The 140,107-nt window shown below is 40.4% G+C and overlaps 3 protein-coding genes and 1 long non-coding RNA gene across 8 annotated transcripts; 3 read left to right on the top strand and 1 right to left on the bottom strand.

Moving 5' to 3' along the window:
• The first annotated feature begins 43,078 nt into the window (after positions 1 to 43,078).
• Positions 43,079 to 51,912, top strand: LOC132381163 (green-sensitive opsin-like). Its single transcript, XM_059950448.1, has 5 exons — positions 43,079 to 43,439; positions 43,689 to 43,857; positions 48,886 to 49,051; positions 49,166 to 49,405; positions 51,106 to 51,912. The coding sequence occupies exons 1-5, from the start codon at positions 43,079 to 43,081 to the stop codon at positions 51,232 to 51,234; spliced, it is 1,065 nt and encodes a 354-aa protein (XP_059806431.1). The 3' UTR covers positions 51,235 to 51,912.
• Positions 51,913 to 64,392: 12,480 nt separating this feature from the next.
• c25h6orf89 (chromosome 25 C6orf89 homolog) lies at positions 64,393 to 93,639 on the top strand. Of its 4 annotated transcripts, none has more exons than XM_059950450.1 (8): positions 64,393 to 64,468; positions 65,074 to 65,329; positions 70,253 to 70,421; positions 80,454 to 80,599; positions 82,153 to 82,310; positions 87,188 to 87,323; positions 90,810 to 90,942; positions 92,712 to 93,639. In XM_059950450.1, exons 2-8 carry the CDS (start codon positions 65,141 to 65,143, stop codon positions 92,792 to 92,794), a joined length of 1,014 nt encoding a protein of 337 aa, XP_059806433.1. In that variant the 5' UTR covers positions 64,393 to 64,468; positions 65,074 to 65,140; the 3' UTR covers positions 92,795 to 93,639. The 4 variants fall into 4 exon arrangements, 3 of the variants coding, with proteins under 3 accessions (XP_059806433.1, XP_059806434.1, XP_059806432.1); XM_059950451.1 differs by lacking the exon at positions 64,393 to 64,468 and adding an exon at positions 64,563 to 64,800; XM_059950449.1 differs by lacking the exon at positions 64,393 to 64,468 and having other exon boundaries at positions 64,563 to 65,329.
• Positions 93,640 to 99,146: 5,507 nt separating this feature from the next.
• Positions 99,147 to 130,040, top strand: LOC132381161 (peptidase inhibitor 16-like). The gene is made up of 6 exons (XM_059950447.1): positions 99,147 to 99,478; positions 103,283 to 103,501; positions 105,554 to 105,663; positions 109,221 to 109,309; positions 118,700 to 119,422; positions 126,023 to 130,040. The coding sequence occupies exons 1-6, from the start codon at positions 99,326 to 99,328 to the stop codon at positions 126,121 to 126,123; spliced, it is 1,395 nt and encodes a 464-aa protein (XP_059806430.1). The 5' UTR covers positions 99,147 to 99,325; the 3' UTR covers positions 126,124 to 130,040.
• LOC132381162 (uncharacterized) lies at positions 116,816 to 126,118 on the bottom strand. 2 transcript variants are annotated; one of them, XR_009507960.1, is made up of 3 exons: positions 125,999 to 126,118; positions 120,947 to 121,082; positions 116,816 to 117,658 (listed from the first exon to the last, which is right to left on the bottom strand). It is a non-coding gene; the product is annotated as an uncharacterized LOC132381162 (long non-coding RNA). The 2 variants fall into 2 exon arrangements; XR_009507959.1 differs by lacking the exon at positions 125,999 to 126,118 and adding an exon at positions 120,727 to 120,798 and having other exon boundaries at positions 120,947 to 124,267.
• Positions 130,041 to 140,107: the final 10,067 nt, after the last annotated feature.

Raw genomic sequence — 140,107 nt, 5'->3', positions numbered from 1 at the left:
ACCCCTCCCCCCCTGACTACCCTATATAAAAAAAAGAGAAAGAAAGAAAGAGTGCCTGGTTGTTGGAAGATCTCCACATGCTCCATGGAGTTCGTAATAACTTTAATATATATATTTATTTCTTTCCCCAAATAACCAATTGTTTCATCTTCAGAGCATCTATATATTTAGTCCTATCTTTTGTAAATAAGGGCTCCAAATTTTCAAAAATGTTTCATATTTATTTCTTAAATTATAAGTAATTTTTTCTAATGGAATACAGCCATAGATTTCTTTCTTCCAAGAGTCTATACTTAAATATGTATCCGATTTCCAAGTAATTGCAATAGCTTTTTTGGCTACTGCCAGTGCAATTTTTATGAATTCTTTCTGGTATTTATTTAGTTTGAGTTTCGGTTTTATCCCTTCAATATCGCCTAGTAAGAGTAGTATTGGATTATGAGGAAATTGTGTTCCTGTAATTTGTTCCAGTAAAAGTCTTAAATTTGTCCAAAAAGGTTGAATTTTAGAGCAAGACCATGTAGAATGTAAAAATGTGTTTCAGGTTGATGACTTTTGATACCAGATAGAGAGAAGAAAAGATTAATAAGGTTCTAAAAACCTCCATGAAAAAATTGTAGTGTCCCAATTGATTTGTGAGGATTTGACCCATGATCAGGGGAAGTGGAGTATTTAAAATTGCATTAAGAAACCTTGAATCCATTCATTGGGAGACCACAGAAGCTCAATGTGATTAGTGAAAAGGGAGGCACTGCTTCCCAAATTTAATCACCCACCACACTTTTGCGACCACCTACTCCATCTGAGGCCGAAGATACCGGTCTCATCTATCAGCTTTCGATCTGTGAAACAAATCGTATTTGACCCAGAGAAACTGCTTAAGAAATAGGGTTAAATGTTGAATGAATAGTGCAGAGTGAAATAAAAACAGCAGGAACTTAGCAGCAGTCTAGTATGCATCTGTGATAAAAGATATGAGTTGATGACCAAAAGTAGAAAAAGTTGGATATAACAGTCAGGCTCAAAATCTGATTAAATCTCATATTCTAAATTTTAATGAGTTTATGACCAGGCCTTTAGCTTGGGCACATGAGATTCTGCAGATACTGGAAATCCAAAGTAACCCGTACAAAACACTGGAGGAGCTCAGTAGGTCAGGCAGCATCTATGAAAAGGAATAAGCAGTCGACTTTTAGGCCAAGACCCTCCATTAGGACAGGAAAGGGGGAAGAAACCAGAATAAAAAGGTGGAGAGAAGGAGGGGTAGGAGTACAAGCTAGAAGGTGATAAGTGAAGGTAGGTGGGTGGGGGAGGGGGGATGAAGTGAGAAGCTTGGAGGTGATAAGTGGTAAAGATAAAAGGCTGAAGAAGAATGAATCTGACAGGAGAGGAGAGTGGACCATGGGAGAAAGGGAAGGAGGAGCGGCACCTTGTCTTCTTTGTCATTGTGTTTGAAGTGCTTGCATAAATACTTAACAAATTTTGAGGGAGGATCTGCTTGCACCAGCCCTTTGAGGCAATGTGTTGTAGATCTTAATTATCTTCTGGCAAAATTGTTTTCTTCAAATCCTCTCTAAATCCCCTACCCCTTGCCTTAAGCCGATGTCTTCTGGTCATAGGCAGCTTTGACCAAAGAAAAGTTTTTAAATCTCTAACTTGCTTATGTGCCTCATCATTTTGTATTCTTGAATTATGTCTGCAACCCCACCATCCCCTTCTTCCTTCACTCCAAGGAAAGCAAATCTAGTCTACCCAGTTCTCTTCTTATAGATAAAACACTCCACCACAGGCTGGACCAAAGTGAATTTCCTCTGCATTCCCTCCTATACAACTAAATTCTTCATATCACTGTGTAATGATCAGAACTGTGCACTATACTCCACATGTGGCCTGATTAATGTTTATATAGTTATATCACAAACTCTTTTCTCTGCTAATCTGTGCCTTGGTCTTCTATACCACTTTATCTAGCTGTACTGTTACCTTCAGTGATGTTTGGAAATAAAATAAATGTCACTTCATTTCTTGGAGCTATCCAGGGTCTTACCAATCATTGTGTATATTCTAGCCTTAATAATAATCCCAAAATGCTTTATCTCATATTTTTCTGAATTAATTTCCAGCTGCCATCACTTTGTCTGTTTTAGCAAATCATCGATATAATTTTGGAGTTGAATACTATATTTCTCACTAAAAACATTACCAAACTTCATAGTAATCATGTCCCCTACATTCATGTTTGGTTGTTGATAGATGTTACAAGCATAAGATGTTCCAGTCTTGTTTACTCTAGTACACCACTGGTCACAGTTTTATCATCACCAAATGACGTAAAACCACTACTCTTGTCTCATGTAGCCAGTTTCAGACTGAATTCGCCAAATTGCCTTTGATATCATGGGCTCCAGTCACTTGGACTGACTTCCTATATATCAATGGCTTTACTGAAGTCCATTCAGACTACATCAACGCATTTAATTACCTCTTAAATTGGTCCGACAGGATTTCCCCTTTAAAAAACTGTTTAGTATCCTTCATTGATATTTGATTTTCCAAGTGCATCACAATCAAACCCTCAGATTTTTAAAAATAATTTCTCTACACTGATGTTAGATTCAGCTTGTAATGATCTGATTTATCCCTGCTTCCATTCTTGAATAAAGGTAGCAGATTTGCTGAGCAAACACGAGAAAAACTGCAGATGCTGGAAATTCAAACAACACACACAAAATGCTGATGGAACACAGCAGGCCAGGCAGCATCTATAAGGAGAAGCACAGTTGACGTTTCGGGCCGAAACCCTTCGACAGGACTAACTGACAGGAAAGATAGTAAGAGATTTGAAAGTAGTGGGATGTCTTCCTTTTTTAAACAAAGGGGCTTCCCTTCTTCCACCATCAACTCTGCTCTCAAACGCATCTCTCCCATTTCCCGCACATCTGCCCTCACCACTCGGGATAGGGTTCCACTTGTCCTCACCTACCATCCCACCAGCCTCCAGGTCCAATGTATAATTCTCCGTAACTTCCGCCACCTCCAACGGGATCCCACTACTAAGCACATCTTTCCCTCCCCCACTTTCTGCTTTCCGCAGGGATTGCTCCCTGCGCGACTCCCTTGTCCACCTGTTCCCCACTCCCCCCGTTCCTTCCCACCGATCTCTCTCCTGGCACTTATCCTTGTTAGCGGAACAAGTGCTACACCTGCCCTTACACTTCCTCCCTCACCACCATTTGAGGCCCCAGACAGTCCTTCCAGGTGAGGCGACACTTCACCTGTGAGTTGGCTGGTGTGGTATACTGCGTCCGGTGCTCCCGGTGTGGCCTTTTATATATTGGTGAGACCCGACACAGACAGGGAGACCGTTTCGCTGAACACCTACGCTTGGTCCGCCAGAGAAAACAGGATCTCCCAGTGGCCACACATTTTAATTCCACGTCCCATTCCCATTCTGATATGTCTATCCATGGCCTCCTCTACTATCAAGATGAAGCCACACTCAGGTTGGAGGAACAACACCTTATATGCCGGCTGGGTAGCCTCCAACCTGATGGCATGAACACTGACTTCTCTAACTTCCATTAATGCCCCTCCTCCCCTTATTACCCCATCCCTGACATATTTAGTTGTTTGTTATTTTTCTCTCTCTCTGCCCATCACTCTGCCTGCTCTCCATCTCCCTCTGGTGCTCCCCCCTCCCCCTTTCTTTCTCCCAAGGCCTCCTGTCCCATGATCCTTTCCCTTCTCCAGCTGTGTATTACTTTCGCCAATCACCTTTCCAGTTCTTAGCTTCATCCCACCCCCTCCGGTCTTCTCCTATCATTTCGCATTTCCCCCTCCCCCCACTACTTTCAAATCTCTTACTATCTTTCCTTTCAGTTAGTCCTGACAAAGGGTCTTGGCCCGAAATGTCGCAGTGCTTCGCCCTATAGATGCTGCCTGGCCTGCTGTGTTCCAGCAGCATTTTGTGTGTGTGGCAGATTTGCTGTCCTTCTAGTCATCTTGGTTCCTTTTTTGAATAGTAATTTGTTCTAGAGTTCTATCATTACCCACATACCCCAAAATTTCCAGTACAATTCCATCTTGGTGAATACAAATTAGACTGCACCCACTTTCTCTAACTCCATGAACAGGTTGCCACTTCAGTATCTCATAGGCCCTGTAATGTACTGTGTGAGTATCCGTAGGTCAGAGTGCATATGACATCAGAACGGGGGTTATAGAAAATGGAGGTCTGGTGAATAAACGTGGTTGTTCAATATACTGCGGTGTCCCAAGTCACATCAATACTACAGGCCCTACCTATTCCTGTTGTCTTTCATATACTTATAAAACACTTTGGGCTTTTCCTTAATCTTGCCCTACAGTGCTATTTCATGCTGCTCTCCCTTGTCCTTTCTGTGCTGCATAAGTCTACCTCAGCACCATTTATGTCACCAAACATTCTCTGACATTAACCACTATTTTTTAATTGATTCAGTATCTAGGGCATCTAAAAGATTGCTCACTGTCCATTGCTAACATTGGCCATGAAAGGGAGAAGGGTACTGAAAATTTTTTTTTTAAGAATTCACATACCAAATGCAAAATTAATGTTGCTCTTGAGTCGTTACAATTGCTGCAGCTTATATATAGTAATGACATAGTACAAAGATGTCATAGTTCTAACTTTATTGATTATTAGTAATCAGTCTTTCACAATTTATTCATGATTAGATACATCTCGTATGATTTACATCGTTCAATTAGCCAAATTTCAAAGTAAATTTATTATCCAAGTACATATATGTCACCATATCCAATCATGCAATTCACTTGTCTGATTTGACAAACCAAACTGATGAGTCTGGTTTGTTGATGTCATTGATCTGTTAAAAAAAACGAGAAATTGCTTTTAGTCTTTAAACACCATTCAGCATAATATCTTGCACATATTATAAAATCATTAGAAGTTAATTTGACAATTATCACTGTATAGTATAGGTAATTTCTCAGAAAGAAAATATTTATTCTGACATTTTACATCAGAATGACAGAAACTGAACTAATTTCCAGGAGTTACTGCAATTTGTGTTTTGCCATATACAATCTTACATTTTTTTTTGTTTTCATTTAATCCTTGACATACTTTAATTAACAAGGATAAGTAGTAAATCTTCAGCAACTGGGTCAGAGAAAGGGTAGGACTGCAGTGTGGGAGGTGGGCAGGTAGGGCATAATTAATCTAAATCATAATCAAACTCCACTCCCTATCTTCCTTGCCTCCCTTACCTTTCTTACCTAATTCCTTAAAAATGCATTAGGGTTGATGATAAGTTGCTTAATTTTGCTGAAATTTGAATCTAAATGAAATTAGCAAAACTTGTTTAAACTATTTTCCAATACACATATGACTTCACAAATTATATATTTATTTCATTGCCAATTATCAAGTTGCGTGAACATTAAAATGTTTTAAATTTCTGTTTTCCATAAATCTATGAAGAATAAGCTCCAGAAACTGAATAAAATCTATATTACCATTCATGCTTTCAGACAAGCTGACAGTCAAGAGCTCACCAAGAAGTTTCCCGTATTTCTGAATATTTTCTGGATTCATTGTGATACGAATATCAAAAGGAAAAGAATGCTGTACAGAAATCATAAAAAGAAAAGTTATAAAATTAAGTAAAATATTTCCTTGATCATATAAGATGAACCCAAAACATCTTCATGGATGTATCATTGGATTAAAATTTACTAGAAGTTACAAAAATCTTGATTAAAAAGGTTGTTTTAATAGAAATGCTCACTGATTTAGGAGGAAAATTCTAAAATGTATGACATTAATTATTTAGCACATGAGTTACTTTCTATTAAAAAGTTCTGTATTTTTCAGAAGAAATGATTCAAGATTGTTTTGTAAATCTGAGAATTTATACTGTTATAATATTAAATATTTATGCATTATAGGTTACTATCTTTACTATTAATTCTCCTGCATCTGGCATATGATATTTTAAATCTGCCTTATCTTATTATAGGCTTATGTTTCGTGGGTTGTGACTGTATCATTCATGGGCTTTTCTGCTTCCTTTATTAGTAGCTCTAACTTCTATACTTTAGTGACTTTCATAAAAAGATATTAACTTCCTTAGTCTTGAGAGCATCATAATGGACGTCATGGTCATCAAGGTAAGCTTACAAATGCACACACAAATACATCAATCAATTGGCTACTTGATTTTCTCTTCGCTTTTCAAGAAACTTGCTTCCACTTTGCAGTCCTGATGAAGAGTCCTGGCCCAAAACATCAACTCTTTATTCCTTTCTGTTGATGTTGCCTAACCTTCTGAGTTTGTCCAACATTTTCTGTGTGTTTCTCTGGATTTCTAGCATCAGCAGAATCTCTTCTATTTCCATTTTTGAAAATACTGTAATAGCAAACTACATGTTGAACACTTGACAATAGACTTTTATTAAATGGCTTCTTCAACAAAAAAAATCACAAATCTTAAAGCAACAAGAAATATTAACAATAAGTTTTAATATTATTTTCTTCAGAATAATAATCATGTTAATAGTGAGTACTTTTCTTCAAGTATTCTTTTCCAACTGCAGTTATTAAACTATTCCTCTCCATAGCTTTCAAACAACTCCATTTAACAATACTAAAATGACCTCAGTTTTATTCCATTTAGTTGAGTTCAATCCATTAAATACCTGGAAAGTATTTTCTAGAAAATTCTGGATTTGAACAACAATTAAACATTTTCAGGATATTTGGTGGTCACACACAAAACTGAAATCAGTATGCATGTGTTTATTTATTGGGAAAACCAAGGATCTTGTATTTGTAAGTTGTTGCAAAAGCTGATTCTCTTTTCATTCATTTCAGCTGTCTAAAACTTAACCAGACTGTCCACAGATTTGGTCACTAACTGATCCTGAGACCAAATTTGGATAAAATATTTGTGTTATTGAAACATTGGATAAAATATTTATGTTATTGAAAAACTCATCCATGACTTTATTATCTCTAGAACTGCCAATTCAGTTCAATACATGATTGGATAATCTGCCTGGTTCTACCTTCCATAATCTTGATATTATCCAATATTTTCTTCCAGTATCCTATGTGCACAAAGTTCCTTTAATACAGCTCTTTTGTACATGCTGAACTTCATTGACTCCCAGTTAAACAGTGCCTAAAATTTCAAAATTTTTTATCTTTGATTTCAAATTACTCGATGGGCTCCCTCTCCATGAAAGTACCACCACTAATACTCCACCCTCCAGACCACCTTCAACCTTGTCCATTATCTTTCAGCCCAGTAGTTCAGTAATCCAAGAAATTTATATACTCCCATTACTGATGTTGATCTACATGTTTCTTTTTCTCAGTTTTTTTGATCCTTTCAGACACTCTGCAAAATTGATCACTTAAGTTAAGATTTTCATCATTTCCCCTAAACACACTTCACATCAGACTTTGTTTGGAAGTGCTCCTACGAAATGCCATGGAATGTTTGTTTATACTAAATGAATTACACTCAGTGATTCAACCACAAGTAAGAGAAAATCTGAAGATGCTGGAAATCCAAGCAACACACACAAAATGCCGAGGGAATGCAGCAGGCCAGGCAGCATCTTTGGAAAAGAGTAAGCTGACGTTTCGGGCCAAGACCCTTCAGCATTTTGTGTGTTGCTACACTCAGTGATTACTTTATTCAGTACCTCCTGTATCTAATAAAGTGGCCACCGTGTCTTTGTTCATTGTCTTCTGTTACTGTAGCTCACCACTTCAATGTTGTGCATTCTGAGATGCTCTTCTGCACACCACTATTGTTTCACATGGTTATTTGAGTTACTGTCACCTTCCTGTCAGCTTGAACTAGTCAGACCATTCTCCTCTGACCTCTTTCATTAATAAGATGCCACTCACTGGGTTTTTCTAAAATTTATTGCACCATTCTCTGTAAACTCTAGACAGTTGTGCGTGGAAATTCCAGAAGGCTAGTAGATTCTAAGATACTCAAACAAACTTGTGTCGCACCAACAATCATTCCATGATCCAAATCACATTTCTTCCTCATTCTGATGTTTGATATGAACAACAACTGAACCTCTTGACCATGTCTGCATGTTTTCATGCATTGTGTTGCTGTGAATGTTATGGTCCGGTCCAAAGCCCGCTTTCCGGATCTTGATCCGGTCTGCGGACTACGGACTCCGGGTCTTATAGCCGTCCCTCCTTTCACCCTTAAGCCCAAATAGGATCATCTTGGCTTAAGGAGGTGCACCTGAGACCTGTCAGCTTGCAGGTGGATATAAGGGGCTCTGGGACTGAGTCTAGTAATGGTTGGGGGTGGGTTGTTGTCCTGCTTGTCTTGTACCTGGTGTTCTGTTCAGTTTTGCCTTGTTCGTGCTGTTGCACTGTTCACCTGGCTATCCTGTCTTGACCCTGGCTTGGAGTACCCACTGTTAATCATCTAGTTCTGTAAGTCTGTTCTTGTAGTCACCCTGGCCCGAGCTCTCTTCCAATTCCTTGCCTCTGTCGGGTAAGCAGACGGGACTGCTGTTGCCCAGTGGGGGGACTCTGACCCTTTCCTACCCCTCTCTTCTGATCGGTTGTGCCCTGCAACCTGCTCAGGTGCTCTGTGTCTTGCCCAGGCCCCTATGTTCCTGCCTGGGAGGTGGCCCTGCCCAGGAGCTATCCAGCCCGCCCTGAGAACTCCGACCCTTTCCTACCCCTCACTTCTGATGGGTGGTGCCCCGCAACCTGCCCAGGTCCCTGTGTTCCTGCCTGGGAGGTTGGGCCCTGCCCAGAAGTAATGCGGCCCGCCCTGGGGGCTGTCCTCCCAGCATTCCTTGTCCCATAGACCATCCTTTAGTCTAGCCAGGATCCTGCCTTTGCCATGAACTCTCTGAACTCCAGGATCACCTTTGCATGCCGTGATCTTCCTATCTTTTTCTATCCTTTAGTTGTTCCTGTCCTGCTCCTAGTCCTGTATTTGGGTCCAGTCTCCACATCCTCATGTGGCAGTGTTATGATTGGCTGATTAGATACTTGCATTAGTTAGCATGTTTATTAGGTGTACCTAATAATTGGCCACTGACTATATAATTAGTGATGATTTTTATCAGAATTCACTCTTCTACTTTTAAATGTAAGACTATCAGAGTAAACTGAGGAGATGATTTGAGAGTATGTGGCAATAACTCTGGAGTGAAGGAGGTCAGGGAAAGGTTTAGGATTATTGAGGACGAAATCAAACAGAAGATTGTGGTGATGGAGGGGCAGGCAAAGGGAGGAATATCGTTGATAAATTAGCAGAAAGGCGATATAGGTAATCATAGAGGACGTTGGAAGGAAGAGGGATTCAAAAATCAATCTAGGATGGTCAGGAAGGTAATGTGCAAACAAGTACTGAGGATGTTAGGGGCAAACAGGAACTGATGTTGCATATGTGTGATCCAGTATTTATTTTTGCCAGCAGACTCAATGTTATGGTCCTGGTTGGGAGATACCCTTTATGAAACATATAAACAGACTGTATAGCCTTTTGGTTTTAGGGGGAATACTGTACTGTCAGTTAATTAGTATACAGAGAGTTACAAGTTTATGAAAAAAAATGTACAGTTATTCCTGCATTTATACCTTAATTAATTCCTTCATGTTCTCCATGGCCAGTGGTTCTGGTAAACCACTTTCTTTAGACCTCTTTTGAAGGTTCACAGGCACTTTTTTCTCTGTCTTGATTCTGTCATTTTCCTTGGAAACAAGAAAATATCAAATGGTATCTAGCTTAACTGCAAAACTAGACAAATGTCAAGACAATATTGCACTCGATCTAGACTACTGTGCCTTATATAGTGGCATGATTGTTGTTTCTTTGGTAGTAGTGTATTACAAAATTTCAATGGTCAAACAGATAAAACAACTCATGCCTATGAGAAAGAGTCAAGAAAATGTACTGTAAAGTGCTTTCCGTACAAGCTTTCTTTGATAATCACTTGGGCTCAGGAAACTCAGGAACCCTTCGGTCTCTTCTGCTAGAGCTGCTACGATACAAACGACCAACATGCTCGTCATCATTCGCTTGGAAATCATCTTTGATCTGAAAGCAAAATGTATTTACTTTAAAGAGCGTGTACGCTCTGTAACCCTAAATAGCTAATCAGGAGGGGAAATACATATCTGTAAATGATGTATCAATATCTGCATTTATACAGTGAAGCAGATTCAATGTGTTGTGTCCATATTTCAATCCATGAATGCTAAGTTGTATATCAACATAATGTTCATTTCAATATTAAAGTCTTTGGTGGGAATAATGATAAACAATGAAAGGTAAAGCTAAATAAATAAATCATAGGCCTGCAAAATTAAAAAAACACTAGCTAATTTGTCTGCAAAAGATGTTTCAATCAATTATACTCTAAAGCAATTTTGCAGGCAAAACAGTGCTTTAATTTTAAGTGAAGTAATTAGCATCATCAAACTTGAAAAATAAATAAGATCTGTTTCTAATCTTGTTCAATTCACAGAATATTTGAGTTAAAAAGGATTTGGTTCACTTCATCTTTCATACTCCAAGTGTAAATATAAACAACCTACTTACCAAATTTTCAGATCATAATACATAGAAGCAGAATTAGGCCATTTGGCTCATTGAGTCTGCTCTATCATTCCATCATGGGTGATTCATTATCCCTTTCAACCCCATTCACTTGCCTTCTCCCTGTAACCTTTGATGTTCTTGCTAATCAAGAACTTTCAATCTCCATTTTAAATATACCAAATGACTTGTCCTCCACAGCCCTCTGTGGCACTGATTCATGTCCCTCTGGCCAAAGAAATTCCTCCATCTCTCTGTTCCAAATGTTACATTCAGTAGAAGTTGGTCAGATAATATTGGATTTGGAAGTGAAATGATCCACTTTTAAAATATAAAAATGAATGAATAGAGAGCAACTCAACAGAAGTACATGCATATGAAGTGTCCTTCCTGACAGTATAGATACAGTATCTAAAACCTGTATTTTAGGACAAAACAGATTTGAGAAAAAAATAACAGTTCATAACTAATTTAAATCTCTGTGAAAACATTTTAGTCCATATTAAAAATTATGAACCTTTACAAGCACCTGGTATTAACAAGCAAATGCAAAACTTACCACTATGATATTTTAGGCTAGTTGAGACTTCTGTAGTTCCAGTTCTTTTTTTTTAAAATATTCAGCTTGCTTGCTGTCCTTTTATACCCTTGAGAGGTAATTATATACGATTCTTCCTTTTATTGTAGCAGTATAATGCATGATATTTTTCAACAAGGAGAAACTTTCCATTAAAATAGTTAGTTTACATGGAAGCAGAGATGTTTCCTCTTCCTAATTACTTAAAAGTGCCTATCTTTATGAAGTAATACATATTAAGTTTTGTTTCCTTAACCACTTTATATGGACTATTAATGCACATTGATTGATGGATTATTCAGATATCCAGATTGTACAATATTACATTTATGGTTCATATATTTGTTGTGAATAATACTGCTAGAGTTCATTGTCCAAGTCAGGATTAATTTCTGGCACAAAAACAAGCTGTTGGAGGAACCTAGTTGGTCAAGCAGCATTTGTGGAGGCAAAGGGACAGCAACATATAGAGCCAAGGCCCTTGTCAGGTACTAATTGTACATTATGATTTCTGTGCCTGAGAACCTGTCCTAACCATTTTTACCTGTTCTGACTTTAACATGCAGACTAATCAGGTCATGAGTTTCATTTCTGCTATGGTGAAGTTGTTATGATTTATCTTAGTTTTCTGGATTAAAGAGATTTCCCAAGCATCCAGCCTGTTTCCTGTTCACTGATTAAGGATGAAAATTCATTGAGTAGACAATCAATTTTGTCTGAGTTATGGAGTTCCACATCATGGAAACAGGCCCTGCCACTCAACTCATCCATGCCCATCAAAGCACCTACCTGAGTTAGCCCTGTTTGCCATTTGCCCATATCCCACTAAACTTTGAAAATGTCTTTTAAACGTTGTAATTGTTACTGTCTCTACCAATTACACCAATTACTCTGAAAACCTTGAGCTTCAGGTGTTTTTTTTTAAACTTTTCTTTCTCACTTAAGCTTGCCCTCTAGTTTTAGCAAAATCAGCTGGAACAATTTGTAATGCTGTAGCATGATGCCCCAGCTCTTGTGTTCAATGCCCATGTCAGTAAAGTGTGTCAAATACCTTCCTCTGAAATCGAGAATGATGGATACCCGTAGAAGTGTTCCTTGTTAAGGATGAAGAACACTTAATACAGAAAATTGGTTGCATGTATTAGGCAGGATAACATGAAAAGTATAAGGGTGGAAAAGTACAAGGTAAGAAACCACCAATAATATCAAGTAACAAGTTAGGGAATGCTACCACATTAAAGAATCAATATAACTTCTCTGCTATCATTAAAAAAGTCAAATGAATGCATGTTTGTGTGCAGTCCCACAACTTTCATTAACTTAAATAGTCCTGATTCCAAAACACAAAGTTTTAGTGATATTGTATGTGAGGAGTTGGTGGGGGTTATGACACTCAGTTTTAATACAGCAATATCAGCATTTAGTTTTTAAAAAGTGTGAATGTCAGAAACAAGACGACACAAAAGTTGGGGGTGCAGTGGATAGTCTGAAGGGTTGTCAGAGTTTACATCGGAACATTGATAGGATGCAGAACAAGGCTAAGAAGTGGTACATAGAATAATACAGCACATCATAGGCCCTTCGGCCCACAATGTCGTGCCAACCCTCAAAGCCCCCATCTCCCATATAACACCCCAACCTTAAATTCCTCCATACACCTGTCTAGTAGTCTCTTAAACTTAACTAGTGTATCTGCCTCCACCACTGACTCAGGCAGTGCATTCCATGCACCAACCACTCTGAGTAAAAAAGCCTTCCTCTAATATCCCCCTTGAACTTCCCTCCCCTTACCTTAAAGCCATGTCCTCTTGTACTGAGCAGTGGTGCCCTGGTGAAGAGGCGCTGGCTATCCACTCTTATCTATTCCTCTTAATATCTTGTACACCTCGGTCATGTCTCCTTTCATCCTCCAAAGAGTAAAGCCCTAGCTCCCTGAATCTCTGATCATAATCTATACTCTGTAAACCAGGCAGCATCCTGGAAAATCTCCTCTGTACCCTTTCCAATGCTTCCACATCCTTCCTATAGTGAGGCGACCAGAACTGGACACAGTACTCCAAATGTGGCCTAACCAGAGTTTTATAGAGGTGCATCATTTCATCACGTCTCTTAAACTCTATCCCTCGACTGATGAAAGCTAACACCCCATAAGCTTTCCTAACTACCCTATCTACCTGTGAGGCAACTTACAAGTATCTGTGGACATGTACCCCCAGATGCCTCTGCTCCTCCACACTACCAAGTATTCTGCCATTTACTTTGTACTCTGCCTTGGAGTTTGTCCTTTCAAAGTGTACCACCTGACACTTCTCTGGGTTGAACTCCATCTGCCACTTCTTAGCCCACTTCTGCATCCTATCAATGTCTCTCTGCTATCTTCAACAATCCTCTACACTATCTACAATACCACCAACCCACCCTTCTATCCCCACATCCAGGTCATTAATAAAAATCGTGAGAAATAGAAGTCCCAGAACAGATCCTTGTGGGACACCACTAGTCACAACCCTCCAATCTGAATGTACTCCCTCCACCACGACCCTCTGCCTTCTGCAGGCAAGCCAATTCTGAATCCACCTGGCCAAACTTCCCTGGATCCCATGCCCTCTGACTTTCTGAATAAGCCTACTGTGTGGAACCTTGTCAAATGCCTTACTAAAATCCATGAGCTCACATTGACTGCATTACCCTCATCTATATGCCTGATCACCTCCTCAAAGAACTCTATCAGGCTTGTTAGACATGATCATCTGCCCTTCACAAAGCCATGCTGACTGTCCCTGATCAGACCATGATTCTCTAAATGCCCATAGATCCTATCTCTAAGAATCTTTTCCAACAGCTTTCCCACCACAGACATAAGGTTCACTGGTCTATAATTACCCAGACTATCCCTACTACCTTTTTCGAACAAGGGGACAACATTCACCTCCCTCCAATCCTCCAGTACCATTACCGTGGACAATGAAGACATAAAGATCCAGAGGCTCAGTAATCTCTTCCCTCACCTGCTGGAGCAGCCTGCGGAATATTCCATCAGACCCCGGGGTCTTTTCCATCTTAATGTACTTTAACAACTCCAACACCTCCTCTCCTTTAATATCAACATGCTCCAGAACATCAATCTCACTCATATTGTCCTTATGGTCATCAAGTTCCCTCTCATTGGTGAATACTGAAGAGAAGTATCCATTGAGAACCTCGCTCACTTCCACAGCCTCCAGGCACATCTTCCCACCTTTATCTCTAATTGGTCCTACCTTCACTCCTGTCATCCTTTTGTTCTTCACATAATTGAAGAATGCCTTAGGGTTTTCCTGTACCCTACTCGCCAAGGCCTTCTCATGCCCCTTTCTTGCTCTTCTCAGCCCTTTTTAAGCTCCCTTGCTACCCTATATTCCTCAATAGACCCATCTGATCCTAAACCTCATGTATGCTGCCTTCTTCCACCTGACTAGATTTTCCACCTCACTTGTCACCCATAGTTCCTTCACCCTACCATTCTTTATCTTCCTCACTGGGACAGATTTATCCCTAACATCCTGCAAGAGATCCTTAAACATCGACCATATGTCCATAGTACATTTCCATGCAAAAACATCATCCCAATTCACACACGCAAGTTCTAGCCTTATAGCCTCATAATTTGCCCTTCCCCAATTAAAAATATTCCTGTCCTCTCTGATTCTATCCTTTTCCACGATAATGCTAAAGGCCAGGGAGCAGTGATCACTGTCCCCAGATACTCACCCACTGACGGATCTGTGACCTGACCTGGTTTGTTACCTAATCCTAGATCTAGTATGGCATGCCCCCTAGTCGGCCTGTCAACATACTGTGAGAGGAATCCGTCCTGGACACACTTAACAAACTCTGCCCCATCTAAACCCTTGGAACTAATCAGGTGCCAATCAATATTAGGGAAGTTAAAGTCACCCATGATAGCAACCCTGTTATTTATGCACCTTTCCAAAATCTGCCTCCCAATCTGCTCCCAACTCTGCTACCAGAGGGCAGGATACCCCCAATAGCGTAACTGCTCCCTTCCTGTTCCTGACTTCCATCCATACTGACTCAAAAGAGGATCCTGCTACATTACCCACCCTTTCTGTAGCTGTAATAGTATCCCTGATCAGTAATGCCACCCCTTCTCCCCTCCCCCCCCATCCCTTTTAAAGCACTGAAATCCAGGAATATTGAGAATCCATTCCTGCCCTGGCACCAGCCAAGTCTCTGTAATGGCCACTACATCATAATTCCATGTATGTATCCAAGCTCTCAGTTCATCACCTTTGTTCCTGATGCTTCTTGCATTGAAATACACACACTTTAGCCCTTCTATCTTACTACCTTTACACCCATTATTCTGCTTCTGTTTCCTCAAAGCCTCTCTATATGTTAGATCTGGCTTTACTACATGCACTTCTTTCACTGCTCTATCGCTCCGGGTCCCATCCCCCCTTGGTAGATGGAGTTCAGCCTAGATAAGTGTGAAGTGGTAGGTCAGAATATAATGTTAATGGTAAAACTCTTAGCAGTGTGGAGGATCAGCCTCATCTTCGGGTCTGTATCCATAGTACACTCAAAACTGCTTGACAGTGTTGTTAAGAAGGTGTACAGTATAGTGTAATGGCCTTCATCAACTGTGGAATTGAGTTCAAGAGCCACAAGGTAATTTTAAAGCTATATAAAACTTTAGACAGACCCCACTTGGAATTCTGTGTTCAGTTCTGATCACCTCACTACAGGAAGGATGTGGAAACTATAGAAAGGGTGCAGAGGACACTTACAAGGATGTTGCCCGGATTGGGGAGCATGCCTTACGAGAATAGGTTGAGTGAATTTGGCCTTTTCTCCATGGAGTGATAAGGATTTCAGGTGACCTGATAGAGGTGTATAAGATGATGAGTGGCATTGATTGTGTGGATAGTCAGAGGCTTTTTCCCAGGGTTGAAATGGCTAACAGAAGGGGGTATAGTTTTAAGGTGCTTGGATGTTGATACAAGGGGGATGTCAGAGGTAAGTTTTTTACACAGAGAGTGGTGGGTGTGTGGAATGCACTGCCAGCAACAGTGGTAGAGGCAGATACAACAGGGTCTTTTGAGAGACTCTTAGATAGGTATATGGAGCTTAGGAAAATAGAAGGCTATGTGGTAGGGTAATTCTAGACAGTTTCTAGAGTAGGTTACATGGTCAGCACAACATTGTGGTTGAAAGGCCTGTTAGGTGCTGTAGATTTCTATTAAAAAATGTAAGTGCTTTTGTAAAGCACATTAACTAATTCTACTCATAAATTACTCCAATAGTCACAGGAAGTACTTGCAATAAACTCAGCCTCTGAAGCATTTATTGGGTCAATTACGCAAAAGGAAGTTTGGTATCCAGTTAACAGAATACCGAGTGATGTGTCATTATAGAAATTTACAGCAACGGGTCAGTTATTGACATTTTAGTCAAGATAATGGCTTCCATTTGTAAGGTCCAGTTATAGCACAATTTCCTTTGTTATTTTAAAATGTATGACAGTTTTCCTAGTAATGTTATATTTCAAATTAAATTTATTCCAGAGCTGTATACTGCGGAAATGTGCTCTTGTAGCGATGTGCTAAACATAAAGCTAGAAATAACGACACGCAGTCTGTAAGTTGCACTCCAGACTAGTTTATTCAAACTTCGTGGCACTGGCTTTTACGCAGTTCCATTCCTGCCCTCTCCAGGCGGAAATGATGTCAGAGGTTCATTACAAAAGTCTCTTCCCACGTGCGGGCTTTCTCCCCTTGCTGGTGAAGAAGGCGACCCAGCGCCATTTTGGGGCTGGCCTCTCTGCCGACACACGCGCCATTTTGTGAGCCGGTTTGCCTGCGTCGAAAGTGGGTCACCACAGAAACCTCCCCCCACCCCCCCCCCCAGAACTGGCGATACACCCCGCAATGTCCACAGTCTGGATCAGTCTGTGTTTGGGTGATCTGCCTCTGCATTGTGGTGCCTGAACCTTGACCAGCTGCGCCAAGTCCACATGGGCCGGTTTGAATCGGTCCACCGTGAAAACCTTCTCTTTCCCGCCAATGTCCAGAACGTACGTGGACTCCTTGTTCGTGATCATCTTGAACAGCCCCTTGTATGGCCGCTGTAGCGGTGCCTGGTGTGCGGCCCTTCGTACAAATACAAACTTACAGTTCTGCAGGTCTTTGGGGACACAGTTCGGGATCTGTCCGTGCTGTGAAGTCGGTACGGGTGCCAGGTTGCCAAGCCTTTCGCGTAGTCTGTCCAGGACTGCTGCGGATTCTTCCTCTTGCCCCCTTGGGGCTGGTATGAACTCTCCTGGGACGACCAGGGGTGCGCCGTACACCAACTTGGCTGACGAGGTGTGCAGATCCTCTTTGGGCGCTGTGTCCAAGCAGGACCCAGGGAAGCCTTTCCACCTAGTTAGGCCCTTTCAGGCCGGCCATGAGAGCCGACTTTAAGTGACGGTGGAAGCGTTCCACTAGTCCGTGGTGTAGTTGTGTTCCCAACGGGCTGGCCATAGCCGACCACAGGCTGGAGGTGAACTGGGCGCCTCTGTCAGAGGTAATGTGGTCTGGTATCCTGAAGCATGCTACCCAGGTTGCAATCAGTGCTCAGGCACAGGATTCGGCGGTGGTGTCGGTGAGTGGGACCGCCTCTGGCCATCTTGTGAACCAGTCTACGATAGTCAGCAGGTGCCGTGCTCCTCGCGACGCTGGCAGGGGCCCCACAATATCCACATGAATGTGGTTGAACCTCCAGTGGGTGGATTCGAACTGCTGCAGTGGGGCTTTGGTGTGCCGCTGCACCTTGGCTGTTTGGCACTGCGTGCACATTTTGGCCCATTCGCTGACGTGTTTGTGAAGTCCGTGCCACACAAAGTTGCTGGAGACCATCTGGACGGTTGTCCTGATAGATGGGTGCATCAGGCCATGTATGGAATTGAAAACTCGCTGCTGCTGGGATGCCATGATGATGGGGCGAGGTTGGCCGGTAGCCACGTCTCACAGTAGGGTCCTCTCACCTGGGCCTATAAGGAAGTCTTGCAGCTGCAAACCTGAGATTGCGGTCCTGTAGCTGGGCATCTCGTCTGCCTGCTGCGCCTCTGCCAGTGCTGCATAGTCCACCCCCAGGGACAGGGCCTGGATGGCTGGTCTGGAGAGTGCGTCCGCCACGACGTTGTCCTTTCCCGAGACATGCTGGATGTCCGTCGTGTACTCGGAGATGTAGGACAGATGTCACTGCTGGCGAGCCGACCAGGGATCGGACACCTTGTTGAATGTGAAGGTCAGCGGTTTGTGGTCCGTGAATGTGGTGAATGGCCTGCCTTCTAAGAAGTACCTGAAATGCTGGATTGCCAGATATAGTGCCAACAGCTCCCAGTCCCAATTCTTCCAACCAGGGGCCCTCTGGGCTCCTGCAGCCCCTACCAGTCAAGGCACACTCTTGACTGTGTGGCTTGTCAGAGCTTAAAGGCCATTTATAAGTTCGCAAATGACATGACAGTTATTTGTAAAATCTCAGATGGCAATGAGGATCATATAGGAGTGGGATAGATCAGTTGGCTGAGTGGTGTTTCAACACTTTTGCATTCAAAACCAATAAAGGCAAAGAATTTTCTTTGAGCATCAGGGAGGTGAAGTCGTGATAACACACACCAGCTCTCATTGAAGGGCCAGCAGTGGAAAGGGTGAGTGGAGATAAGTTTCTGGAGTTCAACTTCTCAAAGGATCGATCTGTCAGGATATGTAGAGGAGGCGTGACCCAAAAGCAAAGGAATGGAGATGATTCAGTGGAGTATGATAACTTTAATAATAGACCACAAAATAACAAACCACAAAGGACCACAAAGCAAGAGAAACAAAAACTAAACATAACTGGCAACAAGGTAAATTTTAAGCAGGAAGAGGAAAAGTTAGGAGCAGCTGGCTGAAGCTGACTGGTTCGATGAGTGAACAAGGACTGTGGATAAGAATTGGGGTTGAATAGGCTGCAGTTGATCAGTTTTGAATGAATGGCAGGTGACTCCCATTAGCTGGGAGGTGACTGCATGTGCAAGCTTTGAGGTGTCAGAGGGAACAGGCCTGACAGGAAAGCCCCCACCCCCTGATGGCCCAGGATGATCCAGATAGATCAGGTGGAACTTATGAGAGATGGATCCAAGATGTAACTGGGTGGCATCCAAAACCTCTCCTCTAGGTCATGCCCTTTCTAGTCATCCAGGGACTGCACACCGCATCGACAGCAATGCAAATCCATCAACCAGAGAACCGTGTACACCGGATCACCTTACATCATCCTAGGTTCTGGAGTGCAGGCTCTGCTGGGTAGACAATGGGCTTGAGGCAGGACACGTAGATGGTAGGTGTGATCCTGAGGGACAGTGTAAGTGACTGGATTGATGTGATGGATGAGCATGAAGGGCGTAATGAACCAAGATAAGAGCTGGCAAGAGTCAGTGTATAGGAGCATGTCCTGGGAGACAACCAGACACATTCCCCCGACCAGAGTAGTCTGGCAGCAGCAAGTATGGGTGGCAACTATGACAGCCTTCTGTGCCTTCTTCCAAGCATTTCAGAAGTGGCAAACCAGGTCCCCAGTGGATGAGACCTCCACCATGGGCTCCTTCACAGGGAACAATAGATGTCGGTAGCCACGAAGCACATCAAAGGGTGACATACCCATGGCAGAGGAGGTGTGTAAATTGTGGGATGGTTTGGCCCAGAGCTGATATTTCTTCCAAGCGGAAGGGTTAAAGACAATGAAGCATCACAGAAACTTCCCTACTTTCTCTGGCTCTTTCTGATTGACCGTGGGTCTGTGGATGATAGCCAGAGGAAGTGTGCAGGAGGGATCAGATAGATGGCTTGCCAGCAACAGAAGATAAATTGTGGGCCCCAGTCTGGCACAGCGTCCTGACAGAAGCCGTGGAGGTGAACTACGGGTTGAGAACCAGGTTCTCAGGGACTGATGGAAGCTTTGGGAGGACAAAGAAGTGGGCTGCCTTGGAGAACTGGCAATGTTATCACGATCTGTGTGGCCCCATCAGAAGGAGACAAACCCGTGATGAATCCATAGCAATGTGGGAGCATAAGCGCTGAGGTACTGGTAGGGGCCACAGGAGCCCAGAGGGCCCCGGTTGGAGGAATTGGACCAGGCACACTAGGACGGGCAGCAATCAACTGTTGTACATCTGCAATCATGGTGGGCCACTAGAACTGGTGTCGCAGAATATGGACAGTCCATCGTGCACCTGAATAGCCGGTGAGGAGTGGGTTCACTGGAGTGCGTCAGAGTCGATGGCTGCCGGCACATTTAAGCAGTTGTCAGGTGTGCCGGCTGGACCAGGCTCATGCTTGCTGAGCCATAAGAGATCATGAGACAAAGGAGCAGAGGTCAGCCATTCGGCCCATCGAGTCTGCTCTGCCATTTCATCATGAGCTGATCCAATCTCCCCTTTAGTCCTATTCCCCTGCCTTCTAACTATAACCTTTGATGCCTTGATTACTCAGATACCTATCAATCTCTGCCTTAAATACACCCAATGACTTGGCTCCACTGCCACCCATGGCAACAAATTCCATAGATTCACCACCTTCTGGCTAAAAATAGTTTTTGGAATCTCTGTTCTGAATGGGCGCCCTGCAATCCTCAAGTCATGTCCTCTCGTACTAGACTCCCCCACCACGGGAAACAACTATGCCACATCCACTCTGTCCATGCCTTTCAACATTTGAAATGTTTCAATGAGGTCCCCCCTCATTCTTCTAAACTCTAAGGAGTACAGTCCAAGAGCAGTCAAGCGTTCCTCACATGTTAACCCTCTCATTCCCGGAATCATTCTAGTGAATCTTCTCTGAACCCTTTCCAATGTCAGCACATCCTTTCTTAAATAAGGAGCCCAAAACTGCACACAGTATTCCAAGTGAGGTCTTACCAGTGCCTTATAGAACCTCAACATAGAGGCTGTTATAGAGCCTAGTGGATCTGGATCTCAAGGTCCCAGATGATTGGAGCAAGGATTGGAAAGAATGGGATGATGGGCTGAGGGTCGATCTCGGTTTCTGCTGGGTCAAATTGTTGTGACAGGGCATCCACCTTTGTGTTCTTTGAACCGGGTCAGTAGGAGATGGTGAAGTTGAATTGTTTGAAGAAGAGGGCCCAATGAGTCTGACACGGGTTGAATTGGCAGATCTTTTGTATGAATGTGAGGTTCTGGTGGTCAATCAAAACCTGGAAGGGCTTGGGGTTTCCCATCAGCCAATGTCTCCCTTCTTCCAAGGCCATTTAATGGAATAAAACCACAGCTATGAGGATTCCTGCAGCATCTGGTGACCCTGTGATCTGTCTCGGAGGCCAACATCAGGCCATCTTTAAAGAGGGTGAACCCTTCACAAGGTGACATGGCCCAATGGAGTAACTGGCAAGGCTCTGAAAACCTGTGCCAATCAACTGACATGGGTATTCAAAGACATCTTCAATTTCTCACTGCTACAGTCAGAAGTTTCCACCTGCTTTTATACCAGTGCCCAAGAAGAGCAGCGTGAGCTGCTGTAATGACTACTGTCCAATAGCACTTACATCTACAGTGATGAAATGCTTTCAAAGGTTGTTCATGGCTAGAATCCCTGTCTCAGGAAGGACTTGGTCCCACTGCAATTTGCCTACCGCCACAATAGGGCCACAGCAGAGGAGATCTCCACACAGCCTTGGATCACCTGGACAATGCAAATACCTGTGTCAGGGTGCTGTTTATTGACTATAGCTTAGCATATAACACCATCATTCATACAAAACAGCTACAAAGAAGTTATGATAGCTGCTGTATTTCATTAGGATTTTGAAGAGGTTTGTATGTTACTAAAAACACTCGCAAATTTCTATAGATTTCTATAATTTCTACAGATGGAGAGCATTCTAACTGGCTGTATCACTGTTTGGTATGGGCCAGGGTGGGTTACTGCACAAAATTGAAGTAAGTTGTAGAAACTTGTAAAATTAGTCAGCTCCATAATAGGTACTAGCCTCTGTCATTTCCAAGACATCTTCAAGGAGTGTTGCCTTAAGAAGGTGGTGTCCATCATTAAGGACCCTCATCACCCAGGACATGCCCTCTTCTCATTGTTACTATCAGGAAGGAGGTACAGAATACTGAACACACACAATCAGTGATTCAGGATCAGCTTTTTCCCCTCTGCCATGTGATTTCTAAATGGACATTGAAACCATGAACACTACCTCACTACTTCTTTTATTTCTGTTTTTTGTACTACTTATTTTAACTTGACCATGTAATAGACATATATATTTACTGTAATTCATTTTTCTTCCTCTATAGTTATTTATCATGTATTGCATTGTACTACTGCTGTAAAGTTAACACACTTCATTGCATATGCCAGTGATATTATACCTGATTTTGATTTTGAGTCTGTAGTTCCCCATCTACTACTCCATAACTGTGCTGTGTAGGACTGAATTTGCATGAGAAGAAGGCATAAGGATGGTGAAGAAGGTGGGTGGAGTGGCAGTTCGGCTGTAGTTTCTGATGAAACGGTGGTAATAGCTGCAGAAGCCTAAGAAACACTCTAGCAGTTTTAGGGTGCACAATCAGCCAATGACAGCGCACACTTTCTGAGTGCACAGGTATGTCTTGAGGTGAAAGGATGTAACCCAGGGAGATGACTGGGGTGTGGAACTTTTCTAATTACAGTTGGTCTTCAAGAAGATGTTGAGGGACTGAATAGACATGACATACATGGTCTTCGGGGTTCTTGGCAAACATGACGATGTTGTCAAGATATAAAAGCAATGTCTGTGTAGCATGTCTCAGAGAATCTTCTTAATGAAGGCTAGGAAAACAGCTGGACTGTTGGAAAGTCCGAAAGGCATCATCAAGTATTCATAGTGACCTGTAGGTGTTATGTATGCTGCCTTCCACTCATTCCCTTGGCAGATGCGGATCACGTTGTACATACTCTGTAGATCCAGTTTGGTGAAGATCTGGGGTCGTGAAGTGTTTCAAGTGTGCTGTCCATCAGGAGGAGAGGGTAGTGGTTGTTAATGGCGATTTTGTTGAGTCCACAGTAGTCAATGCAGGAACAAAGACCCCCCCCCCCCCCCCCCATCCTTGTTGTGACAAAGAAGAACCCTACACTGTCTGGGGAATGGGATGGGTGAATGAAGCCGCGCTGTAGCACTTTGGCGGTGTAGTCATTTATGGCTTTGGTCTCAGGAGGAGAGAGGAAGAACAGATGACCTCGAGGAGGGGTGGGGGATTAGTTCCCAGGAGGAGGTGGTCCATGCAGTCGTTTGGTCTGTGAGATGGTAGGTTGCTGGCTTCCCTTTCAATGAAGGCGATGGCTAATCTGTGGTATCTCTAAGGGAATTTGGTGAGGTCAAAGGTTTCTTCTGTCTCCATGGATTTACAGGGTGAAGTCAACTGAAGTTGCAGACAGGTGGATCCCCAACGCAGCATTGAAATGGGTGACTAGGCAAAACGAGGGTTGTAGGTGGTGAACCAGGAATAACCAGGACGAGAGGAGTGATGGGTGAGTCAATTAAGAGGAAGCAGATGGACTCATGGTGCTCTCTGGGGCTCTTGTGCACAGGCTGTGTACACGTTCTGACTGTCCCAGATCTCAACTCAAGGGACATCAGTCAATGACCATGATGTTGAAGATTGAGAAATACTGTAACTTTAGTAGGGAGTCCAAGCTGCACACACAAAGTCTGATCCAAAAAGCTGCCTGCTGCGCCGGAATTGACTAGAGCCTCATGTGCATGTAGGGTCAATGAAGTGTGGAGAAGGACTGAAAAGTGAGACATACTTTGCTGCTAAAACAAGGGGCCAGGGAGAGTTTGCAAGATAAGGGACTCCTCATCAAGAGGTGCTGTTTTCCCAAGCGCAGTGGGCATCTGATGTGTTAGTGGTTGTCTGCTCCACAGTAGGCACACAAGTTGTTTCTGCACCAACACTTGTGCTCTTGAGGGGTGTTAAAGACGCTCTCCCTATCTGCCTGGGTTCTGAAGGTGGTCGTGATGATCTGGAGGGTCATTCCATAGGATACTTGTCAACACGGAGAGCCAGAGCGATGAGGCTTTCGAAGTCGGTTGGCATCTCCCGGGTTGACAGCTCATCTTTCAAGCACTCCCAAGAGGCCATGGGGGTAATGGGCCAGCAGCCTTTTCACACTCCAGCCACACTCCACTATGAGAGGCCTGAATTTGGCAGCGTAATCCAGCAGAGTGTGAGCCTTGATGTAGGTGAGAAATTGGATCTGCTGCCTCCCTTCCACTTACCGGATGTTCAAAAACCCGATGCATCTTGGTGGTGAAATCTTCATATTTGTTGCAAATGGTGGCTTCATTTTCCCAGTTAGCAGTGACCCAGGTCAGAGCTTGTCCATGGCTGGTGCTTGAAGTGTAAGACGCACTAGGACAGGATATTGTGGGCATCAGATTGGAGATCCACCGAAGCCTTTGGGCATAGGAGTCTGGGGTTCAGAGGGAGGAGGTTGACTGACATGGTTGCTTGACTGAGGCAGAGAGTTGGATGAGAGTGGCAGGCAGATGGTCAATGTTTCCTGCTGCTTCTGAATCATGTGCTTGATGCACCATCAATAACTCTCGGAGACAGGAGGCGAACGATAGGCTTTTATTAGCAGCAAAACGGAGCACAGCATCTCGGAGACTGGGGGGGGGGGAGCAGTGCCTCCAATTGCCTGTATACAGGGGTCTGTGGGAGGAACCACAGGAGCAGTCAGCAGAGGGGCATGTCCAGACAGGTATACATAGTTTGCCACAATGCTCATATCAGCAGATGACATAGCAGGTGGTAAATCCATCCCATTTGTCTCCCAAACATTTGTTTGTATTTTAGGCTGTCCATAATGTAACTACTGAGCTAGTAGTACAGACAGATTGTGGACCTCTTTAAAGCAGGCAGACAATGTAGTATAAAGTTATAACAAATTTTACTAACAAACAGAAGATTCACATGGAGATCTGAGACTAAGCATATAAATACCACAGTTCAAGTTAAGCAGAATGAGTTAAATAAAAGTCTGAAGCAGTGACTCACACAAAGGAGATGTACTAAAGTAACACACCTCACATGGGTACTAAAATAAATCAGCCAAGAGGATCAACAATGCCACCACTCATCTTCCAATATGGACTAGACACTGGCCCAAGCATGTTTTTAAGGCAATGTGTGGAGGAAGGTCCTATGCTATTTTCCTTCCAGTTGGAAGCAACAGGCACAATTCTTGGTTCCACCTGGCCACAACAAGTTGGGAAGGACATGTAATTTGAAGTTTCCTGGTGGTGTTAAATCAAGTATTTGAAGGCTTAACACTTGTTCTGGTGCGGTGTTTGGGGTGCAGGATATATAAGCTCCATTCAGTCAGAGCTAGTGGGCAATTAATTGAAGACTGGCAGCGGGCAAATGGCTCCAAGAAATTCTGCTGATGCAACAGGTTCAGAGGATAAAGAATGCCTGCATCTATGTTTGTGTTCTAGGGTTGGGTAGGGAAGTGGTTGCAGAGAGAAGGATGGCTCTTCAACCTATTACACCTTTCTCTGACTTTTAATAGTGTTATTCTGCTTGACTTTGTGTCCTCTTTGCCTCCTGCTTGCTAAACAGAGCCCCTGGTGACATGACAAGGCACAACCTATCAGGTGGTTTGGTGGAGATATACAATGAAGTAGCACTGAATTCGCTCTTTTCGATAACTTACAAGTTCATGTTTATTGTCTTTCCACTGTATACATGTATACCTCCAAATGAATCAATGTTCCTGTGGACCAAGGTGCACAGCACAGAACACATAACTCACACACAGCACACAAAATAATATAACCACAAATAAATTAACAAATAATAAAATATATTCCAGAAGATTTACATTTAGCATAAGGTGCATTTACAACACTAGCTAAAAAGTAAACAGTACTATTAACGCAACTTGGTGCTTCATTATGTGATGAACCCTAGGTGGCAGCAGGGAGTTCAGTAGTCTCACTGCCTGAGGCCAGAAGGTGTTTACCATCCTCAGAGAACTACCAAAACAAATGTCAGCAGAATCTTGATGTGCTCCTCAAACTTGCAACATCTATTGAACACTGAACTTAAGTATTTACTTTGTACCTATCTTTGCAAAGCAATACTCTGCTCAGAAAGAGCCAAACACCAATGTGTCTTAAGCAAACTATATGGAAATTGGCTGTCTGGCAATTTTCTGTATGACCATTCATAGCCAAATCTCAGATTTAATATAGATAAAAAAATTATACTTTACCTTAAATTACGCTAAAATCTATTGCTTAAAGTGTCTTAGAAAATTGAACATGATCTTTATAAAAAATCTTGCAAAATAAGTCATTGAAAATGCAATTTAATAACTTAAGTTTCAGTGAAATATACTAATACATAAAGTAATTTTCATAGTAATGATAAATGGTATCTTTGGAGCTTTTTGCCTTGGAGTCATTTTCCAAAGATTATTTCAAAATAAATAACTCTCTAGTCCAACTGATTCAAAAGACAGTGCCCTCATAAGTATTATCTAGTCTTCCCTGTACAAATCAAATGCAGCCTGTCAAATCTACTTGTTATTTCAGTGTTACTAGCAGCTGGTAATTATTTGACATAAAAAGGAATCATCACTATTTTTCATCGTTACAATAAACTTCAGAAACACTTGGATTAAGAGTATCATTTTCAGTCCTTTTTGTTTCAAATTACATTAGTAGAATTAGAATTATTAAGTGTCAAGTCAGACCTGTGTCCTCAAAGCACTGCTATTGCAACCCAGATCAATGTGTCTCTTAAAAGGCTACATGGGGTAGTATTTATAGCTATCCATTCATCCTGATTTCACCTAAAATGATGTCTGAAATAATCATGAACACCAGAATAATTGAGAAATAAGCATCAAATATGCAGATCCATTAAACTATAACAAGAAGCAAACATTTCTCTGTATTTTTAGCTAGAATTGATGAGAATTTTTGTACGAATATCATTAATAATTAAAAGCAGAGTTACAGAGTTTCTCTTTCAGATGAGACCAAAATTCTATTCACCTCTTAGATATATGTAGAAATTCTTGGAATATATCCTGTAAAAGGCAGCATTCTTCAATCTGTCCTAACAAATATTACCCCCCCCCCCAATTTTATTACATAAATAGATTATCTTAGTTATGCTTTTGAGTCTTGCAGTGAACAATGTTTAAGATAGCTGTCTATATTACAGAATACATATTAAAGAAAAACAATTAGGAGGGCTCGGTCACTTGAGTTTACTTAGGGCAAAGGTTTTGGATATTAAGTGAATCAAAGGATATTGGATTAGCATAGGAACATCATGATGGCTTAAAAGGTCAACCATGAACTTATTTAAAAGAGTGGGCATGAGGGGCTACTGTTGAATCCTGTTTCCATTGATCATGTTTTTATGAAAGATACCATAATGATGAAAGCCCTTATAAACTGTAAGTCTTTAACAGTAAGCACTGTAATTACCATATGGTATTTGTTCTAGGAAAATAGCAGCTTTGACCTACTCTAATAGTCCAATGTGGAAACAAGTCCAAGCTTGCTGCTGTAACATATAGACCTCAGACATCACAGAGAGACTATACAGTTAACTCACACAGGGTGCAATAGAATGGCAGATGGTACAATCCAGTGATTGTCATTAACAGGATTTTGAAGCTCAGAGGAAGGTATTATGGTGATTTGCAGCTTCTTTATTGAGGATTTTAGTGTCGCAAGGCTAATGGACTGTGGCATTAGACTTTAACAGCTATTCACATTGTGTTAAATTAAATGATGGATAAACCAATCTACATAGACAGAGTAGGCGACAGTCAGAAGTTATTCAAAATATAAAATAGAAAGCCATCTATCTAACAGAGAGGATGTCTGATAAAACCTAAAATAAAACAAGGGAAGCTAATTCATGTATCAATTTTGTTTTAATTTAAGTTTGGAAAAGAAAGTCATGGTAATGTTTTAACACTTTTATTTCATGATGTTTATAAATCCAGATCAAAGGAATTAGGAAAGTTTCAAACAAGTCTTTTCAAGTACACAAGAATAGACTCTGAAATGTATTTACTTCAGGGACCCATGGCTTATTTGATGGCAAAGAAACCAGTTAAAAAGGTTATAAATCATATTGCCAGCTCTTATTAGGTACAACTTAATCTAAGCAGACTGAAACTACATCACTATTAAACAATTAAAAGAGTAATCCTGGAGTACTTCATGCTGTATGTTATTTATATGAGTGAACAGAGATAATTATTTCATGAGCTAATCAAAGTTTGATCACATTGAGAATTTTAGCATGATTCTTATGGTATCTGCTAATTGGTTAAGTTATGAATTTCAGGTATTTGTTAACATCTTCCTGTAACGTCCTTAACATAATCAACATTACCACAATAATATTGTAGTTTAATTGTGACTAAATCTTGAACTGCCATAAAAACCATTGCATGGTCTCAAAAGCATTGTTTTTTGTGTTTTTCTTTTATGTACAGATGTCAGGCTACCTTGAGACATAGTGTTAAGTAATAATAATCCTTTGCCTCCCACATCACATCACAACGCAACATAGAGCTTAACTCTTAAACTTTATCAGAATATTGATCCAAATCTGACCACTTCATCCACAGGCTAATGGTCTCCTACTATGGATCATCTGGAACTTTGACCAGAATCTTATCATGGTCCTAGTGGAACAAAATAAAAAGGTAAAGCCTTTACTTTGAGCTACTTTTGCACATGGTTTTCAATATTCCACTTATGATGGACAATAGATTGTTGTAATTAATGAGTGCTTAATAATATTACATAAATTTGTAACTTACATGTACATCAAACTAGTTTGCTTGTTTTTGTCAAGAAAGAACAATTGAAGACACGTTCCTTTTTAATTAAAATGAGGATTTTTATATATATTTTAGTTACAAAAAATTGTATTTGTAGTGCAATTCATCAATATTTTTTGCTTTATTTATTCATCCACAAATGTGGATGCCATGTGTAAGGCCAACGTACTGCATATTGCCACGCCAACAGGAAATTTGTGGATGAGCTATCTTTTCGTACCTTCACTGGCCTGGCACCTCTTCTTTACTTATGCCCAATGCTCCATTTGCCCTGCTTTTCTGCACAGTAGCGTGGGTCACCTAACTTAAAAGTAATGGTAGAATGAGAACGTGAGTGGCAGCAGATTTCACAGGAATACAACACTACCACTTTTGAAAGCTGGACTTTGAGGATGATATGAAAGAATTCACGGATGAAAGAGGTTAAATAATTCAACCATATAACCATATAACAATCACAGCACGGAAACAGGCCATCTCGGCCCTCCTAGTCCGTGCCAAACTCTTAATCTCACCTAGTCCCACCTACCCGCACTCAGCCCATAACCCTCCACTCCTTTCCTGTCCATATACCTATCCAATTTTACCTTAAATGACACAACTGAACTGGCCTCTACTACTTCTACAGGAAGCTCATTCCACACAGCTATCACTCTCTGAGTAAAGAAATACCCCCTCGTGTTTCCCTTAAACTTCTGCCCCCTAACTTCTGGAGATATTTGAATATATGCTTTGCCTCACTTCAAATTTTGAAAATTCAATCTGTTTCCTGACTGGGGCAATGATCATGTAAAAGAAGCTAAATAAAAAGCAAAAGGTTGAAGATACTGGAAATCTGAAACTAAAATTGGAAATGCTGTCAATACACAGCAAGTCCAGCTGCATCTGCAGAGAGAGAAGAAGAATTAGTATTTCAGGTTAGTGTGAGATATGAGAAAAATTAAGAAATGAGCATGTTCAGATTTGCAGGAAAAATGAAGTGCTATCACGAACAACTGGCTAGATTATACCTAGGAACTTGAAGTTCTCAACTACCTCTACATTAGCAACATTGATAAAGAGAGGTGGTGTCTTCCAAGGCATTTTCTGAAATCAATGACTGAGGGAAAGATTGTTGTCTGAATACCACTCCACTAGACTCTCTGTCTCATTATTGTGGTGCAATCTCCAATCTCCTGAATTGAGATAGAGAGTAACTTCAAAGACAATCACTTTAGTTGATGGAGGAATCTGAAAGTGAGAACCAATGTCTTGCTTGATGAAAGGTTCCAGTGTATTAGTAACCAGAATTTGGAGAACTTGGAAGCCAGTATCTTGAAAGTTGCAGAATAAATGAAGGGGTAAAGAGAACAAAAGGAAACCCCTAAAGAGGATCCAGAGAGATAGAATGACATAGATAGATTTGTCTGTTCCAGTTATGTGAAGGTGGTAAAGGTTTATTAGTTGCAACTGATTTGTCTAGAAGAGATGTAAATAGAGAGGAGTCAATACCAGAGGAACAGGAAAAAGAAAGCAATACCTGGTATATTTCCAACACTGGAAATGATAGAAATACCCAATAGGTCAGGCAGCATCCACAGAGAGGGAACATATGAGTTAGCATTATAACTTACATCATCATTACCTAAAATCAGAATTGTGACATAAACTGGAAAGGCCGGTTATTTGCAGCTGTTAAATTCTGTGTTGTATCTTGAATGCTGTAACATGCTTTTATGGGAGATGAGATGCATTGGGCTTCATTAGAGCAGTGCTGAAGCCAAAAGGAAATGTCAGAGTGAGAGACAGATGAAGAATTAACTTGTCAGGCAATAAGAAGCTTAGGGTCACCCTTACAAGTTGTATTAAGTGTGCAGCAAAGCAGCCACCCAGTCAGCACTGGTACTCTCCAATGTAGAAGCAACCTCAGTGAAGCATAGAATGCAACAAAGTAAACTGGAAGAAATGCAAGTGTATTAATGCTTCATCTGAAATGAGTGTTTTGGAAAGGATGGTGAGAACAACAGCGGTTCTATCACTTGTTACTTCCATAAATCTATAACACAATAGGAGCAGAATTGGGCCATTTTGCCCATCAAGTCTGCTCCCCATTTGATCATGATGATTCATTATTTCTCTCAACCCCATTCTTCTGCCTTCTCCCCATAACTTTTGACACCCTTTCTAATCAAAAAAATTATCAACCTCCACTTTAAGTATACCCAATGATTTTGTCTTGATAGCTGCCTGTGGAAATGAATTCCACAGCTTCACCATTCTCTGGCTAAAGACATTCCTCCTCATCTTTGTTCTAAAGGGGCCTGCTTCTATTCTGAGGCTGTGTCCTCTGATCTAGACTCCCCCACTTTAGAAAACATCCTCCCCACATCCACTCTCAGTCTTTCAAAATTCGATATGTTTCAATGAGATCCTCATTTTTCTGAAGTCCAGCAAGTACCTGGGAAAGTGCCTTGAGAAGAGAAGTAGCACTTGTTTGATGTAAAAGAGAAACAAGAAATTGTGGAGGTCACTATCCATTTGAACTGCTGAAAGGATTTAGGAGAATGGGGATGCCCTGTCTTGCAAATTTGATTGAGCTTCATGAGGAAGTTATGAAGATGATCGGTGAGAGTAAGGCAGTGGATATTATCCAACTGGACTTCAGTAAAACTTGACAAGGTCTGTCATGGTAGACTGGTCAGATGATTAAGTCACATGGGTTTCACAGTGACTTAGTAAATTGGATCCAAAATTGACTTGTTATAGAAGATAAGGTATTGAAGTGGAGGTGTACTTTTCTGCGGTTAGTGGTGTTCTTCAAGGATCAGAGCAGTGCCCTCAGTTGTTTGTAATAAGCATTAATGATTTTAATGAAAACATTAAGTGGGTTTAATTAGTAAGTTTGCAGATGATACAAAATTGTTGGGGTTGTGAATGGCAAGGGTACAGAAGAGGTTCTTGGATTGGTGCATTTTAGCTATAAGGAGTGATTGTGCAATTCTGCATTACTTTCCCTAGACAGTTGGAGGTTGAGTTGGTAACCAGATAGAAGTTTATGAACTACTGGGCAATAATCAGTTTTTTTTTCTCATGGTGGAAATGTCAAATACGAGATATGTTTAGGGTAAGGGGGGAAAGTTTGAAGGAGATTTGTGAGGCAGGTTTTTTAGACAGATCCTGGACAATGTTATAGTATCATGGAAGATGGTAGAAGTGGATATGTAGCAACAATTAAGAGGTATGAACAGGCAGGGAATGGAGGGATATGAACCATGGCAGGCAGATGGGGTTTAGGTAAGATTGGCACAGCCTGTTCTGTACTATTCTAAGTTGTATGAAGGGAAGATAGTATTTATTAACTGTAAGGGTGGTGGAGTGGAAGATGGGCCAAAGAATCCTCATGCTTGAATGGAAGAAGCAGAGGTGAGAACAGATATGTAGGAACACAAGTGTGTTCACCTCCATTTCTAAGCTGGTATCAACACCATATATCATTCATTTGCTCTTGTTCTTCAGCTATCATAGACATTCCATTTGCTTTCTCCATCACTCCCCTTTCTCTGTAACTTTAAACATGTTTTTTTCTGAATTTCAATTTTGATGGAAGGTCATTGATTCTGTTTCTCTCTGCACAGATGCTACCTGACTTACTGAGTATTTCTGGCACATTTGTTTTTTTTTCCTAAGGAAATGGATTCGCATGTAGTAAACATGCTCAGTCTGATAACCTACTCTGATATTTGATCAGTTGACAGGGTTGAGTAATTTCCAGTATTTGAATTCCTTTATTTCTTCCTTGCCTTTCCTAGGAGGCTGCAGACTAATGTGGATCAGTTGGTTGGGAAAGGATAAGTATGGGAAAAGTACCACAGAGAAAGTGTTTGGTCAAGTTGGAAAGACTGCCTTGAGTTGAATGTCAGTCATTTTCATTCATTCTCAATAGACTAATCCCGTATTTTGTAAGAAGTGATCAAAAGTTTGAAGTATCTGAGTACTGAATTTGTTACAAATCATGGTGCAGAGTTAGCAGATAAAGTAGTGATTTACTACTCTGAAATCAGGAAATTAAGAACTGTTGTGAGAAGTTAAGGAAGATTTCTGATATGGGACAAAGCAAGACAACAAAATTTTCTTATATTTTAACAGATCCAAGGGCATTTCACAGGACACTATCATCATAAATTATGACATCAAGTTATTCCCTGTTTCTAGAAAAAAAATTAACAACCATTTTAACAAACATTTTTTGGCATATTTATTAAAAGTAATTCCAAAAGTGGTTTCCAAATATTTTTCATGCCAGTGAAATAACAAATAATAGTTCAAAGCAGATTTCAATATTTCTCCTCTTTTCTCACTCTCAGGATCAATGTGTTTTAAGTTACCATTCCCTAGGATTCCTGTCTGTGCTTCCTGTCTTGTTCCCTGTCCTTAAACATCTCAGTATTTTTTCATTCTAGCTTTCAAATTTCTCCAGATATACTGCCTCCACCATCAGTATATGTACCTATAATGACTAATTATTACTTTTCTTCTTGACCCATTTCTATGTTCCTGAAGGCCAGCTCTTCAGTCATACTCCTATATACGTAATTTGTCATACACTCTGCCTAAATTATGCTGGTTAGTTAATTCTTTGGCTTCATTCAAAGCCTCTTAAATCTCTTTAACTATGCAATTCATTAGTCACCATATTTCCTGCCTCACATTAGGAGTCCAATAAATCTTCTGTAAATCTCTTTGAGACATCCTTTCTTGTGTTAGATGTTGCAATTAATAAATTCTAACATAAGTATTAAATTTTTGCCATTGTTGAAGTTTGCTTTAGATGAACAGTGTTGGCCTTGGTATTATGGACAGTGACTGATGACATTTATTATTAATTAGAGCTCATCTCGGCTTTAAATCGAATCCTGTTTAGAAGGACTAATGTGAATCTCTTTTACCACTAAACCATATGGTCTTCAAAGGTCATTACCTATAAATGTGGTCTGCTATTACTTTTTCTACAAGTAAACTTGGTCAAAGCTAGTTCAGTTAACTATATACTTCCAACTGCTTGTAAACTAAACCAGATCACAAGTGATCAAATTCATTGGGTTTCAATTGGCTATATATTATTTGAGAAAACAATAATGACAATGGCTAGTCATTCATCTTCACAGGATAAAAACAATCATATTTGATATTTTGTTGTTTATTTAATGTGGATAAAGGTGATCATAAGGTTTTATAACACAGAAATGTATCCTTTGCCACAAAGTCCCCGTCAATCTTTCTGCCTATCTGTACTAATCCCACCCCACATGCTCATATCCTTCTATGTCTTGCTTATTTACATGTTTCTTGAAATGCCTCCTAAACAGAGTAATTGCATTAGATTTTGCCACCTCCTCTCCCAGAGCATTCCAGATATCAGGTCTTGAAAAAGCAAAGGAACAGTAAAGTTGGGACAGTAGCTTAGGGTTGAGAGGAAGAGTATAATTTGTTGCAGAGAGGTAACTTTGCTCCTGATACCTTGAAGTTTCTCTACCACCTTAGACTTCTACCAGGAGTGTGATATTCTGCTCCCCACATCGCTGGATGAGTGTAGTTGTTTCAGTACTTAAGAAATTTAATGTCCGGGGGAAAAAAAGATCAAGTTACACAATTGGCATCTTGTTCCCCATTCAAAACATTCAATTTCTCCTTCAAATATGCACCATGGTTGCATTGTGTACTCTGTACAAAGTGCACTGCAATTACTCAATTAAGCTCCTCCAAAATTAACTGAGAAATCTATGGTCTCTACACAAAGAAGGTCAAGACCAATAGGCATATGGAAGTATCACCACCTGCAAGATCTTGTCAATGTCAAAGATCATCCTGATTTGGAAATACTTTCTTATTTCTATATTGTAGCTGGAACAATGCATCATGTCTCTTATCAGTGCATAATCTCTTATTCCCTGTCTTCAAGCACCTCAATATTTCCTCAGACTTGCTTTCAGGGTTCTCCATTATCTCTGAGTATACTGACTCCACTATTACCATAATATCTGTAATGACAGGTTATTACTTGTCTGGATAGAAGTGGTTCCATCAGGCAGACACTGCATTGATTCATGAAGGAAAGATCCTGTTTAAGAAAAGGATGTATAAAGTTGGGTTAATGTATTACTATGGATAGAAGATTGGTTCACTAATAGAAGGCAGAGAGGTGGAATTAATGAATGTTTCTCTGTTGGCAATTAGTGATTAGCAGAATGCCACAGTGGTCCATGCTGGGCCCACAATTTTTCATATGCAAGCAAAATCTGCAGATGCTGAAAATCCAAGCAACATACACAAAATGCTGCAGGAACTCAGCAGACCAGGCAGCATCTATGGAAAAGAGTAAACAGTCGAGGCTTCGAGCCAAGACCCTTAATCAGGATTGTTGAAGGGTCTTGACCCAAAGCATAAACTGTTTACTCTTTTCCATAGATGCTTGCCTGGCCTGCTGAGTTCCTCCAGCACTTCATGCATGTTGCCACAACTGTTCATGATATACATTAACAATTTGGAAGAGGGGACCAAATGTAGCATACCTAAATTTGCTGATAACACTAAGTTGGGTGGAAAAGCAAACTGTGCAGTGGATACGGAGAGTGCACAGAGAAATATAGATAGGATAATTGAGTGGACAAAGATCTGGCAGATGAAGTACAATGTTAGTAAATGTGAGGTCATCTACATGTGGTGAACTACATATACCTGTCTGGACATGCCCCCCCACCCCCACCCCGCTGACTGCTCCTGTGGCTCCTCCCACTGACCCCGGTATAAAGGCGATTGGAGCCACAGACCCTTCCTCAGTCTCCAGGATGTAGCATGGTGGTCAATTGCTGCTTGTTCTTTCTTCCAGTCAATAAAAGCCGATATCTCACCTCACGTCTCAGAGAGTTATTGATGGTGCATCACTACATTAGAAAGAAAACTAGAAAATCAGATTATTATTGAAATGGTGAAATGTTGCAGCAGGCTTAGAAACATTTATGTATGAATTACAGAAGATTGCTTTGCAGATGCAACAGGTTGTCATGAAGGTAAATGGATTGTTAACAACTCTACAGAGTACTGGTGAGGTAGCACATGGAGTACTGCGTGCACTTCTAGTCCCCTTACTTGAGCAAGGATATATTGACTTTTTGGAGGCAGTGCAGAGGAAGTTCACTGGGTTAATTCTGAAGATGAAGTGGTTAGCCTATAAATAGAGATTGGGTCCTCTGGGACTATACTTGTGGGAATTCAGAAGAATGGGAAGCATATAAAATTATGAAAGGGACAGAGGAAATAGAGGCAGTAAAGTTGTTTCCATTGGTCAGTGAGACTAGAACTACTAGGGGACATAGCCTCAAGGTTTGGGAAATAGATTTAGGAGGGACATAAGGAGACAGATATTTGCATAGCAAGAGGATTAATGGCTATGGGGAAAAGGCATGTAGGTGGAGCGGAGTCCACAGGCTGAGCAGCCTTAGCCTTATTGAATGACAGATCAGACTCGGATGATATGTTCGTATGTCTACTTTGACAATTGCTGTCCTTTACTCTCTTATCCCTATATGACCTTACTAATGGCAGATCAGGCTCAGCGGTATGCTTGTATGCCTCCTTTAACCATTGCTCTGCTCTTGAAGACCAGCCTTCACTCACAGCATATCCTTATAATTTGGTAATTCTTTAGCTTCTTTCAACGCCTCATAAAATTGCTTTAACTAAGCAATTTGTTTGCTAATTTGTTGTGTTACAAAAATAGCTCTTAGTAAATTAAGGCTAACCCCATGAACTCCATTTCCAACAGTACTGTGGGATCACATTTTACTCAATGGACAGCTGTGGTTCTAACTGGAGACTCACCAGCATACTCAAGGGTGTATAAAGCTGGGCAATAAATGCTGGTCTTGCCAGCAATACTCACGCCCCCAAAAACTAACAAATAAAGCAAAGAAAATAGAATAAAGAATTTCAGAAAACAAGCATGTACTGTTTGAAAATCCTATACTTTTTGATAGAACAAAAGCTCTAGAGTGCAACAGAGTTCAAAAAGTGAAAGATGTGTGCAAATCCATTGTGTAGATGAATACTACATGGGTAGTGTGGAGCAAGGTCAAAGAAAAATACAAAAGTGAAACTCTGTTTTGAACTTGATGCATTAAAAAATAAGGAGACGGTGGAAATTTATGATATATGTGGTACCATAGTGCAAGGAGAATAGCCAAAAGTTGCTAGGTTGCTGGGGTTTGTATTGGCTGTATGTGAGCACTGTGTGAGATTAGGTCATCATCTGTTTTTACAACATAAAATGTATTGTTTATCAATATTTTCAACACATGAATCACTTATTTTAAGCTAGAGCTAAATAGCAAAATGTGTCAAGGATAATAAATACCTTACAGTATTTATCAAAGCAAATTTCTACAGATGCACAATGGAGAGTCTTCTGATGGGTTGCATCATTGCCTATATGGAGGCTCCAATGAATAGGATTGAAAGAAGTTGCTGAGAGTTGTCAACTCAGCCAGCTTCATCTTGGGCTCAAGCCTCCCCACCACCAAGAACAGCTTCAAAATACAGTGCCTCAGGAAGGCAGCATCTATGAAGACCGTCACCACCTGGAACATGCCTCTTCTCATTGCTATCATCAGGGAAGGGGGTTTAGGGGCCTAAAAATACACACTCAATGTTTTAGGATCACCTTCTTCCCTTCTCCCATCAGATTTCTGAACCCATCAACACTACCTCATTATTCTTCTCTTGCACTATTTATTTACTTGTATTGTAACTTATAATAATGTTGAATGTCTTGCACTGCACAGCTGTGAAAAAATAGCAAATTTTGCAACATATGCTAGTGATAATAAACTTGATTCCTATTCTGATTCAAAGAGCAAGAAAGAATATTATCCACCAACCATAGGCACAATTTTGTTCAGTAAGATGAAGAGAAATTTCTTCATTCAGAGTATGAAATTAACCGCTAGGGAGAACTGTAGAAATTTAAGCTGCTGAATATATATTAAAAACAGCTAGATTAACTTTGAGATGTAAAGTTATCAAAGAATATAGGAGGACAGTAGGAACACATTACTAGAATTGATGATTAGTCATGGTTGTAAGGAATGGCAGAGCAGACGTGAAGAGCTGAACAATGCACTGTTACTCCTATTTTCTATTTCTATGTGTTATGGATCAGATTGCCAGCATCTTTTTTTACACCCCCTATTGTACAAATCCACATACTTATTCTTTTGCCTAAATAAGCTTTTTTTAGTAATGCTGCCAATGCAGAAAAGATTAAATCCAACTAAAAAGTCACTCTTTGGGTGTGAATTTGGTGCAGGTTTCAATTGCAATAACTTTCAATGTCTCAATCTACAATGGAGGTGTTAATGCCTTTGAACATTTGTGCATATATCAGAGATCTGGGCTTTTCTTTTTTTTGTAATTTATTTTTTTTTGAAGTTCATCATCAAACAAACATTTCCATAAGATGTATTTCAGACATTGTACATATATATCATATAATCATATATATCACAAATCTCTGCAAAGTATTTATCTGAGGTACACACTTATAGAAAAGAGTGTAAAGAAAAAACAAGCAAAAGGAAAGAATTATGTACAAGTAGGGAGTGATCTTTTTTTTTACAACAGATTCATTGATTTGTGAGAATAAAATCAGGCCTGTGAGGCATTCTGTAGTTAAACCATTTTACCCAGTATGAATCAAATTGTTCCAATTTGGATAAAATTCTCTTATGTTTGAATGGATTTAATAGCCCATTGACATTAAAAGAAATGAATTTTACCTTGTCCTTAGCCATCTGTATTTATGTCAATGTATCATTGAAATTAGAATAAAACTTAATCGATCTACTCCCTGAACAAATAAGAACCAAGAAACGCAAATAATAACAAAAATGGCAACGAACATGTGATTCCAAGGCTGATGTCTCTAGTAGATGACCCTAAGATGACCCTGTGTTGAGCTAGAGGAAATGACTAGCTGTGGGGGATAACCCCTACTACTTGTGAGTTGAGGGCCCCCATTGAAGTATTCATAAAAGTCAGTGAACAAATCCATTACACAGAAAAGGTTTCCCTGTGTACTCTTTATATATATATACACGCACACATTATATATATATTCTCATTTTGGTGGGGAAAAAGGAGTAAGTGAGCGAATAAAGAATAACAACTAAGTAATACAAAATCCACATTATACTAAGTATTTCTCGAGATAGGTATATCACCATGTACTTCTGCTTCCATTTAACTTCTCAACATTTTTAAAGTTAGCCAAACCTTATGGCTCTTCTGAAGGGGGTGAGGATTGTCTTTAGGAAACTCCCGGTCTCTTCCTGATACATTTCTCTCGGCCTCCTCCCATCTCCTGCCTTCTCGATTCTCGCACTATTTCCCAAGCGGAGCGGGTTATTTCCTCAGTCAGGCTTTCCTTCGATTTGGTCACACTGATGGGCAACCCTCTGGCCTTCATGTCTGTAGTCGCCTCTTCCACTGTCTGGTACAACCGCGTCCCGTTGTCTTAAAACACTCGAAGTTTAGCAGGGTACGGAGTTTGAAATTTAATCTTTTTTTTGCTTTAGTACTCACTTTACCTCAAAGTGTTCTTTGCATTTCTGCAGGACCACGGGGGGGGGGGGGGTAATCTTGGTCGAAATATATCAATTTATAATCGAAAAACACTCTCTTCTTACCTCAGGCCCTTCATATAATCTCTGCCTTGGTGCTGTACTGAAGGAATTTAATTACTATTGAGCGTGGCTTTCTATCCTGGGTAGGTTTTGGGACTAACACATAGTGGGCTCATTCGACTTCCAGCTTCATAGCCGGGGGAAGATCCAGCACATCCCGCAGTAACTGCCCGACAAACTCTGTCATAGACGAGCCCTCCGCTCCTTTGGGAACGTTGTAGATTCTGATATTTTTCCGCCATGATCTTCCCTCCAGGTCAAGCAGTTTACCTTCTTGGTGATGTATTATTTTTATTGTCTTACTCAGTATCCGTTCCATGTTTTGAACGCGATCTTCCACCTTCTCAATGCGAGTCTCTGCCACCGCTATTTTTTGGTTAACGCTGGCGAGCTCTGCCTTAATATCACAGAGCTGCTGCTTCATATCTTTCTGGACCTCCATTATTGCTTTCAGGATTTTGAAGACATTCGCCGCTTTGCCTGAGCGAGGCCCAGCAGCCGCCTCGCTGGCACGCGGTCGGGTCGAAGAGCCGCTCGCTGCACTCCTCTCAGACGCAGGCTCCGCAGTATTGCTTTTTTTATTTCCATTCTTTTTCCACATTCTTGCCCCTCTTTGCAGTTCAAATATTTTTTGAAAAATATTATATTTGATGGGGTAACGGGGCTCAATATGTGTTTTTCAGAGGAGCTAGTGACTTAAGCTGCCATTTTCGACGATGACGTCACCAGAACCCCCAGATCTGGGCTTTTCAATGGTAAAATTGGGAATTAATAAATAACTTTGAGAATATTCTGGCTTCAGTGTCAAACACTGGCTATTTTATGGGAATCAGGGGTACATTTTTCCCAAATTTATCCCATCTGCTCATTGAGATTATATGTAACGTTCCTGCACCATTTGTGAGCCACTATGTCCATGTTAGGGATTATCACAGCGAATGCTTTGAAGTGTGACCAGTTTTGAGTCGGTAGTACTTCTCTGCCAGTCACTGGGTTGAAATAGTGTTCTCTGTTGTGAACCAGAACACATTATTGCATGCTTTTCACAAAGAAATAATGAAGCATTACAGAAGCTGCTATCCTACAGTATTACTCTCATTAGAAGTTTTCAGATTGGCAGAGTAACATTTTTAGGCAGCTGCTGTTGGATTGCTATTTTAATTCCAGGCCATTATGATAGGTTCCACCATTGACTGATGGGAGCAGTGACTTCATGAGAGCACAAATATTATTTCTAGCCTTATAATCCAACAATTGTGGATACACAGCCATGCTCTCTCCCCGAGGCCCCCTAAAACTTTCTTCCAAATTTATATTTTAAATAACAACTGTTGTTATCTCTTGTTCTTTACACAATTGTTTACTGCCTGTACCTAGTCTATGAAGGGCTATATTGCAGCCATTTATTGCGTTAAAAGGAATTGCTCACATTTTACTTCCACGTTGCTGGGATCCATCTGTATGTGTATGGGATTAAATTAATATTTTGCTGCTGGCAAATAGTGATGGTGCAAATCAAGCAGATGAACAGTTTTGTATTTATATGCAGATTATATGACTCCAAAGTGCTTAATGTGTATATGAGCAAATAGATAACGACGATGGAAACGGGCTGACATCTGGTTTAGTAAGAAATTAACATTCACCAACCTTTCTGAATATTCAACCCTAATCTGTAGTGAAGAAAACATTCTGAATAATAAGTACATTCTGAACTGCTCAAGTAATTGAATAACATTGAATGAAGCAAATCCTGTGTATTATTATTGCTTTGTCTGTAAAATAACAGTCAAATTGTAAAATTAAGGGCTACGACTTTTATTTTTGATTCCAACTGTAATGTAAGTTGCCAAGAGTATTTCACTGGTTTCTTTATTTAAGATATCTGGCATTATTGGTAGATTATTTGTGCATTCTCTTGTGTGTCTGTTCCCTGATGATAAATCTGCCACTTCAGATAGTGAGATGTCTGTAAGAGTGAAGTGTCTTTTGTGACATTGAGTGGATCAATGTGACAAAAGGAGTTTCAGGCTAAAAGTAAATAAAATGATGGTACTTAAAATTTGACTCCAACTATTAAAATCAATAATGTACAGGATGATAATTATCTGAAAGTATTAAAAAATAACTTTTGACAAACCAATGTAATAATGTATATTCATAAACATGAGAAAATCTGCAGATGTTGGAATTCCAAAGCAACTCACACAAACTGCTTGAGGAACTCAGCAGGTCAGGCAGCATCTATGGAAATGATCCCTGAACAGTCAACGTTTCAGGCTGAGACCCTTCATCAGGACTGGAAAGCAAGGGGAGAAAGAAAATAATGTATATTCACCTGTTATTATTACTCTTTTATAAACTTAAACTTTTCGTCAATTTTTATTTCCAAATATTGAGTTAACAATGACAGTGCAATATTTGTGTGGTTGCTACTTTTGAAGTTTTTGTTCTAATGGTTGTAGCTATTCCTTGTCATGCAAATGCTGATCAGATGAATGCTTTTTTTAAAAAAGAAAGTGGATTGTTTTCCTTGGCTATGATTAACCGGATTCAAAATTGCAGGGAACAGCTTTGTATAGTCTTTACTTTGTAAACGACTAAAGCTAAAAAGTCCCAGGTAATTGCCTTTTAAATTACTATTATTTGTTTAATATGTGCATTTGTTGTTTGTTAATACTTTGATACAACAATTAATATTATAATATCACCACTTTTGTAATAGGTTATAATCAGCATCCAAATAATGTCAGCAGCAGAACTGCATTTCAGATGAATGAACTAAGCAATTCCCATATTAAATATTGACAGGTTCAAAATATTAATGTATTTAATATTTAATGTATTTTCGCATGGCAAACAATTTGTTTGATCCAGCTTGTTAGACGCAGGTTTGGTTATATTAAAGCTTCACTATGTTGGAAATAGAAACAAAAATCAAGCACTTTCCTTCTGAATAAATGTAATTGTAACCATTAAAAGTATCTCAAAGAGTGTAATAAGTCATTTCCTTTGCACGTCAGTTGAAATCCTTAGATGACGAAAAGTCTTAAAGAGCTTTACCAGGTTTTGTCAAACTACTGTATCTTCTTAAATCGTACTTAAATCATCAATGCCACTAAATCTTTTTTGCCCTTGCCCCCAATCCTTGACACTACTTAAAAAGGCTATAAAGTGTTGAATTAATGCAAGGACCTGAGAGTGCTGCTTTTCTTGCCAACTTTCACAGTAGTTAGGGATAATTTACACTTGTGCTGCTAGTATTTTTCATTTAAGATGAATGGTACGGAAGGAGAAAATTTTTACATCCCATTATCTAACAAGACTGGGGTAGTTCGTAGTCCTTATGAATACCCTCAGTATTATCTGGCTGAACCCTGGAAATTCTCCATCATTGCTGCCTACATGTTTTTACTGATAGGCATCGGACTACCAATAAATGGTTTGACGCTGGTGGTCACTTTCAAACACAAGAAATTAAGGCATCCCCTTAATTATATTTTAGTGAACCTTTCGGTGGCCAATTTGTTCATGGTTCTCGTTGGGTTTATTGTGACTTTTTACACAGCCATACATGGTTACTTTGTCATGGGACCCTCTGGCTGTGCAGTAGAAGGCTTCTTTGCAACTCTTGGTGGTGAGTACACTGAAACTGTGTCCTGAATTGGAATGAATTATATTGTGAATATTAAATATAAAATATATAGTCAAGAACAAATTGAACTCTAATTTCTAATTGTTGCTTTTTGCAAATTGTGGAAGCTTTCTGGTACCATGCTTTATAAAATTAATGACATACTGATAAAGGAATTAACTTGATAATCTGTTCAAAAGTCTCTTCCTTCCCATTTTCTCTTATTCATTTTATTGCACTTTCTTTCTTCAGGCCAAGTCGCCCTTTGGTCCTTGGTAGTTTTGGCTATAGAACGGTACATAGTGGTGTGCAAACCTATGGGGAATTTCAGGTTTGGAAATAACCATGCTCTGATAGGGATTGTAATCACTTGGATCCTGGGTCTAGCTGCTGCTGGTCCTCCTCTGGTTGGTTGGTCCAGGTAAGCAAAGTATTAAATCTATGAAACTATTGTTACAATTTCACAGCATTTACGGGGATAAGACATGGAGATCCCTTTGTCCCGTACTCAAACTCTGTCTCAGCATACATTGATGTTGCTTCAGAGAAATATGCTTGCTTGGCACTGCTTGTCGAAATCTGGTCAGTTATTGTGGATGAAAGAGCATTATCTTGTTCAAGACAGAGTTGAGTATACTTTGTAAACTCATCTGAGAAATGCATTCATAGGGAAGTCATAGTCAAGAAATGTTACCTAATTCTTTGAGAGAGCCTCTACCTGCTTCATTAAAGGTTAAAGATGTGAATTCAGAGTGGCCACCATCAGTGTAAAACCATTAGAAAATTTAAATGGTTGAGCCCTGGTGCAACACACACTTAAAATGTACGTTAAATTAAGGGATTATATACAAATGGGCCAGATTTTCCTAGTATTATGTTAATGAACCTATTTGTAATCACCATGAAAGATGTTCTTTGCTTTATTCATACACAAGTTGAGAATGTGGACACCAGAGCCACCATTAAATTTTCATCCCTAAGTGCTCTTGGGAAAATGAATAATTTAAACCTCTATGCCTTTGAGACTTGAGAGCTCCTGAAGTACTGTTTAGTTAAGGAGTTCAAGGACTTTGACACACTGATGGAGTTATATGCTGTAAGTTTAATTGTTGATCGTGTATGACTTGGAGAAGAACTTAAGAGGTGATAGGGGTATCAGTGTTATGGTTATGCGGCACTCTGTCAAAGATGTCTTGGAAATTGTTGCAATGTAAATAAAGATGAAAGATTAGTCATTTGTACACCGAAACATAGAAACATATAGTGAAGTATTTCACTTGTGTCGATGACTTCCACAGTCCAAGGATGTCCAGGGGGCAGCCCACAAGTTTCACCATGCTTTTGGCACCAACATAAAATGCCTATAACTAACTAACCCTAACCCGTACGGCTTTGGAATGTGGGGGAAAAAATCAGAGCAACTGGATAAACCCATGTGGCAGGAAACTCATTATACATAGCAATAGCAATACTGGAGATGGAGGAAATGATTACACAAGTGACAGTGTGCCTATCAAACTGACTATTTCACTCTGAATACTATTGAACTTCTTGAGTGTCACTGAGCTTGAAATTTCCTGGTGCGTAGACAGAGTTCTTACTTAACCCTAAAGTTCACCTTATAAATAGTGAAAGAAAGCTTTGGTGTGGCAAGAGGTGAGACATTTGACACAAATATTCAGCCCCTGAGATGTCCTCTCACAGCATCCGTGTTTATGTGTTATGTTTACCTAATAGTGGCAACAACAATATAGATATTGGAAAGTCCTGGAGATCTTTCTTGGCTAGAAAATACGGAAGATCATCCACTGGCTCATGGTGTGGAAAGGTGACAGCTTGGCAAGGTCGGACACTGTCATGCACCAGCATTCTGACCCATACAAGAGGGTGGACAAAACACAGCTCCAGTGCAGCTTCACCTTGGTGTGAACGCTGTGCTTGGTTGATTCCCATATGTTGCTCATTGATCTGAGGACGTTTCTAGCTTTCTTGAGTCTGCACTGGATGTCGCTTTTGGTCCCACCATCCTGTCCAACGATACTGCCCAGGTAGGTGAATCTGCCGCTGCTGGGTAAGTCGACACCATATGCCTTGGCTGGTGGAGGACACCCTACACTGAAGGTCATGGTCTCAGTCTTTCTCTGGCTGACTCTGAGTCCAACCTGTTCACCAAAAGTACACAGGCATTGAGGTTTCTTTTCCATGTGCTGTTGTGTATGTGAGAGTAATGCGAGGTCATCTGTAAAGTCAAGATCTTCTAAAGTAGAGAATAGTGTCCACCTAATGCCTTTCTGCTTATTTTTCATTGTTTGCCGCATAACCAAGCCAACTGTGAGGTTAAACAATATTGTCAACATCACACAGGCTTGTCTGACTCCTGTCTTGACTTCAAAGCTCAAATTGCAATCCCCAACTGTGCAAGTGAGATTAATATAAGAAGTCTGGAAAAGTTGGACAATTTTGGAAGGGATCCTGTATGATCTACGTACAGTTTTCTCTGCACTGTGTGCTCAGCTCTACGATGTTATGCATTGTGAAGATCTGTTCAGCACAGCCTCTGTCTGCCTGAAGCTAGCTTGCTCCTTCCTCAAGCACACATCAACAGCATCTGTCATCGGTTGGGCAATGACTGGTGAGAATCTTTCTGGGCACTGACAAAAGGGTGATGCCACACCAGTTGTTGCAATCACTTCGCTCTCCTTTCTTCAGGATCCTAACAATAACTCCCTTTCCATTCCTTGGGTACTTGTCCCCCTTCCCAGATTATGGTAAACAATGGTTGTAAGATGGCTGTTGCAACTTTTGGTACAGCTTTGAAGAGCTTAGTGTTCAAATTGTCACATCCTGGCTATTCTTTATTGATTTAATTGCAGCGACAATCTCTTCTTTCTTGGGTGGATTTGTGTTGGTGTAATGACTTTAGATTACTGGTCCTAATGAAACTCAAAAACAAGCATCAGTATAGGCATGTGCACAGACAGGACAGCAATTTCAGACAAGGGAGAAATGCACCATTAAATGCAAATATTCAAATAATCCTATCCCCTTCACCACTAGCCTTGTGAAAATAACCTCTTTCACTGAAGTACTGTATAGTGAATGGTATGAGGTTGTTCTATTCTTTGGGTAGATTTGAATTAACTTTGCTTTAGAAATTTAAGTCTGACTAAGTATCCTTTGAATGTGGTTTTTTTTTTAGCTTTCAGAATCTGGACCTCAGTGACTTATTGCCATGCATAATTGTCCTTGAGATTGTTGAAAATTGTAATTGTTGAAATACAGCTGAAATGGTTGGGTCTAGCACGTATGAACACTTGCAGTGAGACTTGGGGTTTGGAATTATTAACATCCAACCACAAGCATTTTGTGCAACTTTCCTCCTAATGGACGTTGGCTTCAGTTTCGCCAAGAATATTTAGAGACCAAATACTTCCTTCATATCAAGGGCATTTCCTCTTGATTCATTGTAGAATTCAGCTTTTTGCTCCAGGCCTGAACCAGCACCGTGATGCTCAGTGTTCCTAGCCAAACCTAAACTAGACACCCACGAGTAGATGACTCTTGATAGCCCCATTGACAGTACCTTTTGTCACCTTACTGATGACTAAGTGTAGACAAAGTACTAATTATTCTTAAATAACTGCTCTGGTATGGTCAATTACAAATATGGACTCTCATTCCCTCTGATCTTAGTTGCTGCTGGAGAGTTTTATTTATTTTATCTTATCATTCCTTCTGTTATTTTTGTTCCTCAAATTCTAATCTTTATTTCTCACTGAATCTGAGTTGAATTCATATATGTAGGCTTATATGTGGATAAAAGGGGCGTGGGCATCAAACAACTACCATAAAAACTGAAGATTTGAGCTATCATATTTACACATTCATCAACAAATACTTAAAGTATTATATTCTGCATATTAATTTCCAATTTTTAATAAATGTATGGATTTGAATGCAATGTTAAAGTGGATGCAGTGGCTGTCATTGCAACTCCTTGTTCCATTTGGTACGAAAAATGGATTGTAATTCAAAATTGGATTTGTTTCCAAATTGGTATGGGCCACAAGGCATATTAACAGTTCTCAAAAGAAAATATTATTGGAGACATGTTGTAATTTAAGACAGACTGAAAGCATTTTCTTCTCTCAGAACTTTGTAAATCCTTGGAAAACTTTCTCAAAAGGATGGCAGAAACAAGTAACCGAACATTTTTAAGGCAGAAAGGGAGTGAAAGGTTTCAATGGGTAGCTGAGAATGTTCCAAGTCCAAAGCTGAAAGTAAATTTATTATCAAAGTATATAAATCTCACTATTCACAACCCTGAGATTCATTTTATTGCAGGCATACTCAGTAAATCAAAGTGGAGTTAATTTACAGTCAAATCAGCTGTAGTTTAATAAAAGGGGGCACAAAGGGGCTGTGTTATTACTTCTGCTCATCTTTTAAAAAATTCTGAGATGCCTTCTTTTGGCTCATTATAGGAAACCTAATGCCTCTATATGTTATCATTTTGATGGATTGTGCTCCTACTGATCTTGACCGAGTATTTCATATTTTATTCAAATCTTTCTTCATTTTCATTGGGTGGGATTTCCAGCTGTTCTGATTATCTACCTTGGCAGTGGAGAACTTTGGAGGATTGGATAATTTAAATAATGCTGATAGGTCTCCAACATAATTATCTTTCTCATCAAGAAATGAGGAACAATTCTAGCATGAATTGCTTCAACATGTACTGACTCCAGGAGCAACTAAATATCGTTGTAGATTGAATTGAATGTTTATAGAGTAGTGGAGCTTGAGGAAATGACCAGAAAATTATTCATCTCATTTGTCATTGCCAAATGGAAGCCATATGGACTCTTTCATTTACAACAGATTTAGCTGGGAGTTGACATTTTAAGGAAGGAGTTCTATGAAAGAAGCTACAGAAGCTTGTATATCTAGTCAGCTCCATCTTGGGTACTAGCCTACAAAGTACCCAGGACATCTTTAGGGAGTGGAGTCTCTGAAAGGCAGCGTCCATTATTAAGAACCTCCGGCACCAAGGCCATGTCCTTTTCTCACTGTTACCATCAGGTAGGAAGTACAGAAGATTGAAGGCTCACACTGAATGATTCAGGAACAGCTTCTTCCCCTCTACCATCCGATTCCTAAACGGACATTGAATCTTTGGACACTACCTCACTTTTTTTAATATACAGTATTTCTGTTTTTGCACATTTTTTAATCTGTTCAATATATGTAATTGATTTGTTTATTTATTATTTTTAAACATTTTATTTATTATATTTTTTCTCTGCTAGATTATGTATTGCATTGAACTGCTGCTGCTAAGTTAACAAATTTCACATCACATGCCGTTGATTCTGATTCTGATACTTTTTCAAAAAGACATAGTATAATTGCACTTTTTGAACATTGTTTGTTATCGTTTCTCTTTCAGGTACATTCCAGAAGGATATCAATGCTCATGCGGTCCAGATTACTACACCAGGAATCCACATTACAACAATGAATCTTATGTAATATATCTGTTTGTCCTTTATTTTATGGTTCCCATTACCCTCATATTCTTTTCTTACGGAAATTTGATATGTAAAGTAAAGGAGGTAAGCATCACATGTCTACATGCAATTATGTATTCAGTCTACATTTACAAAATAATCAAGTTTCAATTTAAATAACCAGAGTAATTCAAAAATATGAAACATTGCTTTGTTTAGGCTGCAGCACAGCAACAGGAATCTGCCACTACACAGAAAGCTGAGAAGGAAGTCACCCGCATGGTGATCTTAATGGTCGTTGGTTTTCTTACTGCCTGGTTACCATATGCCTCAGTAGCAGCCTGGATCTTCATGAATCAGGGAGCAGAGTTTTCTGCTGGATTTATGACTGTTCCTGCATTCTTCTCCAAAAGTTCAGTAGTTTATAATCCAGTCATCTACGTGTTAATGAACAAGCAGGTATAATCTTTCATCTGTTTGAGTGTGAAAGTGAAGTGCCAAAATTGCTTACTGGAAATATAAAATACACTTGCAAGTCCAATATCTTCATTCATGGCTTAGTATTATTTTACTTTTAGATTAATCTAGAATGACAGTTTTCTACAACAATATGACTAGAGAATACAAGGTGCAGGTTAGATATAGATTTGACCCAGGTCTATTGATGCACAATGATAAATTGGAAATCAACCATAATATGGTAAATTTAATGCAAGATAAAGAAGAAAATTGAAGCAACTGCTAAGATTCTAGAATTAGGTAGCCGTCACACAATGTAGGAGGAAGAGCTCAGCATGGTAGGGGACTATTGTGGCAAATGAGACATAATTAACTTTGATCTAAATAGGATAGATAAAATAGAGCAGAGTTTTCTTAAAATAATGAATAATAATTGGGAAGAATGGTGATCCATCCAAAAATAAAGATCATTACATTCAGACAAGCACCAAGACCTTGCTTGACTTGTGGTGCGAAGAGCTCAGTTGGAACCTCATTACTACTGTGTTGAGAACAAGAACTTATATGTAAGCATCAAGTACCTAGATGTGTCTACCAAGATCTTTAAGGAGGTGTGATGACCAGACAGCTGTGTAATGGAGAGTTCAATTTTTTTTTGCTGTATATGAAGAAAACACACTGAAACCAACACCTGCAGCTGCTGAGAGCTTACCTATTGGACGAAAATGTTTGGTCTGCCAAAGATCAGTTGTAAATGATGAAATAGAACAAACTGATAGATCTCCTGGTCCAAGATTATGTGTTCAAGGATGCACTTAAGCTTAGTAGGGATTAAAGGGGGAAAGACTTGTACTGGCAATGCCAACACTTTAATTTTTTTGTTATTTATTAGCACATACAATAGATTTTAATTTTTAAGATTAAAAAATCATTATAATATCATGGAAAATGAATGTCATATAATGGATAACTATTCTTTATTATTGTAAAATTGGAAAACATAAGGCCTGAAGTCAGACTGGGACAAGGACTTATTATATCACTCAAAAGCCTTTTCTTACAAAAGGGGGCAGTAGAAGTATGGAAAACTTATTCAATTGACATTTTTCATTACATCAAATGTAATTGAAAATCAAAGCTGAATTTATAAGACTAAAGACTTGAAGTGATGTGGAAAATCTTGGGAATGTGGCATTGGATCATATATCAGCTGTGATATCATTAACAGTTGGAACAGACATGGGGGGTGGAAGGGGAGTTCAGTTCCTGGTCTTAAGTAGAAGTAAGACATAAAAAAGTGGCTTTTAACATATACTAACTGAACTTAAAGAGGAATTTTTATTAAAAAACTGTAGATAGTAAAACTGAAATTTTTCTCCAGGTGCATGTGCCGGCATGTTTGGAATTTATGTGCAAAAATTGTGGCATTTATTTAAACACACTTTAGGTGGACTCTGTGGAAAATCTAAGAACAAATACCATAGCTTTTTTTATTTTTATAGTTTAAATTATTATTAATGTTTTATTTGTTTTAGAATATCTTTGCTTGTGTTTATAATAATATTAATTAAGGATGTGAATAATCATCGTAAGGAGTGGTGTTGAATATTTCACAAATTCTTTTGTTTTATTTTGATTAATAGCTCAAATTTATTTTTTAATAATCTAAATAATTTAAAATATTTCTAAACTGTTTCTAGTTCCGGAGTTGTATGATCACCACCCTATGCTGTGGAAAAAATCCATTGGGAGATGATGAGTCTACAGTGTCATCTCAAAGCAAGACAGAGGTTTCTTCGGTGTCATCAAATCAGGTTACCCCAGCATAAAGACAAAATTTATCATGTTAATTTTCAAACAACTGTTGGTACATTTATTCAAAAACAATTTGGCATCTTCCTTTGTTTTCCTTTAACTTTTCGAACAAACTGAAGCAGTGAGTGAATTTTATTAATTCACAATATTTCAATCAGAATCATAAAGAACAACGTTCCCTCTTTTTTTAAACAGCTGCACAGGCCAACCTTTGCTCTGAGCAGGAAATGTTCCCATGGGCTGAAAACTACATGGCTCTTTATATTAACATTATACAAAAGAAAGTTCCAGCAGCACGGCAACAAAGGCTATGTGCACAGGAGCATTTCGGTTACTGCGCGGCTGCAGGGAACGGTAATCACTCGTGATTATGGGCATGGCAGCATAGTATTTCTATAATTGGCATAGTAATTCAACAGTCAGTTAGATCTAACATTAGCAAGATGTGAAAGTACATTAAATAAAACTGGCTATTAGCAAACTGACCTAGAAAGCTAATCGATTGTCAGTTAAAACACATCTGGCTCCCTAACATTTTCTAAGAAGTCAGACTTGCCATTTCTACACAATCTTGTTTACCGGCATCCAGTTCTATGCAATGTGATTGATTATTAATGCCCCCTGATGCCATTTAAAACAAAATCTATCAATAACTTCAGACTTTATAGTAATAACTAGTCTGGAGAATAACTACAAACAAAAATTACCTTGGGTCAATCTTATCCCTTAATTTCACATTTTATGTAGAAGTTTTATGATTAATGATGAAATTAATTAATTTTGATCAATAATGATGAAATTCTCATAAGACAATGGCTCCCAGGTTTAGTACCATAGCCCATTTAATATATATGAAATTCAGTTGAAAGCGCTTGATTTTTCTCTTAATATTTTTATAATGAAAGAGAACAATATTCCAGTTTCCACTATCAACAGGAACATAATGTATGTTAGAACACAGATGTACAATGTACATAAAATATATTGTTGGAAAAGAACATGTAACAATAGAACAAGCTTTCTAGTTAGGTAAGTGTCCATAATGTGGATTTTCATTGTACATAGCACTTATAATTAACAGTCAGTGATAGACTATTTCTAATTTACTGGAAGAATTGATTTCTGTTTGCATTTTTAATCATCTATGCAGAAAATGATTAAAACATGGCACCATCACTGTATATTTTTATATATAAAACAGCATATATATTGTGAAAAATGTTTGTAAAGTCAACTTGTTTTAGAAATAAATACAAGCATCACAGGTTATGGTGTTGTTTCATCATTTCTGTAAATTTGAAACTCATCAGTTTCAGTTATCAAAGAATATGTTGCGCTTCCAAAGCTGTATCTATGAATGAGACCCTTGTAACCTGAGTGTTATATTTTGAAGATCATATTTGTGCATGGGAGATGATGTATTATGCATGGAGATCAACTCCCACCAATATGACTAATTTTTTGAAGTAGTTACTGAGAAGGTTGATGAGGGCAGGATGGTAGATATGGCCAATATGGACTTCACTAAGGTCGCTGGTAAGTTCTGCTATGAAATGTTAGATTGCAGTGGGACCTGGGAAGATAGCAAACTGATACAGAACTAATTTGATAGTAGGAAGTGTCAGGTAATGGTGGAAGGTTCACAAACAGGAGAAAATATGCAGATGCTGGAAATCCAAAGCAACACACACAAAATGCTGGAGGAACTTGGCAGGATAAGCAGTATGATGGAAAGTTGTGTTTCAGGCCGGAGGCCCAAGACTAGTGGTGTTCTCTAGGGCTTGGTGCTGACCCGTTGATATTTGTCATCTGCTTTAATGATTTGGATGAGAATCATTATAAGGTATGGCTAGTATGTTTGCAGATAACACCAAAATAGCTGGTGTCAGTGGGATGGTTATCAGAAGGATCTTGATCAGCTGGGTAAGTGGGCCAGAATATGACAAATGGAATTTAATTTTTATAAAAGCATTTTGAGAATACAAATGTGGGTAGGACTTTCACAATGAACCATAGGAGTGCTGTCGAACAGAGAGACCTGGGTGTACAAATACATAGTTCCTTGAAAGAGCATCACAGTGTGGTGAAAACAGTTTTTGGCTTGCTGGCCTTCTTCAGTCAGGATATTGAGAAGGGAAGTTGGGAAGTCACATTGCAGTTGTACATGACGTTACAGTGGCCACATTTGAAATATTCATCCTCCTGTATGTATATTGCCATTAAGCAGGATAGAGTACAGAGATTTACAAGGATGTTGCTGAGACCCAAAGGACTGAGTAATGGAGAGAGGTTCAGAGGGTTGGGCAATTTTTTACTATTTCTTAGAAGAATATTGCATTACTATTGCATATAGAAATATATAAAATTATAAAGGAGAATAAATAGGGTAAACGTGCAGTCATTTTTCCTAGGGTGGGAGAATCAAGAACTAACTGGCGTAGGTTTGAGGTGAGTGGGGTATATTTACTAGGAAACTGAGAAGCAACTTTTTGCACCTAGAGAATTGTCACTATAATGGACAGAATTGCTAATGGAAGTGGTTGAGTAAAGTACATAAACAACTTTAAAAGGATACTGACAGGTATATGAACAAAAAAGGTTTAGAGAAATATGCCCCAAACACAGGCAAATGGGACTGGCTCAGATGCAAATCTCCTTCAGCAATGGCCAGTTGGATCAAAGGATCTGTTTCTCTGCTATATGACTCTGGCTCTATAAGATATGTGCTCAAGAGTCTGATAAAAAGCCATCTTTCAGTCTTGTGCTACATGCTCTCAAGCTTTTTTTAAAAATTTGCTGTCCAACAGAAGAAGGGAGAAGAATGAAGGACCTGGGTGAAAGAGTCCATGATTACGTTAGCTATTTTTCCAAGGCAGTGGGACATGTAGACAGAGTCAATGGAGGGAGATTGGTTTGCATGTTAGACTGGGCTGCTTTATAACTCTTTGCAATTACTTCTGGTCTTGGGCAGAGCAGTTGCGACATCAAGCTGTGATACATTCAAATCAATAATTAGGCATCAATAAAATTTGGTAAGAGTCAAAGTTCAAAGTAAATTTTATTATCAGAATACATATAGGTCACCATATACAAACCTGAGATTCAGATTTCTGTGGGCATACTCAGCAAACCTATAGAATAGTAACAATAACAGGATCAGTGAAAGATAAATGAGAAGACAACAAGCTGTGCAAATGCAAATATAAACAAATAGCAATAAATAACAAGGACATGAAATAACAAGATAAAGAGTCCTTAAAGTGACATCATTGATTGTGAGAACATCTCAATGGATGGGCAAGTGAGTGTTGTTGTCCCCTTTTGTTCAAGAGCTCGATGGTTGAGGGGCAGTAACTGTTCTTGAACCTGGTGGTGTGAGTCCTGAGTCTCCTGCACCTTATACCTGATAGCAGCAGCGAGAAAAGAGCTTGGTGTGGGTGGTGAGGATCTCTGATGATGGATGCTGCTTTCCTACAACATCCTTTCATGGAAGGGCTTTACCTTTGATGTACTAGGCTGAATTCACTACTTTTCTAGGATTTTACATTCAAAGCATTGGCATTTTCATACCAGGCAGGGCTGCAGCCAGTTAATACACTCTCCGCTACACATCCATAGAAGTTTTTGATGACATGCCAAATCTCTGCAGACTCCTAAGGAAGTAGAGGTGCAGCCGTCCTTTCTTCGCAATTACATTTACATGCTGGGTCCAGGACAGGTCCTCTGAAATAGTAACGGCAAGGAATTGTCAAATTCACTTCAGCCAAATTTTCAATCTCCCTCCTGAATGCTGATTTATCACCACCTTTGATATGGCCCACACCAGTGGTGTCATCAGCAAACTTGTATTTGGTTTTGGAGCTGTGTTTAGCACACAGTCATAGGAGGAAAGCAAGTAGAGCAGGGGGCTGTGCTGATGAATATCATGGAGGAGATGTTTTTGCCAATCTGAACTAACTGGGGTCTGCAAGAGGAAACCCAGAATCCAAATGCACAAGAAGGGACTGAGGCCAAGGTCTTGGAGCTTATTGATTAGTTTTGAGGGGACAATGATATTAAATGATGAGCTGTAATCAATAAAACATGTCCTGATGTGATATTCCAGGGTTGAGTGAAGAGACAGTGAGATGGGCTGCTGTGGGCTTGTTGCTCAGGTAGGCAAATTGGAGTGGAACCAAATCACCTGTCATGCTGGAGCTAAAATGCTTTATCACCAGCCTCTCAAAGCACTTCATTACTGTGGATGTAAGTGCAACTGGGTGATAGTCATTGAGACAGGTTGCTACACTCTTCTTGGGCATTGATATAATTGAAGCTTGCTTGAAGCAGTTGGGTACCACATTCTGCCAAAGTGAGAGATTAAAGATATCAGTGAACACACCAGCCAGATGGTCTTCATTACATGGCCAGGTACCACATCCAGTCCAGATGCTTTCCTTGGATTCATCCGCCCGAAGGCAGCTCATGCGTCAGCTTCAGGTACTGAGATCATGGGATCATAGGATGTGGGGCCTTGTGATGGTTTCTCTATCTTCTGACAGTCAAAGTGAGCATAGAAGGCATTGAGCTCATCTGGAAGCAAGGCTCCGCTGTCCCCTTTGTCACTTGATTTAAATTTGTAGGAGGTTATAGTTTTAGAACCCTGCTGTCGAGTATCCTTTGTTGATTCCAGTTCGGTCCTAAATCTCCACTTTGGCCATGAGATGGCTTTTCAGAGATCATACCTACACCTCTTGTGGCATTCTTGATCTCCAGACTTGAAGGCTCCGACTGTAATTTGAAATGCATTGCGAATGGGCTGTTTCTTGTCTGCAGACAACACTGTGCTTGCTTATAGTTGCCAACTGCTGGTATAGAAGCTGCCGTGAGAATCATGGATGATAGCTCCCAAGGCAAATATAGAATGGTCTGTATTTGATTGATAGGTGTTCCAAGTAAGGGGAACACGAGTTCAACATAACCACCGCGTTAGAGCACCAACAAGAATTGACCATAAAGCACACACCATCTCCCTTTGCCTTAACAGAGTATGCAGTTTGGTCCATTCCGAAAATCATAAATCTTACTGGTCTGACTGCTGCGCCCAACATATCCGCACATAACCAAGTTTCAACATGGCAAGCAATTGAGATCTGTCTCATCTGCCTCTGACACAGCAGTCTAGCCCTCAGATCGTCAATTTTTTTCTCCAGGTGACTGCACATTCACCAACAAGATACTGGGTAGAGGAGGCCACATCCCTCTGCATTTCAGCCTGCTTTGGATTCACCCTCTCCTGCCACGCTTTCGGCCATATCGACTGGTCCAGGTCCAGGTTGTTTAGTTGATTGTGAGACTCGAAGAGCATTGAAGCCCATTGTTAAGAGCAAATCTATATGCTGCAGATTGCGGCAGAAGTAGTTCAAAAGAATATTTAAGAGGAAATCTAGAACAATTTTCTGCAGCCCACAGACCGTTATTGGGACACGCTGAATTTTCATAGCATTCTGAGGAAGTAGAGGTGTCGGTGTGCTTTCTCTGCCTTAGCATCCACGTGGCTGGTCCTGAACAAATTGTTGGTGATATTCGGGCTTTAGAATGTGAAGGTCTGAACCATTTCCACATCAACATCACGAATACAGACAGTGGGATATAGTCCATTCTGCTGACATTAACAGATAGGTTGTTGCCCAAAATCAAATGTTTATCGAAAGAGGCAGGTGAAGTGGCTGAATTAGCAACTGCAAAAGATTGTTTAACTTCCTTCCTGGCCCTACTAGTCTTTCCCACTTCTGATACACTCTACTCCTAATAGAGCTAGGAAAATACCAAAGCAAATCTTTTCAGCCAGTAACCTTGTATTGGGAAATCATTTAAGGCAATTACTTCATCAAAACCATATATTAAATTAAAACTACTCAATAAAACATGCAGATTATAGGAGCATGAATAGAAGAGATGATTTCACTTAGGTTTATGACTGAAGATTAAAAAAGGCAGCGCATCGCGGAAGTTTTTGGAATTGGGTTGTGCCTAAACAGTGAATCGGTTTCATTAGAAAGGGCAAATACAAATAAGGCTGGAGCAAATGGAGCGGCCATTGTGTGAGTGGGCTGGCCGGTGTTAGAGTGACTTCGGCTCAGCAGACTTCGGCGAGATCAGGCTTGAGTGAGGCACATATCTGGTAAGTTTCTTCTTCGTCTTTATTCTTCATTCCTCATCTGTTAGGGCACAGGTAGTACAGTGAAAATGGTTCTAGAGGCAGTGTTTTGTTCTGTATGTGAGAAGTGGGATTTCTGTGAGATTGCCAGCCTCCCAGATAATCACATCTGCACCATGTGCACCAAGCGGCAGCTCCTCAGAGAACATGTTAAGGGACTGGAGCTGCAGTTCGATGACCTTAGGATCATACAGGAGACCTAGTCAAGTGTCATAGTGAAGTACAGCACATAAAGAGGCCCTTCAGCCCATCTAGGCCATACCAAAACCATTTAAGCTGCCTACTCCCATTGATCTGCACCAGGACCATAGTCCTCCATATCCCTGCTATCCACGTACCTATCCAAACTAATCTTAAATGTTGAAATCAAGCTTCCAAGCACCACTTGTGCTGGCAGCTCATCCCACATTTTCACAACCCTCTGAGTGAATAAGTTTCCCCTCATGTCCTCTAAAGTTCTCACCTTTCACTCTTAAGCCATGATCTCTGGTTGTAGTCCTACTCAACTTCAGTGAAAAAAGCCTGCTTGCATTATCCCTATCTATGCATCTCGTATTTTGTATTCCTCTATCAAATCTCCTCTCAATTTTCTATGTTCTAAAGAATACAGTCCTAACCTTTTCAATCTTTCCTTATAACTCAGGTCCTTCAGTCCTGGAAACATCCTTGTAAATTTTCTCTGCACTCTTTCAACCTTGTTTACAGCTTTCCTGTAGGTAGGTGACCAAAACTGCACACTATACTACAAATTAGGCCTCACTAACATCTTATATAACTTCAACATAACATCCCATCTCCTGTGCTCAATAGATTGGTTTATGAAGGCCAATGTGCCAAAAACTTTCTTTACGACCCTATCTACCTGTGTTGCTACTTGTAATGAATTATGTACTTGTCTTCTGGGATCCCTTTGTGCTACAACACTCCTCAGTGCCCTACCGTTCACTGTGTAAGACCTACCTGGATTGGTCCTAATGAAGGGCAAAACCTTGCACTTGTCTGACATTTTTCAGCCAATGCAGATCCCTCTGTAAGCCATGATAGCATTCCTCACTGTCCACTACACTGCCAATCTTGGTGTCTTCCACAAATTTGCTGATCCAGTTAAGCACATTATCATCCAGATCATTGATATAGAAGACACAACAAAGGACCCAGAACTGATTCCTGTAGCACATTACTAGTTACAGCCTCCAGTCAGAGAGGCAACCTCCTACTACCAGCCTCTGCCTTCTCCCACAAAGCCAATGTCTAATCCAATTTACTATCCCATCCTGAATGTCGAGTAACTGAACTTTCTTGACCAGCCTACCATGCTGGACCTTGTCAAATGCCTCACTAAAATCCTTGTAGGCAACATCCACTTCCTTGCCTTTATCCACTTTCCTGGTAACTTCCTCAAAAAACTCTATAAGATTGGTTAGACATGACCAACCATGAACTAAGCCATGCTGACTATCCTGAATCAGTCCATGTCTATCCAAATATTTATATACCCAGTCCCTCAGAATACCTTCCAATAACTTTCCCACAACTGATGTCAGACTCACCAGCTTATAATTCTCTGGTTTCTGTTTAGAGCCTTTTTTAAAACAGTGGAACAATATTGGCTATCCTCCGGTTGTCTGTCCTGTGAGGAAGTAATAGATAGGAGTTAAAGGGAGGTAGTCACCCCTCGATGGCAGGAGGCAGTTAAATGGGTGACTGTCAGGAGGAGGAAGTAAATGGGCAGCCAGTGCAGGGTACCCCTGCAGCCGTTCCCCTGAATAATAAATATTCCTCTTTGGATATTATTGAGGGGGAAGACATACTAGGTGGAGGCACAGCAAATGGGTCTCTGGCGCTGTCTCTGATGCCATGACTCGAAGAGAAGAGAGGTGACGAGGAACGCAGTAGTGATAGGAGATTCCATAGTTAGAGGAATTGAGATGAGATTCTGTGGGGGCGATGAGAAGCCCAGGTGGCATGTTGCCTGCCAGGCGCCAGAGTCAAGGATGTCTTGGATTGGGTTCAAGGCATTCTAAAGGGGGAGAGTGATCAGCCAGATACGTATTGGTATCAATGACACGGGAAGCGCTAAAGTTTGAAGGAACTAGGTAGAAAGCTGAAAGGAAGGGCCTCCATAGTAGTGATCACTGGATTGCTGCCTGTGCCCATGTGCCAGTGAGGGTAAGAATAGGAGGAATTGGCAGGTGAATGCGTGGTTGAGGAACTGGAGCCGGGGCCAGTGCTTCAGGTTTTTGGACCATTGGGATCTCTCCCAGGGAAGATAACATTCTATACAAAAGAGAGGGGTTACACCTGAACCTGAGGGGGACCAATATCCTTGTGGGCAGGTTTGCTAGAGCTGTTTGGGAGGGTTTAAACTAATTTGGCAGGGGGGTAGAACCTGAGTGATAGGGCAGAGGTTAGGGTACTCGGTTTACAAACAGAGGCAGCATGTAGTGGGGCTGCAAGCAAGGAGCGCTGATGATAGGGCAAAATTACAGTCAACAGAATGAGTTCCAACGTAACTGGGGAACAAAACTGAGGAGGGTGATGAATACAGGACTGAAGGTGTTATATCTGAACGCATGCAACACCCAGAATAAGGCAGATGAACTTGTAGTGCAGTTACAGATTGGCATGCATGACATTGTGGGCATCATTGAATCATGTCTGAGAGAAGATTATAGCTGAGAGCTTAACATCCAAGGGTACACATTGTATCGAAAGGACAGGCAGGTACCAGAGGGTGTAGGAGGGGTGTTGTTGGTTAAAAAAAAATATGATCAAATCATTAGAAAGAGGTGGCATAGGATCAGAAGGCGTCGAATTGTTGTGGATAGAGATAAGAAACAGCAAGGATAAAAAGACCTTAATGGGACTTACAGTCAGATGTCCGAACAGTAGCAAAGATGTGGTTGACAAATTGTAATGGGAGATTGAAAATGCATGTCAAAAGGGGAAAGTTATGATAGTCATGGGGAGTTTCAATATGCAGGTCGATTTGGAAAATTGGTGCTGCATCCCAAGAGGGGGAATTTGTAGAATGCCTATGAGTTGTCTTTTTAGAGCATCTCATGGTTGAGCCCACTAGGGGATCAGCAGTTCGGGATTGTGTGTTGCGCAATGAGCCGGAATTGATTAGAGAGCTTAAGGTAAAGGAACTCAGAGGGAACAATGATCATAATGTGATAGAAGCCTGAAGGTACATAGTTAACAATTTAGGAACAGCTTCTTCCCCTCTGCAATCAAATTTCCGAATGGATAGTGAATTACTGCAATTCACAGTCTTTATTATTATGCACTACTGCCACAAAAACAACAAATTTCATAACATATGCCAGTGATATTAACCCTGATTCTGACTCCTGTAGTTTGGGAGTGGGAGGCTAAAGCCAGACGTATCAGTATTACAGTGGAGAAAAGGGATTACAGAGGATTCAGAGAGGAACTGGCCAAAATTGATTGGAAGGGAACACTAACAGGGATGATGACAGAGCAGCAATGGCTGGAGCTTCTGGGAGCAATTTGGAAGGAACAGGATAGATACATCCCAAAAAAGAAGTATTCTAAAGGTGGGATGATACAACCGTGGCTGACAAGAGAAGTCAAGGCCAACATAAAAGCCAAAGATAGGGCATATAATAGAGCAAATAATACTGGAAAGTTAGAGGATTGGGAAGCTTTTAGAAACCAACAAAAGGCAACTCAAAAAGTCATAAAGGTAAAGATGAAATATAAAGTTATGCTAGCCAATAATATAAACGAGGATACCAAAAGTTTCTACAGATATAGAAAGTGTAAAAGAGAAGTGAGAGAAGTTATCAGACCAGTGGAAAATGATGCTGGAGGGGTAGCAATGGAGGACAATGAAATGGCGGATGAAATCATTGGGTATGGTTATGACAGAAGTTGATATATTCCTGATTAATCAGGGCATGAAGGAATAGGGGGAGAAGGCAGGAGACTGGGGCTGAGAGGGAAATGGATCAGCTATGATGAGATGTCAAAGCAGACCAAATGGCCTAATTCTGTTCATAAACCTTAAGGTCTTATAATCTTCACTGACTTACCTTTCAAGAATGATAAATACACTGCTATTCCTACCTGCAAATCAATTTCCATAACTTGCTTTGATTACATAATCTGAAATGGGATGCTTCAAAAGAAATGATCTATTCCTTGCAGAAGAAATGAAAACAGTTTAGAATTAATGACAAGAGAAAATCTGAGATTCTGATAATCCAAGCAAAACACACAAAATACTTGAGGAACTCAGCAGGCCAGACAGCATCTATGGAAAAGAGTATTGTTGATGTTTCTGTCTGAAACCCTTCAGCAGGACTGGAGGGAAAAAAAGTTGAAGAGTAGATTTAAAAGGTAGGGGGAGGAGAGAGAGAAACACAAGGTGATAGGTGATGCCTGGGAGGGGAGGGATGAAATAAAGCGCTGGAAAGTTCATTGGAGAAAGAGACACAATGCCATGAAAAAAGGAGGGGAGGAGCACCAGAGGGAGGTGATAGGGTTGGGTGATAGATGATAAGGTGGGAGTGGGAAAAGGGGATGGGAAATGGTGAAGGAGTGGGGTTGGGACATTACCGAAAGTTAGAGAAATGAATGTTCATGCCATCAGGTTGGAGGCTACCAAACGGAATATAAGGTGTTGCTCCTCCAATCTAAGTTTGGCCTCATCACGACAGTGGAAAAGGCCATCGATGGTGGAATTAAAATGTGTGGCCATTGGGAGATCCCGCTTTTTCTGGCGGACGGAGGTGCTCGGTGAAGCAGTCTCCCAATCTCTGTCGGAGTCTTACTGATATACAGGAGGCCACACTGGGAGCACTGGACACAGCATATGACCCCAACAGACTCACAGGTGAAGTGTCGCCTCACCTGGAAAGACAGTTTAGGGTCCTTCTGTTTTAGCGTGTCGCTCCAGACAGACAGCCTTCTTGTCTGGCGTGTGGTGTCAGGATTGGTCTCCTTTCGGATTAACTGGGTCACGATATGAACGTTCCTGACTAGACCCTTTTCTTTCCACGAGGCCGAGTGGCTAGCTCAACACCCAACCTGGCACGTGTTAATGGGTGGCCTGACTGGGATTCGGACTCGGGAGCCTTCACTCCGGAGTCCGGCGCTGATACCATTGCGCCACCAGCTGGCTTTAGAGTCCTGAATGGTAGTGAGGGAGGCAGTGTGGGGGCAGGTGTAGCACTTGTCCCAGAGAATTAAGTGCTGGATGCAGAGGCTGGTGGGATGGTAGGCGAGGACAAGAGGAACCCTATCCGTGGTAGGGTGGGGTAAGAGCAGATGTACGTGAAATGGAAGCGATGCAGTTGAGGGCAGTGTTGATGGTGGAGGAAGGGAAGCCCCTTTCTTTGAAAAAGGAGGATACCTCATTCGTTCTAGAATGAAAAGCCACATCTTGAGAGTAGGTGCGGTGGAGACAGAGGAATTGAGATGAGGGGTGGCGTTTTTACAAGTTACAGTGTGGGAAGAGGTATAGTCCAGGTAGCTGAGAGAGTCAGTGGGCTTATAATAGACATCGGTGAATAAGCTGTTTCCAGAGATAGAGACAGTGAGATCGAGAAAGTGGAGGGAGGTGTCGGAAATGGACCAGATATATTTGAGGGCAGGGTCGAAGTTGGAGGCAAAGTGGATGAAGTCTACAAATTCAGCATGGGTGCAGGAAGCAGCACCAATGTAGTGTAGGAAAAGTGTGGGATGGTCACCAGTGTGGGCTTGGAACATAGACTATTCCACATAGCCGACAAACAGGCAGGCATTGCTGGGACCTATGCAAGTGCCCATGGCTACACTTTTTGTTTGAAGGAAGTGGGATGAGCCAAAGGAGAAATTTCTTAGAGTGAGTACAAGTTCCGCTAGGCGGAGGAGAGTGGTGGTGGTGGTGTCCAGAAAAAAATGGAGAACTCTGAGGTTGTCCTGGTGAGGGATGGAGGTCTCCATTGACTGCACGTCCATAGTAAAAATAAGATGATGGGGGCCAGGGAACCTGAAATCATTGAAAAGATCCCAAATGTGTGAAGTGTCATGGATGTAGGTAGGCAGGGATTGAACTCAGTGGGGGTGGGGGGTGGGAACAGAGTTGAGGTATGCAGAAATGAGTTCAGTAGGGCAGGAACAAGCTGAAACAATGGGTCTACCTGGAAAAGCGGGTTTGTGGATCTTGGGTATGAGGTAGAAATGAGAAATGCGGGGTGCAGGTGTTCTTGAATTTTATCGATTTCTTTGTATTCTGAGAGGGTTTATAGGTTCTGAAGTCCCTGTCACATAAAATAATTCTAATTTTGCTTTGAGTTTGTTTTAGATTTTGTGATCCTAAAATCATATTAAAATGTTTTACTGAGCCCTGATAAAAGGTCTTGACCAGAAACACCGACTATTTTTCTGTCCACTGAAGCTGCCTGCCCTGCTGAATTAAATAAGTTTATTTAAACACATTATTTAAATACCATTAAATAACAGTATTTACTGACCTGTGCAGCTATTTACCTAGGTTTTCTGTGACAAAATGTTGCCTGTGAATAGCAATTAAGTTAGGAGCAGCTTTTTTCAAGAAAGTAGTAACTGCACGGTGTTATCCTATCGTCGACGGTGCCCTATTTGTTGCACAAGCCAAGCATGTCCTGGTGAGGTTCCCAAGTGACAGACGCCCCCTTCCTAAGGCACCGCTCTTTGAAGATGCCTTGGGTATGACAGAGGCTGGTACCCGTGAGAGATCTGACAAATTTAAAAGTTTCTCAATTTTTTTCCCGATTAACCTTTGGATCTTTCTTGTTAAGTCTCTGCTTTCACTCATCAGGGTGAAAGAGATTAGGATTTTTTTTGTTTGTTTGAGCAACATCTTCCTAACAAAATCTGGCAAACGTCAGTGATCCAAACCTCCCAACCTTCGCGCTAGCGAACCCCGTTAACTTTAATATTAAAACCAAACCCTCCGAGCAAGTTTGCGCATGTGCAGATGGCCCCAGTGAAGTGAATCCCTTCACAATTCGGAGTTGTACATTCGACAACGTGGAGCTGCGATATCAAATGGACTTACGGTAGTTTAACATATTAGAGTATTTGCCACGCAAGAGAAATCTTATGCCTACAATTTAAAATTACTTTGGGGCATGATGTACTAAAGTGATTCTGCGGTCTGATTTTGAAAGCTGGTGTAATTCGGTTCGCTGGCAATTGTAAAAATGCCAGCAGTCGGAGTGGATTTCGGCAATGCCAGAAGTGTTGTAGCACGATTTGATTAATATTGTCAGGCGCGGACATTGTTTTTAAGTACTGTAGAATCTCAAGGGGCTCCCGCAGATGCTGGACAACAGCCAGACAAGCCAGCAAGTCAGGCAACATCTGTTCAGACACGGGGGCAGCCCTGCAGGTAAATGCACACAGCGGACTGAAACAGGACACCGACACTCAGATAAAATTGAAACAGCACCCGGAGACCATATAACTGTCAACGTTATACATATGGAAAGTATAACCAACCTGAGTGTATTGAAAACGTTCTCATATTATTACTTCAGTGCAAGCCCTTCAGATGCAGATCACTGCTTTTCTAAAGGTGCAAGACTGATTTCTTTGCCGACTCGATGTTAGTATTATTTCGAGGTGGTTATCTAGTAGTACGGTGTGTTATTTTATGCCGCAGCTGGTGTCGTGTTTCACGCCGCCGTGTCGAAAGTGCTGCCGGGCCGGCAGGGCAGTGATGGCGGAAGATGGGCGCCGGCCCCAGTGAGCCATGCATCTACGAGAAGCTGGCCGTCAGCGTCGAGGTGCTGCGGCGGTCTGGCGAGCACTATGGCATGTCCGAGCGCGACATCGAGAGGTTCGTGGCCCAGATCCTGGAGACCAACGAGCCGCAGAGGGAGGCGCGCCGATTCCCGCGGCTGCTGGCCGCGGTCAAGGTGAGTGAGCGGCCGCGGGCCTCTGGGACCCGGTGCCGGGGTGACCCTCGGTGGGGGCAGTTAAACCGGACATCCCCAGGAGGCAAAAGGCGCCCACCCTCATCCTGCTCACCCTCCGCCGGTTACAGTTTTCAACGAATTCAAGTTCTATTGCGTTTGTTGTTATTATTTTAAACCCTTTCTACCCCCTCCTCCCGACACTACTGGACTTTAGCTGGAACTTTGTAGTGAAAAGTGCAAAGTTTATGAAAAATTTTGTAGTTAATGTAGGTCGGATTTCGTTTTCCGATTTCCAACAAAAGGAAGCGCAGTTTTGTTCAAAGACGACCGAGTAATTAAGAAGATGGGGCGGAATTTCTGATCACGCCCTTACTAACTTTATAATTGGGGTCGGTCAGTAGTAGGTGGTTGTTGTAACGCCAGTTAATAAGTATTTTAAGCAACAAAAAACCTACCGGAGGAACTATCGCAGCTAGATTCCATCTTTTGTTTCCAGGATTTTCTTTTGAAATATCAATACGAAACATATAATGGCTTCAAATAAGCACTTAAATAAAATACTAAAAACCAAATCAATATGTCGATTTCTAAAAACAACCACTTAGATAATTGAGGTGCATAATTATGGGTACTCCACACTTTATGTTTCCTTACAGCATCGGAGGAGGCCATGTGACTTACTAATGCAATGACAATTGTCAATTAATGTATGGTTGGAAGGAAGACTGCCTTGTGAAACCAATGTGTGTAATGGGAAGACTGCAACTGAGAGCAGCGGCAGTTTAGATTCAAACCTGGGCCACTGGAGCTTTAAGACAGGAACACTACCTGCAGTGTCCTCCGAGGGAGGGCATTTTGCTGTTCCTTTAAGGGTCAGGATCAGAGTAATTGGTGGAAAGTTTAAGGGAGCGAGAGAGCTAAAAACTTGTTTTTATTCAGAGAGTGATATTTGGGATTTACACTAGCAAAAGATGGAAGCACTGGCTGACTTTGCGAACATAGGAATTGGAAGCAGGTGTCATCTGGGGACTCAGGCCTGATTGGCAATTCATTTCCATTAAAGGCTAATCTTACCATAGCACCACGTTCCTGTATTAACCCCATATCACTAGATACTTTTAATATCTAAAAATCTGGAGATTGCCCTGCCAATTATATTCACAATGAGAACCTCTAGACCTTGGGTAGAGGATTCCATAGAGTCAGTATCCTTTCCTCAGTCCTACCTGGAAAGGCTAACCTTTTATTCTGAGGCAGTGACCCTTTGCACTTAATATTCCAGGCCATTAACTCTAGCTGATCAAATCCCTTAAGAATTTTGTACACTTCAACAACAACTGTTCTAAACTCCAGAGCTCAGTCCTTGCCTGCTTAATCTCCCTGCGTATAATGGATCTGTCATCCCAGGAGTAGATCCACAGCACCTTCACTGGAATTGTACCCTTGCTTACATGGGGAAGCCAAACTTTTACCTGGAATTTCAGATGAAAGTTCACCAGGACTCTTTATTTATGTGAACATGATGTGCTGATCAACTGGCATCTTTGGGAGTTTGGTGATGGCAGGATGATTAGAATAATGAGTTTTCTAGTTAAACTGAAGAGTTTAAAGGGAGTGAGAAATGGAGCCCCAGTCAGTTTCATCTGTGGAGGTATTGAAACAAAATCAAATTTTTTGTGTGTGTTAACAACCTGAGGATGCGCTGGGGGCAGCCCGCAAGTGTTGCCACGCATTCCAGCACCAACACAATATTCAACTGGACAACAAGGACAGCAACACAGCAATAACAAAACTCATCTCTCCCGATTTGGTCTTTGACCTCAAACTTAGAATACTTGCCCTCGAATTTAGAACTCGCATGGACCACAGGACTTGCCAACCTGGGGATTGGGGGGAGGGTGGAGCTGGTGGATTTCAACGATCCTCTCGCCTAGTGCCCACATGGATCTCCAATCCTGAGTCTCGCTGACTGAGGGGAGGTGGGATGGGGTGACCAACCCTTGTCCACAGGGCCTGCCCCACAGAGATCACCGGCCTTCATCGGCAGAACACTCCTGTCCCTGGCCCTTCATTTATCACCCCTGATTTTAACTCTCATCAATCCTGTATCATAACTCCTCACGCTCTCCCCAAAAACCATCTCTACGAACTTAAAACAACTAAATCTGAGCTACAACCTCCATAGACATCACATCTCAGCACCATCTTGACCAGAAGTTATAATTCTAGTCAAGAGTGTGGGAGACAGAACCCTGTGAGTTTTATTAGTAAGTTTCAGCTTTGATATTTCAGTGCGTCAAACAAATTGAAGCGTGCAAGCAATCCAGACTCTATCTCAGGCCTTACATTTAACCCTCACTCTGGACCTCATCCGTGGCTGGAGAATTGATTCTAGTGTACTAGATCCCTATCCCTGCTCTGGTGGCATACCTGGCTCACACTTCTAGTAATACACGGATGGCTTCACAGGTCCATGGATAACAGTGACTTTTGTACTAATGAGTAAGCCAGATGCCAAACCAGTGGTATATTTGCATACATTTAAAGCAGAGGAAAGTACCAAACCCTAGCAAGAGGAATGGGGGATTAGTTTGTTATTTGTTAGGGAAATTAATTGGCTAAGGAAAATCAATGAAAGAGGATCACAAGTAAAGTAAATTGGACATAGACCGAAGAGCCTAGAAAACACCTTTATTCATGAATAAGGGAAGAGTGGCTCACTAACAGAAAGTCAATTGCATCCGCCAAAGTTTTTAAAAAAAATTCAATCCTGTGTAACGAAATGCATTCTTCTATTCAGAGGCAACCTGACCTGTCCCATGGTTTGTTATTCCCACAGTATACAGAGATAGGTTGTTATTCATCCTTGAAACTAAGCATGCGAAGAACCTAAGGCTGAATGGTGAATCTTTATTTATGGTGTTATAGGAAATTCATTAATAGTATTCCATGGTAATGTAGTGGGTAGTGCAGCGCTTTATGGCGCCAGTTGTAAGATCATGGTTCAATTCCTGCCACTGTCTGTAAGGTGTTTGTATGTTGTGGGTTTCCTCCAGGAACACTTGTTTCTGATTAGTGTTAGTGAGTTGTGGGTATGTTACGTTGGCTCTGGAAGCGTGACGACGCAGCTGCATTTAGATAAGTATTATATTGCTTAGGTTCTCCCGAGTCCTTAACTAGTCTTTCATTGATTCTGCTATGTTTCTTGGACATTGAGTATGCCTGCAAGAAAACAAATCCCAGGTTTATATATGGTGACATATATATGTGTTGATAATAAATTTACTTGAACTTTAAGAAGGATGTTCGCTGCTACGTTCCCAAATGTAATTAGGGATAACTGCACCCTGTGAGTGAATTTTAAAACAGTACGCCATGTGGCAAAATTTGTAGAGTAACCCTTTTTGATTTCAAGGCTTCTTTTCAAATATAGATATTAGCTGCTTTCAGAGCAGAGTTTCATCCAAAATATTTAATGTTTGGAAAACAAATGAATTCCTGAAGATGCCTGAATCATTATTATTGTTTCAAATTTTGAAAATATATCTTGATTGGTTTACAGAATTAACAAGATATATGGTAAGAAGCAGGTGTGAAATGTTTCTTGAATTTATGTGAGTGCCTGTCCCACTTTGTTAGCGAGTCAAGCAAAGTCATGCACTCCCCTGTATGCTTTAAAATGGAATTGATCTTAATTGTGGTAATATGGTTTTTTTTTGCTGAGTAATGAATATCATATGATTGTTTAATGATAAAAGGTTTTATCGTGTAATTTTTTTTTCTTTTTGTTGCCATTCAGTGTCAATTAGTTGGGACTTTAGAACTAATAAAGGGATTTTTTAAATGTTTGATTAAAGAAACCATCTTAGTTAACATTGAAATAATCATAAAAATAATTTTATTTTACCTCTTAATTTTTAATGTTCTTTGCCTACTGTTTTAATTAATTTCTAAATATTCGCTATTAATTCACAGGTAGAAACATCTTAGAGGGATGTGTTAAATCATGATGAACTGCTGTTTAAGAATAAAGATAAAAGTGAACAATAATCATTGCTATAGTCACAAAGAAAGGATGATATTACTAATAGTGAAAATATCATTTGTAAACAATAATTTCACCCATTATATGCATAAAGGAAAGAGTCACTTACTAATTGTACAAAAGAAGAATGCCAAACCAATGAATAAGGAGACGTGAGCCAGAATAGAGGGAAGGGAAAATGGAATTCTAACGAAAGGAATAAGAGAAATGTGGAAAGGCAAATAGTATTTAGCAATGAGAGAATATCAACATGGTGAGAGGATAATGCGAGTAGTACCAGATAAATTGGATGTTCATCCTGGTGTGATTATGGCAGAGAATATCAATATAACAGTCCTTGTTAGTGGGCTGATTGTAAGCAGACTTTTTGCTTATAAGTAACCAGTCTTCTGTTCTAAAGGTTGAACCTATTTCAGTGAAAGAAGCAATGAAGGGGTGAATCAATTCTTCTTGGGTTTCCAACTGGGTACAGGTATATATTATTTATACCACCAGACTAGGCATGCACAGACAACACCCTGATGAAGATGTCAGAGTTTGTAATTGAATCGTTGGTTATAACTGAACCTGGCTAAAAGGCCAAGAAGAATTTATTTGTCGTATACACTGGGAAAGCCCGAGCTCCTCTTTCAATGAATGGGTATTTTGAATAGTTGTGAAAAATTGCACTTTCATCTGTTTTATGCTTTTAAAAATCCATTGCTCACTTTGGTAGCCGGAAGTGTATTGCTAAAGTAGAACAAAGAGCATCATAGATTTTAAGATTACAGATTGAATAAAACTGTTAAAAGTAGTGATATCCTTGTTAACTTGCTCAAGTTAATTTATGTTGTAATTTCAAATTTTGATAAAATAAAATTATCTTTGTCTTCTGACAGATTCTGATTGCTCTGGGGCTCCTTATAATAACAGCCTGTTCCTTCATCAGTCCGTATAGCAGATCTCATTACCAAAGTAAAGTTACAGAAGATCAGGATCGGAAGAATCCAATAATTGGTCATATCCGTCTTTTACATTTACCTATTGCAAAGAAGTACAATCTGGAAGGTAATGGATTATTTTGTTTAAAGATTAGCTTTTTTGTTGCAAGGTTTTAAAACCTTGTTGGAGATCACAGTGTGCATATGAATTTTGTGCAACCATGTGGAATATATTTGGATTTTCAAACTTCAAACAAAAAGCTTAGAGTCATGGCATGGATTAAGCCCTTTAGCACAACTTGGATGTGCCAACCAAGAGGTCTTCCTGAACTGGTCCCATTTACTGCATTTCATCCATATCCTTATACGTGATCAAATGTCTTTTCATTGTAATTGTTCCTGATCTACCACTTCCTCTGGAAACTCCTTTTAAATACCCATCATGTTCTATGTGAAGTAACCCTGTCCTTTGGAGGACAGAGGTTTAAAGTGAGAAGGGAAAGAATTAGAGAACCTGAAGGCAGGTTTTTCATGTATAAGATGGTGGATCTTCGAAAAGAGTTGCCATAGGAAGTTGGGAAGTTGTAGAGACAGGCTTTAGAATCCCTCGCTCCAATCTGTCCTCATAAACTCAAGCTCCCCTGTCTCCGCAACGTACTTGTGTATCTTTTCTGCACCATCTCTAGGTTAGTCACATCCTCCCTATAGAATGGCAACTAGGCCTGCACACATTAGTCCATGTGCAATCTCATCAACATCTTGTACAGCTGTAACGTGACAACCCACTATTGTACACTATTGTGCCCCATCAAATGAGGGCAAACATGCCATATGCTGCCTTCACCATCTTGCCTACTTGTGTCGCGGGGGAACTGTATACTTCTACCTCTGGGTTTCTGTATTCTCTAACGTCCCAGGGCCTTGCCGTTCACTGCTCCACATTGGTCAGATGCACAGAAGTGAAGCAGAAACAAGCTGTCCTTAATTCTGTCAGAAGGTTCTTGGGCAGCTCCATTACATTCAAAAAATCTACTGCCTTCAGTCTTAAACTGTGGAAATCATTGCCACAGACGGCTGTGGAGGCCAAGTCATTGGGTATATTTAAAGCAGAGGTTGATAAGGGCATCAAGAGTTACGAGGAGAAAACAGAATGGGGTTGAGAGGGATAATAAATCAGCCATGATGGAATGGCGGAGCAGGCTCGAATACCCTAATTCTTTCCAATGTCTTATGGTCTTATAAACTCTACTCTTAAGACATCCATCAGATTGTCACTGAATCATTATTTGCGTTGCAAATATGATTTGAATCTGCTTTCCTTTATGACATTAGGTACATTTTATGGAGGAGAGGTTATCTTAAACATATATTATTTTAATTAAAAAAGACATGATTTGTAGGTAATAATATACTTGGAATCAATATTATTGATAAAGGACAGAATAATTTGCATTTTAAAATACTTGTTTTCCTTGACCAGAATGAGAGACTAAATATAAGAGTATTGGATATTTAACTAGACAGGTGGAAGCCAAGTGAGCAAGTGACTATTTTGTTTATATGTTGAAAATGAGTGATTAAAGTGAAGATGGGGAAGAAAAACTGGAGTTGACAGGGAGAAAAAGAGAGAAACAAAGAGAGACTTCCAATAAAAGATTCTGATCTTGGGTTTTAAATTTATTAGTGTAAATGGGCAGATATAATGTGATTATTCATAGTATCAAGCCCCTGGATTTGACAGCATTTCATAAGAATCACTTGTGTAGATAGTAGAAAGGCTCCATTTTCCTCTCTTTTTCTAAGTTTGCCATCCTGGTTACTGACCATTCCTGATACATTACCTTTACTTTTGGGCCTTATAAACAGCTGCAATTTTGATCTTGTTCTGTATATTTTTCTGGATGATTTAGGTTTATTTCTCTTTCAGTCTTCTGGATGCAGTGCCTAATATCCAAGACACACAAATAAGTGTTTACAAAACAAGCTTGCACACAGTTTGTGGCAGTGCATGTTTCCTATTGGAATTTTTAGATATACGGTATCACCTTCAGTCATATATCTAGTCAATATTGTTATAAACTTAATCAAGCGCAGTTTAATGTGGACCAGAAGAGTACTGGAAATACTAAGTAGGTCAGACAACAGCTGTGGAAAGAGATACAGAATTGTATCATGTTCAAAACGCTTTGTCAAAACTAGGAGAAAATAGTTCTAAATTACAGAGAAGGTCGGTGGGAGGAACGGATAGAGGTATTCCCTTTATCTGAATAGGTAAGACCAAATGGGCTAACATTGCAGTTAGAGGAAGGTTATGTTTCTTTGTCTTTCATATTGCTATCAGTAAAGGACTGAAGAATTTGCATTTTAAAATGCTTGTTTTCCTTGATCAGAATGGGAGGCTTAATATTAGAGTATTGGATATGAAACTGGACCCCAGGAAACGAGTTGCTTGAAAACATTGAGTCTGGAAGGTTGCAGTGCGTTCATACGGAAGATAAGTTGTTCCTTAAGATTGTGATAAAAGATTTTCTGGGTGTTCACAGCAGTTTCTATTTTTATTTCAGATTTCCAGCATGTGCACTTTCATGAGGTCCTACTTCCTATTAACTAAATTCATACTGACCCTGGCTTCCCATTTGGAAAGGAAGTTCAAGGAAGTTTAGAAATAACTTAATTCAGCTCTGAATGTAGAATATTTTATATTCAAGATTAGTCTGTCTTTTTTCAAAATATTTCTAATGCAGTTTGTTTCATAGCTGATTATGCATTTTGCAAATTCACTGTCAAAATCAAAAAACATTAAACAGAAGTGCTTACAACTTGTTGAGTGATGATGGCACTGTTTTCAAATATTTGCATAGGCTTCTCCTGGGTTTCTTAGCTCTCTAGAATTTCCTGGGGTACAGTTTTTTATGGTTAGATGTCCATGTGTATTGTTATTTTGTATATGGTACCTACGCTCTGTGGCCACTTTATTAGTATCTCCTGTACCTAATAAAGTGGCCACTGACCATGTTTGTAGTTGTCTGCTGTTGTAGCCCTCCAACTTCAAGGTTCCTTGTGTCATGTGTTTAAAGCCGCTCTTCTGCACACCACTGTTGTAACGCATGGTTATTTGAGTTACTGTAGCCATTCTGTCAGCGTGAACTAGTCTGGTCATTCTCCGCTGACTTCTTGTTCTTCATACCATTCTTTGTCATCTCTACAGACCATTGTATGTGAAAATCCCGGGAGAGTGGCAATTTTTTTGAGATGTTCAAAGCATCCCGTCTGGCACCAACAATCATTCCATGGTCAATATCACTTAGATCACATTTCTTCCCCATTCTGGTGTTTGGGCTGAATAACAACTGAACATTGAGTTGCTGGCATGTGATTAGCTGATTAGATATTTGCATTAACGAACAGCTGTACATGTGAATTAGGTTAATGTAATGAGTTAATGTATCCATTGTTTCGTAATGTCCTGTCCTGTCCTGTTTTCTCTTCCCTGGTATTGTTTGCAATACTCCTACCTTTAGTTGTGTAATTTCTAAAGCCGCTTAGTGTATGATTTATTGTGCATTGTATTATAAGTTGGAATTTGCTCATTTCAAAGCCTGAGCACATTATCATAGCTGATATTTAAGTGCAGAGAAGTATCTGAGTAGTTCCATTAATTCAGTCATTGCTGACTTTTGAGAATATAAATCATTGTATGCTCTGTTATAGGAACCAATGATCAATACCATCAAAATAGTCATTAATTTATATTCTTTCAATATTTGGGCATACGGTGTGGCATAAATGGCTATTATTATTGTCAAATATAGCAAAGTATAGTGAAAATCTTCTCTTGCATACTGTTCCTACAGATCAATTCATTACACAATGTGCTGAGGTAGTTCCAACTAAAACAGCAACAGATGCAGAATAACGAGAAAGTGCACTTACAAATGGAATTTAGTTCAGATTTAGATTAGCAGACAAAAACCTATTAATCGTGGGCGTGTATTTTTAATAACATGGGAAACATTGCTGAATGTTTATTTTGGATTCATTGCTGTGCTTGGACACAATTATCATTTCCAGCCATGATAGTTTAAAAGTCTTCCAGTCTTTGTCTATAATACATCTGGAAGTTAGAAGTATCTTGTAACACATTTGAAACAGTAAATCATACAAAAGAAAGACAACTGCACAACATCACTTTATTTTAACTTTCACTTCGGCTGTAGGTGGCATCTAACCTTGGCATTTAGAACTATAATGCATTATAGAAAGGCAAATCCTTGTGTTAAGTGCAAATGTTCAATATTGATGTAACAAACTGTGACCATATTGAAGTGGAAAGCTTCGCTTTAAAATAAGATTGTGTTGACATTGAGCCATAATTGTAATGAGTACAAGAGTTCAGTTTAGTTTAATACAAGCAGTTTTGGTAATAGTAAACCTTTAACTATCCTGTTACCCATGATTTGTCTTATTTACTTGTTTGATAAGATCCTTAATTTTTCATTCTCACTGAGTGAAATTGCAGTGTGCATCGTAGGCTAGTACACATGAAGATAAAAATCTGTGGCAAGTTGTGACATTGATCTGACATTAATTTCTGTAGGGCTAGAGTAAATGTTGATAAAATGTGCAGGCCTTCGCAAATAAAAGTTTTCAGAAGTTTTTCTTTGACTTGCAACTTTTTTAAATTAATTCTTTGAGATGATATAATAGTCATGGCCAGTATCTGAAGAATCCACAATCACCTTGATTTGTTTTCAGGTGGACAAGTGATGATCTGGTGGACTTTTGCATTTTGAAACCTGTTTTAAGCAAAATATGTGTCTCTTTTTCAGTATTGCTTGTATTGGCACAAAATTCTAGATCTAGATTTTATAATTGTACTCATAAAGTGCAGTTGCACTAAATATATCCAAATAATTGATTGTGTTGCACTTGTAATGTGCTTAATATTACATACTTTATGTTAGGAAGATATCACATCATGGAGAGCAGATCAGGACTAGAAGAGTGAGGGGAACTTAATTGAAACATTTAAGTTCCTGAGGATCTTGACAAGGTGGGTATTGGCAAAGTTTCCTTAGTGAGGGAGAATTTAAGATGAGGGCTTCACTTGTTTTAAATCAGGCAGTTGCTCATTTAACGTAAATGCGAGATGCGATGCAGATTTTTTTCCTCTGAAAGGCATGGGTCTTTATCACTTAGTTTTTCAAAGGGAAGTGGAACAGCTCCTGTATATTTTAAGGATGAGGTAGATTTTGGGATTTTGGTAAGTAAGTGTTGAATGGATAGTAGGAATGTATCGGATAGGAGTGTAGAGTTGAAGTTTTAAGCAGTATGATGAATGAGTGGCTTATTGCTTAGAAAAATGAAAAAAAAACTTAAACAAAAAGATTAGTGTAACTTGAGATGTAAGATTTACAATGCTATTAATGGGTGTATAATTTATTAACGTTGTTAGATAAGAATAACTAGACCAAGGTTGCTGCAGAATGCTAACAAATCAGAAGAAAACTTAAATTCCTACATCCAATTTACTACTTGCTCTGGAAACTAATTTAGTTCCAGTCAGCATAGGGAAATAAGAGCAGAAGTGGGCCACACAACACTGCCTATCCCAGGCCTATCCTGCCATTCAATGTGATCTTGGCTGATCCATCCCTGGCTCTCATCTGGTCTTTATGCCATTTCCTTGTTGCCTCATATCTGTGGTCTTTCAAAGGTTTACCTGCTTCCTCTCAAAATGCCATTGATCTAGCCTCCACAATTCTCTTGTGTAGAGAACTACTGTTATTTTGAAGCAATTTCTTATAGTATGACACTGATTGGATATGAGGACAAATTGACATGAAATGTGTGTTGGTATTACATTTTGGCACACATTCTTATGACTGAAAGTGACCCAATCACTGGGATTTTCCCTATGACCTCCATGACTTGATTCCTCCAAATAAATATTGATTTTTGATTTTAGAATATTTATAAGCTGAAATTGAAATTTCTCTATAATTCTTTATTGGACTTCATATGCAGTCCTCCAACATTGTTGATAATGCTGGGATTAGGAACATCACTGCCACATTTCCTTTTGGGCCCTTCCCCTGGTTGAGATTGGTCTCCAGACGCTGTTGATAAAGTTAACTGAACTTTCATCATGTTGGTGCTTGCTGAAATTTTGGTCATTCTGTTTATTTGCAGCTCCAAACTTCAGATTTGTATTCTGTCACTTGTACTGTGCTTACCTGAAATAAAAAGCAGCCTTTGTAAAATAAACAGAAAAAAATATGATTGCTTTTATCACACAGTATTTAAATGCCAAGATTACTTGGTCATTATTTTCTCCAATAATCTATGTTTGCTTTCCTCAATATTTAAAATATAATTTGTAATTCTTCTCTGTATTTTCCTTTTTTTGTTTTACCTCCAAATGTATTTTTGTTTAAAGTAGCATTTGCCTTTTTAACAAACATTTATCTGGTATTACTGTTAAGGTCAAGAAATGTGTCAGTGCAGCAGGATGTAAAGTGCAGCCAGTGCTTGTTGTGCATGGCTGGACAGTCCTCATGGGATATCATCTTTTCTACAGATGCAGTTAAGTGAAAGGGCGTCAACTGTTGCTAATACATAACAAATGTCTTGGAAAAAGGCCCTTTGCTGAATATGAAGTGACTTGGAATCAGGAAATATACTATTTGCTTGCCTTTCACTTGAAAAGTGTTTATCCCTTTCAATATACAGTCAGTGCCGTCTTTAGTTGGTACACGTGTACATCTGCTCGTTAATACAAATATCTAATCGGCCAAAAATGTAACAGCAACTCAATGCATAAAAACATGCAATCATGGTCAAGAGGTTCAGTTATTGTTCAGACCAAACATCAGAATGGAGAAGAAATGTGATCTAGGTGACTTTGATCATGGAATGAGTGTTGGTGCTAGATGGGTTGGTTTGAGTTTCTCAGAAACTGTTGATCTGGGATTTTCATATACAACAGTCTTTCAACTTTACAGAGAATTGGACAACAAAAAACAGCTAGTGAACAGCAGTTCTGTGAGCAAAAAGTGCCTTATTAATGAGAAATGTTGGAGGAGAATGGCCAGACTGGTTCAAGGTGACAGTAACTCAACAGTGGTGTGCAGAAGAGCATCTCTGAATGCTCAACGTGCCTAACCTTGAAGTGGATGGGCTATAGCAGCAGAACGTACACTCAGTGGCCACTATACGAGGTACAGGAGTTACCTATAAAACGGTTACTGAATGTAGAGTCTAATTAACCACCCTGGACATTCAATGGCATTGCTGGCCGTCATCATTCTGGGGAAGAGGGTTAACATACGTACCATGGGTTCAGGAGCAGTTCAGAAATTGGATATCCTGTAGCAAGTGACTCATTTTGAAACATCCTAAAGTCTTTTCACCATTGGCAAAGTACATGCGTGTCACCATATACAACCCTGGGATTCATTTTCTTGTGGGCATGCTTTGTAAGTCCAGGAATCATAACAAAATCGACAAAAGACCACACCCACCAGGATAGACAAACAATCAATTTGCAAAAGACAACAAACTGCAAATACAAAACAAAAAGGAAATAATGATAATAAATAAATAAACAAACTAACTAACTAACTTTAAATATAGAGAATATGAGATGAAGAATCCTTCAAAGTGAGTCTGTAGATTGCGGGAATGGTTCAGTGATGGGGAAAGTGACATTATCCCCACTGGTTCAGGAGCCTGATGGTTAGGCTGTAATAAATGTTACTGAACCTGGTGCAGAGAATCTTTCTTTCTAATGTCAGCAGTGAGAAGAGATTATGACATGGGGGGTGGGGGGTCCCTGATGCAGGATGCTATTTCTGCAACAGCACACCGTATAGATGTGCTCAATGGTGGGGAAGGCTTATCTGTCATGTATTGGGCCATATGCACTGCTTTTTGTAGGATCTTCCATTCAAGGGCATTAATGTTTTCGTACAAGGCGAAGTACTCTCCACAACACATGTGATGCAACCAGTCAGTGTACTCTCCATCATACATCTATAGAGGTCTGGGTAGCCTCTAACCTGATGGCATGACTATCAAATTCTCCTTCCAGTAAAAAAAAATCCCTCCCCCTCCCCTCATCTTCTATTCCTCACTCTGGCCTGTTACCTTTTTTCATCTGTCTATTACTTCCCCCTGGGTACCCTTCTCTATCCCTTTCTTCTATGGTCCACTCGCCTCTCCTATCAGATTCATTCTTCTCCAACCTTTGTCCTTCCCACCCACTTGGCTTCACCTTTCACCTTCTAGGTAGCCTCCTTCCCCTCTTCCTAGCTTTTTATTCTGGAGTCTTCGCAAACTTCTAAGGAAGTTGAGGCTTTGTCATGTTTTCTTCATAATTGCATTTGCATGCAAGGTCCAGGACAGATCCTCTGAAATGATACCATTGAAGAATTTAAAGATGCTGACCCTCTCCACCTCTGATCCTCCGATGAGGACAGGTTCCTCCTCCAGAAGTTAAATTATCAGCTCTTTGGTCTTGCTGACATTGAGTAAGAGGTTGTTATTCTGGTACCACTCAAGTCAGATTTCCATCTGCCTACTAAATGTTGATCCAATGAGGACCCTTCCCCCCCCCCCCCCCCCCCAATTCTTCTAAGCTCCAGCAAGTATAGCCATGAAATTCTCCTCATATGTTAACCTGGCATCATTCTTGTAACCACCTCTAGATCCTCCCCAATGACAGTGCATCCTTTCTTAAATATGGGGCCAGAACAGTTTACAGTACTCCAAACATGATCTGCCCAATGCCCCATAAAGCCTCAGAGTTACATACTTGCTTTTATATTCTAGTCCTCTAAAAATGAACGTTAACATTGCATTTGCTTTCTTTACTACTGAATCAACCCAGAAGTTGACCTTCAGGTCAGGTCAACTTCTCTTTGCCATGGACCAATGCCTTTATGCAAGGGGAACGTGGACACCAAATTGTGAATCCCTACTGTACAGGATCACAATGAGATAGATTATGAGGTCAAGAGACCATCTTATCATACTAGGGAACAATTCAGTAGGCTTATAACAGTGGGGTAAAAGCTGTCCTTGAGTCTGGTGATATGTGCTTTTAGAGTGCACAGAGGAGAAGCTGGTTTCTGTGATGTGGACACAGATTAGCACAACTCTGCAGTTTTTCTAGTTACTGCAGAGAAATTGCTAAGCCGTGATGCACCCAGATAGGAATTTTTCTGTGGTGCTTCAGTAGAAGTCGGTATGGATCACTGGGGACATGCCAAAATGCTTTAGCCTCTTGAGGAAGTAGAGACATTGGTGAACTTTCTTGGCTGTGGTGTCTACATGGTTGGACCAGGATGGGCTATTTGTGGTGTTCACTCCTAGGAACTTGAATATCTCAATCCCAGTACATTTTATGTAGTCAGGATCACGTGTACTGTCACATTCCCCTCCCCACCCTCACCAAAGTCAATGACCAGATTTTTGTTTTGCTGACGTTAAGGGAAATGCTGTTGTCATGACACCATGATACTGAGCTGTCTCTCTCGTTCTCTCTCCCTGTATTCCAATTCATTGTTATTTGACCCACTGAGGTGGTATCATCTGAGATCTTGTGGATAGAGTTAGAGCAGAATCTAGCCAACAGGGAATTTGCTTTGCATGTTTTGGTGCCATGTGCATTTGGTAGTAATGCTAATTTATTTGGGGAAAAAGAAAAATGCAAACTGGAGGATGAGTTACTGGAATGCATATTTAAATGAATTTAAATTATTAACAAAAGATTTTTTTTGCTGATCTGTGAATGCGAGGGGAAAACTATCAAATAGGTCCCAAGCATATCTCTCAATAATTTGTATCATGAGGAAAGAAAATAAATGAGGTATAGACAATAGAGACAAAAATTCTGAAGTTACAGATGAACAAAATAAGAGAGGAATGATGAAAAGAACAATCTAAATATTAACATTAAAAAATTATAACACCAGAGAAATATCCTGTAGATTTGACTGTTGAACTATACAAAAAAGATTTATAAAATGGTTTATAGCTGGATTTTAAAGTAGATTTATTTTATGTGGTGGGGGAGGAGATTTCCTGATCCTGTATGCTTTAACAAGCAAGCATGACTTCCATTGTGTTAATTACAATTATTTTTTGCTTGTTGCAGTTTTTCATGACTGGGGTCATATAGGATGTGAGCATCTGATACCTAACTGTACTGAATGTGCTAGCCTGAGTGCTGTTGGAACTGTGAGTGACAGGAAACATATTTCCAAGTATAATCATCGAATAATACAACCAATTGTAATCAAGGTGAGATGATCATTTAAATATAATTACTGGTGTTTTCATTTTGGAAAATTTTAATAGTGGATCATCGTTATAGTCCACCAAAATTTGAAGAGTAAACATGGTTGGAAGCTTGTTTTTGAGTTCAGTGTCTGAACTGTGTTTGGTATGAGTGAATAAGCTTTTTTATGGAAAGATTGTCAATTTATGCTCAAATTTCTGTAATATATTTTAATGTGGAATGTTTCTTAGAGATATTTCTGAAATCTGAAAAATAATCTGAAAAGTAAAATAGTATAGAGAACAAATACATGCTTTGGTTTATAAGAGAATTGATCTACTGTTGGAGGCTGTTCGTTCTTTATGAAAGGAAGGGAATGGCAGTGGTCCAAAGTAATGGGGAAATTGTGGTTCATCTATAATGCAATATCAGGATTGAATAATGTTAGCGTTGCAAAATTACAATATTGAGTTTTATTGTTAACATAATTACATCGCATTCAATCATGTTTTATGGTCCATTGTGAGATTACGTATCTTAGTGATCTAAAATATTGTTATACTGATGTTTTGTATAAATTTATGTTTGTGATTTTTCTAAATATGACAGCAATTGTGTTAAACAAGCAGCAGAACCATAGTGATTGGGAGCTGGTTTTAGCACTGCAATTAACTTGAACTGCATGCAGTAAGATAGGTCAGGAAATTAACCAGAATTCATACAGTTCACTGCTATCATTCTTTCTTCCTTTATTTATTGAGATACAGTACAGCGCAGAATAGCCCTTTCCAACGCTTCGCTGCACGCCTTCCAGCAATCCTCCCTGATCTCTGAAATCCTATCCTAATCACAGGACAATTTACAATGACCAATTAACCGACATAATGACCAATTATATTTTTAGAGTGTGGGAGGAAACTGGAGCATCCAGACGAAACCCACACGGTCATAGGGAGAACGATCAAACTCCTTAGAGACAGAGACAGGAATTGAACCCAGCTCACTGGTACTGTAAAGTGTCGTGCTAACCACTACACTACTGTTCCTTGTCAGATTGCTCATTGTGGTCAGCAGATGAAGACTTAAGAAATACAGAGCTGAAATTCTTTGTGGTCAAATAGCCTGCAAGTGACCGTAGTGATGTGACAGTGATGGAACCTTCAGCTTTAATTATGAAAAGGACAGGGCATTTTGAGATGGGAAATAAAAGGGGAGTAAAATCTGTTTTAGGGTGGTAATTCTTGGAATCACTGATTTGGAACATCAATTGATTCTGGTATCCAATATAAACAGTCGTGTTTAAATAGAAAAGTAAATAAGACATGGTTTTATTTAATTAAAGATTTATGTTCAAACAAATTAACACAATGGTTAGATCAGAATTGTAAATATGTTATGTATAGCTGTGTGATTGTAAATGAGATTATAAATTTAGGATTCATTTACATCCTTGCCTCTTAACATTTAGTACGCAGATTATTGAGGTTTACAGTATGCATTCCTGCAAGTAACGGAATAGTTCATTTAAATGTGATGCATGTATCAAATGTGTATTCTTCTCCCCTATGTCCTGTAGAGTGGATCAGCTATGTCATTGTCATATGGGGATTTGAAGCGTTTACATTCAGAATATAGAGAAGCCATGGATGTATATCTTGAAGATGGAGGGAATCTTGAAGATATAGTCAATAAAAACTCAGTGTTTCCAGAAGAATCCAACCTAATTATTCACTGGTGAGATTTAAGTATAGTGAATCTACTCACTTTCTTCTCTTGGTATTTTTAAATGTTGATATTAGCATTTGAAAACATTCTTGTTTACCTTTTTGTAGTTCTGTGCAGCAGATTTCTTTTGTATTGCTGCTGTAGCTCTGTAACCAATGCCTGAAATTAAGTTAATCAAATTCAGTCAGGAAATTGAGCAATTTAAGAATGAGAAATGTATTACTGGTTCTCAACCACAGAATTGCTTGGTTGATCAATGTAACAATCAATATCACAAATTGCTAACTGGCTTTCTGACTTTCTGAAATTTCAAACATGGGCTGAACACCAGGCAGGTAACATTTAAACCATGGGTGCACAGGAAATAACTACTTAAGAGGCATCAACATCCTGGAGAGTCACCACAAAGAAGACACTTGGCCAGAGCAGAGCAGCAACATAAACCATGTAGCCACTGAGGCTTAGGCTACGATGCATCAATTGATTCAACTCCTTTCTGCCAACAATGTGGCGCAAGTTCTGTGTGATTAAATTATCTCTACCTGCTTGCAAGAAGCTCAACCCGTTCAGTACAAATACACACTAAAGCACATGTAAAATAGAAGCAGAGATAACCTTTTCAGATATGTTGTTTGCTCTATTTTTTCCATTGAGATTAACCCTCTGTGTCAAGTTTAGTTTGCTGCCTCACCCATATATTGGGTTCCATTGTGTTTTTAATCTAAATATGAATCTTGAATATACTTATTGACAATTTATGCATCCACAGCTCACTGAGGTGGAGAAGTTCAAAGGTTTGAAATCCTGTTCATAAAATAATTTCTCCTTGTCTCAATTCTAAACAGCTGACTCTTTTTCCAAAGTCTTTGTCTCCATTAATATGTCAGCCCCTCTCAGAATAATTCATGTCTGAGTGAAATCACCTGTATCTTTCTAAAGGCCACTTTGTATTGGTTTGCTTTACTGCGCCTTTCCGAACATTCTGAAGAATTAATCCAGAGAATTGAAAATTTATAACTGTTTACTAATTTTTACTGAAATTTTACGTCCTGTAGTTCATTATTTAACACACCAACGTCCTGATATATACCAATGTTTACCAGTTTGCCATATTTTAAAGATTTTTTTTATAACAGTATTATCAAAATTAATTTCTTCACTTTTTCCCTACATTTCACTCTGTCTGTCCCTGCTTGATTCCATCCTCTTGCATCACTTTCCCCTTCCTTGATCTAATCTGGAGACACTGTCTACCACTATCTTTTATTGACCTATAGATTCCTGCAGCTATCTTGACTATACTTATTCCCACCCCATGTCCTGAAAAAATACTATCCCCTTTTCTCGGTTCCTTTGCCTCCACCACATCTTTTCCCAGGATGAGGCTTTTAAGAACATCAGAGATGTCCTCCTCCTTCAAAGAACAGAGTTTCCCTTCTTCCACCATTGCCCTCACCAGCATCTCCTCCATTTCCCGGGCACCTGCCCAACAGGATCCTTCCCACCAAATGCATCTTTCCCCCCCCCACCACCCAAACTATGCTTTCCACAGGAATTGCTCGCTCTAGCACATCACTGTAAGCGGAAGATGTGCTACATCTGCATATTCACCTCCTCCCTCCATTAATTCAGAGCCCTAAACAGTCCTTTCAGGTGAGGCAACACTTCACCTGTGTATCTGTTAGGGTCACCTGCTGTGTTCAGTGCTCCTGATATGCTCTCCTCTACATTGCTGAGACCTGATGTAGAATGTGGGACTGCTTTGTTGGGCACCTTCGCTCCATCTGCAAGAAGCAGGATTTGCTGATGGCCAACCATTTTAATTCCATTCTCCATCCCCATTCCAACAGTAGCCTCGTCTACTGCCACGATGTGGCCACTCTCAAGACGGAAGAGTAACACCTCCTCTTCCATCTGGGTGGCCTCCAACCTGATGGCAGAAACATCGATTTTGCTAACTTCTGCTAATTTTTCCCTCCCCTTTCTCTCTTCTTCCATTTCTCCACTCTGACTCCCACTTACCTGTCTTCCTCACCTCCGCATGTTGCCCCTCCTCCTTCCCTTTCTTCCATGGTCCACTCTTCTCTCTTATCAGCTTTCTTCTTCTCCAGCATGTTACCTTTCCCACCTGTTGCCTCTGTGCTGCTTACTCCATCCACCCTCCTCCCCACACCTGGCTTCACCTTCTATTTTGTATTCCTTCCCCATTTCACTCCCCCATCCTTATTCCTACTTCTTTGCCCCTCCTTTCCATTCCTGATGAAGGGCTTCAGTCCAAAACATTATTTATTCATCTCCATGGATGTTGTTGTTGCTCAGTCCTCTTAACCTGCAAATAGCAGCTGATACTGAGCCGTTTTATTGGTTTGCCAACCTGAAGACGAATGACCCAGCACAAAATGCTGGTAAACTCAGCAAGCCAGGGAGCATATGTGGAGGGAACAGTCGACGTTTCGGGCTGACCCTTTATCACAGCTAGAAAGGAAGGGGCAGAAGTTGGCATAAGAAGATTGTGGTGGGGAGTGGGGAAGAGTACAGGTAATAGGTGAGGAGGAAGGTGGGTGTGTGGGGGAGGCAGGTAATGTAAGAAGCAGAGAGGTGGTAGGTGGAAGAGGTGAAGAAGGAATCTGATGGGAGAGGATGGGTGACCATGGAAGAAAAAGGAGAGGAAACAGGGAGGTGATGGACAGGTAAGGCAAAAAATATGGGTGAGAGGGGAATCAAAATGGGGAATAGAAAAAGAGGTGGGGTGGGAGAGAGATCACTGGATGTTGGAGAAATCAATGTTCATGCCATCAGGTTTAAACAGAATTTATTTTAGACTGTGTCTAACCATTAGTCCTTGCCATACTAATCAACTCCCTTCATCGGCGTCCCACCCATCACTGGCTGTAGTGTATGCCAACTATAAAATATGCAACTGTTGACGTTCTGAAGCAACTCCAAAATTCACAACATTTGCCAAAGGTATGAAAGAAGTACATCCAAGTTCCCCTCTTAAAATCCTGATATGTTAATGTATTGCTGCTTCTACATTGCCATTAGATCAAAGTAGTAGAGCAAATCACCTGTGAACAAATATGGGAAAAGCTACATTTTGCAGATGGCAGCAATTGATGACAGTCACTTACTCCTATCATCTGGAAGGCAGTTAAGGATTTCCATTTGTCTTACCTAAAATACCCATACTTAAAGAATAAAAAGATTGCTGGAAAGCATATGATCTCCCAACCAAACGAGACGAGAAAGTGATGACTAAATCAAAAATTCTTCCTTTTATAATTTAGCTTTCTTTCTACAAACATTGTTACTTATTGTGCCATTTGATTTCTTTATATGTGAGTGTTTAACTTTGAATTTGTCTGTGCAATCATTTTATAATTTTCAGACCTGTTTATTGTTAAACAATTAATCAAAGGGTTCTTTATTTTACATTTGCCACAAGTTAAATTTCTGAATTCATCATTTATATTTAAGCAGCATTCACCCATCTCAAATACCTAAATGTATTGTATATGGATAGAACAACCAACTATTCTGAGCCTGTGATAGTTGTTAACGTCCAGTATATAAGCTAGGGTAATTTGGTCATTGCTGCTTTTTTTCATTAAAAAAAATTGAATGGAATCTAGAGAACATTTATTTTTTTAATGTTACATTGATTTTGTGAGTTAATAAATATCCAAGTCACAATTCATTACATACCTATCAAAAATAACATTTGAATTATAAATATCCTTAATGATTTCCCGGAGTTTGTTTCATGGCAAGAAATAGAGATTTGGACCTCATTTGAGCTTTTAAGTAATGTGGAAATCAAATTCATTTATGAGAATATAATATCCAAAAAATATACATTTATGACAGAGCTACACTATTGAGAATCAGTCATAAAACATATTACTTTCTCGCATTATTGACAAGACTAAAATATTAGAACTAAGTAACTGCATGTAGTAATGGTTGGGTTGGTGGAATAACATTGATAAATGGATGTTTTCTCATTGTTATATCATCCGTCCCTTTCTAATTTTAATTAACGACATAATTGTATGGTATCTTCTAATTCTGTTTTTATAGTTTAGTGTATAAATATTTCATCTTCCTTCAGGCATAAATGCAATTTCAATGTTTATACCATGAGATGTAGGAGCAGAATTAGACCATTCAGCCCATCAAGTCTGATCTGCCATTATCTCACGACTGGTAGATTTTTTCAACTCGACCCCATTCTAATGCCACCACTCCATAATCTTTTACCAACTAAGAACTTATCAACCCATTTTGGAATGGATGTTTGTTTATACCTGAGGGTAATGTGAGAACTTGAGTTCAAACTTAGTAAAATATTTCTGAACAAATAGCCTGTGCAAAATTTATTTGCATGTAAACCCTTGTTTTTCATCACATGACCCTGGTAAAGATAATTTTTCAGAAGGCATACCAAAATGTTGGAATTATTTTTGTGTTCCAATGTTTGTGTAAAAATGATACTCACAAATTTGTTCAAAAAAACTCATTAGTCTATAATCATAGTTTGTAGAAACCCTGTTTTCTGTTATCATCCAAAATCGCAAATCAATCACAGCCTTTTTAAAGGGAATACTTAGAGAGGGGTGGAAAACAGATTTGTATATTATAAATTAGCTTATATTATGATTTTAAAGTGTACAATATTTACCTCTAGTTTTAAATTCCAACTGCATGTCAACCATTTTAAATTATAACAGGTATAATAGCGGATTGCTGAAAACATTCATTTAATTACTTTGTTCTTTCAATTAAGACATTTGATCCTTATTTTGAAGAAATAAAGCAGTAATGGATATATTTTCCTGTATTTTTGAACAGTAACCAGATTTTAATCTTTTCCTCATAATAATCAGGAGAAAACAACGTATAAATGGAATGCATATTCTACGAGCAATTTTTCCAAATTCAAGCATGTTACCCTTTGAGAATAAAGTAACCCTGAAGAAATGTTTAATAACACCTAGCCGTGGTTCTCCATTCCAATTCCTGGTAAGGAAGATTGAAATAAGAGAATTGTGCTCTGTGGCTAAATACTAAACAAAAATGAAACTTTAATTATCTGTTCTCTTATAAAACTACTCATGAAAAGCATTCACAATTTTTTAAATTGGAGAAGTAGAGCATGTTTTTGTCTGTCAAGTTTTCTTGATTTACAAAAGCCTCTCTAATTTTAGTTGTTTCTGTAATACATTTCTTCATTGAATTAATGTTTTCATCAGCCTTGCAAATATTGCCATAATTTGATTTTTAGCTTGAGAGGAGGAGGAATCTCAATTAGAAAGAAACATAAAAAATCTACAGCACAATAGTCTTAAATTTATTTAAGATAATCTTAAAAGGGAAAAGTAAATTACAGTAAACTAACTGAATTGTCCCTTGATAACCATACAAATGAAATTAATTTGGTACATTGCAAGACCAAATATAATATAAATATTATATATAAATCTTTCGAAAGGCAGATGCTCTATTTGAAGCAACTATGTCCAGAAAGAGAGAGAGAGAATGTAAGAAAACATTTCACCCACATAGTGAAATTAGAACTTCAGAACACTAGAAAAGTTGTAAAAATTAAGAAAATGGGAGGAGAATAACAAGAAGTGCAGAAAGCACTTTAAATGCATTGATATTTTTATAAGTCATTTGGTGGCAAAATATTGGGTAATTAAAAAAAAGTTTTCAAACTTCTGATATTTTCTTACCTGAAACCTCAGGTGTCTCCATGTGTCTATGATTATGATGTAATATCTGATTGTTTAAAACAAAATGCATATGATGTGCAGCAGTAAATTGTATATATTAGAGTGGATTGTTGCTACTGCTCTATAATCTTTAAATTAACGAAATATCCCAGGGCTTCAACTCAAACATAAAAATTGATGTCAAATCACAACAAGGTTATTACTGAAATTATCAAAAACTTGATTTAGATTGAATGAGTATCTTAAAGGAAGAATGAAAGGTGTAAACCTTTAGAGAGGGAGTTTAAGAGCTTGGGGCATTGCCAGTTAAAGGTTGCATATGGTAGTGCAATTGAATTTGAAATAAGATGTCAGTATTAGTGGAGCACAAATATCTTCAGGCTCCTGAGTTAACATATATTGATGAGAATTTTTGAATAGCTTATCCATGATACAGAAAGTCACCAGCAAAGAGAATTGGATAAATGTGGTAGGACATGAATAGCAGAATTTAGTTTGACTTCTTGTTTATAGAGAGGAGGAAGAAGGAATGAGGGAGCCCAACCAGAAATGCATTAGAATGGTTCATTCCGGAATCTGAATCAGGTTTATTATCATTGATATAAGTCATCAAAATTGTTGTTTTGCAGTAGCAATACAGTGAAATACATGTTATAAATTACAATAAGAAAAGTATTTTAAAAGCTAAATGAGTAGTACAAAAAGAGGGCAGAAATAGTGAGGTAATGTTCATGGGTTCATTGTCTATTCAGAAATCTGATGGCAGAGGGGAAGAAGCTGTTCCTAAAATATTAGGTATGTGTCTTCTGGCTCTTGTACATCCTTATTGACGGTGGTAATGCAAAGAGAGCGTGTCCTGGGTAATGGGACTCCTTAATAACGGATGCCACCTTTTTGAGACATCGCTTTTTGAAAATGTCCTCAACAAAATTGTCTTTGTGAGTTTAAAAAGCAAATACAAAGAGGCAGACTTACAGACTTGGGGTAATATTAAGTAGACAAAATAGATAGTCTTTTGTTCATGCTAGGCATAACACCAAAGATTCATTACTTTTCACAAAGTTAGGTGGAGCTGATCATGAGAGAATGTGGGATTAATTTAAATGTTCAAGGCTTTGAGGTGTTAAGTAGTATGGACAGAAGCCAGGTAAATGGAATGATTAGCTTTAATTGATCAGCCTTAAAATTGTATAGCTAAGCCTGCAACTTGTGATCCATTGTAATCATATTTTTGTTTCTTTGGAAGCTGTTTGTTAAATCCAGTTGTACTTTTCTATAAAAAGCTATAGAAATGAAGGTACAAAGTATTGCCATATAGCTGACATTTCATACAAACTCTGTAATTTAGTACTGCGATGTGGACAAACTCAGTGGGGATTTTTTTTTAGAGAGATGCATTGTGTACTGTTTTATTTTCACAGATAAGACAATAATTTGAATAAATGGATTTAAAACTGGGAATACATATTTTTCTCTATTTGCTTATTTTCTGAACTTGTGACATTTCTAAAATATTTGCACAATATAGTGCGTGCTGACAATCTGAAAAAACTGACCAGGCAACAGTAAACGTCTGACAGTGGAACACAATCAGCATTTTGGGTTAATAGCCTCTTATGAAGATTGGGAGTAGTTGGGGTTACAGAGAAAAGGAGGGAGTAAAAAGAAGTGGTAAAACAGGAAAGATTTTGTATCCCCACCAGCTCCATATAGAGAACAAATGGCAGTCCTTTTTGTTGTTTAATCTTCTATCCCTTTCAGCTTATCACAAACTTGCCTCTTTTCCCACCACCCTTGATCACCATTTCCTTTCCATTTCAAAAACCTGTTCTTTTCTCTCACTTCTGATTTAAAAAAAAATCCCATGACTAAGTATTACCTCCCTTTCTCTGCTATTACTGCCTGACCTTCTGATTATTTCCTGTAGCAGGATTAAGTTTTTATGGCTTAAAAGAAATAAAGTTACTTTTTGTACCACTTCATTGAAACTTTTACCTCATCTAGAAGTACTTGCTGATATAGCTACATTAAAAGAAATGAAATATAAATTTCAATTGTATGTGTTTGTAGAGCAGAATCAAACATGAGGTAAGCATGTTCAGCCCATGGTTTTTAATGGCATTTTTGGTTTATTTCTCTTCATTAAATACTTTCTGTGTCTTGGTTTGCATTTCCAAAGAATGAGTTATGTTTAAAATTTCAAAATTGGAACCACCATGACTGTATAGTGTAGTTAATAAGTGTGGTTAGATGGCTTCAAATTTTTAATTTTCATATTATGAAAAAAGAACTGATTCAGTTTTGGGCTATTTTTGGGTCTTGGTTACTCATGTTAATTTCTTGTTTCTTTTGAAGAATTTTATAGTTATTATGTGATGCTTAGAATCTGATAGTTTTGGCAGAATTTGCCACCTTGACTGTACAATTAGTTTTTTAAAAAGGCAACATATTAAACAATTACTTCATTTGAGAACATTCTGGAGTAGGTAACAGTTTTGAGAAATAAAAATATTTGAGATTAAAATTTATGTATAGAATTGTCCAGGTAGAAAAAAATTCATAAATTCATTTGAAAAAGGTTTAAACGACTTAAATTTTAGCCTGACATTTTAAGTAAAATATTATTGTTTTGCTTAAAGGGATTGTCTGCTTTAGGGGATTCATGTAACTCACTTGTGTATTTTTTTAAGAAAATAGACTGTAAAAATGCAAATTTTGTGCAATTTTTAAATGCCGTTTGATTTTATGTCTCTTTTTTTTTGCTTTTCCGTAGTCCCACCAGCTCCATATAGAGAACAGTTGGCTGGTTGTAGGGAGAGGTAATCTGAAACTTCAGATCAAAGCCTCTGAAAAATGTGCAGAACAGTGTGGTTCCTTTTTAGTCCAACTAGGTGAAGGGGATATCGGTAGGTAGTAAAGTTTACTGTTTTGTGTTCTCATTGTTTATATCTTGTATTTGAGTGGATGTGTTGCTCTTTCTCCCAGGTCATTAACAAAACAAATAGGCATCATCTAAAGGATGTAATCCATTTTAATTAAACATGAATTCCTTAAGAAGAAAAGAATTATGGTCTGTTTTAGTGGTTATCTTGGTTTGAGCTTTCTTTCAGTCTTCTCCATAGCTTTGGAATGTTTGTGTGTGTGAGAGAGAAAACAAAAGAGAATGAATATGAAGTGCAGAAAATTCTGCTTCATCAGCAGTACCAAAGGTGCAATGTGTACCAGGTGTGCGCCACTGTGACGATGACAGCTGTTTATAATGTAACACAACAGAAGAAATATGTAGCTGATAGCTAGCTATCTGTAGTTTTCCTGCCTAACATGTTATATAGTCACAGCTAGGTTGTGGGCAGTTGTACGCAGGTGCTCTAGGACAGAATCCTCTTCACCTTTTTCTTTAAGGTGCTTTACCAATCACTGGTGCTATGCACCTGGTCCACCATTGACCAATTGCCTGAGTGTGAAAATTGCACATCAGAAAATGTGGCCAAGGCAATATTTCCTTCGTCTGAAATGGATTAAATTTGTGGCTGAACTTAATAAAAGATGCAGCTATCTATGAATAAACCAGATAGTCTGTTTCATACCCTACTAATATCAATGGAAGGTCTTGGCTGTAGAGTCCTACAATGTTTCATTGTATACACTGTTGAAGTGACCAGACTCCATGGAATGGTAACCACCTCGTGGTTCTGTTTTCCCCAGTAAGCTAATGGATTTATAGATGAGGAGAATTTAAAAATCTATGAATATTAAAAAGACACATTTTGATAAACCAAGTTGCTCACTATTGGCTTGAGCTGAATGTTGGAATTGTAATCATAAGATAGGAGCAGAATTAGGCCATTCAACTCATTGAATCTGCTCCAGTATTCAATCATGACTGATTTATTCTTCCTTTTTATCCCCATTCCCCCACCTTCTCTTGATATGTAATACTCTTACTAATAAAGAACCTGTCAACCTTTCCTTTAAATATACCCCATTGACCTAGCCTCCATAACAAATTACACAGATTCGCTACCCTCTAGAAATTCCTCCCCTGCTCTGCTCTAATTCTGTTTCTTTATTCTTTACTCCTTTATTAATAATGTTAATGTCATAATTTTAAAGTATTGAGGTACAAAATATCTATTTTAATTGAATGGGAGATTTATTTAATTTAAAGAGTAAAGAGCATTTTTGTTTGCATTGTTCTGGAAACAGAAAAACATGCACAATTGCAAGCAACCTGAGATGGATAGCAAAATTATCTGCTGTTGCATTGGCACATTTACTGACCCTTGTTTTATAGAATGCTTTTATTACAATCCCAAACAACAGACCATGCTACATTGCTCGTGATCAAACAGAAAATTTCTTTCTTTCTTTTATTAGAAGTCTGCAAAATAGTACTCCTAATTTTTTCCCTAAGTCTTTGCTAATTCTGTACAAACTACAAAATTGATCACATTACAATCTACTACATGAAACATGCCATGTCATCCAGTAGAACATTTATAGTGTTAACTGGCCACGTGTGCTTCTTCTCATTTAAGTTCATCTTGCCTTTTCAGTACTCAAATTTATTCGTGCTCAACTACTTCATGTAGTTGGGGTAAAGAGGTATGATGTTTATTTATGACACTCTGTATTAACTGCATTTATTTGACTATTTTAAAATACTGTTTTGCAGTTTATGCCAATTCAAATTATTGGCAGATGACCATTTCACCAGCTGGAGAGCAAACTCTTATTATTTGTGTTGGATCCATCTGATTCGGGATGCTTTTGGCTAGTTACATCATTTCTGTGCAAAATTGCTGTTATTTAAGTCTTAAATCAGCTGCAGGAGTGAGCCCCTTGAGTCGCACCACCAATTCAAAAAATCATGACTGATCTGCCTGATGAGCTTGGATTTGTGTTCCAAAGTTATTCTTCAATTGTTACACCTGGACCATCACTTTGAAATCAATTGACTGCAGTGCACACCAATCCCAAGTATTATCTGTGTCATTGACATTTGGAATGTCCAGTGTACTTTGAGTTTCAGATGTCTCTCACCATCTTAAGTTCCTCTTTGGTTATGTGTAAACACTTATTTGATAAAATGCTAAATATATTAAAGCTCGAGGAAATAAAACATTTTACTTTTGACTTTTTGATTGTGATCTTAGTTAACTAATGATGCAGAATAAATTATTAATATTTTCAGGGAGAAGTCATTAATAAATTACTGTTTCTTCAGAATAGAAACATAAGTTTATTAGTCATTAAATAGAACGAGCAGAAGTCAGTGTTAAATTTTGGAGAATAGGGGACAAAATATTCTCTAAGAAAGGAAAATAATGATACAGTTCTTACTGCTTTGCTTCAAGCAAAACATTTGTATGTAAAATTATGACTTCTACAAAATAGAATTTGTATAAAATCTGGTGACTTAGAAAATTGGTAATAATAATAATGAGACCTCTGTGTACATACTTTATATATTTGTATATGTATAATGTTAAAATCATTGAAATATTTGCCTTGTTTTTTTTTGAAAAAGCTAAATATTTGAATCACAAATATGTTTAAGCAATTTAATGGTATGTTCAAAATAAAATTTGTTTCAAGTGTTATTGCAGACCTCACTTTTGTTGTAGGCCATTAAAAGGGGGAATAAAAACCCTTTGATGTAATCACTTTGCAATCTGTAGTATTAACTTGAACGTGATGAACTCTTGTAATACATTATATTTATACACAGTCATTCAGTCACTTCCAATTTTTAGTATATTGCAACATTAAACACAAGAGAATTGGATCGTGCATGAATTGAATAATAACGTGAGCATTGTGAGAATCCAGGCAAGAGGCACTATTTTTCTAATGAGCCGCATTAAACTCATGCACAATCTGGTATTTTAAGGTTTTCTTTGTGATGATTAATTCTTAATGTGACATGAAAAAAATTACAGTGTACACCATTTTACGGCTGTTTAGGTAATGGAAATCTGCCCTTCCAGAATTTGAGGGAAAATAACTAAAGAAATGTAAAATACGAAACAAGCAACAAAATTTGCCCGTTTTTGTCAAGGATTTGCATTATGGACAATTCTGATACTGTTTTCTGTGGGCAATACTGCTGTAATGCAGTGGTATCTTGCACTACTTATAGATGAATCAAAACAATTAAGTGGAAGCACAAGGGCAGCAAAATTTGTGGAAACCTAACATTTTGTTCATTGTTTTATTCATTGCTGAAATTTTAGAAATATTTTTGATTGTTACATTGTGACTTTTTAACAGATTTATGATTGGTGTAAATGTTCAAAAACCGTGACATCTTTGCCGCCTTGGATTATTTTCCAACACACCTCACATGTGTGAAATCCTGTTGATTGTCTTCTGACAACTACACTGATGTTACTGTTTTCTGAAAAGAAATGGTTAGTTTTATTCAGACAAATTATTAAACATTATAATTAGTGTTTCATATGGTAAACGCCAGTGCCTGAACTGCTAGCTTATCTGTGTTTTGCTCTCATGCTGTGACCTGGTAAGTTTTCAATCACTCATGACTGTTTTTAAGTAAGTAACTTTTGTTACAATGTACTGTACTACATACCTTTGCTGAATATTACTAAGAATGAGTAGCCATTTTGAATATTGAACAGTACAATACAGTATGGGCCCTTTGGCCCTGACCTATGTAACCAATTCCTCGATCAATCTAAGCCCTCCTTCACACATAGCCTATTTTTCTTTCACTCATGTGTCTTTTAATAGTCCTTAATGTATCATCTTCAGTCAGCACCTCTGCAGTGCATTCTGAGCACTTACCACTCTTGTGTGTAGTTTAAAATAAAAACTACCTCTGATATCTCCCCTAAACTTTCCTCCACTCACCTTAAAAAGATATTCTCAGGTAATGGCTATTACTGCCCTGGGGTTAAAATAAAAAAAGTACTAACTGTCCACTGTAAGCCTCTCATAATCTTATTTATCTCTATCAAGTCATCTTTAATCCTCCTAGTGAAAATTCCTAGCTCACTCAGTCTTTTCACATATAAAACATGTTCTCTAATCCAGGCATTATCCTGGTAAATCTCATCTACATCCTCTCCAAAGCTTCCACAACCCTTCTATAAAAAGGTGACCGGAGCTGAACACAATACTCCCAAGTATGGTCTAAGTTTTATAGACTTGCAACATCACCCTGCAGCTCTTGAACTCTCTCTCCCAACTATTGAAGACAAACACCTCATATGTCTTCTTAGCCACCCTACTTGCTTGGCAACTTTGAGGAATTTACTGTCTGGGACCCCATGACTCCTCTGTCCTTCACACTGCCAAGAATCCTGTTTTTACTCTTGTACTCTGCCTTCTAGCTCAACCCAACTGCATTGTTCCAGATTGAACTCCATCTGCTATTTATTGAACATACACTGATTCATGATGATCTTTTGTTCCCACAGGAACCCCTATTAGACGGCATATAGTCATCATAACACTTACTTTCCTCTCAGGTGGAAGTCTTTTGTCTAATTGTTCACTAATTTTCTTCCCTTTTTTTTGAGATTGTAGTTAAATTCAAAAAGGAAATTTGAATCGTATTTAGTTTCAATAGGTTTTCTTTCAAGCTTTGATTGCCTTCTCTACTTAGTTGCATTTGAAATACTGCTGTATGTTTATGCAAGCTGAAGGTCTAATCATAGCCTGCTCTTCATATGTTGTTTTTAATTCTAAGATCATAGTTAACATAAATCAATTTGCAAGTTGTGAATTCCCTTGTAACTGAAATTTATTCTTAAAGAAGAACCCCTTGGTACTCTTAGTTATCCAGAAAGCTTACAGAAGTTTAGATTTTCAATTACAATTTGCAAGTCTTTGCTACACTGATTACAACATTTGAAATGATAATCAGGCAGATGTTTTGAAGTAAATCATTGGCCAGTATGAAGTGAGGAACCCATTTTAATTTTATTACAGTCACTGAGGAGTACTACAAAATCATTCTGCACCTTACTTCATATTTATACACACAATGATTATCTACCAGCATGAAATCACACCATCAAGAGTTTGTATAGAAAAAGAGATCCTGTTTTTGTTTGTATTGCCTGAGATATTTAATGTAAAGATAGATATAATGCTGTAAAACAAAAATGCATGATTGAGATGAAAAATGGAGTCCTATGTATTGTTGTGGTTACCGTACTGTAGTGTGGGACAACACCAGACAGGGTGCAGATGAGATTTATGGAAGTGTTGCCAGATTTGAAGTACAGCAACTGGCTTGTGGAGACTTGGAAATAAAGATAGAGAGGATTGAATTAATTTAATAATGAGCAGCATTTATTAATTGTTAGGAACATTAGAAGGGAGTACAAAGAAAAATCTTTGGGCATGCCTAAAAGAGTGGTAGAGGTACAACCCTCTCCACCCAACTATTGCCCCAGTTACAGTACATTTTAAATGTAACACTTTGAATGCTTGAAAGGTAACTTATGAGACATGTTGGAATGTGAGAATAATCAAAATAGCTCTCTCTCTTTGTCCAGAATGATTTGAGTGGCTTCCTTTGCTGTAGAACCAATAAAATCTACAATTATTTAAAACTAAATAAATAATAAACTACAACAAAAGGGAGAGTTTTTTTCCCAAGGTTTGTTTCAATTTTTTTAGCAGCTGTGTCTTGGATTAATGTCCACAAGGGTGGAGATAGAAACCGATATTTTGTTTTCAATTTCCTTTGTCACTGAATCATAATTTGGATTGAATCTTGGGGAATGACAATATCTGTTATGCCAAAACTCCGTATACAAATGTTTCCAGATTTTTGGAACGTCGTCCAAACTACTGAGTGTCAGCAAAGGGAAAAGAAAAACACTTTCATGACATGAACATTTGGAAATTGATGGACTACTCAGACTATAGCTGATTTTTCTCTTTGTATTGGAGATGTAAAAATTATAGGAGTTACAGAAAGAAGCCTTGTCCATCAGTTCATGTCAACACTTTGCGGGACGTTTCCAATTAAATTTACTCATTGATTTCTGTTTAGGTAGATGTTGGCAAACATCCCCAACTGTGCAGCATAGTACAGCCTTTGACCCAGGCCAACTATGATGACAGTCAAAACTAATTATATCATTACCTCTCCGTTTCTGTCTATTCTCAGCTTGTTTATTTTCATCCATTAAGAGGTACTATAGCCATGTGACGACCCTGAGAAAACAACAAGCAGTCGGTCTTCAGTCATTTATTAGTGGCCATTCTCAGGCCGGTAGAAGGCATATGTCAACCAAGAGGGATTATGAAGAACTTCCCTCTGAAATATACCTCAATATTACATCAGCTAGGGCCAAACAAGACTGTATCGCTGCCCTAAAACTTCCCTCAAACTTTCCCATCCCAAACCTGCACATTACTTCCATTAAGCTTTCCTTTCTAAAGGAGGCAATTTATAGGACTGATGGGAAATCCCGTGGACTCGTTTACTTAACCACACAAGAGAACAGGTTTTACACTAAGAATAAGTCAACGCACCACCACGAACCTTCCCTGGAGTAGAAGAGTATCTAACAATAAGGGGCTATTATAAGAGCCTTGTCATGATTAAATTTGCACTTATGAGCGACCTTTCAGCAAAGGCAGACATTGATGTGAAATCCACCCCCATGCACTAGCACAGATTTTGGCCTCGTGAATTATAGTGATCCGCGTTCTCCGACACGTGGGATTTGTGCTCCATACTTAAGGCAACCCAGAACAGTGGAGAGTGACTACCAGCGTGTCTAGAAAATCTGCTGGATTTACTCGTAAAAAAAGCAACGTGGTAATTAGCGTCCTCTTCTAGGCCAACGTCTGTAGCATTGGGACTCCAGTAATACTCAGGTCAGCTCTTGCTGTGTTTTTGATACCAGGCTTCTGTGAAGATGCATTTTATTCTGAGCTCCATCATTGCAAGAGAATGCCAGGAGGAATGAGGAAGACCTCATGGTTGTTCCAAAAGCTTCCTTCAAAACGAAACCAACATTCTCAATAGTTCATGATAATTCCTGCACTGTGCCCAATCAAAGCAAAGCAGCAAAGACTTGGTGTACCTTGAGGAGCTTTGCAAATACACCTAAAAAGGAGCTTTGAATCAGCAAATCTACCGTTCCTAAAACACCGCCACCAGATTAACAGTTCTAGAGGAACTCAGCTGGCCAGGCAGTATCTATGGTGAAAAGTACAGTTGCCGTTTCGGGTAGAGACTCTTCATCAGGACTGGAAAGAACGATGAGAAGTCAGAGTAAAAAGATGGAAGAGGGGAGGAAGAAATACAAGGTGGTAGGTGATAGGTGAAACTGGGAGGGTTGAAGAAAAGAGCTGGGAAGTTGATTGGTGAACGAGATAAAGAGCTGGACGAGGGGGGATCTGATAGGAGAGGATAGACGACCATGGAAGAAGGAGCAGGAGCACCAGAGGGAGGTGGTGATGGGCAGGTAAGCTGAGAAAGAGAAAAAGGAATGGGGAATGGTTGAAGGTGGGGAAGATATCGAAAACTGGAGAAATCGATGTTCATACCATCAGGCTGGGGGCTACCCAGAAGGAACGTTAAGGTGGAATTCCTCCAACCAGGGTGTGGTCTCATCGCGGCTGTAGAGGAGATCATGACTGACATTCGCAATGGAACTGAAACGGGTGGCTACCGGGAGATCCCACTTTTGCTGGCGGAAGGAGCGTAGAGGTGCTCGGCGAAGCGGTCTCCCAATCAAGCTTTGATTTGGATTCCCAGCATCCACGGGGTTTCTCGTGTTTGTGATAACCTCCACCAGAAACCCGCAACACTGGAGTCGATTCAAATCATCCTCTGCAAGGAAAAACTACCTAAAAAGAAGAATGATCGTAGTCATCCTATAATTATCTTAATTGCATGAAACCCAAGGGTTATCTTGCTGTCTGATTCAAAAGATAGTGAACCTTCGGGGCATTGTGCCCTGGGGCACACCGTAGGGAAGTACATAACATCCGTCCATTCATTAATGTCTTGGAGCATCGTCCAGCCCGCTTCCTCCACCCATACCATCAAGATCTCCCTCGGGTGCTGTCCATTTAATAACACATGTTCCATCAGGCGTCAGTTGTTTTTGGAACCAAGAATTACTGCGGTATTATTTCCAAACAGGAGAGCAAATCAAAGTGGGCGCGTCAGTGATTCCATCGTTATAAACATGAGTATTGAGCTTCGTTCTCGCTGTTCTTTTGACTGGGTCGTCACCCGCAAAGCCTACTAGCCTCATCTGCTCTTGAGTTGCCACTAGCCCAGGATAAGCGATGGCAGATGGATGGCTGAAAGCGTTGCTGCTTCTTTCCTTAATATTTCCCGAGCAGACCCTCGCTTTTTCGGATGCAGAGAAGGAGGATCTGGTCCGTGCTCACAACAAGTACCGCTCACAAGTGATGGATGCTTCCTACATGCTAAGAATGGTAATGGATTACATTCTATACGGAAACCAGCTTGCGTGAACATTTTATTTTCTCACTGTTAGCAATATTGACATTAGACTGAACATGAAGTAATTTTGTAAACATCTGCTAGACGAATTAATTTGGATTTCTTATAGTCGCAGAACAGGATTCTAATTGGTTTGCAATAAAACTACACGGCGGCACTCCACAAAGCTGGATTCTCCAAAGCGATGGCTGTAATCACTTAGCACATCACGACTTGAACCAAACATATCGAACACACAGGTTTCCGAGTGTTTACAAGATAGCGACATCTTACAAAATGCATCGATTTTTTTTTTGGTGTTGTTTCTGTGAGCTTCTGGGGAAAACAGCAAGTTGCTTTCGGAACCGTGAATAAGCCCAGCCATCTCTCTGTCTCTCTGAACTGAGTTAACTAACTTTGCATGTGGAAATAAGGAATAAGGATGTTGATGTAAATTATATACCATATATTGGGAGATTGGGGGATTATTTTGTATTGGACGTATACAGGAAATAGTTTGTGAGTGGGCTACAAACAAAAAGTTTCGGTGATAAAGTTTAGGTTAGGCGACGGAGCATCGGCGGAGAAAGAGCCAACGTTTATGCTTCATTTCAGGGAGTTTTCGTTGCAGCTTGCCTTCATCAAAAGTGATGGAGTCCACCACCCCGTCTTGTGACCGTTACCAATTTCTGTCATTGAAGCATCCATCAGAGATGGAAATGAATTAAACAACCCGCAGGTTTTACATCTATGCGGTTTGGTTCGTTAACATCACAGTAATACAAAACTGTTCTCAGGACACACTAGAGACTGAAGATGTTGGAATCTGGAGCCACAAACAGTCTGCTTGCTGGAGGCAGTTCCTCCCCGCCCGCCAGATGCTGCTCAGCCCGCCAACTTCCTCTAGCAGGTTGTTTATGACTGTTCCCGGTCAAATTATGTGGTAACGGGCGGATCCAATTAGAATTATTAAATGCCTGGGAATCAGTTATAAACATAGTTATTTATTCCACCATTTGAAAAAAAAATCGTCTTAATAATTTGCAATCAGTTATTTTTATTATATTTATCTTCTGAGGTTTCTGATTGTGAAATGTGTTGAAGACATTTACAGCCAATTTTACTGTGTTGACATCAAGAATTATTTCTGATTCGTCCAATAAAAATTTCAAAAATTGTAATATCTTCTCAGTCGTTAAAATTCCTTTACAAAATCATGTTTAAAGGAAAATTGTATTATTTTTTTCCCAAGGGATTGATGATATCCCTTAAGTTACTATTTTATGCTTTGACATCCTTTTTTAAAATGTGCTTGGACAACTATTTTCATAAAGAAAAGTTCAGACAGAATGCAAGAAGACCTGAGCTTTGCAGTTTGACCTGTTTTCTTGATCTGAGCATTCTGAACAATTACATGGGGCTAGTGGCTGAAAGATCTAAAGACAGCGACTGTAACTTGTTTATCATTCTACATTTATTACCCTTCCTGAAAGATCACAATATTGTTTCCTTAACCCTGAGAGGTGCCACGAATCAGTTTTCCAACAATCACGAATCAACTTTGGCAAATTGTTGGACTACAGAAGCCCATAATATCCACTTTACACTAAGTCCACACTCTCTGTGACTCCTGATGTCAGAAACTTCCAAATACTCTAGACCATGACTCTAGCTACCCCAGATGAATTTCCTCTCTCACTGCCTCCAAATACCTACTGTAGAATTTTTTAAAGCTTCACCTTCATGGCTTCAAGTGCTCAAAATGCTGCCAAAACCCAATTCCTCAAAATATGATTCTTATGTTTTTCCAAGGTCTGCCATCACAGGTAAAGATGATTAATCATCTCTTATTTTCCCTTCTAGCCCAATGTTGGCCACAATTGATTAAAATCAACTATTTTGCTTTATTGCTTGCCCTAGGTGACTTTGGTTAGATGGTGGTGATTCAATGCAGTTTTTCTGAAGAAGGTACACTCACTATATTGGTTGAATGGGAGTACCATGGTTTAAGTCAATTATTGATGAAGCATCTGGAATATGTTTCAAAATCAGAGTGGTATTTGACAGAGGGATTCTTGTGTGCTTATTGTTCATGTCTTTCTTCATGGTAGAGGATGTGGGAGAATGGTGTTTCAGGAATAGCCTTGACAAGAAACTACAGAGTATTTTGTAGTTGGTAAACACGGCACCTACAGAATACAGAGACAGAATATTTGAGGTGGTGAACGGGCTTGCAAATCAATTAGAATGGCTTCTTTTGTTTCTGCAGTTTCCTGTTTTCAGGTGCTGTATACCTGATATGCCTGGTAAATCTGTAGAATGACTTTGGTCAGTTCGGAGGTGAATCACTTTGCCTGTGTGGTCCAAAGGTTATTTGCTATTTGTCATTCAATGATTGAATATTGTCCAAGTCTTGCATCCAGCAATGGACTCCTTCATTTATTTTGTCTATGCCTGGACCAAATCTGTTATGAGACTTAAAGCTGACTAATCAAGAAAACAGTTGGTGTTAAGTTTCATACAATAGAGCAGTGACACCTTCCCCCACTTTGCTGACGATGATGATGACGACCAGCCATATAGGCAACTGGCCAGACGAAACCTCCCCTGCCTTTGGTGAGCAGCTCTTGGACAGTTCTCGAAATGATCAGGTAGATGCAGCATTGTATCTGTGTTGGAATGGTCATCGGTTCATTTGCTCAGGTTGTTCAGGAAGCAAAGCAAATAATGGAATTCAGAAATAGAAAGCAGAATACTGTATGTGGACATAGTCAGCAAGTCATGTTGGCTTGCCTGTTGTGCTGCTCCAGCATTTTAAAAAACAACTTTTATCACCTACAATCAAGTCAAACATTTACTTGTGCCTGTCCTGGATACCAATGAGGGCAAAATGTCAAGCCAAGACAGATAATAATCTCTTTTTATATAATGCCTGAGCTATCCTGATATTATTTAGTTTGGATGCAATAGACCTGATATGACACTGAACTCTCATGATTAAATGGAGCATTAACAAACTCAGGCAGTTGTGAAGTAGCTGTTGATATGTACCTCTAATCTAATGTACGGCATTCAGTGGTCACAATGCATCCTCCTCTACAATGGAGAAACAAAAAGCTAACCGAATTATCACTTTATGGAGCAAATTCATTTGGTTGAAGGGAGGGATCATAAGCTTTTAGTTGCCTAGAACTCTATTTCCCCTTCCCACTGTCACTTTGATCCGTCTCTTTGTAGCCTTATGCATTGTTACAATGATGCTGAGTGCATGTTTGAACATTGATGCCTCATTTTCCTTTTGAGCACATTGTGGCCTTTGAGACACAACAATGCATTCTCCATCTTTAATTAACCCACTCTTTCTTCCTTTTTGTATCAGAACTAGTCACTTATGCTGTTAGTCATCTGCCTGTTATTATGGATCAGCTTTTCCCTCTCCATTCCTAATCCTGACCTGATTCCACAGCCCCTCTATTAGATTTACATAACACAGACAAGGAAGCATAATCATCATCCAATTATCCAAGTTATCCATTTGACCTTATCTCACCCTATCACAGATATTCTCTTGGTCCTGTCTATTCCTCCTGCGACCTTTTCTGCAGCTTAAAATTACCTTTTTATTGTCTAATGTCTTCAATTCTAACAACGAGTCTCTGAGAATGAAATGTTAATTTGGTTTCCCTTTCCACAGGGTGGACTTGATTTTTATTTACCAAGAATTGATTTGTGGCCTTATATTGAGTTAACTAGTCTACATGTTTGCTGATCCATACTTCCATTTATTTTGTTTTTAGAAATGGGACAATGATTTGGCAGAACTTGCTTTAACACATGCAAAGGAATGTATTTGGGGACACAATAAAAACCGAGGACAAACTGGTGAAAATTTATATGCAACTACTGGGACGGTTGATCTGAAAGCGGTTGTTGAGAAATGGTATTTCGAAGCTGCAGATTATACATATGATACAATGGAATGCACTCCACAGAAAATGTGTGGACACTACACCCAGGTATGAAATTAAAATTGTACTCTTAAAATCATTATGCTTACATTACCAAAAATCAGAAAATGGCTGAAAATCTTAAATAAAAACAGAGAATGGCAGGAACACTTAGCAGGTCAGGCAGCATCTGGGGAAAGAGAAGTAGAGATGATATTTCAGGTCCAAGGAGCAGGTCAGGCAGCATCTGGGGAAAGAGAAGTAGAGATGATATTTCAGGTCCAAGGAGTTTCATCAGTCAGAGGATGATCATCCTGTAATGTTTCCAAAGGGAACGATTTATCAGAAAACATCAGTTACTGGTTTCTTGTTATGTAGCAGATCTTGCAAAGGAAAACTGTGCCTTATGATGCAGCAAGTTCAATACCAATGATTTGCATTTTCTTTGAATCCATCTTCATGTTATATTCTACATCTCCAATGTCAACTCAATGCTACTCTTCTGTTCTTTTTCTCTTTTCGCTCTCCTTCTGCTCCCCGTGAGGGGGTGTTGGGTGTCTCAGTGGCACCTATCGAATATTGAAAGGCCTGGAAAGAATGGATGTTGAAAGGATGTCTCCTATAGCGTGGGAATCCAGGATCAGAGGGCACAGCCTTAGAATAGAATGAGGTTCCTTGAAACAAAATGAGGAGGAATTTCTTTAGTCAGAGGTTAGTTGTGATGGAAATGAGAAAGATTCTTTGGGTCTCAAAGGCAAGAGCTCTGGACACAGTTTTAGTAATAAGGAGTTTATTTACAAGGGGAGAAAAAGCTTGGGAAAACACAAGTGGCTACAATATTTGCACAAATGCGCTTAGAATAGATAAGCGTGGGAAACGTTGGGTCTGCAGTACAATACATGGGAAAATGGTATGGGGACGGAGTATAGATACACATACAAGCAAGGGAAAAGTAACTACTATACCTGCTCTCCTTGACTATGGGCAGGCACGACTCTCTGCTACAGGGACAACAATGAACGCTCCCACAACCCTATTCAATGCACACCTTACTACATGTCTCCAGCGCTATTCTGCAGTCTTCAGCCTGGAGTGAAGCAGGGTGGTCCCTCGAGGATGGCAAAAGAGAGCGAGTCAATCACATGTAGCACCATTTATAGGTCAGGGGGCTGGACGGTCCAGCCCAGGTGATTCACCGGGGGCCAACAGCTTGGTGCTAGATGGGTTAATCCAATTAAGATGGCCAATGGTTAAGTGTGCATTGATTAGTTGGAAGGGGTGAAATGTTGGCGGGTTGGTGGTGTGACTTCTGACCAGGTGAGGTCACATGACAGACACAGCTCTCTGGATACAGTAGTGAATCTGTGGAATTCATTGCCATGGGGAGCTCTGGAGGCTGAGTCATTAGGTGTATTTAGAGCAGTGTTTGATAGGTTCTTGATTAGTAGGGGTGTCAAGGGTTTTGGAGAGAAGACAGGAGAATAGCTTTGAGGGGGGTAAATAAATCAGCCATGACAGAATGGCAGAGTAGACTTGATGGGCCAAGTGGCCTAATTCTGCTCTTATGGTCCATGGTCTTATGTTCTTAAATACCTTTTTTTCTCTTACACCTTTTTCTGCCCATCAGCCACACACTCTGCCCACTGGTTCTTCTCTCTCTCCATGCTGCGCCTTCCTTTCCTATCACACTGGATCATCTTCAGCCCTTTGTCACTCCCGCCTTTCATCCTCTCACCCAGATCCGCTTGTCACCTACCACCTCCTGCTCCAGCTTTTTATACAACCGAACTCTGCTCTAACCTTCAGTCCTGTGAAAGGCTGTGACTCAAAATGTTGACTCTGCATTTCCCTGCATAGACGCTGCCCGACCTGCTGAGTTCCTCCAATGTTCTGTGTGTTGTTCTTGACTCAATGACTGCCTGACATATGACACAGCTGTCCAGAAACTTGCTGTTCAGGCTTGAACAAGTTGCATTCTTGGCATGGATGAGAACTGATTCATGATGACGTTCTCACTCTGCTTTTTTAACAGTGTCAGAAAGTTAAGGATATTTGACTTGGGGTGGGGAAATGCTTTAAATGAATAAACATGTCGATCTTTGTAACTTTTCATGTTCACAGGTTGTCTGGGCAGATAGTGATAAAGTGGGTTGTGCCAGCCATTATTGTGATGTATTGCAAGGTCTGAGTGAAAACAATTTGTCTATTCTGGTGTGCAACTACTCCCCTCCGTAAGTATAAATATTAATAAATTATTTACAGTCTCCAGTCTATGTTAAATTATGATACATGGTATTTGGTAGGAATAGTAAAAAAATATGGTACCTTCACACTAAAAATAGGACTGTGGCTGCTGTGTCTCAGGTTTGATACACACTGTGCTATTTTGTATTTTGCTCTCCGTAACCTTGTGGATTTCTACCTAGTGCTCTGATTTCCTCCCATGTCTCAAAGATTTAATGTCTTATGAGGATAGGCTGAGCAAGCTAGGACTTTTTGCTTTTGAGCAAAGGAAAATAAGAGGTGACTTGATAGAGGTGTACAAGACGAAAAGAAGCATACATTGGCAGATAGCCAGAGATTTTTCTTCCCAGGGTAGAAATGTCTAACATGAGGGGGCACAATTTTGACCAGATTTGGGGGGAGTATAGAGGGGTAAGTTATTTTTTACACAGAGAATAGTGGGTGCATGGAATTCTCTGCTAGGGGTGGTGGTAGAGGCAATTACATTAAGGACATTTAAGGAACTCTTAGGCACATAGATAATAGAAAAATGGAGGGCTATGCAGGAGGGAAGGGCGAGATTGATCTAAAGAGTAGGTTAAAAGATTGGTACAACATCGTAGGCTGAAGCACCAGTACTATGCTGTAAAGTTCAATGCTTATATGTTGGTAGGGTAGGTGACGTGGCTACTGTTACTTACCACTGTTACGTATCCCGTAACTGGATAACTCACCAGCAAAGATAGAGGTCCATTGGAGTCTGATGGCACTATTTTCGAACGGTTTTATTCATAAAGGGGGCACAAAATTAAGGTTAAAACAAACATTCAGAACATATACATCGGCAAAACTCAATCTAAAGTGTGGGTATAGCAATAATCATCATTAAGAAATAATCTCGACTGTTGTCTAGGGGATAATATATTGTCCGTTGGAAATATAAAAGTCACTCAGAAGTCTGCAGGCTTCAGTCTTTTTTGGGAATCGCTGGGTTTCACGTGTTTCAGAGAGAGTGAGGAGAAATGACAAAACTTGCCCGGGTCATTGATGAAGCAACTCCGTTGAATCAGGGGAGCGTTGTTTCCCTGTTATTAGTTCGAAGTCCTTCTCGGTATTATCAGCCACCCGCTCCCCAGGCAGAGAAGTTAAGGAGCGCACGTGGCTTTTGAATGGCTTCCAGCTATCATGGAAGCGTTGAGCGATCGAGTCCTTCTGGTGCGTCTCTCTGGGGTACCGCCTTCTGCAGTCCCCTTTTATCTTGACTTGCAGAGTTGTAGATGTCCATCAAAGTAGGGTGATGCAATCCCCACCCCCACATTGCCCGAGGGTGTCCATATCTGTGGTAGCTGTCACGTAGAGGGTCATGCCCTCAGCACAGGTGTCTCTAAGAGCCATGGCCAAAACCGTTACATTGTCTCTCATTTGCCTGGGTCCGAGACCCGAATTAATAGTGCCCTTGCGATTCTCCGGAAGGAGGGGGCTGCTCCCGCCCCTTCGGCTCCTCAGAACTGTGGTACATTCATAACACCACTTTGTGGCAGTAAGAGTTCAACTGTCAAAGGGCAGGTGAGGGAGAATAACTTGCCAGTGTATAGAGAAATAAGAGGGGGAATAGGACTGAAGGATTATTCAATTGTGATCCATCTTAGACCTAAACGATTGAACATGCATAATCAGTAAGGAAGACAGACAAAATTCTTAGAAGTTAATTAGCACAATGACACCATGAAACATTCTTAACTTCTTTATTCACAAAATACAGTGGATTCTGGTTAATCGGGACCAGTACATTTTGGCCCTATTAAACAGCTGCCCCAATTAGCTGAAGTTTCACGGAGATAGTTAAAGAGGTATTAAAAAAAAGACAAATTGAGTAACAGATTATGTATTTAAATTAAATACAGAACAAATTAGAACACTACCAATAGACTGCTGTAACTGGGAACAAAACCACTAGAGACCCACTGAAGCTAATGGATATAGAGGCCTTTATTCTAGCAAAATGAGTATATAGGCATCATATTCGAGACACTCTTGGAAAAAGAGCCAAGCTAGACCCAATATTACATGACATTTTTATACCAAGAGTAACAGCAGGACAACTCGATAGTTACAATGTATCTACAGTGCTTCCTTTGAATTACATATAGTTTTCAAACATCTCCTTCTTTGCACCCACACTCCAGACACCAAAAATGAATGTTAATCTCTACTGACTCTAGGTAGCATTTTTGCATATGTAGGCATCTGAAGTCTATGTGGGGTATTTCTTTCTTTGCCATTAACCCCAACCTGCAGCTCCAGGAAACCCATTGTTCTGAGCTGTGTTTTAAATTCATTCTGCAATCCACATTCAAATCTGAAGAATAGCTGCTGCTGAAATCAATATTTGTTGTATACCCCAACTCCAGAATACACCCTAACAGCAGTACAATACAATAGAATTGTATTAGTTCCTAATAGTTATCAACAGAAGAATTCATCCAATGTATGTAATGAACAAAGTCAGTGCAAACACCTAGTGCAGATAACACACACAAAATGCTGAAGATCTTGGCCCAAAATGTTGACTGGTTACTCTTAGTTTATTCATGACTGTTCACTCATAGATGCTGCCCGGCCTGCTGAGTTCCTCCAGCATTTTGTGTGTGTTGCTTGGATGTCCAGCATCTCCAGATTTTCTTGTGTTAGTGGACCTAATGCTGATAATATTCTGCCTTCATACAATGCTATCAATGACTGCATCCTCCAAATCTTCATTTTCATTGTAACATTCAAGATAATCGTTGATGTCTTCAAATTTTTCATAGTACCGAACCTGTTGAAGTAGAGAAATTGTTTCATTTTCACTGTTGTCCATTTCCGGCATCTCTAAGCAGGAATGCTTGAAACTGCAGTGAGAAAAACAGCTTGGAGTTGTCTTACTGCTTGCTTCTCAACAACTTTCAGTGACAAAAGTTACTGCTTTTGAACACACACACAACTGATGTTATTTAAAGAATGTTGGCTCCAACAGCCACACAAATGTGTATGGCTGACACTGGTTAGAACCCATTAGGCCACAGTCTCCAGCCCAATTAAGTGCCATGGCATCTCAAATAAACAAAGGCAATTCCAACAACTTTCTCAATTAGTTTCTGTTCTTTAAGAGTTGCCTGAAATAAGTGGCTGCTCTGATGAACCAATGGCCTAATTGACCAGAATCCACTGTCGCTGGAAATGCTTCTCTTCATTTGTGCACTATTGTAAATTGAAAATCATACATAATACAATGTATTTATGTTTATTTTATTGATATACAGCATGGAATAGGCTTCTCTGGCCCTACGAGCCATGCTGGCCAGCAATCTGCCAATTTAACCCTAGCCTAATCACGGGGCAAAATACAATGGCCAGTTAACCTATTAACCAGTACATCTTTGGACTATGGGAAGAAACCAGAGCACCCGGAGGAAACCCAAGCGGTCATGGGGAGAACGTACAAACCCCTTACAGGCAGTGACAGCAAATTTAACGTAATGTCAAAGGATTTGCCAACACATTCATTGTATTTCCTTTTTTTCAGGGGTAATGTATTTGGAGAAAAACCATACAAAAAAGGGAGCCCCTGCAGCAATTGTCCTGATGGATTTAAGTGCATCGATAATCTTTGCAGTGAGTATATTTTTACAATATTTTCTGAGTTGGTTTAAGAAGAGCATCTTAACAGGAAACCTCCCTGAACATTCTCCCAACAGGGTACTGAAAGATTATCTTTCAGGAACTCAGAGATCCACACCCCTGGAGTTCCTTTTCACTCAAACATCATTGGACCAGACTCAGTACAGCTTTAAGGAAGCACCAGAACCAAAAACTACCCTTCCATACATTCTGATCTTACGCAAAAGTCAGAAGTGGATTCTGTAGCCCTACCATGTTTCTGAGACAAATTCAACCATTTTGGTTCCTTTCATATTTAACTAAATATGATTATGTATTGATTAACAAACAGCACGGTAATCTATATTCTCTATGGCATCTTTGAACATGTGAAGAGATGATGGGTGCACGCTTTACAGTATCTGGCCAATGTGACTTTCTCACGTGAGTGTGGGCTACCACATCTCCTCAACGACTGGAGGCAATAGCAATGGTGGCCCCGTGGCCCCATAGTTGTTCTCTGTGGTCGGGCGGTGATGACTGTCAGCCTAGGGATTATGCTCCGGGGAGCCAACTTCTCAAAACACCCAAGTCAAAGACGGGGTTAGGGGTCGCCTCCTTGTGGCAGACGTAATGCACCGAAACACTCCGCTCCGGCTAATTGATGTATACGCCTTAACTGTGCGGAGTGAATGGCTCGCCATGCCACCGCTGTTGGCGACCTCCCAGACGGTCGTTCTGGTCGGTGACTTCAAGTGAACCACCGATGTGGCTGGACGAACTAGTACCGATAGCAGGCTGGACAGCACCTCCAGATTCCTGACGGAGATGCTTAAAATAGTGGAGACGCTCTATGCCCCAGCCTTCGCCCCTTAGCACCCCTGCAGGTGGAGCGCAACCACACGATTGGACAGCTCAGCCCAGATCCCTGATCGACATCCTCTTCTTCTCCGACTACTGCCTTCTCGGAGTCTCCTGTCGCCTACGGGACGACCAGAAAACAGCAGGGGTGGTGTGGTGAACTACATATACCTGTCTGGACACGCCCCTCCCCAACTGACTGCTCCTGTGGCTCCTCCCACAGACCCCGGTATAAAGGCGATTGGAGGCACAGTCCCAGCCTCAGTCTCCAGGATGTTGTGTGGTGGTCGCTTGCTGCTTGTGCTTTCTTTTAGCCAATAAAAGCCTACCTTAACTCACGTCTCCGAGAGTTATTGATGATGCATCAGGTCGGGCTTGGGAGCTGAGCGTTCAGCTGCTGACCCTGGAGAATATTAAGGGACAGGCCAGACCATCTGGCAAAATACCTCATCACTAAGCCTCACCAAAAGACCCTGTCTGGCTGGCGGTGAGACGGGCACTCCCAGTCAGATCTTTCCTGCATTCCCGGAGTATTACCCCCTCACCAGTAGCCGCAGGATGACTGTAGTGGGGAAGACACAGTAGCTCAGCTTTTGCAGACTGTGGGTTGGCAAAGTGGGTCTGGAGAAAGATGAAAGGGCCTGTGTCATGTTTCATCCCCAGCAGCTGCACAATAGAGGACTCTCATTTAGGGGCTGTTCCCAGGGACACACAAGGAGACACAAACATCCAGTGCTGTTGGCAGATCAACTTTACATTGTTGTCACCAGACAATTGATACTAGAGCGTACAATCATCACAGTGATATTTGTTTCTGCGCTTCGAGCTCCCTGAAGTACAAATCCAAGTAAATATAATTTTAAAAATTATAAATCATTATTAGAAAATAGAAAAGGGAAAGTAAGGTAGTGCAAGTCAGGTCTGGATATTTGGAAGGTACGGCCCAGATCCGGGCCAGGATCTGTTCAGCAGTCTTATCACAGTTGGAAAGAAGCTGTTCCCAAATCCGGCCGCACGAATCTTTAAGCTTCCGAACCTTCTCCTGGAGGGAAGAGGGACAAAAAGTGTGTGGTGAAAGACGTTCTTTGGTTGGCTCGAAACTTGCTGATCTACCAACACATCGAGATGTCTGCGGCAAAATGCTGCCAACTGGCACATTCCGGGCTGCAAACAACATATGCGGCAGTGGTTCTTGACAAGTGTACTCCCGACAGATTCCAATATCATGCGTATTATCTGAACAGATGCCGGGTGGGGCCTAATCTGTCCAATAAGTACAAAAACGTGTAAGTATAACTTATTCTCTCATTTGAAACCCATCTACCGGCTGAGTTCTGTCCACCATCTGAACAAATACCGTCCTTTCTTTTCCTTACATCAACTTTGTTTGCATGGTGATTGAACAGATTCTTAAAATTATGGCTTTCAGCTCCTCCTCATGCAAAGACACCACTGCACTTACATACTTAATTTTAAGCAATTGTTTGGCAAGAATGTCTGCCGTCTCAGTTCCTTCAACTCCAACATGGGCAGGAACCCATAGGAAATGTGTACACGGGCCTCGAATCTGCAGCCTCAACAGATATCAAGTCACTTTTTATTGTCATTTTGACCATAACTGCTGGTACAGTACACAGTAAAAATGAGACGATGTTTTTCAGGACCATGGTGCTGCATGAAACAATACAAAAATTACACTGAACTATGTGAAAACAACACACAAAAAAGAAACTACACTAGACTACAGACCTACCCAGGACTGCATAAAGTGCACAAAACAGCACAGGCATTACAATAAATAATAAACAAGACAATAGACACAGTAGAGGGCAGTAAGTTGGTGTCAGTCCAGACTTTGGGTATTGAGGAGTCTGATGGCTTGGGGGAAGAAACTGTTACATAGTTTGGTTGCGAGAGCCTGAATTCTTCGGTGCCTTTTCGCAGATGGCAGGACGGAGAAGAGTTTGTATGAGGGGTGTGTGGGGTCCTTCATAATGCTGTTTGCTTTGTGGATGCAGCGTGTAGTGTAAATGTCTGTGATGGCAGGAAGAGAGACCCGATGATCTTCTCATCTGACCTCACTATCTGCTGCAGGGTCTTGCGATCCGAGATGGTGCAATTTCCGAGCCAGGCAGTGATGCAGCTGCTCAGGATGCTCTCAGTACAACCCCTGTAGAATGTGATGAGGATGGGGGGGTGGGAGATGGGAAATGTAGTCCAATCTTGAAGAAAAATGTCTGGCCAATTATTTGAATTATCTGTTTAATAGATGACAAGAACAAGAGTGAATCAGAGTACAGAAATGCATAATCAGGGCGTACTTCTTTGGTCCAGACCAAGGCTAAAATAACCATCTCAGATGTGAATACAGATATTTTGTCTGATAATCATTTTAAATAGCTACCTGAAACTTTGGAACATATCAGAAATACCTGTACGACTTGTCACTAGATCTTTAGAACCATAAGCAAGAATCCATAATCTCCACCTCACAACAGGCAGAATCCGGAAAAAGGTGGGGGAGGGGAAGGAGTACACGTCAGAAGGTGAAGCCATGTGAAGGGGTAGGTAGGTGGGTGGGGGAGGGTGTGAAGTGAGAAGCTGTGAGTTGATGGGTAGAAAAGGGCTGAAGAAGGAGGGATCTGATAGGAGAGTGGACCATTGGAGAAAGGGAGGGAGGCGGGACACCAGAAGGAGATGATGGACAGGTAAGCTGCTAATTGTGGCAGCCGGTGGGTCTGGGAATTAATGAGCCACTAAAGCCTTGATTGTGCTGAGGTTCTTGAGCTTTGCAGCTGTGCTTGTCCAACCGAATGGAGGGTACAGTGTATACGGGAAAACTTTTTGATAGCTTTGATGGTATGGGAGGCAACATATTCATTACTGAGGACTCAAATTACTGAGGACTGTGTAACAGTTTCTTCCCCCAAGCTATCAGACCCCTCAATACCCCAAGCCTGGACTGGCACCTTACTGCCCTATTGTCTTGTTTATTATTTATTGTAATGCCTGCACTGTTTTGTGCACTTTATGCAGTCCTGGGTAAGTCTGTAGTCTAGTGTAGTTTTTTTCTCTCTCTCTGTTGTTTTCACATAGTTCAGTCTAGTTTTTGTACTGTGTCATGTAACACCATGGTCCTGAAAAAATGCTGTCTCATTTTTACTATGCACTGTACCAGCATTTACAGTCGAAATGACAATAAAATGTGACTTGACTTGACTTGAAATTCTACCATGCTGTAGTTGTTGCTACAATGTTAATTAGGGCAGGTTCATTCATTCATTAAGTACCGTGTCGGATGACATAGGCGACCATGGTTTGCCAATCCCTTCTGGGCAGTGTCTTTACAAGACGAGTGACCCCAGCCATTATCAACACTCTTCAGAGACTGTCTGCCTGGCGTGAGTGGTCACATAACCAGGACCTGTGACACGCATCAGCTGCCCAACGACCATCCACCTCCTGCTCCCCTGGCTCATGTGACCCTGATCGGGTGGGCTGGGGGGTGGGGCTAAGCAGGTGCTACACCTTGCCCAAGGGTGACCTGCAGGCTAGAGGAGGGAAGGAGCCCCTTGCACCTCCTTTGGTAGAGACATGTCTCCAGCCAAATTAGGACAGGTGCAGCTTTTAATTTGGTTACCAGTTCAATAGTAATTCTAAGATATTGGTGATACTGTGCAAGGTTAGTGAACCAAGGATCAACTTTATTCACATTAATATTGAACATGTATTGGGAATTTGCTGTGGTGTGTTGCTGAGGGCACAGCATGCAACAGAGAACACCAACATTCAACAGTGATTAAAAAAAATAAAGAATTGTACTTAGAGGTTAAATGTTGGATGTGGGATAAAATATGTATAAGTACCAGCAAGTACTTACAATGTAAACAGCATTACATACAGTGACTTAAAGTGCATACAGTGTAGTGAAGGGCTAACTAGAATGGTTTATCAGATTAACTGCCTGGGATGGAAGAAATTGTTCAACTGGTGTGAGGTTTTTGTTTTAGTATCCCTATAGGGCTTTCCAAAAAGGAGCTTTTGGACAAGGCCATTTGCAGGGTGGATGCCGGGTTCTCGAGTTCAAACCCCCTTTACCCCTAGTGTAAATATTCCCTATTACTTGCCTAAGTCCTTCAGTGGGCTGACGTGGGGAGGTTTGATTGAAAGTGTATTAGGAGCTATTCTATTCTAAATATTCTAAAGTGGGAGGGTGAACAGCCAAAGGTTGTAGTCCATGTAGGCACCAATGACATGGGTAGGACGAATGACAGGTTCTGCATAAGAAGTACAGGGAGTTAGGTGCTAAGTTAAAGGGCAGGAACTCCGGGTGCTAGTGAGGCCAGAACTAGGAAGATTATACCGTTTATCACAAGGTTAAGGATGTGGGGGGGGGAGGGGGGTGCATATGATTTTTGGATCTTTGGGTTTCTCTCTTCCAGGGAAGTTGGGACCTGCACAGAAGGGACAGCTGACACCTGAACTGGAGGGGGTCTAATTTCCTAACAGAAAGATTTGTTAATGCTGCATGGTGGGGCTTCAACTAGAGTTGTTGGGGAATGGGTACCACAATTTCAGAACAGTTAGTGGAGAGGTTGTGGATTTATGTTGGGAAGACCTCAGACAAAGTCAGGAATCAAAAGGTTGAGCATGGTGTGACTAGTATCTTGAGCTGTGTATATTTTAATGCAAGAAATATTGTAGGAAAGGAGGATGAGCTCAGAGCATGGATCAACACCTGGAATTATGATGTTGCAGCCATTAGTGAGACTGGGTTGCAGGAGGGGCAGGACTGGCACCTTAATATTCCGGGATTTCCATGTTTCAGATTGGGAGGGTTTAAGGGGCGAGGGGTGGCGTTACCAGTTAGGGAAAATGTCATGGCAGTGCTCTGTCAGAACAGACTGGGGAACTCGTCCAGAGAGGTGTTATGGGTGGAACTGAGGCATAAGAAATGTACGACAACGTCAGTGGGGCTATATTACTGACCACTCAACAGTCCTATCCATTTGGAGGAACAAACTTGACAAGAGATCGTAGACTGTTGCACGAAACATACAGTTGTTATAGTGGGTGATTTTAGCTTTCCACATGTTGACTGGGACTCCCATGCTGTAAGAGGACTAGGTGGGATAGAGTTTGTCAAGTGTGTTCAGGAACGTTTCCTTAATCAGTATGTAGAAGGCCCAGTGAGTGACAGCATGATATCTGCTATTAGGAAATGAGACAGAGTAGGTGACAGAAGTTTGTGTCAGGGAACACTTCGCTTCTGGTGACCACAATGTCATTAGTTCAAAGTAAATATTAAAAAATAGGTCTGAGATTCTAAATTGAAGGCCAATTTTGATGGTGTCAGAAATGACCTGGCAGGTGTGGATTGGAACAGGCTGTTTTCTGCCAAAGGTGTCCTTGGTAAGTGGGAAGTTTTGAGAGCACAACCCGTGTATGTGCCTGGTAGAATAAAACGTAAAGATAACAAATGTTGGGTTTTCAAGAGCTATTGAGGTCCTGGTTAAGAATAAAAAGTAGGTGCATAGCAGGTATAGGCAAGTAGGAACAAATGAGGTGCTTGTGGAATATAAGAAATAGAAAAAGAACACTTATGAAAGAAATCAGGAAGGGAAGGCTAAAGTCAGGCATGAAGTTGGTTGCTCTAGCAGACAAGGTGAAGGAGAATCCCAAGGGATTCTACAGATATGTTAAGAGCAAAAGGATTGCAAGGGACAAAATTGGTCTGTGGAAGACCAGAATGGTACTCTGCATGTGGAGCCAGAACAGATGGGGGAGACCTTAAATGAATTCTTTGCATCTATATTTACTTAGGAGAGGGACATGGTGTCTACAGAAATGAGGCAAAGTGGCATCAACTTCATGGACAATGTACAGATTACAGAAGAGGAAGTATTTGCTACCATGAGGCAAATCAGGGTGGGAAAATCCCCACGGCCTGACAAGGTGTTCCCTCGGCCGCTACGGGAGGCAAGTGCAGAAATTGATGGGACCCTCTTAGCGACAAGGGAGGAGCCAGAGGATTGGAAGATAGACAGTGTTGTTGTGCTGTATAAAAAAAGGCTCTAAACATATACCATGTAATTATAGGCCAGTGAGTCTGACATCATTTGAGGGAAAGTGTTTGGAAGGTATTCCAAGGGACCAGATATATACTGTCAGTATTTCGATAGACATGGACTGATTAAGGATAACCAGCATGACTTTGTGCATGGTAATTTGTGTCTAACCAATCTTTTAGAGTTTTTTGAGGAAGTTACCAGGAAAGTGGATGAAGGCAAGGCAGTGGATGTTGTCTACATGGACTTTAGTAAGGCACTTGACAAGGACCCGCATAGGAGGCTGGTCAGGAAGATTCAGTCACTCTGCATGCAGTTGAAGGTAGTAAATTGGATTAGACATTGGTTTTATGGGAGAAGCCAGAGAGTGGTAATAGAGGGTCACCTCTTTGACTGGAGGCCTGTGACTAGCGCTGGGTCGCAGGGATCAGTGCTGGGTCATTTGTTGTTTGTCACCTATATCAATGATCTGAATGATAACGTGGCTAACTGGATCACCAAATTTGTGGATGAAACCAAGCTTGGACAGCGAGGAAGGCTATCGTGGCATGCAGAGGGATTTGTATCAACTGGAAAAATGGGATGAAAATGGCAGTTGAAATTTGATGCAGACATAAGCAAGGTTTTGCACTAGTTGTTACGTATCCCGTAACTGGATAACTTACCAGCAAAGATAGAGAGGTCTGTTGAAGTCTGATGTCACTATTTTCAAACGTTTTTATTTATAAAGGGGCACAAAAGTAAGGTTAATGCAAACATTCAGATAATGCACATCACCAATACGCAATCTAAAGCCTGGGTATAGTCATAATCATCATTAATCTCGGCTGTTGTCGAGGGGATAATATTTTTGTCCATTGGAAATATAGAGTCATTCAGAAGTCTTTTGAGGAATCGTTGGGTCTCACGTGTCTTAGAGGGATCGGTGAGAACGAAAAGAAGACTTGCCCATGTCTTTACGACCACTCCGTTAAAATCAGGGGAGCGTTGGTTTCCCCGTTGTTAGTTCGAAGTCCTTCTCGGTAGTACCAGCCACCCGCTCCCCAGGCAAAGGAGTTAGGAGCACACGTGGCGTTGAGTGGCTTCCAGCTCTCCCGGGAGCATTGAGCGAGCAAGTTCCTCTGGTGCATCGCTAGGGTACTGCCTCCTGCAGTCCGCTTTTATCTTTACTTGCAGAGTTGTAGCTGTCCATCAAAGTCGGGGGATGCAATCTCCACCCCCACATGGCCCGAGGGTGTTCAGGTTCATGGTAGTTGTCACGTAGCTGGGACTTGCACGTGACACAGGCGCCTCTAAGAACAAATAGTCAAAACCGTTGCATTGTCTCTCACTTCCAAGACCTGAATTAATAGCGATCTTGCGATTCTCCGGAAGGAGGGGGCTGCTCCCGCTCTTTCGGTCCCTCGGAGCTGTGGTACCTTCATAACAGTATCAACTGGAAAAATGGGATGAAAATGGCAGTTGAAATTTGATGCAGACATAAGCAAGGTTTTGCACTTTGGTAGGACAAACCAGAGTAGCTCCAGCACAGTGAATGGTAAGGCACTGAGGAGTGTGGTAGAACAAAGGGATCTAGGAATATAGGTCCATAATTCATTGAAAATGGCATCACAAGTATCACAAGGGTTGTAAAGAAAGCTTTTGGCACATTGGCCTTCATAAATCAATGCACTGAGTACAGGAAATAGGATTTATGTTAAGTTTTATAAGATGTTGATGAAGCCTAATTTGGAGTATTCTGTGCAGTTCTGGGAACCCATCTACTGGATGGATATAAGCAAAGTTGAAAGGGTACAGAGAAAATTTACAAGGATGTTGCCGGGTTTGGAGGACCGGAGTTATAAGGAAAGATTCAAAAGATTAAGACTGTATTCTTAAGAATGTAGAAGATTGAGAGGAAATTTGATAGAGCAATACAAAGTTATGAAGGATACAGATTGGGTCAAAGCAGCAGCTTCTTCCACTGAGGTTCAATGGGACTTCAACCAGAGGTTGTGGGTTAAGGGTAAAAGTTGAGAAGTTTAAGGGAACACGAGGGGAAATTTCTTCACTCAGAGGGTCATGAGAGTGTGGAATGAACTGCTATGCACAAGTGGTGCACGCGAGTTCAATTTCAACACTTCAGAGAAGTTTGAATAGGTACATGGATGGTAGTTGTATCACGGGCTGTGTGCTCTATGCAGGCCAATAGGAGTAGACAGTTTGAATAGTTTTAAACAGCACAGAAACAGGCTGTATTTCTCTATGACCCTAAAATGAATGTCATGCCTCTGGAAACAATTTAATGTTTTGAAAAGTACTGCTTTACCTCACAGTAAAATGATTTTGTAAACCCTTTCTGACTTTGGTACAGCTAGGACTGGTTCATAAAAAGCAACATTCAAATCTAGCTACCTAGCAAGAGGGGAATCACCGAAAGTGAGAGGAAATGTTTTTCAAATAGACTTAGAAGTTGTCTTTTTAATTTGTTTTACAGCGTCTGAGCGGGATCTCAATTTAGGGCCAGAGACAACCTCACATCTATCACTGACACCGAAGGCAGACGAAAAACCAGAGCTGGAAGCCAAGACTGAACCAACCCCAGAGGCAAAACCTGAACCAAACACAGAGCCAGAGGCAAAACCTGAACCAAACACAGAGCCAGAGGCAAAACCTGAACCAACCCCAGGGGCAAAACCTGAACCAAACACAGAGCCAGAGGCAAAACCTGAACCAACCCCAGGGGCAAAACCTGAACCAAACACAGAGCCAGAGGCAAAACCTGAACCAACCCCAGGGGCAAAACCTGAACCAAACACAGAGCCAGAGGCAAAACCTGAACCAACCCCAGGGGCAAAACCTGAACCAAACACAGAGCCAGAGGCAAATCCTGAACCAACCCCAGAGGCAAAACCTGAACCAACCCCAGAGGCAAAACCTGAACCAACCCCAGAGGCAAAACCTAAACCAACCCCAGGGGCAAAACCTGAACCAAATACAGAGCCAGAGGCAAAACCTGAACCAACCCCAGGGGCAAAAGCTGAACCAAACACAGAGCCAGAGGCAAATCCTGACCCCAAGACGGAGCGAGGGGCAGAGCCAGAGTCAAACCCGGACCGGAGACAAGAAATGATATCTGTACCGGAGCAGAAGAACAAGTTAGAGACTGGGTCAAAGAGAAAATCCGTGTCAAAAACAAAGACAGATTCAAAGAAAAATGGTAAGAAATGAAATGTTCTCTGCTAACATTGTTATTTCTCTTTTCATTTCCAGCTGCTCCTTGCCCACTTTCATTCTCCTGAACTCAGGTGAATTCCATTCTCATCAATCTGAATACTCTTCTCTCTACAAAGATGGAATTTCTGTGAGTTTAGATGTATGTATAATTTTCCCTCTACTCTAAGAAGAACATGCAGAGCTAGAGTTCCAACTATCTCACTTTTAAAAGCTCTAAATTTACTGTCAAACCTTGCAAGCTCCTGTCTAACACCAACGAAATTTGTCTTGCCCCAGTTTAGAACTTAAACCTGTAGTGTAAGTAATCACTAACTGCAATTCTTACAAACAATGGTGGCATAAATCATTACTGCTCAGAAAGGGCACTTTAACAGAGTGGTAGAGATATAGATTGATAGAGATATTTAAAATTATGAGGGAGATAGATAGAGTTGATGTGGATAGGCTTTTTTCCATTGAGAGTAGGGGAGATTGAAACAAGAGGACATGGGAGTTAAGGGGCAAAAGTTTAGGGGTAACATGAGGGGGAAGTTCTTTACTCAGAGTGTGGTAGCTGTGTGGAACAAGCTTCCAGCAGAAGTGGTAGAGGCAGGTTCAGTATTGTCATTTAAAAAAAATTGGATAGGTATATGGATAGGAAAGGAATGGAGGGTTATGGGCTGAGTGCAGGTCGATTGGACTAGGTGAGAGTAAGCGTTCGGCATGGACTAGAAGGGCCGAGATGGCCTGTTTCCGTGCTGTAGTTGTTATATGGTATGTGTACATTGAACCTTGTCTACTTTACAAGACTAAAGATCCTTAAAACAGTTGCCAAATACACGTGTGTGTGTGTGGTTTGAATACTGATTGAATATTTAATCTATTTGGGATCAGCACGGTAGTATACAGTAGCATTTGGTATAATGCTATTACAATACCAGCGACCTGGGTTCAAATCTCATCAATGTCTGTAGGGAATTCGTACCTTCTCCCCATAACCACATGGGTTTCCTCCGGGTGGTCAGGTTTCCTCCCACATTCCGACGATGTACGGATTAGTAAGTTAATTGGTTATATGGGTGTGATTGGGCGATGCGGGCTTGTTGGGCCGCGGGGGCCCATTGCCATGCTGTGTCTCTAAAATTCTGAACAAAAATTAGCTGCACATATCTTTAACCACCTTTCGATCATGCCTTATGATTCCGATTGCACAGCCGTTCAGAGATAATCAAAGAGGATTGGTTCAGCATTGCATCTGCCATAGGTAAATGCATGTTCAGCTGTGTCCACATAGAATTTGCCTCTTACCTGGCTTCCATTCCAAACTGAGTAAAGAAGCAAGTACGAATCCTTTTCTTCAAACTTCAGTTCCCTGGCAATCTTCAGAAATTTTGATTTCAGAGTAAAAGGTAAAGATATATTTTTTGCACAAATACAACAACATGAATTATTTTTTACCCAAAGACTTACATACACCAATTGGCAGAACTGTATTGAAAAATGTAATATACTGTAGCAAAAGACCTACCAGGTCAGGAAGCATCTATGGAGATGACTACACAGCCAATGTTTCGGCCCGAGACTCTTCATTAGTTCCTGAATCGCAGAAGGATGCTCGAAAGCTGAGGCAGGGCTTGAATTCTATCACCTCCTACAAAGTGAAACTGAAGTGACAACAAGGCTTCAGTCCCAGATGAGCTCAATGGCTTCTATGTTTGCTTTGAAGCCAAAAAATAGAGGAATGTTCACAAACTCCCTCAGCTCCTGATGACCCTGTGATTTCAGTCTCAGATATACTGGTCCCTAAGAAGAACATGCCTCAATGACTATCATCCAGTAGCACTTACATCCACAGTGATGAAGTGTTTGAGAGGTTGGTGATAAAGTAGATCAACCCCTGCCTGAGAAGTGACTTGGATCTGCTCCAATTTGCCTACCAGTGCAACAAATTCACAGCACTGGTAGGCAAATTGGCTCTTCACAAAACCCTGGAACATTTGGACAGCAAAGGTGTGTACATCAGGATGCTCTTTATCAACTACAGCTCAGCATTCAATACTATCACCCCCTCGAAACTAATCAGTAAGTTTCAAAACCTTTTCCTCAATACCTCCTTGTACAATTGGATCCTCAATTTCCTCACTTGCAGACTCCAGTCAGTTTGGGTTGGCATCAACATCTCCTCCACAATCTCCATCAGCACAAGTGCACCACAAGTCCGTGTGCTTAACCCTCTGCTCTACTTGCTTTACCTTTCTGAGTGCGAGGCTAAGCACAGCTCCAATGCCATATTTAAGTTTGCTGATGACACCACTGTCATTGGCCCAATCAAAGCTGTTGACAAATCAGCATAAAGGACAGTGATTGAAAATTTGAGTGGTGCCACAACTTCTCACTCAATGTCAGCAAGACCAAGGAGCTGACTGTAGATTTCAGTTGAGGAAACTGGAGGTCCATGAGTCAGTCCTCATCAGGGGATCAGAGATGGAGAGGGTCAGCAACTTTAAATTCCTCGGTGTTACCATTTTAGAGGATCTGTCCTGGGTCCAGCATGTAAGCACCATTACAAAGAAAGCATGGCTGAGCCTCTGCTTGTGAAGATTCAGCATGTCATCTAAAATTGTTGACATACTTTTAGTGGAGAGAGTATATTGATTGGTTGCAACGCGGCCTGATATTGAAACACATACCCTTGAAGAGAAAAACTACAAAAGGTAGTAGATACAGCCCAGTCCATCATGTGTAAAGCCCTCCCCACTATTAAGCACACTTCCACGGACCACTGTTACAGAAAAGTTGCATCCATCATCCAGGCCATGCTCTCTTCTCGCTGCTGCCATGAAGAAGGAGGTACAGAAGCCTCAGGCTAAAAACACCAACAGTTATTATGTCTCAACTAACACACACAAAATGCTGGTGGAACGCAGCAAGGCCAGACAGATCTATAGGAAGAAGCACTGTTGAAGTTTCGGGCCGAGACCCTTCGTCAGGACTAATTGAAAGGAAAGATGGTAAAAGATTTGAAAGTAGGAGGGAGAGGTGGAAATGCAAAATGTTAGGAGAAGACCGGAGGGGGTGGGGTGAAGCTGAGAGCCTCCAACCTGATGGCATGAACATTGACTTCTCTAATTTCCGTTAATGCCCCTCCTCCCCTTCTCACCCCATCCCTGATATATTTAGCTTTCCCCCCTTTTTTTTTCCTCTCTCTCTGCCCATCATTCTGCCTGTTCTCCATCTCCCTCTAGTGCTAACCCTCCCCCTCTCTTTCTCCCTAGGCCTCCCATCCCATGATCCTTTCCCTTTTGCCAATCACCTTTCCAGCTCTTAGCTTCATTCCTCCCCCTCCAGTCTTCTCCTATCATTTCGCATTTTCCCCTCCCCGTCCTGCTTCCATGTCCACACAATACTTTAAAATAGAAAATCATATGGTTTTATTTTTATAATTTGAAGAAAAGTAAAATTGTATGATCTTAATATAAGTATAACCATACCATTAAGTATGCACAGGGAACAGAATTAATGAAAGAGCGCACCCAACTGGACAGGTAAAGAACCAATTTGAAACAATGTGAAAAAGACAACAATATGTGCAAATGCAAAAAGGTATAGTGATAAATAAATATAATTGCTCCACTATCGAATTGGTTGGCCAGTGGTGTAGCGGCATTCGCACCGGATTTTGAAGCGAGTGGTCCCGGTTTGGAATCTGGCTGGTTCCTTCCACACTTTCCATCCGTGCTGGGTTGAGCGTCGAGCAAAAACAGGCAAATAAATGCTAAGGAAATGGCATAGGTTGCTGCCAGATGCACCACAAGACGTGGAGGAGAAGAACAACTATCAAATTACTTCTTTCTCTTGTTAAAAAATCCTTTTGCACAAATATGCACAATTTGTCTCCCTCTTCTCTGCCTTTTCGTTTTGAATTTCTACAGTTACTCCCATAAATTATTAAATATTTGTGGAAAAGTAAATAATTGACCTTAATTGTTTTGCTCTTCATAAAACAATGAATTAACATTCTCATTTTATTATCATTACAGTTTTCAACAATTAATCAGGGATGAGGAGTCATTGTCAAAATAAAGTTGCTTGTCTGTTAGCATACCCAACCCATTTTTTTCCATGTTTTCAGTAGAGAGAAATACAGACCAGAGCTTAAAAAACATCATGTCTTCTGCAAACATTGAAAGGTCCATCAAAATATGCTTGAAATAAAAAAAACATGTCAACCTCGTGCACCAGTACAGATATTTACAAGTGGTGAATGTATTTTATCAATTATCAACTCATGCTTAATCTTATATCTCTTGTATGTACCCACACTTTGTAAGACTCTGATGGAGTAGCAATTAAGATCTTAAACCAAAAAGAAACATGAAGACCTTAGACAGAAGCAGCATCAGACCATGCGTCCCATAGAGTCTGCTCTACCCTTCAATCATGGCCGGTTTATTTTCCCTCTCAACCCTATTCTCCTCCCTTTAATATTTGACTCGTACTAATCAAGAACCTATGAATATCCATGTTAAGTATGACTTGAGCTCCACCGCTTTTTGTGTCAATGAACTCCACAGATTCACCACCACCTGCTTAAAGAAATTCCTCCTTGACTCTGTTCTAAAGGGATGTCCTTGTTTCCTGAGGCTGTGTCCCCTGGTCCTAGATTCTCCTACTATTAGGTACATCCTCTCCATTTCCACTCTAACTAGGCCTTTCAATATATGAACAAGAGAAAGTTTGCAGATGCTGGAAATCCAAGCGACGCACACAAAATGCTGGAGCAACTTAGTAGCCCAGGCAGCATCTATGGAAAAGTGTAAACAGTTGATGTTTTGGGCCGCAGTGAAAAGGTGAGAAGTCAGATTAAGAAGGTGAGGGGAAGGGGACGAAGAAGTACAAGGTAGTAGGTGGTAAGTGAAACTGAGGCAGGGAGGGATGAAGTAAAGAGCTGGGAAGTAGATTGGTGAAAGAGATACAGGGCTGGAGAAGGGGAAATCTGACAGGACAGAAGACCATGGAAGAAGAAAAAGGGGAGGAGCACCAGAGGGATAGGCAGGTAAGGTGATAAGGTGAGAGAGGGAAATGGGAACAGGGAATGGTGAAGGAAAGGGGGAGGGCAATTACTGGAAGTTCGAGAAATCGATGTTTATCCCATCAGGTTGGAGGCTACCCAGACGGAATCCTCCTCCCTCACTACCATTCAGGGCCCCAAACAGTCCTTCCAGGTGAGGCAACACTTCACCTGTGAGTCTGTTGGGGGTCATCTACTGCATCCGGTGTGGCCTCCTGTATCTCAGTGAGACCCAGAGTAGATTGGGAGACTGCTTTGCTGAGCACCTATGCTCCATCTGCCAGAAATAGTGTGATCACCCAGTGGCCACCCATTTTAATTCTACTTCCCATTCCCATTCCGACTTGTCAATCCCATGGGCTCCTCTACTGCGGCAATGAGGGGCCACATTCAGGTTGGAGGAGCAACACCTTATATTCCGTCTGCATAGCCTCCAACCTGATGGCATGAACATCGATTTCTCCAACTTCCAGTAGTTGCCCCCTCCCTCACCTTCACCATTCCCTATTCTTTTCCCCCTCTCACCTCATCTCCTTACCTGCTCATCACCTTGATCTGGTGCTCCTCCCCCTTCCCTTTTCTCCACGGCTTTCTGTCCTCTCCTATCAGATTCCCCCCTCTCCAGCCCTTTACCTCTTTCACTAATCAAGTTCCGAGCTCCTTACTTCACCCGTCCCCCTCACCTACTACCACCTATCACCTACTACCTTGTACTTCTTCCTCCCCTCCTGACATCTTCTTAATCTGGCTTCTCATTTTCTTTTCTTCAGTCCGGACAAAGGGTCTCTGTCTAAACGTCAACTGGTTACTCATTTCCACAGATGCTGCCAGCCTCCAGCATTTTGTGTGTGTTGCTTTCAATATATGGCAGGTTTCAATGAGATGTTCCCATCATTCCACAGTGAGTACAAGCCCAGAGTCACCAAATGTTCTTTATACATTCACCCTTCCTGAGATCATTGTTGTGAACCTCCTCAGAACTCTCTCCAAATGCCAGCACATCTTATCTTAGATATGAGCCCTAAAACTGCTTGTAATACTCCAAATGTGGTCTGACCAATGCCAGAAAAGGCCTCAGTATTCATCCTTGCTTTTATATTTTAGCAGATTCTGGAACCATCTCAGGCTGTCCCGTAAATTTAATTACCCAAACTCCTGCAACCCATATTCAGTCTTCTGCCGAGTTAGTTCAATGACAGGGATACTAAGCTCAAGTAACAAATGCAACTCCTTATTCAGATACGAAAGCAACACGAAAAGTATGATTTCAGATCTGATCTAAATTAGTAATGTAACGTTATTAAGGATGACTAATATAAACCAATTCAGCAAAAGTAGAGATAGGTGGAGTGCTTTGTTTAGGGCTATTATTCAGTGAATTTCCTTGTATTAACTGTGAACCAGGTGTGGCAGCAGTGACTAACACAGCTGCTAAAATTATACCATTCTCAGTATTTTTAAAAACAAGAAGTTATGTCATTATTTCACGTTAAAATACAAACAACTTACTACTTCTACTGTATTCTTCGACAGATACTTTGCCCTATAGTTCCGTTGCCAGCAGGATCTCAGCAGTCGGCTCAAGTACTTTTCTGATATTCACCACAGTATTGGTTTTGTTGTATTCTGTGTAAAATTAAAGATAGTGTTTGAACTCTAATTATAACTTCCTAATCAAATAATTTCCGTGGCGATCTCTGAATGAGTAAATTTTTTGGCTGGAAATCTACACAGTTATAAAATCTAAAGTGAATTTAAAGACTAGAAACAAGAGAAAATTTGCAGGTGCTGGAAACCCGAGCAACACACTCAAAATGCTGGAGGAACTCAGCAGGCCAGGCAGCACATATGGAGAAAAGTGCAGTTCATGTTTCAGGCAGTCCTGCCGAAGGGTTTCGGCCCGAAACGTCGACTGTACTTACTTCCATAGATGCTGTCTGGCCTGCTGAGTTCCTCCAGTGTTTTGTTTGTGTTGTTAAAGACCAGAACATCAGCTCCTGAAATGTATTCAGTTTTATTGATAGATTAGCAACTAATGTTTGAAGCTTTTGAAATGGATTTAACTTGAATATTACTTTAATGTTGCTTTTACAAATAGCAAACACGTGAGGGGTATATGAGCTCGAGCACAATGCTTACCATGTTTTGATTAAATCTGATGAACACCAAGAGATAATCTGAAGCTGCCATTTCTATACTATTCCTATTTTTCCAGCCTTAAAGGTATGGAAAGTTTCATAGAAATGATTTAATCCTCATTAAGATATTGCTATTAAGTTCATATCAGTGATATAATTTGAAGTAAAATCACAATTACTGAGAGGAGCTAATTGAACAACAGAACAACTTAAGTCAAACGTCAAATTAATTTCTCTGTTGATGTACATAAAATCTACAGTATATACTTTTTTATTCTTAAACTTCTAGCTGTCTGTACAGAATGTACTGTTATTTTTACAAAAGGTTCAGTGTTGCCATCAGTGAGAATACATGAAAATATAAATGTCCATTCCAATACCGTTGGTCCTTTAACCTACTTCATTATTCTAGTGAGGCTGACATGTCAATGAAGTTATTACTTTCAATTCAAGGACACTTTAGATGAGCAGCTAATGGTTCACTCTATCCATGGGCTGTCTTGCTGTATATTTCAGATTCTGATTATTTAGGTTAATTATTGGGAGTACAAAATGGCCAGATTTCTAACCTAAGGTTTCATTTTGTCATTTCATCTTGAAACCAGAAAAAAGGTGCAAATCTCAATGCTGAACTGGTGTTGATATTTTGTTCTTAGTTTCAAGGTTCGAATATTATAATCCAGGGGGATAATTCTCCAGTTAATTCATCAGAGTAACAAGGCCCCTGACCCTCATACATTACTAGCTTATTGATGAGACCTCTCCAAGATTAGTGGTTACAATAATTAAATAACTTGTATCGACGATGTACAGCTGAGGAGGGTGATGGAGGTGGAGGGGTGGAAATAATTGTAACAGTAGTGCTTGAAGGCTGTCGTGAACATTTAAATGAGTTTCCAGTTAAAGGTAATCAAATGGTCTCAAGAACAAAATACCCACAGCTTTTGTGAAGTACTCGACTTGAAATAAAACAAACAAAATCTGTAAGCAGTCTGCATCTGTGGAGAAAGAAACAAGAATTCAGATTTCAGGTCAATGGCTTTTTAAATAGGTGCCTCTTTTCAAAAAGCTCAACAGGAAGACAAGGTAAACGTCATTTGCAGTGTTGAGCAAAGTAGGAGGAACCCGCAGCTGAAGTATGAACCATTACAGCATCCTGACCTAAACTGCTGCCGGATGAACTAGATGTCAGCTTCAATGGGTGGGGTATGAGGAGATTATGGACAATCTGGTATGAGGTCACAAAACATAATATATTGTTGCATGACTGGGGTGGTTCTTCCTAGATATAGAAGTAATGAAGTAATGAGAAATTGTGAACTGGCCGGGAGAAAGGAGGCACAGGTCAGATACAGGCACACTGGGATCAAGTGAATCCCTAGAAGCGAGAAGGAGGTGTAGGAGTGTTCTCAAGAAGGGCATTTTATTTGGCGGCAATAAAGGGAGTATGAGATGACTTTGACAGAGAATATTAAGGAGAATCTAGAGATTTTATAAGTATATTGAGGGAAAAGAATAGGGAGAGGACAGGGCCCTTCAAAGACTAAACTGGGCTGCTACTGTATATGTAGAGATGAAGATGATGAGCAAGGTCCTCAATGAATATTTATGAGGAGCATAATTAGGGTGAATGCACTCAGTTTTTCTTTTCCCAGGGATGGGGAACCAAGAACTAGAAGGCATAGGCTTAAGGTGAATGGGGAAAGATTTAATAAAAACTTGAGGGGAAACTTTTTCCACAGAGGGTGGTATGTACTGTATGTGGAATCAGCTGTCAGAGAAAGTGGCTGAGGCAGGTGCAGTAACAACATTTCGAAGACCATTGGACAAGTACAAGGATAGGAAATGGTTCGAAGCTTATGAGCTAATTGCAGGCAAATGGGATTCGCTAGGAGGGGCATCATGGGTGGCATTAACCAGTTGGGCCAAGGGTCTGTTTCTGTGCTGTATAATTATGTGACTCTAATTAACCTTGGTGAACTGACAAATAGGTAAGTCTGCAGATTTGACATTCTTCTTTTTATGCCTTAGTACTTCCACAAAGAATTACTGAATTAAAGAAATTCATAAACACCATGATATTTTTTTCAAGAACTCTAAACCTTTTACAAACCCATAATTGGGGAATAAATTCAGTTTTGGAATCAACCTATGTAATTTAAACCTCTGAAAGGTTTTAAGAAAATAATTGTTCTGGTCTTTCTAATATTTGAGTTAATTTTCTTATGATTCATGCCTGGAATAAAATTGACTGATGCTCTTTAAGCATAGTTGCATCAGATAAGAAATCTTTAAGAGTAAATGCATTAAATAGCACTAGAAGTACAAAGGATTCAAGCCAGTAAGAATTGAGGGATCTCCTTTGCCAATTTTTCCATTTTCTTCTCTATGAACTTCCATTAAATTGCAGTTTCAGATGAGTAAAATGGGATCTTTGATGCTCCCAAAACATCCTGGAATGTCAAAAAAGAAACAAATTAATTTCTACTGTTGGAACTTTTCCCCTTGAAAGCTACAGGCAAAATGTCAACTATTGGGGATGCATCCTGGATATGATGGAGTTCCGTTCTGATGTGGGCTCAGTCAGATTGCTCAGTATTAGTTTAGCTATGCAACATACATATGGTTGAATATATACCTTTAACTTCATTATCATACTTTAATAAGTAAGATAACAAATTTACATTTAAAAACAATTTAATAGCTACATTGTTGGAGATAATTATGTTTAGATGAACTCTGTTTTAATTTTTATGCTATAATGTAAATTAGTTTTACTATTATATTATGAAATTATATCACAAATTACTATCAGATTCCCCTTTTGTGAATGATGCAATAAAAAGTGAAAATCTGTCAAATAAATCATCAGTTTGTAAATGTGAGCCTCTGCTTCTGATTCAGTCAGTTCATTCACAGGGATTAATCAGATTAAAGGCTGTGATGTTACTGGCCCAACCACTGTGTGAAAAGAACAGATCAGAAACTTGGTGCACTGCAAAGACCAATTTGCACGTAGGCTACATCCACACTAGACTGGATAATTTTGAAATCGCCAGTTTCACGTAAAAATGATAGGTGTCCACACTATGCGTTTTAAAAAATATCTCTGTCCACATTGAAACGGATATTTCGGCGAATCATCTCCTACTGCACATGCGCAGGACACATCTACCGAAAGCAAGCAACATGTTTGGTGTCGAATCTTGCTGTAAAAGACAGTCCGTGTTTGTTCAGTTACAGACTAGAAAAACTTAAATGACAGGCAGCTGTTGGCTCTCGAGCAGGAGGACTTAAAACTAAAAAAAAACAAATACTGGCGTGTATGGAGGCAACCGACAGGGAGTTCATGGACAGTATGACCCAGCTGACAACGAACATTGAAAAACTGACTAACTCTGTTGCATTAATAAAGCACCTTGTTAAATGTATAAAACATGTCTGCATCAGTATTATTTCCATACAATGTTACATTAGGCTATTACACATTTATTGTCAGAGAAGTACTTGCATAAATAGGTAAACCACCTTCATACAAGCAAGGACAGAAAACAAGGCAAAGTGAGTATACTTATTTATTCAGTAAGTTATGGGTCAAAGTATTTGATGAGTACATTTCTAACTCTTCTGGCTTCAGTCTCATTGCCGTCTGTTCTGAAATTGTTAGGTTGCATTCAAGAAAACAATGAAATGCCATCACCATCTTTCATGACAGCGTTTCCAGATTTCTCCGGTTACCTCGTCCACACTGATCTGCCCAAGTGGCATTTTCAAATTTACACACCCTGGAGGGCGCTTTAGAAAAACTTCAGTTTCGGGGGATGAAAACACCGTTTTAGTGCGGACGGACGGTAAAAATGAAGAGAAAAGGCTTTAGTTACAGATTTATTTGGTGTAGTGTGGATGTAGCCTTAGAACCCCCCACCCCCCACTACTACCACTGTAATTTTCCAGCATCTCCAAGGCACACGTTAGTGCTGTAATGGGACATTCTTGCTTGGATGGGTGCAGTTTTAAACAATAGGTTAGAAGTGCGATGCATCCAGGACAAAGCACTAGATTGGCCACCCCTAGTATCAGCTCCAGAATTAACACATCTGGCTTGCAGTGTGTACTAGTTTCACAGTTACCCAGCTGACTCAGAAAGCAACTCTCTTAAAAAGACATTCACTTCAACATTCTGACATGGAATATAGTATACATACAGTGGATACTGGTTAATTGGGACACATCAGGACCAGTACATTTTGGCCCAATTAAGTTGCTGCCCCAATTAGCTGAAGCCCCATGGAAACATAAAAAGACAAACTAGGGGAAAAATTATGTATTTAAATGAAATACAGAACAAATTAGAACACTACCGATTATTCTATCTCCTAATATTTATCAACAGAGGAACTCATCCAGTGCATGCTGTCAGGTTCTTTAGATTGACTGTAAATGAACAAAGTCAGCGCAGACACCTGATGCAGATAATGCTTTCAATGATTGCATCCTCCAGACCTTCATTGTCATTGTAACATTCCAGATGATTGTCGATACCTTCAAGTTCTTCATAGTTCCTAACTTGCTGAAGAAGTGAAATGGTTTCATTTTCACACCCAGTTGTTTCTGGCATCTCCAAGTCTGAATGCGTGAAACTGCCAGTGAGCAAAACAGTTCTGAGTTGCCTAAATGCTTATTTCTTGCCAACTATCAGTGACATAAATCACTGCTTTCTGAACACAAACACATGCAACTTGCACTATTTAAAACCTGTTCACTCTAAGCATGGAGTACTGACTATTGGTAACAGACTGCACACAACTGACGTTAGCTAGAAACTGTTCAGTAACAGTCTCCTGTCCCAATTAAGCAGAATAGTTTTCCAAATAAACAAAGAAAATCCTGACTAATCTTGATTAGTTTTGAAGACCTTGGAGTTACACTCTGACTCCTTTCCTGACTACCCCTCAGAACGATCCCTCCTCACCGCACCACCCACAATGCTCCCTCCTCACTGTCTCTCCCACAGCGCTCCCTCCTCACCAACCCTCACACAGCGCTCCCTTCTCACCGCCCCCACAGCGCTCCCTCCTCTCCGCCCCTCCCACAGCGCTCCCTCCTCAACACCCTCCCACAACGCTCCCTCCTCACCGCCCCTCCCACAGCGCTCCCTCCTCACCACCCTCCCACAGGGCCTCGCGACGAGCCGCTTTTTGATATCCCACGGACACAACCTGGAAGACCAGTGCACCTCCAGGGTTCTGGATTTTCCAGGCTCTGGAGACGTGCTGATTATAGGCTGGTGTCCCTGACTGAAGCATTGTTAGAGAACAGTGGGAACCAATTGGGAGCAGTGGGTTAGCTGCTGTGGGTTGTGTGTTCAGAGATCTGAACCTTTCTGGGGCCGACTCTCTAGGCACAGAGCTCGGAAAAAGCAATGCAACAGAATTTTAACATCGTAAATCAGCGAGTTGTTTGTCATGTCTCCCCTCTTGCTGTGAAATGGCGACATCTCTTTTTCCCTCATTAGGGAGAGAGAGAGTCTGTGGTATGTTGAATTACCAGGTGAATGAGTAGTGTTTCGGGTACTGCAGGTTTGTGCCTTTACTGATGTTTTTTGCTGGTGGGCGTGAGGGGGTCATTGTCTTGCTGCTGCTTATGCATGGGAGGGGGAGCTTTGGGGTTCTAACGTTAAACTATGTTACGTACCCATGGGTATCTTGTACCTGTCACGTGACCATGATGTAATTGAGGCTATGCTGGAGATGAGGTAATGGTCTTGTGATGGTGGAGTGACGTCATTTTCCCGCCAGTAGAGGTCATGTGATAGTTTTTTTTCAACAGGGTATAAAAGGAGAACCCCACCCTGTGATGTGGGCAGTTCGTGGCTGATTTCACCAGTGACTCCATGTTGCTGCGTATTCCGATATTATGACGCAGTTTTGTTTAAAAGTGGAGTTTACTTTCTGTTTTAGGTCTCAAAGGTTATTGCCGGCAGTTTCGCTATAATACTGCCAGTTCGGTCAGTGGAGAGTGAAGATTCATTGGAGTTCAAAAATCCCGAAGGATATGGAAAGTTGGTGTTGACGGTGAACCAGATTCGACCTTTGTTTAATCTTCGCACGAGGAATTAGTAACGAGTATCCATGATAACTCCTGTTCTGCCAGAAGAGCAGAGGGTTGGATACAAAGTTTCATCAAAGAAAGGTCAGTGCCTTTAAGCCGTTTTATTTCCTTCGATCGTAAATCCTCCGAGGAATAACAGATGGACCACACCCCAGGTTTCTGAAAGAGGTAGCTGAAGAGATTGTGGAGGCATAGTAACACTAGATTCTGGAATGACTCTAAAGAACTGGTTAGCTCCTGACTTAAGTCATTGGGAAGATTTTGGAGTCCATTGTTAGGGATGTTTCAGGGTATTTGGAGACACGTGATAAAATAGGCCAAAGTCAGTATGGTTTCCTTAAGGGGAAATCTTGCCTGACAAATCTGCTGGAATCCTTTCAGGAAATATCACACAGGATAGACAAAGCAGAATCAGTGGATGTTGTTTACGTGGATTTTCAGAAGGCCTTTCACAAGGTGCCACTGTAGGGTAATGTAATGGGTGGAAACATACATAATTCAGAAGCACTGACATTGATTTCAAATCACGTACTATCTTTCCTTTCAGCTAGTCCTGACGAAGGGTCTTGGCCCAAAATGTCGACAGTGCTTCTCCTTATAGATGCTGCCTGGCCTGCTGTGTTCCACCAGCATTTTGTGTGTGTTGTTTATACATTGATTTGGGGTCGGTTTAAGAGGAGAATCAATATTAAAAGAGTTTCCCTTAAACTTAAAACACCAGTGCCATTTTATTTATAAAAACCTATACTGGTGACCTCAATGCTCGAAGTCGATTCCATAGTTATTCAACATGTCAGCCATGCAGTGCCTTTGAAACTGCCAGAGTTTAGGGAGCGAAATGCCATCGCTTGGTTTGTACAACCCAAGGCCTAATTTGCACTGTGAGAAATCTCCAAGGATGACACTATGTAGTAGCATTGCTCAGTAACTCCACGGCAGCAAGAGTGGCAAGTCTGCTTGAACACTTGCCCAAACATGAAAAATATTGCATGCTGAAAAGTTACCTATTACAGACTTTTGGACTATCAAAGTCTGAGCATGCCAGACAGTTGCTCACCTTGCACACGGGGTATGCTAGGCCTTCAGAGCTAATGGACCACAAGCTGTCTGTCCTGGGAAGTCACCATCCCTGTTTTATACTTAAAGAACTGTTTATGCAGCAAATGCCTGACCAAGTTCTCATAGCTCTCACTATTGCACCTGTGAAGGACTATAGGGAGCTTGCTAAAATGGCTGATAGTCCACACTCAGCCAAACACAGGTGCATCATCAATAACTCACTCTGAGACGTAAAGGCGAGATATCGGATTTTATTGACTAAGTTTTAAAACATGGAAACCATGTTACATCCGGAAAGATTGGATTTGGACCCCCAAGACCCTGAAGCAGCTCTTGCCTTTGAACTCTGACTTGCATGCTTCCAATCATACTTGGAGGAGGTTCGTGTGACTGACCCTGCTGTCATGCACAGAATTCTCCTCTCGAGGGTCACCCCAAAATTTTATTCATTTATCAGGGACCTGTCGACATACGAAGGAGCACTGGATGCCCTCAAAAGACAGTACCTGCGGCCGGTGAACACCGTCTACGCAAGACATCGCTTAGCTACGCGACGACAGCGGCCTGGAGAGTCAAGCGCCGAGTTTCTCCGAGCCCTACAGACACTCGTCCGAACTTGTGACTGCAAAACGCTCACGGCGGAACAGCATGCGGAGCTCCCGGTAAGAGATGCCTTCGTTACAGGACTGAGGTCAGTGTACGTGCGTCAGAGGTTGCTGGAAAAAGCCAATATCTCGCCTTTACGTCTCAGTGTGAGTTATTGATGGTGCATCAATTTTATTGACTGGAAGAAGGAACAAGCAGTGAGTGACCACCATACTACATCCTGGAGGCTGAGAGGCCGGGCTCAGGCCTCGATCGCCTTTATACAGGGGTCTATGGGAGGAGCCACAGGAGCAGTCAGCGGGGGGCATGTCCAGACAGGTATATGTAGTTCACCACAGCAGCCGCTCACCTTCTTCAGCCGGCAGCTCCGTCGCCCCGAAAGGAAGTACAGTGTGTTTGGCCGTGAGCTTCTCGGCCCCAATCTGGCTGTCTGCCATTTTTGTTTTATACTCGAGGGTCGCCATTTCGCAGCGTTCATTGATCACAAACCCTTTGTGCACACGATGGCCAAAATAGCAGACTCTTGGTCTGCATGGCAGAATCTCCACCTGGCCTACATATCAGAGTTCACAACTGATGTACAACATGTCAAGTGGAAGAGTGATGCTGTGGCTGATTGCCTCTCATGGCCAGTGAGACTACGCTGGCATGGTAGCTAACAAAGTTACTGACCCAGAGCTCCAGGCTTACTCAACAGCAGTCACGGGCCTGCGGTTGGCTTACATTAAGTCCGGGGAAGATGGGGTTTCTCTCCTATGCAATGTCTCAACCAGTCACCTTCGTCACATTGTGACCACAAACTGGAGGTGGACTGTGTTTAACTTCATTCACAGCCTCTCACAACTAGGGTGGAATGCCTCACAGTTGCTCTAAATTTTCTGTGGCACTATCTTCGAAAGGGCGTGCGTGATTGGCGTCCAGCCCTTGTTGAGTGCTACCAGGCGGAAATTAACTGTCATGTTCAGACACCACTGACACCTTTTAACATCCTTTAGCAATGGTCTGACCATGTCAATGTGGGCCTGGTCAGTCTTCTCCCCCCCCCAACAACCCCCCACCCACGGTTTCACACACCTCCTTACCATGGTGGACTATACCGCCACGTGGCCAGAAGTCATCCCTCTAGCATTGACGACGATCACAGACATGGGCTGCTCAGTTTGTCACTTCCTCTGCTATTTCCCCCGACTGCCGCCCCTGCTTCCTAATTCACAGCAAACCTATGGACTGCCATGGCCCAGAACCTCGGTGTTAGGCGATACACCAGAGCGTATCACCTGCAGTCCAATGACCTATGCAAGTGGTCTCACCTCTCCTTAAAGACTGCTCCGAGGACTCCTTTGACCGATGAGTGTCGGCACGATGGTCTCCCACGCATCCTGCTGTGGCACAGACTGACTCCAAAAGAGGACCTGCGGTTGTCCACAGCTGAGGTGGCTTACCGGCAGCGTTAGGAGTGCCGGGTGATTTTATTCCCGATGTCGCAACTGCCTGTTCACCCCCTCAACAGCGTTCCACGCTCCTCAGTAAACTCAGTTCCTACCTCCCATCAGTCTTGGGTTCCTGTTGACCTATATTCCACCTTGTTTGTTTCTGTCCGCCATGACACACACCAACATCCCCCTTGGGCCCCTTTACGATGGCCTGATCTGCATTTTATAATGAAGAGAAAAGACTTCAATCACAGATAGGAGGGGTAAACCTGACTGTATTTTGGAAGATTGCCTTAAACTGGCCCACCAAGATTTGGAGGGTTGCACTGCCATGTCCCTGGTATCATGACATGAGCATGTCAACACACCTCTGGATGTGGCAGAAGACCTCCCCCTGGAGAGCTTAAGATGCGAGCCGAGCAGACCGTCAGAGCTGGGACAGGCTCACAATGCCAGTTGTGGTGATTTCTGGCTGGGGAGTGCTCTGTAGGGTAATGTAATGAGTGGAAACGTACCTAATTCACAGCCACCAACACTGAGTTGGGCTTCTGTTTAAGAGGCTGGTCAGACATGATGATGTAATGACATTAAAATTTTTACTGTGCTTTATGACAGATAGAATATAGTGGGGGAAGCGTCTGGTCATGTACTGTGGTAGAAGGAAGAAAGGCATAGACTATTTTCTGAATGGTGAGAAAATTTAAAAAACTTGAGTTGCAAAGGGATTTGGGAGTCCTTGTGCAGGATTCCCGAAAGGATAACTTGCAGGCTGCGTTAGTGGTAAGGAAGGTGAATACGATACTAGCATTTATTTCGAGAGGACTAGAATGTAAGAGTAAAGATGAGGCTTTATAAAGGCATAGTGCAGCATCGTAAGCAGTTTTGGGCCCCATATCTAGGACAATATATGTTGGCATTGCTGAGCATCCAGCGGAGGTTCATGAGAATAATTCCGGGAATGGAAGGGTTAACATATGAGGAATGTTTGATGGCTCTGGGCCTGTACTCACTGGAGTTTAGAAGAATGAGGAGAGATATCATGAAAGTATTTGAATATTGAAAGGCATTGGTAGAGTGGATGTGGGGAGATATCATGGAATTATTTGAATATTGAAAGGCATAGGTAGAGTGGATGTGGGGAGATATCATGGAAGTATTTGAATATTGAAAGGCATTGGTAGAGTGGATGTGGGGAGATATCATGGAAGTATTTGAATATTGAAAGTCATAGGTCGAGTGGATGTGGGGAGATATCATGGAAGTATTTGAATATTGAAAGGCATAGGTAGAATGGATGTGGGGAGATATCATGGAAGTATTTGAATATTGAAAGGCATAGGTAGAGTGGATGTGGGGAGATATCATGGAAGTATTTGAATATTGAAAGGCATAGGTAGAGTGGATGTGGGGAGATATCATGGAAGTATTTGAATATTGAAAGACATAGGTCGAGTGGATGTGGGGAGATATCATGGAAGTATTTGAATATTGAAAGGCATAGGTCGAGTGGATGTGGGGAGATATCATGGAAGTATTTGAATATTGAAAGACATAGGTAGAGTGGATGTGGGGAGATATCATGGAAGTATTTGAATATTGAAAGACAAAGGTAGAGTGGATGTGGGGAGATATCATGGAAGTATTTGAATATTGAAAGGCATAGGTCGAGTGGATGTGGGGAGATATCATGGAAGTATCTGAATATTGAAAGACATAGGTCGAGTGGATGTGGGGAGATATCATGGAAGTATTTGAATATTGAAAGACATAGGTAGAGTGGATGTGGGGAGATATCATGGAAGTATTTGAATATTGAAAGGCATAGGTAGAGTGGATGTGGGGAGATATCATGGAAGTATTTGAATATTGAAAGGCATAGGTAGAGTGGATGTGGGGAGATATCATGGAAGTATTTGAATATTGAAAGACATAGGTCGAGTGGATGTGGGGAGATATCATGGAAGTATTTGAATATTGAAAGACATAGGTCGAGTGGATGTGGGGAGATATCATGGAAGTATTTGAATATTGAAACACATAGGTAGAGTGGATGTGGGGAGATATCATGGAAGTATTTGAATATTGAAAGGCATAGGTCGAGTGGATGTGGGGAGATATCATGGAAGTATCTGAATATTGAAAGACATAGGTCGAGTGGATGTGGGGAGATATCATGGAAGTATTTGAATATTGAAAGACATAGGTAGAGTGGATGTGGGGAGATATCATGGAAGTATTTGAATATTGAAAGACATAGGTAGAGTGGATGTGGGGAGATATCATGGAAGTATTTGAATATTGAAAGGCATAGGTCGAGTGGATGTGGGGAGATATCATGGAAGTATTTGAATATTGAAAGACATAGGTAGAGTGGATGTGGGGAGATATCATGGAAGTATTTGAATATTGAAAGGCATAGGTAGAGTGGATGTGGGGAGATATCATGGAAGTATTTGAATATTGAAAGGCATAGGTCGAGTGGATGTGGGGAGATATCATGGAAGTATTTGAATATTGAAAGGCATAGGTAGAGTGGATGTGGGGAGATATCATGGAAGTATTTGAATATTGAAAGGCATAGGTAGAGTGGATGTGGGGAGATATCATGGAAGTATCTGAATATTGAAAGACATAGGTAGAGTGGATGTGGGGAGATATCATGGAAGTATTTGAATATTGAAAGGCATAAGTAGAGTGGATGTGGGGAGATATCATGGAAGTATTTGAATATTGAAAGGCATAGGTAGAGTGGATGTGGGGAGATATCATGGAAGTATTTGAATATTGAAAGGCATAGGTCGAGTGGATGTGGGGAGATATCATGGAAGTATTTGAATATTGAAAGGCATAGGTAGAGTGGATGTGGGGAGATATCATGGAAGTATTTGAATATTGAAAGACATAGGTAGAGTGGATGTGGGGAGATATCATGGAAGTATTTGAATATTGAAAGGCATAGGTCGAGTGGATGTGGGGAGATATCATGGAAGTATTTGAATATTGAAAGGCATAGGTAGAGTGGATGTGGGGAGATATCATGGAAGTATTTGAATATTGAAAGACATAGGTAGAGTGGATGTGGGGAGATATCATGGAAGTATGAATATTGAAAGGCATAGGTAGAGTGGATGTGGGGAGATATCATGGAAGTATTTGAATATTGAAAGGCATAGGTAGAGTGGATGTGGGGAGATATCATGGAAGTATTTGAATATTGAAAGGCATAGGTAGAGTGGATGTGGGGAGATATCATGGAAGTATTTGAATATTGAAAGACATAGGTCGAGTGGATGTGGGGAGATATCATGGAAGTATTTGAATATTGAAAGACATAGGTCGAGTGGATGTGGGGAGATATCATGGAAGTATTTGAATATTGAAAGACATAGGTAGAGTGGATGTGGGGAGATATCATGGAAGTATTTGAATATTGAAAGGCATAGGTCGAGTGGATGTGGGGAGATATCATGGAAGTATCTGAATATTGAAACACATAGGTAGAGTGGATGTGGGGAGATATCATGGAAGTATTTGAATATTGAAACACATAGGTAGAGTGGATGTGGGGAGATATCATGGAAGTATTTGAATATTGAAAGGCATAAGTAGAGTGGATGTGGGGAGATATCATGGAAGTATTTGAATATTGAAAGACATAGGTAGAGTGGATGTGGGGAGATATCATGGAAGTATTTGAATATTGAAAGGCATAGGTAGAGTGGATGTGGGGAGATATCATGGAAGTATTTGAATATTGAAAGACATAGGTAGAGTGGATGTGGGGAGATATCATGGAAGTATTTGAATATTGAAAGACATAGGTCGAGTGGATGTGGGGAGATATCATGGAAGTATTTGAATATTGAAAGACATAGGTAGAGTGGATGTGGGGAGATATCATGGAAGTATTTGAATATTGAAAGGCATAGGTCGAGTGGATGTGGGGAGATATCATGGAAGTATCTGAATATTGAAACACATAGGTAGAGTGGATGTGGGGAGATATCATGGAAGTATTTGAATATTGAAACACATAGGTAGAGTGGATGTGGGGAGATATCATGGAAGTATTTGAATATTGAAAGGCATAAGTAGAGTGGATGTGGGGAGATATCATGGAAGTATTTGAATATTGAAAGACATAGGTAGAGTGGATGTGGGGAGATATCATGGAAGTATTTGAATATTGAAAGGCATAGGTAGAGTGGATGTGGGGAGATATCATGGAAGTATTTGAATATTGAAAGACATAGGTAGAGTGGATGTGGGGA

This window comes from Hypanus sabinus, chromosome 25 (genome assembly GCF_030144855.1).
Source record: "Hypanus sabinus isolate sHypSab1 chromosome 25, sHypSab1.hap1, whole genome shotgun sequence".
NCBI lineage: Eukaryota > Metazoa > Chordata > Chondrichthyes > Myliobatiformes > Dasyatidae > Hypanus > Hypanus sabinus.
Note: the sequence above shows the minus strand (reverse complement) of the source record. Positions and strands in the feature narration are given on the sequence as shown.

Coding starts and splice junctions, on each gene's coding strand:
- LOC132381163 (XM_059950448.1), top strand. CDS start 43,079: ATGAATGGTACGGAAGGAGAAAATTTTTACATCCCATTATCTAACAAG. Junction 49,052..49,165: donor TGATATGTAAAGTAAAGGAG/GTAAGCATCACA, acceptor TGCTTTGTTTAG/GCTGCAGCACAGCAACAGGA. Junction 49,406..51,105: donor ACGTGTTAATGAACAAGCAG/GTATAATCTTTC, acceptor AACTGTTTCTAG/TTCCGGAGTTGTATGATCAC.
- c25h6orf89 (XM_059950450.1), top strand. CDS start 65,141: ATGGGCGCCGGCCCCAGTGAGCCATGCATCTACGAGAAGCTGGCCGTC. Junction 65,330..70,252: donor GGCTGCTGGCCGCGGTCAAG/GTGAGTGAGCGG, acceptor GTCTTCTGACAG/ATTCTGATTGCTCTGGGGCT. Junction 87,324..90,809: donor GTTCTCCATTCCAATTCCTG/GTAAGGAAGATT, acceptor GCTTTTCCGTAG/TCCCACCAGCTCCATATAGA.
- LOC132381161 (XM_059950447.1), top strand. CDS start 99,326: ATGGCAGATGGATGGCTGAAAGCGTTGCTGCTTCTTTCCTTAATATTT. Junction 103,502..105,553: donor TGTGTGGACACTACACCCAG/GTATGAAATTAA, acceptor TCATGTTCACAG/GTTGTCTGGGCAGATAGTGA. Junction 109,310..118,699: donor GTGCATCGATAATCTTTGCA/GTGAGTATATTT, acceptor TTTGTTTTACAG/CGTCTGAGCGGGATCTCAAT.